At 34.0% G+C, this 122820-nt stretch overlaps 4 protein-coding genes across 4 annotated transcripts in view; 3 read left to right on the forward strand and 1 right to left on the reverse strand.

Annotated features, from left to right (window-relative positions):
- Positions 1-2956, forward strand: part of LOC6052028 (26S proteasome non-ATPase regulatory subunit 12) — a 4940-nt gene extending 1984 nt beyond the window's left edge. Inside the window, exon 3 of the mRNA XM_001868327.2 lies at positions 2412-2956. Within this exon, the coding sequence (XP_001868362.1) occupies positions 2412-2880 (469 nt within the window). The 3' untranslated portion in view covers positions 2881-2956. The remainder of the gene's footprint in view (positions 1-2411) is intronic.
- Positions 1-13301, reverse strand: part of LOC6041095 — a 466221-nt gene extending 452920 nt beyond the window's left edge. The window contains exon 1 of the mRNA XM_038263293.1: positions 13186-13301. Within this exon, the coding sequence (XP_038119221.1) occupies positions 13186-13200 (15 nt within the window). The 5' untranslated portion in view covers positions 13201-13301. The remainder of the gene's footprint in view (positions 1-13185) is intronic.
- An 11506-nt stretch (positions 13302-24807) lies between these two features.
- Positions 24808-111775, forward strand: LOC6052027 (ankyrin repeat domain-containing protein 11). Its single transcript, XM_038260227.1, has 5 exons — positions 24808-24853; positions 25337-25490; positions 25559-25762; positions 26026-26283; positions 109334-111775. The coding sequence occupies exons 1-5, from the start codon at positions 24833-24835 to the stop codon at positions 111610-111612; spliced, it is 2916 nt and encodes a 971-aa protein (XP_038116155.1). The 5' UTR covers positions 24808-24832; the 3' UTR covers positions 111613-111775.
- A 7778-nt stretch (positions 111776-119553) lies between these two features.
- LOC6049355 (cytoplasmic tRNA 2-thiolation protein 2) lies at positions 119554-121065 on the forward strand. Its single transcript, XM_001866098.2, has one exon. It carries the CDS (start codon positions 119655-119657, stop codon positions 121005-121007), a length of 1353 nt encoding a protein of 450 aa, XP_001866133.2. The 5' UTR covers positions 119554-119654; the 3' UTR covers positions 121008-121065.
- Positions 121066-122820: the final 1755 nt, after the last annotated feature.

A 122820-nucleotide genomic window follows, 5' to 3' on the forward strand; every position in this document is an offset into this window, starting at 1 on the left:
TTTTCATTCAAATAAAAGTTAAAACATTGATCAACTGACAATAGATCAATAATTATTACTTATAGCTTTTCAGAATTAAAACATATTTCTTACAAAAATCTCATGAGTTTTTTATTGAGTAAAACTGTTCAAGCGTGTTTCAAGAATGAACTTTAAACATTTAGTTATTTTTATCTTTTGCCATCCTTTTATTTCCCGGTTGCAAACGAGGAACAAAAACTATTTTTTAACTATTTTTAAAGTTTATGCTTTCACTGCAATTATTTTTTTTTTTTTTAAATGAGTGTTTGAAGATTTCTGAATCGAGTTTTAAGTGCTTTGTTGTGAAGTATTGTTTATGAATATGTTAAACATGTTTTCTAAAAATGGACAATAGTTAGATTTATTAATTTTATTAAGAAGTTTTTTGAATGGTAATCATCAACTTTTTTAATAATCATTTTTTGATTTGCAATCATTATTTCTGTAAGAAACGCCTATCATTTGGAATTCGGGAAAGTCGGGAAATCGAAATTGAGATTTTAGTGGCCAATCTGCAATTTAATATGTTCCGATTTTAAATATCATTTACTGATAATAGTAATTATTGAAATTGAAAAGTTCTTGAATTCTTAAATTCTTCGTTTCCTAAATTCTCGAAACTCGAATTTCCTAAATTCCTAAATTCCTAAGTCATTAAATTCTTAAATTCTTAAATTCTTAAATTCTTAAATTCTTAAATTCTTAAATTCTTAAATTCTTAAATTCTTAAATTCTTAAATTCTTAAATTCTTAAATTCTTAATTTCTTAAATTCTGAAATTCTTAAATTCTTAAATTCTTGAATTCTTAAATTCTTAAATTCTTAAATTCTTAAATTCTTAAATTCTTAAATTCTTAAATTCTTAAATTCTTAAATTCTTAAATTCTTAAATTCTTAAATTCTTAAATTCTTAAATTCTTAAATTCTTAAATTCTTAAATTCTTAAATTCTTTAATTCTTTAATTCTTTAATTCTTTAATTCTTTAATTCTTTAATTCTTTAATTCTTTAATTCTTTAATTCTTTAATTCTTTAATTCTTTAATTTTTAAATTTTTAAATTTTTAAATTTTTCAATTTTTTAATTTTTCAATTTTAAAATTTTTAAATTTTTAAATTTTTAGATTTTTAAATTTTTAAATTTTCAAATTTTTAAATTTTTTTAATTTTTAAATTTTTAAATTTTTAAATTTTTAAATTTTTAAATTTTTAAATTTTTAAATTTTTAAATTTTTAAATTTTTAAATTTTTAAATTTTTAAATTTTTTAATTTTTAATTTTTTAATTTTTAAATTTTTAAATTTTTAAATTTTTAAATTTTTAAATTCTTAAATTCTTAAACTCTTAAATTTTAAAGTTCTTAAATTCTTAAATTTTTAAATTCTTAAATTTTTAAATTTTTAAATTCTTCAAGTTTTAAATTTTTAAATTTTTAAATTCTTCAGGTTTTAAATTTTTAAATTCTAAAATTATTAAATTTAGAAAATTAAAAAAAACATAAATTGGTTTAGGCCGTTGCAAATATTTTTCAAAGTTTTTGTCGCCCCCCTTCAAAATTGGTCTGAAAAATCAGGGGGCAAAAAAAATATTTGTCCAAAAAACTCCAAAATTTCCATGAAAATAGAAGTCTAATCAACTGAAAACAATCTAGAATGCATTTTTCTGTATTGATAATCATATTTTGCATGTCTGGGCTTGTTTAAAAATGTTTTGATTTTTTATGGAATTCCAATGTACAGTATCGCAAAAATTTTATTTTTCGCAAAAAATTAAACTTTCGTCAATACTTAAATATTTTGGAAATTATTGATGGCTAAATAACTGGACAGGTGTATAATGCATTAAAGAACACTTTTTTCATTTTTCATTTATTTCTTATATCCTATAATTTTAAAGTCCTAAAATTCTTAAATCTTTTAAAATTTAAAAATTCTACGATTTTTTTTCACTTCTTTTCTTTTTATCATTTTTGACATTTGTTTTAATCAATAGTGTCTTAAACGCAACACAAAACTGAATATACTTCACGAAAAAATATTAAAGCTTATAGAACAAAGCATAAAACTAGAGAAGTAAAGATTTTTGAAAACTTTAAAAATTACCTCCTGCACATAAAAGAAAACATCGTTTGAAAAAAAAGTTGATCGGTAAAAAATTAAACACTTCAATAGAAATTGCTATTTTATTGTCAGTATTCCAAATCAAAAGAAGTAAAAAAAGATTGCAACGCACTAAAATTTATTTTTCTAGGTACCGAACTGGGTAAAAAAATATAAGAATAAATTTTACGCTTTTTGACCCCAAAAAAGAGAAACAATAAAAAAGACAAATTTTCAACCAATTTATTTAACACATAAAAATAATAAATTTCTTCCCCCTCTCTTCCACCCAGGGAACTCCTCCGCCTGTTCATGTGCAAGGAGCTGATCAACTTTGACGCCCTGTGCACGGTGTACGGCGCCGAGCTGAACACGTTCGACATCTTCAACCAGGAGACGACGCACGGCAAAAAGTGCTGGGCCGAGCTGAAGAACCGCCTGATCGAGCACAACGTGCGCATCATCTCCAACTACTACACGCGCATTAACCTGAAGCGCATGGCCGAACTGCTGGACCTGAGCGAAGCCGAGTGCGAGGAGTACCTGTCGCGGATGGTCAACGCCGGAACGCTCACCGTCAAGACGGACCGACCGGCCGGCATCATCCACTTCTCGACGAAGAAGGCCGCCTCGGAGATCCTCAACGACTGGGCCTTCGGGCTGAACGAACTGATGAATCTGGTGAACAAAACGTGCCACCTGATCAACAAGGAAGAGTGCATCAACCAGGTCATGCCGGCGACCCCGGCGGCTTCGTCGTAATTCGTCGTTTGTATTAGACACCTCGGCGGTTCTTATCGTAATTCTCTGAATAAACTTATGTAACTGTGAAGCGAAACTTGCGTCAAGGATTTTTTTCTTTTTCTGCCCGAAAAGCCATAATTTGGCACTCATTTGGCAGCGAACAAGGCCAATTGCCGCCGCCGCCGCCGCCACCACCTTGGCACCTTGATCCAATTACAAACAGCCGGGCAAAAGTGTGGCTTTTCCAAGTTTGAAAATCGATAGGATTTCGTTCCGGTTAGAAGGTAAAGCTGCACCACCTCGCGAAACTGGAAGCGTCGTCGTTGAACAGGGTTGATGGCGGTGGCAACATCTAAATATATGTACATAATAATTTTGTGACTTTGAACAGGTGAGAAATTTATGGGGGTGGAGAAAGTTTGGTGTTTTTGCAACGGAAATATGGGGAGTGTTTTCTGCTAAACCATGTATGGTGGAGACGGGTGGTACTTTGTAAAGATGGTAAAGTACAGCCGTCTCCATGGAAATTTTCGCTGGGACTGAAAATTTATTTTGAATTTATGAATATTTTAATCATGTTATTATTTTCACTCAACAATCTCAATATCTTGACCGCCTTCCTTGTGTGAGTCTATAAACCCACTCGGGAAATCGCCCGCCGGGAGAATCGGTGCGGACATACATCGCAATAGGGTGTATCGCTCCACACATTCCTCAGAACGGATGTGCGCCAAAAGGTCGAAAGACATAAGGTCTAATGGGTAAAAGATCGAATGCCAAAAGGTCGAAAGTCATAAAATCGAATGGACATAAGGTCGAAAGTGGACAAAAGGTCGAATGGACAAAACGTCGAAAGGACAAAAGGTCGAATGTTAAAAAAATAGAATAAATAATTATAAACTTCAAAACAATTCTTGAAAAAAATATTTTCTTACATACAAGTCTGATTTTCTTGTTTGTCGTAATATTTTTGTAAGTTTTTCCATTCTTTCAAACATGAGCTGTTCAACCTCTAAAATATTTTTTTAATTTTTATTTTGTTTTTAAAAACAACCTATTCATGATTGTCATAATATTTTTGTGAGTTTTTCCATTCTTTCAAACATGAGCTGTTCTTCCAAAAAAGTTCGACTTCTAAAATATTTTTTTAGCTTTAATTTTATTTTTAAAAACAACTTATTCTTGATTGTCAAAATAAATTTGTGAATTTTTCCATTTTTCAAACATGACCTGTTCTTCAAAAAAAGGTTCGACTTATAAAATATTTTCTAAGTTTTTTTTAAGCTGCTTATCAATATTTGTGTATTTAGGCTCAAATAAAAAGTTTTGTTTTGTAAGAATTTCCTCCCTCAATTTCGTTTCAAAAAGTGCGAAAATTTCGGTTATTTCTGCCGATATTAAGTGGAGAAGGTGGTGGTCGCAGAAAAGACGTCTGACGGTGGTTTCCAGCGTGACTTCAGGAGCACATCTTTCTGGATTTTCCGAGCCTGTTGCAAAAAATTGAGCTGTCAACGTTTCCTGGTAACAACTCATCGGCGGATGGTGATCTTCATCCGGTGCGTTTCCTTGGACAACCTTTGGGTCCGTCGGTGGCGTTTTCAAAGTCGGCGAAAATGCGTATAATCAACCATCTGCTGTTTCAAGTTTGTCGACGGATCTCAAGTTAATCAAATCGGACCACTCCTGATACTGACGATGAAGCTGGTATTGAAGATACATAATTTGGTGAGCCCGTTCTTGTTATAGTACAAAAAAAACTTTCACTTATACGCTTACATTCACTCATTCCACTCAAGACTAACTAAGCCAATTTCCACTAAATACGCGGTAGGGTGTTCCCTTGGTCGTTCGCTGTGAGTTGTGGATTGCCTGCTTCTCTAATGAAGGTTCGACTGAGGGGGCATGCTTATTAATTTCTCGTCGCTCCATACCCTCAGTGACGTGATGGGAGCAAGGGCGTCTATGCGAAGTGTTCCTACACCCGCTACAAATTTCCGGTGCTTGGGGTGGGAAGAGGGAAACCATTTTGTTCTATGCGCCGGTATTTGTAGCATTCAAATTCGTGCAAAAAAACTTATGCACGTGGGTGTACAGATTACGGAGTAAAAGATGATCGAATTGTTCACCTAGCGCTCACATGTGTTCCAGGACCAAGTTGCCTGCGGGTATGGGGATCATACATACATACATACATACAAATAAAAAGTTTTGTTTTGTAATGTTATTTTTTAATTCGACCTTTTGTCCTTTCGACGTTTTGTCCATTCGACCTTTTGTCGATTCGACATTTTGTCCATTCGACCTTTTGGCATTCGACCTTTTGTCCATTCGACCTTATGTCTTTCGACCTTTTGTCATACATTCGTTAAAAATTAAAATATCAATGATTAAAAAAATCAAAATTTGAAGAAACATAAAATTAAAATATCTTAGGCCGATGCAAATAATTAAAAAAGTTTTTGTCCCTCGGCCCTGGCCGAGGTCAAGGGGGGGGGCAAAAAAATAAAAAAATATAAAAATTTAAATAACAAGCCATAGTCTTCACATTTAAATGAAAAAAGTGTTTTAAAAGGCATTTTACACTAGTTCAGTTGTTTTGCAATCATTAGTTTTCAAAAAATCTAAGATCTGACAAAAACAAAAATTGTATCGAAAAAAAAGATTTTGCATCGAAAATTTTCAAAAAATCTTAAGATTTTTTAATAAACCCAAACATGCTAAAAATGATTTTAAACGCAGAAGAATGTATTTTAATTTGATTTCAGCTGGTTGCACTTGAATTTTCATTGAAATTTTGAAGTTTATTGTAAAAATATTTTTTTGCCCCCTGATTTTTCGGGCCAATTTCGAAGGGGGGGGGTGACAAAAACTTTTAAAAATATTTGTACCAGCCTTATGTTAAATTCTCAAATTCTTATATTTTTCTGTTTTAATAATCATAAATTATTGAATTATAAAATTATGCCGATGCAAAATTTTTTCAAAGTTTTTGTCCCTCGATTCGAGCCATAGTTTCAACATTTGTATTAAAAAAGTGTTATAAAATGTATTTTAGACCAAGTGCAATTGACAAAAACTTAAAAAAGTTACAACAGCAAATTAAAAAAATAATTAACCTCTTAAATTTTAAAAAAAATTCAAAAGTTTTCGAGTTTTTTAATCCTTAAAACAACTCTCAATTGAAATAAATATAACAGAATTAACAAATTTTTTAAAAATTATCAGGCTGAGTGGTCTGAAAAATCCGGAGGCAAAAAAAAAAATATTGTTTTCAAAGAACTTCAAAATTTCAATGGAAATTTAAGTGCAATCAGCTAAATCAATTTAAAATGAATTCCCCTGCGTTTAGAGTAATTTCTAGCTTGTAAGGGTTGAGTACACTTTTTTTTTTAATTTCCGAACATTTTCGTTGTTTAGTACCGCATTTTTGTAAACTAAAGATTGCAAAACAACTGAACTAGAGCGTCAAATTTTCCGTCCCGGAAAAAAAATCCCGGGATTTCCCGTAATTTTTTCTTATTTTATTAAAACCATTTTTTTGAAAGTGCTCTGAAAAAATAGTAGTTTATGCAACAAGTTGCAAAAAGAGGATTTTCTCAGCACGAGTCGTACATTTATCCAACGAGGTTCACCGAGTTGGATAAATACGAAGAGTGCTGAAAAAATCAAGTTTTGCAACGAGTTCCATACAACTTTTTTTGCAATTCCAAAAAACACACACTGAGTGAAATTTTATGTCAAATTTTCATGTATTTTGTCAATAAATCGTTTAAATCAAAAAAATGTTGAAAAGTGTTACTTTTCAAAACAAGTGCTGAAAAGTTCAACTTTTCAGCACCCATTTGAGTGCTGAAAAGTAGAACTTTTCAGCATTTATTTTGAAAAGTTTTGCTATTCGATTCTGTTATTTTTGGTACAGAAAATTAGGCTATTTCGTCGTTCAAGAATGACAGGAAAAAGTAAGTAGTTTCACGACGGAATTGCAAAAATATATATTTTGAAACTTAATTGAATATCTACATTTATATCTGATAGTATTAATTTTTGAAGCAACTAGAGGGTGACGAGCGGCAATTCCCGGGAAATTGATCATTTTTGGACCTCTCGATTCCCGAGAAATTTGGTCGAGACTCCCGGGAAATTTTGTAATTATAAATATGAAAGCAAAGCTATATAAGCTAATCAGAAAAAAAACATTCGAAAAATTTGAAATTGGTTAGAAAATTAAGTGTTTAATGATCAACATTCAAGTTCAAATAATGCTTTAATAATCTTTCAGAATGTGTAAATTTTAAGTTGTCAAAAATTCCAATAACTATAATTGAGTGTAGCCAAACAAATGTGAACGCCAAAAGTTATTTTTTCAGTGTCTTTTTTTTTCTTCAAAAAGATTTACGTTTGATAGCAAATTTTAACTGAAGGAACAGCATTTAATTTAATCGAGAATCTAATGTTGGCATTTCAGCACGTTGGTGTTTAATTAGCTAGTGAGCAACTCTCTACGAAATCGGCCGATTTCGACCTTTTTTATTTTTTGTATTTTTTTATTTGACTCAAACTTTGTGGGGGCTTTCCCTATGACCAAATAAGCTATTTTGCGTCATTGGTTCATCCATACAAGTCTCCATACAATTTTGGCTGCTGTCCATACAAAAATGGTATGTAAATATTCAAACAGCTGTAACTTTTGAGTGAATTTTCTGATCAATTTGGTGTCTTGGGCAAAGTTGTAGGTATTGTTGAGGACTTTTGAGATAAAAATAGGTGCACGGAAAAAAATGATTTTTTTTATCAAATTTTTTTCTCACTAAAACTCAATTTCCTAAAATACATATTTTTTGATTTTCGAGATTTTTGGAAATATGTTTTAGGAGACAAAAATCCGCAACTTTTGAGTCATAGAGAAACATGGTGAAAAAATCTGCCGTTGAGTTATGAAGTTTCATGCAAAAACATTATTGACATTATTTTTTTATGCAAAATTGAATTTGCAATCAAAAAGTACTTTACAGATTTTTTGATAAAGGGCTCCGTTTTTAAGATATAGCCACCGAAAGTTTGATTTTAGCGAAATATTTGCAGTTTTTCAATTTTTAAAAATAGTGACCATAAGTGACCATTTCTAAAACCTTTTTTTTTTTTTTGAAAAGTTTAGAAAATTTACTATAAAATTGTCTAAGAGACATTAAAGATTGGACCTCGGGTTGCTGAGATAGAGCCGCTTTAAGAAACAGAAACACGAAAATTGAACTTTTCTAAATCTCACCAAAACAACCCACCATTTTCTAATGACGATATCTCAGCAATTAATGGTCCGATTATCAATGATAATACATGAAACACTCGTGAAATTTTCCGATCTTTTCGATAAAAATATTTTGAAAGTTTTTAATCAAGATGTTGAAAATAAACGCTTAAGTGGCCGAAATGCCACATTATTGAAAAAAAAAACCAATTTCCCGGGTTAAATCCCATTTAAAATTCAAATGCAAAGCGCCAGCTCCTGTTACGTCCAATCAAGCTCATATTTTGGATTTGTTATTAGTATGCCCACCGGAACAAACCCTTGAATGCCAAAAAGTCATTTTTGTTACACTCTAATATATATGCAAAAGACAGAAAAACATAATTTTGAAAAAAAAATGCATTTATTTCATACCACCTTTTTAAAAACCACGCGTTAACAATATTGACAGCGCTCTGGCGGGGACTTCAGGAAACTGCATGCGTGTTAGAACCCTGAATGGTCAAACCATACTATCTCAAATTGGGTACTAAAGCCCTAAATTTTTATGTACAACGGTAAAAAACATGATAAAAACCATTTCTGATCACTTTTTTTTTCATTTTAATGCAAAAAAAAATTACTGAACAATATTTTTTCGATGGATCAACTATGGACCCCTTGGAACGAGCTGTCAAGTAGGAGCTTTTCTGTCAAGAAGGACCGCGAGGTTAATTTTTCAAAATTGATTTAAAAATCCATTTGAAACTCTTTGTGGTCGTACAAAGGGTCATTGTACTCAGAAAAATAAGCTTTATCGCTGTAAGCAATAACATGAATTTTTACATGCAGTCAAGCTATTAGTTGTACTTTGGGAGCGTTCTTTTATTACGGAACGCAGTTAGGGGGGAGGGAGTGTCGGCGTCTGTTACGAAATGTTACGAAAATTGGGGGAAGAAAATTGGGTGTGATAAAAAATTATGTTACGTAACTTATTTTAACCGTCAAAGTCGCTGTCTTATATACAATTTTTATGTAAAATATTAATCAGAACCAAGATCAGAACAGTTTTCAATTAAGTTAAAATTTTCCCGGGAATTCGCGGAAAGCTGGTTAAAAATTTCCCGTTTCCTGGGAAATTTAAAACTCTTTTTGCATTCAAATGCTGAAACTATGGCCTGTTATCAAATTTTTTATATATTTTTTTTATTTTTTCCCCACCTTTTTATCAAACAGCTTTTAAAGAGCATTGCATTAGGATGTTATGTAATTCGTACGCCGTGATTTTTTTAAATCGCTAGGCCTATAAACAGCCAACAATTGTGATAAATTTGAAGGAGGCGGGTGGCACTTTGTACACCATTCCAGTAGGCACCACCCGTCTCCATCAAAAACGTTTTCCGTCGAAAAAAAGGTTGACATTCTGGTGATTTCTTTTCCACCCACCAACTTCAAAACGAAACAACCTGCCACCCAATGCCAGAAGCCACAGGTGGTGGGCGGCGGAGTGTTGTACTTTATTTGATTAAATCATCATCACTGGAAGCTCGATTACCACCACACTTCAGTGGAAAGCAAATTATGTCGCTTGTTTATCGTCAACACGATATGCTTGTTTGACTTCGTATGCGTTAGATGATGCGATAAGTTCGCCAACACAGATCGATACACGATTTCCCAAAATAACTCATGCTAATTTGGAAAGATTTTGTGGTGTAAAAAAAAGCATGTGATTAAAAAGTGTCTTTATATAAATTTAACACTAAATAAATCTGCTAATTCAAAGTCAATAAAAAATGTTCTTAAAAAGGAAAAATCAACAAAAAATTTACGTGACTAAAACACGATGGGTTCTTGACTGCAGCATAAGCTTTACCGGCAGATAACCGGAGTCACAACAACCATTACCTTTTACTTAAATTGGGTACTAAAGACCTATGTAAATTTTTATGTACAACGGTAAAAAACACGATTAAAAACCATTTCTGATCACTTTTTTTCATTTTAATGCAAAAATTTTTTTTGACAAGACAACATTTTTTCGATGGATCAACTATGGTCCCCTTGGAACGAACTGTCAAGTAGGAGCTTTTCTGTCAAGCAGGACCGCGAGGTTAATTTTTCAAAATTGATTTAAAAATCCATTTTAAACTCTTTGTGGTCGTACAAAGGGTCATTGTACTCAGAAAAATAAGCTTTATCGCTGTAAACAATAATATCAGCAATCTAAGCTTCATTTTAGGACCCAATTGCCGGTTCTGCACACAGGTTGTGAAACAGGACAATTTATCACGAACCGCGGGGACAAGCTGTGCCTCGTGAACTACCAGTTGAGCACGAGCAGTAATTAGTGGAAAAGGTGAAACCTTGACACAGTTCTGACGATACAGAAAATGGTGGTTTTGTGATGGTGGGAAATGTTTTCAGATTTAGCCAACTTGAATCCACAAGATCCACAAATCAAATAGTAAGAATAATTTCTTGATGAATAAATATTAACTGTTCCTACGCCTTTTTAAAACACTTTTTAATAAAAAAATTGTTTATAAAAAAATCTAAATAGTAAAAGTAAATCGAAGATAGGTCTTAAAAGATTTATCAAGTTCTATGAAAATAATAGTTTTTATTTTTGTTTTGCTATTTTAAATCAATTTGATCCTAAAGTCCCATGTACATTTTTATGTACAACGGTAAAAACCACGATTAAAAACCATTTCTGATCACTTTTTTTTTAATGCAATTAACTATATATCCCATTAATTAATATTAATGCAATTAACTATAGTCCCATTGGATCGAGCTGTCATGTAGGACCTTTTCTGTAAAGAAGGGCCGAGAAGTATTTTTTTTTAATCGGTTTGAACTGGGTGATGAATAGAGCGAATTCGTAACGTGATTTCCGAATGATCCCGCTTTGTTTACATCTACAAATTAGGAAGCTGTTCAAGCACAAGCATGACTTTTTTCTTACTGATAAATGAGCTGTTTATGTTTAGTTGTTTGTGTTTCATTTTGGTTAGTTTTTGATATTTTTTGCTGGAAAATGGTGTGTATGTGACTCAAATCAAGATTAAGACAGCTTCTGGATGGAAATAACCGCATCGACTTCATAAACAATTTCAATTCACAATTTTAAAAAATGACGATCTCGCCTTCAACTTTGTAAAGATTTCTTAACTTCAATTTCAGGTCCTCAAAAGCCAACAAAAAATCATTCTTGAACAAAAAAACTTTTTTTTTAAATGATCGATAACAATACTCTCTACTTCTAGCGAACAGTAAATTGGTTCCACTTTGACATTTCAAAATTGAGGCCGTTTTGCGAACCACTATTCAGCACCCAGGGTTTGAAAATCCATTTTTAATCCTTATCGTTGTGAACAGGGCCCCGGCGATGGCCTGATATGAGCTACCGAACAACATTGGCAATATGGCGTCGTTTGTTTACAAACATGGGATTGTTTGTGGACGAACCGAAAAATTTACTTTTTTGTAAAAAAATCTATAACCATTGTGCAATAACATTAAGTCTTCCAAAACAGACGAAATTTCTTTAAATTCCAGACCAGAATTTGTTTTATTATTATTTTTCAATTTAAACCTCTTTTATCGCGATTCTGATTAAGATTGCACATCAAATCATCGTGCCTTTAATGTATCTTTAGTTTTCACATCGATTCGCTGTAGATTCGTGTTTAAATTTTGAAATTTAGCATAAATTAAAATAAGTTGCAAAATTCCCAACTTCAACCATGTGCAACAATTTCCACATCACCCATGTGGGAAACCGATAATGGGGTAATTCATGCGTTCCAAACTGTCAAAATTTCAAAACGTCATTGCCAATCTTCGGTTCGCTGCTTTTGTTCGTGTTTGAAGTTTCGGGCCGAGACTCTGGTTGTGAACACTCGCAAAAAAAAATGACAAGACAACATTTTGTGGTCCCCTTGAAACTAACTGTCAAGCAACGATGCCAGATTATTTTATGGAAGATCTGTATTTTCTTAAGAATAAAACTGTATATTATCTATATCTAGATCTATATCTTATCAAATTCCAAGCAATAGAAGACATTTTTAAACTTTTAACAGCAGATTTAAACTTTTAAATCATAATCAAGCATAATGCAATTACTAATTTAATGAAATTTGTAAATATTATCATTAAAAAAACTGTACATACAGATTTTTGGGATCAAAAAATCTTTAAAATACAGATTTATCTGTATATCTGGCATGGCTGCTGTCAAGTCATTGTGCTCAGAAAAATAAACTTTACCGTTGTAAACAATAATATCAGACATTTAAGCTTAATTTTAGGACCCAATTCTTACAAATTTCAGATTAACAGTGCGAAAACAAAATTGATTAGGGGAGGGTGGGGAGACTTGATTTTATATGGAAAATATCTGGAGTTCTTTTTTTTTGAAAAGGTCCAATAAACCAATTTTACAGTTTTTGCTTTTTTTGGTGTTTTTGAAACCGTTTTGAGTCAGGGGTACTAAAAAACACTCAAAAAGCAAAAACTGAAAACTTGGTTTATTGGACCTTTTTCAAAAGAAAACTTCAGATATTTAAAAACCTAATCTTTTTTATTTTTTCTTCATTGAGAAATTAAAAACTCACATGACCGTCAGTCAAAACTTGATGACACTCTTGATTTTAACCTGCAACACAATTATTCCGATTCATTTTGATTTGGAACATAAAATCGCTGCGTTAGGTTCAAACGTAATTCGAGGATAGTTAAGCTAACCGAAATTGTCCCTAATGAAAAATCAGAGCCTCGTAAATCTAATTGTCTGGATTTCTCCAAATTATACATTGCCAACTTTATTCACGAACACTCATTCTCCTGCTTGTCCTTAAAAAACCCATGTAATTCTTGCCAAAAGTCGCACATTTTTTTGCAACCACAAAAAAAGAAACACCTAAATATTACTTAGAAGCAAAAAAAATCCCTCAAAAATAAATCAACCACGCTCATCCCCATTAGCTCGACAAACTTTGCAATCATCCCGTTCACATCACAATTTCCTTTTTTTTCCTTCCGAAAACAAAAAAGAAACAAAGTTTTTTTCCCCCCGTTCGCGTACTCACCTGATGCCATCTCATCACCTGGAACTGTACCCCAACAATTCCGTCGCCGTCGGCCACAATCCAGCGGGGCTCCCGGCTTCCGTCCCAGCCCCGGCCCGGACATCCCGCCCGGCGGCGGTTGTTGTTGATGTTCCACAGCATACATGTCGCGTGGGGAAACATTATCCTTCGTTTTTTTGTTAGCTTCTTTTCGCAAATCAGGCCTTATATACCGATATAGGGCCGTAGTGGGGCTCCGCGCTCCGCGGTTCTGTTATGATTCCTCTCTCTCTCTCTCTCACACTCACTCGAAGACTTTAATAACATCTGATTAAATTGCTCTCCACTGAGTGGTTAAGAATACGCACTTTTCGTCTATTTTGAACTAAATTTGATATGGAAATTGCTTTTACGACACTTTTGGAGTAACATTAGTTTAAGGGCTTCTTTTCGTTATTTTCAATCACTAAAATGACAATTATTACAGCACTTAATCACAAATTGAAGTAATTTTCCAAACAAATTTCACAGAATTCGCCGTGGAAAGATTCCCTCTCTTCACTAGAACAACCGGACGCCGTACGCGGGCTGCAAAATCGTGCAAAACACTTGGATACCCAGTTGGATACAAAAACACTTCATCGCACAGAATAATTGCAAGAACACGTCCAAACACCGCCACGGCCACCATCCATCCTTTTTCCGAGAAGAGCACGAAGGCCTCTGGAGAGCGAGCGAGAGTGAACGTAACGGAGATCCTTGCCAATTCACGTCAGGATCCGGTCCAGAGACAAGTAGAGCTCGGCTTAGAGGGCATTTTAAGCTTACTGTGGCGCCGCCATGTGAGCTGTTTTTGAACTACACTTTTGACAGTTGGCGGCTTTGATGAAATTTGGCTGCGAATCTTAATTTTTACTTGTATTTTGATTCTCTAATTCAACATAAAGAACTCGGATTTTGCATAAATGTAAGCATCTTCTTGTCTCTGAAATTGCTGTATATTCCGAGCAAATAAAAAAGGCGTCCCTGGCACCACACAAAATTAGCAAATATACCTCTTCACGTGGCCCCAGCCCGGCAGAGAATGACAAAAAGTGAGAGAGAACTTGACTTCGTCGAAACCGGGTCGTCATCGTCTGGGCGGCGATGGTGGGGAGGGGGTGGTAGATGTTTATGTTGGACTCGGGAAGGTCCTCCCACCCCTCCCTGTTGCATAGAGTTGATCTTTCCCCGAAACGAAACGCAGCCGAGCGTGCCTCCGGGTGAAATTGTCCTGTCCACCCACCACTGCTGTTTTGGGGCCATCCCACGACTCCCCTCTCCCTAGAGCTGAACATGCCCCAGTTTGCTCAATTTCATGTGGCCAAAATTAAAGGAGAGAGAGTGCGATTACTATTTTTTTAATCTACGGAATAACTAACTATTTTTAATATTAATGAAACGAATTGCAATCAAAACTTTGAATAAAGGAATGTTTTCCTTAAATTTTGAAATATTTTTCTATCTTTCAAAGCAATTTTATAAATTTATTGAACTTAACAAAAAAAAACAAAAAAAAAACATTCAAAATATTGTGCATTACAATTTCGACCCCAACCTCCCCTACGAAGGACAAATTGACGTTGCCAAAAGAACACACACACACCACGAAAGCTCTTATGTGTTGTGGCGCAAGCAAGCAAGCTTTCACATTAATGTGTGCTTTCCAAAGCTTTGGGGCGCAGAGGAGACGCACGGTGGGTGAGGATTCGGGACAAATAGAAGTCAGAGAAAGGTTTGTGTAAATAGTCGTGTTGTCGTCAATACGCGCCGAGGGCTTTCCGGTGGTTTTGACTTGGGAAATTGTGGGCGAACATGTAAATCGGAAAAATCTCCTGCTAATAACGAGGGGGATAATGTCAATCAAGAGTCTAATTTTTGGCACACGTATTTTTTTTCAGTTTTACTGTGTAATTTAAAATCATAGCATAGTAAAATGCCTTAAAAATAATCTAATTACTAATTTCAAGCTTGATTTTCATAATTTTGAAACAGAATTATGCTTTAATGCAGTTTTGCGTTATCAAAAATTTAAAGTAATCAAAAACCTGGAAAAACTTGCAATGATATAACGAAAAAAAAAATTGTCTTTATCAATTTCAAAATTTATATTTTTGTATTTTTTTTTAATTTCGATAAATAATACCAAAATTCAAAAATTCAAAATAAAAAAAATAGTTCTAAAGTTCTCAAATTCTTAAATTTCTTTTTTTTTTGTTTTGTTAAACTAACGTTTCAAAACACCCAATGCGGCATGGGTTTCCTATGTACATAGCACCTTTTAAAAAACTAAGCGAGAAATGACGTCGTTTATTGCGTTTATCAGCATCCCTTGGCCAAATTATGAACATAGTTTTAAGGATGGTGGGCCAACCCAAGTGGCAGCGGCACTATCTTGTCCTACCCAGTGCAGGCTAGTGTTAGAGACCCACATTTTCGATAAAATTTAAGAAAAAATCCATTATCGCAAGTGAAATTATGGTGAGGACTCCGAATAATCGTGAATAAACTGTATTTAGTTTTTTAAATCCCTAGATTTTTAAATCTTTAATTTTCATTTTGTTTTTAATTTTAAAGTTTTTAAACCCTTGAATATTTTTTTTTCATTTTTAAACTTTTTTTATTTCTGAGTTTTTTGTATATTTAAAATTTTAAATTTAAAATTGTCTGATGTTTTGAATATTTAATTCTTAAAAAATACTTTTTAGATATCTGAATTATTCAGAAATTTTTGAACTTCAAGTGCGTGGATTTTGGAATATTTGAATTACTTTCCGATCCTTAGTCTTTGAAATCCTGATTTAAAAAAAAATAATTTTAATTTTCAAAATTTGATTTTTTTTGTATTTTTCAAATCCGGAATCAGTCATTTTATGTAGATTTGATGTTTTATTCCCCTGAATTCCGATTTATTTTATTTTTTGAATCTTTAATCTAGAGAATTTTGAAATTTCCGCATGTTAAAATTTTGATGTTCTTGAATTATTGAATTTCTGTAATTTTACTACTTTTATTATTTTTAATTTTGAGATTCACAAATTTGATATTTTTTAAATTTTTATTTTGTATTTTTGATTTTCAAATTTTTTGAGATTTTGAGCTTCTTCTTTCTTTTTTTTGTATTTTTTTCACATATTTTTGTTTTTGAATAAAATAATTTTCTACTTGAAAATATTTCAATTTTTCAATTTTCTCATTCATATTTTTTAGTTTTGTTTTTCAAAAAATGCTGATTTTAGAATTTTCTGTCTTTGGAAGCAAAAACTATCATAAACTACTTTATACATTATAACAATCATGTAAAATGTCAATCAATTTTCCGATTTCCAATGAAATAACGTACACCCTTACCAAATTTCACACGATTTTTTTATGGTTATATCAATAATCAAATTATTCGCTCTACAGCATTGCCTTGGCGTTCTCGATTACGAGATTCCTAATCGAAACTAGGTGTCCGAAGGCATGATTGTTGAGGCTATTGCAAACCTCTTTTACACCTAAGCTTCCATCCACCCGGGATTCGAACTGACGACCTTCGGATTGTGAGTCCAACTGCCTACCACCCTGGGCTGAACTAACGACCTAACCTTTTTAGGTTAGTCCGGGGCCAACATTTACTTCCCGTCCGGCGGAAGGCGTGATCAGACAAATTTTGTTTCGAAAAATGCCATCGGGACCATCTGGGATCGAACCCAGGCCGACTGGGTGAGAGGCAATCACGCTTACCCCTACACCACGGTTCCCGGCCCGTTATGGTTATATGGGTTGAACTGAAAAAATCGTATGAAAAGTGGGATATTCATGAAAATCATGATTTTTGGTTATCGTGTAAAGTTTGTTACATCATTGCTGAACAGGGATGCCAGGTCTGGTGGAAGTCGAATCCGTAGACTTGTTAAAAAAAATTCCAGGTGGTTGATGTCTTGGGAAGCCCAAATATTTTTATTCTAGCTAGGGGTTATAGAATTTACAAAACAAATAGTTTTCTTTTAAAATATTTTTTCTACTAAAATTGAATTAAGGTTTTATCAAGATCAACAAAAAAATAATTTCAAATTTCATGCCTCATTTTACGAAACTATATTTCCACAGTTGTGCTACTGTACATAAACTACAAAATATAAATGATTTTTTGAAAATATGTTTTTTCATGGACATAGCATACGTCCGTTATGATGGTTATGATACATTGTGCCGTGACAGAATGACTTTTCTTTTTTCAATTTTTTGCTGTAACTCGGAAGTTTCAAAGAAAGCATCCTCAATATTTTTACAGATTCTGAAAGTAAATAAATTTGTCATAAGACATTGGGCTAAGGGTTGAACTTTTCGGTTGCAGTTCTACGTTCATGTTTTTCGACGAGAAATTTATTCTATTTTCTAAATATGATATGCTTTGTAAAAATGTTTCCTAACAATCGGATATAATTCAGGATTCCGAAGTGGAATCACAACATATATTTCGCCATTAAATCAAGTTTTACAATTTTCCTACTGGCATACTAACCCGGAGAATGTGTCTTATAAACTCAGGGAAATGCATTTTAATGTTGAGTTGATTGCACTCCTATTTTCAAGACAACTCTGATTTTTTTATTATAAAAAATGGTTTACCATAATTTGTTAGGAACCCTATTTAGAAGAAAAGGCAACATTAACATTGAATTTATGTGTATTACATAGAAAAATATTTCCACAGTCTTATTCACATCATTGTTTTATAATTTTATAAACCTTCATATTACATATAATATAACTTACATGACATTTGCAACGTTTTCAAGTGGTTTGTAAATAGTCAAAATAAAAAATTATCTTGTGAATGAACTATCGGCTAAGATTTTCATATTTTTAAGGCCGTTGCAAATATTTTTTTGAAATAGTGTTTTGAAATGCATTTTACTTCTGCCCAGTTGTTTGCAATCATTAGTTTTAAAAATATCTAAGTACTGACGATTTTTTTCGCAGAAAAAAACTTTTTGCAGTAATGTACAACGGAAATTTACTAAAAATCAAAATATTTTTTAATCGATCGCAGACATGCTAAATATGATTTTTAACTCTAACAAAAAAAAAACACATTTTTATAATTAACTTTTGAATTCCCAAAATTTGTATTTAATTTCTTTCAAAAAAAACTTATGTTTGGCCGTGACTTATACAATTTTCACGCAAAACATTGAAAGTAGAATCGAACTTGCAATGGAAAAGCAGTTTTAAGAAATGTTGATAACGCTTTTACAAAGAAATTTTTTTTTCATAGGTGTCCATTTCATTTATTTATTTTTTTAGTTTTTATTTAAGTGCAGATTTTTGATAAAATCGTCTCATAATCATTGTAGATTTGTCTTTTTGTTCTTGCGATACAACCACTTAAATATAAAGAAGAAAAAAAATAGTTTTCAAAATGTCACCCGAACAGCAAAATTTTGTTTTTCAAGATAGCCCTTTCATTCATTAAATATTATTTAAATTCTTAAAATTTTCAATTTTCCGCAGATCCTAGGCAGGGCTACCTAACATCCGGCAGCGAAGGCATTTTATCTGGCCTACGGCGGTTTTCGAAAATTGTTTGCATATGACCGTTCATGAAATATTATATTAATGTCATAAATTCAAAAAAAAAAACAATTACATGATAAAATTTTAACATTTTTAACAAAACATTTTTTGAAACATTTATATGAATTTTGCTTTTATCTTTTTTTGTACAAAAAAAAAATCAGGGACGTGCTGGTATGGAGAAAAGTTACAAATTGTCTATATATTTTTTTTTAATTTTTACATGGATTTCAGGTTTTGGGATATTGCAGCATTATTTTGCCAAAATTAACACATTTCAGCAATTCTCTACGAAATCGGTATTTTTTCTTTAATTTGAATTTTTGTATTTTTAATCTAGCTGAAACTTTTTTGGTGCCTGCGGTATGCTTTAAGAAGCCATTTTGCATCATTAGTTTGTCCATATAATTTTCCATACAAATTTGGCAGCTGTCCATACAAAACTGATTTATGAAAATTCGAAAATCTGTATCTTTGGAAGGATCTTTTTGCTCGATTTGGTGTCTTCGGCAAAGTTGTAGGTATGGATATGGACTACACTGGAAAAAAATGATACACGGTAAAAAAATAGTGATTTGTTATTTCCCTTTTTGTCACTAAAACTTGATTTGCAAAAAAAAAACATTTTTTTTTCTGATATGTTTTAGGGGATATGCAAAATATAGAGAATTTTCTCAGCTTTTCAAAAATATGTTTTTCAAGAGTGGGCAAACATGGGCACCAATTTGAAAAAATGAATAACTGTTACTATTCTTGGAAAAAAATGATACACGGTAAAAAAATAGTGATTTGTTATTTCCCTTTTTGTCACTAAAACTTGATTTGCAAAAAAAAAAACATTTTTTTTTATTTTCTGATATGTTTTAGGGGATATGCAAAATATAGAGAATTTTCTCAGCTTTTCAAAAATATGTTTTTCAAGAGTGGGCAAACATGGGCACCAATTTGCAAAAATGAATAACTGCTACTATTCTTAAAAATGTTACCAACTGCAATAATTTGAAAACAATGCACTCTATGAAAATGTCACTAAAGTATTTGTTTGATTGCAAATTTGATTTTATATCGAAAAATTAAGTTGACAAATTTTTGTGACCAATATTTCGATTTAAAAAAAAACAGTATTGATTCAAACATTTCTAACTCACTCAAAGATTTTTTGCCTATTCTGGAAATTTCTGAAGAGTTAACATTTGATGTCCCCTAAAACATATCAGAAAATAAAAAAATAAAAATAGTGTTTTTTGCAAGTCATGTTTTAATGACAAAAAGTGAAATAGAAAATCACTAATAAAAATTTACCGGCTACCATATTTTTTCAGTGTTGTTCTTATCCATACCTACAACTTTGCCGAAGACACCAAATCGATCAAAAAATTCCTTCCAAAGATACGAAAAAACGAAACTATTGGCACTACGCCCCCCGGGGCATGGCCTTCCTCTAACGTGGGATTTCTGCTCCAGCGCCTCTGACGAGACAGGAGAAACCGGGACCGACGTTTTACTTCACCATCCGATAGAAGCTCAGTGGATAAGGCGGGAATCGAACCCGCGTCTCATAGCATCATCGGGATCGGCAGCCGAAGCCGCTACCCCTGCGCCACGAGACCCACGAAGATACAGATTTTCGAATTTTCATAAATCATTTTTGTATGGACATGCTGCAGCTGCCAAATTTTGTATGGAAAATTATGTGGACAAATTAATGATGCAAATAGCTTCTTTGGGCAAACCGAAGGCACCAAAAAAGTATCAGCCGGATTAAAAAATACAACAAAATCGAATGACCGAAATCTCAGAGAATTGCTCATTTACCATATTAATGCTTTGGGCATACAAATGTCTCGAAGCAAATTTGGTTTTGGTAATTTAGAAATATAGAAATAATAAAATTTATAAACAAGAATTATGTTTTATAGATGGTTTAAAAAATATTTTTCCTTAATTTTGTTTAAAATCTTTGAATTTTAAATCAATTTGATTTCACGAACAAAAAAAAAAATAAAAAAATTAATGCTAAAATTAATCAAAAAAAATTAAGACTCAATGTTAGATTTTTTTAAATTGTATTTTTAAATTTCATGTCAATTTAAAGTATAAAATAGAAACTAGCAATTAAATCATCGATTTGAAAATACTGCAACAAGAAAACTGGGTTAGGGATTTTTTTATCAACCTGTTTAAGAGCGAGTCCACGAACAGGGCATACCCCTTTGTATGGGACGTCGTTTGGACCTCACCAATCTGCCTGAAATTTTCAGGGGTTGTTTGTACATATAAAACTAGCATCTGGTCAAAATATGAGCACTCTAGGTCAACGGGAAGTGGGGCAAATCGGGACACAAAGTTTGAAGGTTCAAAAACCTAAAAAATCTTAAAAAGACTATAACTTAGGCAAAAATCAATTTAATTTCAAAATTCAAAATGCATCTTGAAGGGCTTCAAAAATGCAACAAAATGCAGGGTAGAGCATCCCAATTGGTTAATTCTAAAGGGAGTTATTGGCATTTTAGTGAAAAAATAGCATAATTTTCAAACTGAAGTAAAAAAGTGTTCCATCCAGATATCAACTCGAATCGACCTGCAGCTTGTAGGGGACATCTGGGACTACCATCTGAGACTGAGACCGTTTTGGGTAAGGCAGTTTAACATATTGGATAGACACTTTTACTTTTAGTGAATTTTTTGGTAGTAAATTTTTGCTCGGAGGACCTCTTAGATCTCATTTTATGGTGATAATTTTATCATATTCGTGTTCCTGAGACAATTTCACATTAGAAACATGCATAAAAATGTTTGTTTTCATGCATTTTAGCCCTTTAAAAAATGAAAGTTAAAAAAAAACTTTGATTCACATTTATTGAAAATCAGGTTCGTTTCCAAGGATACTAGATGACATCAGAAAAAAAGCAGCTTCTTAATTTTTTTTATCTTTCATTTTTTAAAGGGTTAAAATGGATGATAATATACATTTTTATATATGTTTCTATTGTGAAATTGTCTCAGGAACACGAATATGATAAAATTATCACCATAAAATGGGATCTAAGAGGTCCTCCGAGCAAAAATTTACTACCAAAAAATTCACTAAAAGTAAAAGTGTCTATCCAATATGTTAAACTGCCTTACCCAAAACGGTCTCAGTCTCAGATGGTAGTCCCAGATGTCCCCTACAAGCTGCAGGTCGATTCGAGTTGATATCTGGATGGAACACTTTTTTACTTCAGTTTGAAAATTATGCTATTTTTTCACTAAAATGCCAATAACTCCCTTTAGAATTAACCAATTGGGATGCTCTACCCTGCATTTTGTTGCATTTTTGAAGCCCTTCAAGATGCATTTTGAATTTTGAAATTAAATTGATTTTTGCCTAAGTTATAGTCTTTTTAAGATTTTTTAGGTTTTTGAACCTTCAAACTTTGTGTCCCGATTTGCCCCACTGCCCGTTGACCTAGAGTGCTCATATTTTGACCAGATGCTAGTTTTATATGTACAAACAACCCCTGAAAATTTCAGGCAGATTGGCGAGGTCGATGCGAGATGGGTATGCTTTGCTCGTGGACTCGCTCTTAATAAACCAATCACAATTTTTAAATCAGAATTCTTTAAAGCAATCGGCAAACATTTGAATTTAAAATCAATTCATCAAAGTGGGGAAATATTAAGGAGGGCGCCAAATTTGTGCTTCGCCAAGGGCCCCTTGGACCCAAGGTGCATCCCTGAAGAAAAGTAACATTTTTCGTATAGCAAAAGTTACTAAAAATGACCTCATGAACACGGGAAAAAATATGTGGAATATGCACTTGTAACCTCTTCTTAGAGAAAGTTACTCAAAACCCTATACAATATTCCTACTCTCAATTTTTGTTAAAGGTTTTGATCCGGATAATAACTTTGTAGAACATCGCAAAGCGCTAACAGTTGATTCCTAAAAGAAACAGGATGTTTTGGGATATTTTTTTGTTTCTTGGGCCAAATACACACCACATATTCTAATTTCAATCCAAATTTGCCTTTTAACTTAAGTTTAACTTATGTTACGATTTTGTTTTAAATTATTTATTAATGTTTTATTCACACCAACATAATTATTTTTCAATCATCGACTTGACGTGACCTTAACCCACTAGATTGAATACTTATCTATAAGCTGCACTGGATTTAAGCCATCGCCTCATTTCCCCTAAACGACTTTTCAATTTAACGATCCTCAAAACTTCTTGTAAAACAGATTGTTCAAAACGTTTTCATAAAACATTTTTATCACGCAAAAATATAATTTCACGTCCTTTATACAATTATCAGCCGGTATGAAAATCCGTAGATTTTGGAGATCAATCCGTAGATCCGTAGAAATGGCCGAAATCCGTAGATCTACGGAGAAATCCGTAGATATGGCATCCCTGCTCAGACGTTTTACAGCAAGGGATGCCAAATCGTTTATGGTTTTGAAAAATAAAGATTTTTTTTAATATTCTTGTTGCAATATTTGTTTCATATTTATCACTTCTACAGCTTTTTTTAAAGATCCTATAAACATATAAAAGACAATAGCTTATAGGTCATTTTCAAGAAATAACTCTATAAAGTCTATAGTCTTAAATAATCAATCTTTGATCGATCATATATAAAGTTAAGTTTAATTCAGAAAAAAACACGAACGCCGCAAAAGTGGTAAAATGTCTTTAAAAATGAGTTAAGTAATAAAAATTATTATTTTAAAAAAATTGTTTGTAAAGCAATTTAACATTGAAACCTGGCATTAAAAAAACTATAAAACCATTTTTTTTAACTTTTTCCCGTTTTTTGCTTATTAAAATATCTCTGGATTTTTTTTAATGGTCCAGTAAACCAAATTTGGTTTGTAGGACCATTTAAAAAAAAACTCCAGATCTTGACTTTTTCTTGATAATGTCCAGTACACATTGGACAAAAACATTAGGTATGAGATGTATGCTCTCAATGCTTACTGGACCTTATCAAGAAAAATTCCAGATAAATAATTTATTTTAAAAAAGATCTATAAGCTTTTGTTTTTTATATCTGGAGTTTTTTTTTAAAAAAAAAACAAGGTCCAATAAACCAAATTTCCAGTTTTTGCTTGTTGGGTGTTTCTAAACCGCCTTGAGTCAGGGGTATTAAAAAACACCCAAAAAGCAAAACTTCAAATTTGGTTTATTGGACCTTTTCCACGACCTTTCAAAAAAAAAATCAGATATCTGTAGTTTTTTTTTTAAAAGGTCCAATAAACCAAATTTCCAGTTTTTGTTTTTTGGGTGTTTTTGAAACCACCTTGAGTCAGAGGTATCAAAAAACACCCTAAAAGCAAAAACTGAAAATTTGGTTTATTGGACCTTTTCAAAAAAAAACTCCAGAATGTTTAAGGCCGATGCAAATATTTAAAAAAGTTTTTGTCCCTCGGCCCTGGCCAAGGTCAAGGGGGGGGGGGGCAAAAAAATAAAAAAATATAAAAAATTAAATAACAAGCCATAGTCTTCACATTTCAATGAAAAAAGTGTTTTAAAATACATTTTACACTAGTTCAGTTGTTTTGCAATCATTAGTTTTAAAAAAATCTAAGATCTGACAAAAACAAAAATTGTATCGAAAAAAAAGATTTTGCATCGAAAATTTTCAAAAAATCTTAAGATTTTTTAAGAAACCCAAACATGCTAAAAATGATTTTAAACGCAGGAGAATGTATTTTAATTTGATTTCAGCTGGTTGCACTTGAATTTTCATTGAAATTTTGAAGTTTATTGTAAAAATATTTTTTTTGCCCCCCGGGCCAATTTCGAAGGGGGGGGGTGACAAAAACTTTTAAAAATATTTGTACCAGCCTAATGACCATTTAAAAAAAAACTCTGAACATGTTTTATTTATAGATTAAAATTTAATCTTTTTTCTGAACATTAAATTTTAATTTTTATGTATTCAAGCAAAACAATTTGAATGGGTCATTAAGGTAAATATTTATTTAAAAAAAATTCAAAATGTAAAAGTCAAACAAAAATTTAAACTGGCACCCCTGCCATCCGATCTGTCACAGTCTGTCACCCTTGCGATGAACAACTTCCCCAAGAAAGTAAGCCGTTCCCGATTGTGAACCATATTTTGCCCTGTTCCGGCGGTCCAATCCGATTTCTTCCGGTGAATCCCGTCGCCGGAACCGGCCTCCCAGGCCCTGGTTGCAGTGCACCGAACGTCCCCGCTTCGGCTGGGCCAGAAATTGCGTGTTATTTTTTCCGTCTGCAAGCAGCGAAAAGAACAGCTTCTCGGCTCTATTCTGTCAGTGTGTGCGTGTGTTTGTGCGGCCAGTGGGTTGTCCCTCGGCGGCCTGGTGGTGGCCTTTCGGCGTGTTTGGACGGGTTTGACGTTTCGCGTTTATTTTTCTGTATTTTTTCGGCTTTCCGACCGAGAAACTCACCCGGAATCGGTCCGGATTGGGCCGTCTTGCAAGGAGTACAAGTGTTGTCGCTAGAGGAACCTAGGCTGGAGTTGGTTCTAATCCGTTTTCCTTGATTATTTTCTTCACTTTGATCCGGAACGCGTGATCCGCTTCCGAAAGGATGTAAGCGGAATGCCTTCGCAATCAAGACCACGCGGAATTACTGGCCCGGGATCGGGCAGTTCGGGGCGGCCTGCCGTAACGGCGCCCATGTCCGAGCGACAGCAAATGGCCCTGCTGATGCAAATGACCTCGTCGACCGGCGCCGAAGGAGGTGAGTTCGTTTGTTTACATTCATCATGGAACAGAAGGTCAAGTTTGTTTTGAATTGTTCTCTTTTAGAAATGAGTCCCGGATCGTCTGGAAGTGGTATCGGAGCAGGTGGAACCGGCACGACGGGTGGTGGTGGAGGACCTCACTCGCGCCGGGACCGAATCAATGAGCGTGGCGAAACGGCACTGCATTTGTCCTCGAAAAAGGGTGACCAGGAAACGGTCAAAAAGCTGCTCGAGCAGGGCTCAAACCCGAATGTGACGGATTTTGCTGGTGAGTGGTCACTAGACATACATTGGTTAACCTTTGAGACAAGCGTATATTACTGATAAGATCAACCAGAAAACGTTACCAGCTCCTTTCGTATCATATCAAACAGTTCTGGAGCAACATTTCGTCCCATTTTAACGCGTGTAATGAAAGGCCGTAAGAGCAATGTCGTACCGTTCTTTTCAAATGTTGCTCCAGAGTTGAGATTTGATCGGGATGGCTGAAAAACGAAATTACCAACCACTGTGAACCCGTCCGCTCCCCAGGGTGGACCCCGCTGCACGAGGCATGCAACCACGGCCACTACAATGTGGCGCTGGCGTTGATCAAGGCCGGTGCCAACATCAACGCGACCGGACTCGAGAACGACACCCCGCTGCACGACGCCGCCATCGTGGGCCAGCTGAAGCTGTGCAAGATGCTGATCGAGCGGGGCGCCGACCCGACCTTCAAGAACCAGAAGGGCAAACAGCCGTGCGATGTGGCCGCACCGGCCGTGTACAACTACCTGCTGCAAGCGCGAGGTGAGTGGGGATTATTCTTTTCACATGATACTTATGCATTGCGTAAAAGCGCTGGCGTTTAAGCTTCGACTTGATGACTCGTAGATCTTTCGGTTTTTGACGATTTTGATCTAGGGAGATTGATGGGGAAAGTTTCTAGTTTACCTTTCTTTTGCAAGAAAGGTTAATTTTGTGATCCACGTTGAACTTAAAAATTCAATATTGCATGCAAAATCAACTTGTACGCTAAATCCAATTCCCGCCAAATTTGCAATTTCAAGAAAAACTATGATTTTCTAAAAAAATATTTGCGTGTTTTCCTGAAGCCCATGAATTGAGAATGTAAAAGCTCTTTTCCCATTGATTGATATCCATGTTAGGGTTTGAGTCTTATTATGTTTTGACAGACAGAACATAAAATTTAGAGCCTTTTTAACACTCCGAACTATTTTAAGTTTTACTAAAACCCATTACACTGCCGTTCTAAGTGTGTTTGTCCTATGTCACATAAAGTTTTCTATAAATATGTAACAATTATTCATAGAATGACACAAAACAAAATAGTCAAAAATTAATTTACGAGCATTACAACGAAAATAATGTCCGGTTCCTGTTCTTGCCTGTTTCCTGGGGTGCCATTCCAGTAAAACCGGAATTACATGTACAGTACTCGTTCGGAGATACACCATCGGAGATGTATACGTAGAAAATTGTGTTGTACAAGCCTGAATCAGGATCTGTATAAATATTCTATCGGTGAAAATTGCGTAAAAAAGGTTTTTTTTTGTACCGGTTTTTAATTGACTTGGTATTAAAGTTGGTTCGATCTTAACAAAATATTTGTTATAACAGGCCGGTAATACACAATTTCTACGTATTAATCTCCAATGGGGTATCTCGATTTATAATTATTATTTTTTTTTTTTTGCACCAGCCACGCCGTAATTGGCTCACATAAAACAAGTAAAACTCCAAACCTTCAATTTTCTAAATATTGAAAGTTCTTTCTTAAAATGTTTTTTGAAGATGTTAAAAAATGGTGAAAATGGATTTTTGGCGAATTCTTAAATCCGAGCCCGTCAAGGAATTGGAAATCAAAAATGACTTCACTTATTTTTTGTAAAGTGCGTCGTTTTCAAGATTAAGGCATTTTACGGTGGAATTTTTTTGCAAAAAAAAAAATAATAAGGAAGAATATTTTCTAAATCCCGAGTAAGTTTCTACAATTTTCTTTTTTGACTTTGTTGATCGAACAGCTGGTTGCTGAGATAGAACATCTTAAAGTTTAATCTAATTAGCTAAAAGAAATTGAAGACAAATATAATTTAAATATCGGATGCATTTCCCCAACATTTCCCTTTTATTTGTAAAGATTTGAAGATTACTAAAGGGTGATTTTTACGCAAACTATGTCTTATCTCTATGAATTCCTTTTTTATAGCATTAGGGATTAATAAAAGAAGGGTGATTTTTTTACGAAAACATTACATTACTCCTTCTTTTTAAATAAGATTTTTAAATTTAAATATTTAAAAATTCAAGGATTTGAAGATTAGAAAATACACCGTAAAAAAATCATGGTAAAATTCCATGTAAAAAAGGGGAACACCTTTTATGTCAGAAAAAAATTCACCTCTAATAATGTGGAAATTTCCATCTGGCAGACGCTAGGAAAAAAATATCAAACCGGTGATAGTAACAACTAGCTTACTAAGTCCGCGCTAATCCGCACGACCAACTTCGCCGCTGTGAAAACTGACCGATCAAAGCCGATGAAACACTACGTCAGCGTTGCCACATGTACAGATATTTTTGGCACATACCAAACACTCAAACTAATTATTTTTACAGTTAAAATACACTTGAGTAGTTTTTGTAAACTGCACTAAAAAAGATAAACATTTTTTGCATCTTTTTACTTGTTTAGTTTTTGATAAAAATGTTTTTCTTTAAAGTTATACTTGATTGAGTGTTTGGTCTGTGCCAAAAATATCTGTACGTGTGGCAAGCCTGCACTACGTTTCTCGTATACAGTCATCCCTCATATTCGGAACAGTTTACAGATCGGCCAATGTTCAAATAATCATAGAAAATCGATAGTCGAACTTAATGATTCCCTTTTACCTTCATTTGAAAGCTTTTCTTGCAATCTTTCGAATGCTGTATCAAACAACTGCAAATTTTAACTTTTCTATCAAATTTTTGAAGAAAAACTTCGACCCTCCAAATCCACAAATTCGGAACACTTTTTTCATACGGATGAAACAAACTTTGGATCTCTCGAGGAGTACATATTTGTAACAAAATAATGACTTCACACACTTTTATTTTTTGATATGTTTTAGAGGACATCAAATGCCAACTTTTCAGAAATTTCCAGGTTGTGCTAAAAATCTTTGAGCGAGTTATTAATTTTTGAATCAATACTGATTTTTTCAAAAATCGAAAAATTGGTCGCAAAAACTTTTTAATTTCATTTTTCGATGTAAAATCAAATTTTCAATCAAAAAGTACCTCAGTGAAATTTTGATAAAGTGCACCGTTTTCAAGTTAAATCCATTTTTAGGTGACTTTTTGAAAATAGTCGAAAATTTTCATGATTTAAAATTAGTGCACATGTTTGCCCACTTTTGAAATGATTAGTGCGCTGACCACGCGGACGCGCTGTCTTGTTTTTGCATGCTCATTTTCATTTCTTTTATGTCGCTGTTTGTGTGCTTGGGTGAGTGGTTATTATAATTAAATAATGGCATCATTAGTGCGCTGACCACGCGGACGCGCTGTCTTGTTTTTGCATGCTCATTTTCATTTCTTTTATGTCGCTGTTTGTGTGCATGGGGTGATTGGTTATTATAACTTATTGGACATCATAAGTGCAGTGCTTCAGGGGACGCGCAGTCCTGTTCTTTTCGCGATAATTTTCATCGTAAATGATCGTAAAAATTTATTCCAACCGGCATCGATCGATTTTATGAAGAGTAAAGCATCATTTATTTACTATTTTTGAAATTTGCTCGCGTTATCTAAATTGTAAAAATATACTGATAAGTCCAGCCCATAGCACTACTGCTCGGCTGGCACGCGTTCGATAAAAAAAACTTTTTAAATGATCAATTATCTATCTTTCCGCAGCCGGTTGCCTAAGATTTAAAATTTTCAACCGATAAACAAAATGCTCATGGTCACATCACTGCCACTCGTGAATCCTGACCTCATACCCATCTACTAACCCCCTCAAAACTCATGTGATACTTTGTCGGAGATGCAGTCGATTGGGCGGTCTCTATCACTCAAGTATCGGACTAACATTCCCATCCACTTCCCCGTGACCCTACCACTGGTCGTGGCCGGCGCCGGTATTGATCAGCATGATAGGGGCCTTTGAGAAGTTGCGAAGCGAGGAAAGATAGCTCCCACTTATCTTCCACGGCTCGTGGATGTAACTTCTGGAGGTCCTGGTCAATAACGGAGTAGCAACTGCGGGTGGGCACCTATGCTTATGCTTATGCTTTTGCTTATGTTTGCCCACTTTTGAAAAAAATATTTTTTAAAAGTTTTCTAAGTCCCACCCAAACAACACTCCATTTTCTAATGTCGATATCTCAGCAACTAATTGTCCGATTTTCAATGTTAAAATATGAAACATTCGTGAAATTTCTCTTTTTTCGTAAAAAATATTTTCAAATAATTTTTAAACCAAGACTAACATTTCAAAAAGGCGTAATATTGCATGTTTGGCCCTTTTGAAATGTTAGTCTTGATTTGAAAATTTTTAAAGTATTGTTTTCAGAAAGATCGGAAAATTTCATATTTTAACATTGAAAATCGGACCATTAGTTGCTGAGATATCGACATTAGAAAATTGTGTGTTGTTTGGGTGGGACTTAGAAAACATCAATTTTCCTGTTTTTAAACCTTTGCATGGCAATATCTCAGCAACTTAGGTTCGTATCAACAAAGTTCAAAAAAGCAAAATATAGATAATTTTCTCAGCTTTTCAATTTTATTTTTTTTTTTTCAAAAGTGGGCAAACATGTGCACTTATTTAAAAAAATGGTAAACTGCGACTATTTTCAAAAAAGTTACCAAAAAATGGCTATAACTTGAAAACGGTGCACTTTATCAAAATTTCACTGAAGTACTTTTTGATTGCAAATTTGATTTTATATCGAAAAATGAAGTTGAAAAATGTTTGCGACTAATATTTCGATTTTTTGAAAAAAATATTGTTGATTCGAAAATTCTTAACTCGCAAAAACCACGTTTTAGACGAGTTTTGAACACGCTGTATCTTTTTTTAGGGGCAAGCTAGCACCATACTCTCTTCGGGAAAGTTGTAGAGGACATTCCAGAGCATCCGAATATGAATCCGGTTTTAGTACAGCGCGAAACGTGGATTTTATAAATATCAAAATCAAAAAAAAATGGGGTTTCCCATACAAATTTATATGGAAAATTGAATCGCTTTGCGCAAAGTGAGGACTAAACCAATCGTTCCCAAATTTTGGGGATATGTTTAGGACCTCAAAAGGAACTGAAAAATTGCTGTGCTCGCTAAATTTGGACAACTTTATTTTTGTCCATACCATATTACACCCTAATGCCCATTTGTATGACCAGCCCGCAAATTTATATCACACGTCTGTGTTTATATGGAGCCTCTATGAAAAAACTTGTTATGAAAAATGGCTTCCTTTGACATAGGGTTTTTTTGTATTACATATAAAATAGTGTAAATTTACATCTGTTTATGTGTAATTTTAATTATTATTTTAGATTAGATCGAGAAAAAAGGCAAATTCAAGAATTATTTTCAACGTTCCGAAATTAAACTTTTTTTTACTGTTGACTTAAAGATTCGCTCCAGTTTGCAGAAAAAAAAACTTATTTTAAACATTCAAACAATTCCTATAATATTTAAAACCTGTCGATCAAACAAAAATAACTTTTTTTTCAGACAAGAAAGAATCATGAAAGTTCATCTCCTAACATCAAAAGCTTTCTGCATTTCTTTGCACTGTTTAGCTCTTTTCCCTCCGACGAAAGTTCCATTCACGTTCGAGCTAACAGCTATTGTTTTATATGTCTTCTTTGCGCCTTCAGCAAAAGCTTTGAGTTATTACGCTCATTAATGTTTGCCAGAATTTGCATAGATAGAGTCGCTCGGCTCGAGGAGAAACCAGCCCCGAAACTGGAATAGAGGTTATTATTTGCAAGCAGTTATGACGGGCGAATGACTTTTAAATTTAGCATCATCAACAGCAGCAACAGAAAAACTGTGATGTTTAGAATAAATCAGTATGGGGATGTGAACAGGCAGATTGTGAAAACCAAACTGGTTATTTATATAATAGAGCAGTTCTCTAGGATTTCGGTCATTCGATTTTTTTTGTATTTTTTAATCCGACTGAAACTTTTTTGGTGCCTTTGGTATGCCCAAAGAAGCCATTTTGCATCATTAGTTTGTCCATATAATTTTCCATACAAATTTGGCAGCTGTTCATACAAAAATGATGTATGAAAATTCAAAAATCTGTATCCTTTGAAGGAATTTTTTGATCGATTTGGTGTCTTCGGCAAAGTTGTACGTATGGATACGGACTACACTGGAAAAAGATGGTACACGGTAAAAAAAATTTGGTGGTTTTTTTATTTAACTTTTTATCACTAAAACTTGATTTGCAAAAAAACACTATTTTTAATTTTTTTTATTTTTTGATATGTTTTAGAGGACATAAAAAGCCAACTTTTCAGAAATTTCCAGTTTGTGCAAAAAATCATTGACCGAGTTATGAATTTTTTAATCAATACTATTTTTTTCAAAAAATCGAAATTTTTGTCGCAAAAATTTTCATCTTCATTTTTTGATGTAAAATTGAATTTGCAATCAAAAAGTACTTTAGTGAAATTTTGATAAAGTGCACTGCCGTTCTACGCATAATTGTCCCATGTCAGTTTTGGACGAATTTGACTTTATGCTATTTTTGAGTTTAGTCTGATGTGTACTTTAAGAAAAAAACATAAAATCTGGTACTTTGTTCGCAAACTCATTAAAAACAACACCAAGTCTGTTTGTCCCATCGTTGGACTTCTACGCATAATTGTCCCACCAAGTATTTTCTAACACGGAATCATCAGTTTTACTAAGCATTATGTCTTGTTTACCAGTTGTATATCAAGATAATTACAAATAAGGGTGATAAATTGCTAACTGGCGCGATTAGGGACACATAGGGCGAATAGGATCCCACGGGACAATTATGCGTAGAAACACAGAAATCGATCGAAAAATTTCAATCGCGTTTTTCTCAGTTCCACTTTTTTGAACATGGGACAATTATGCGTAGAACGGCAGTGCACCGTTTTCAAATTATAGCCATTTTTATGTTACTTTTTTAAAATAGTGGCAGTTTTTCATTTGTTTAAATAAGTGCACATGTTTGCCCACTTTTGAAAAAAAATATTTTTGAAAAGCTGAGAAAATTCTCTATATTTTGCTTTATCGGACTTTGTTGATACGACCCTTAGTTGCTGAGATATTGCAATGCAAAGGTTTAAAAACAGGAAATTTGATGTTTTTCAAGTCTCACACAAACAGCCCACCATTTTTCAATGTCGATATCTCAGCAACTAATGGTCCGATTTTCAATGTTAATATATGAAACATTTGTGAAATTTTCCGATCTTTTCGAAAACAATATTTTCAAAATTTTAAAATCAAGACTTACTTTTTAAAAAGACCAAACATTCTATATTTCGACCTTTTAAAATGTTAGTCTTGGTTTAAAAATTTTCAAAATATTTTTCACAAAATGTTTCATATTTTAACATTGAAAATCGGACTATTAGTTGCTGAGATATCGACATTGAAAAATGGTGGGCTTTTTGTGTGAGACTTAGAAAACATCAAATTTCCTGTTTTTAAACCTTTGCATTGCAATATCTCAGCAACTAAAGGTCGTATCAACAAAGTTCGATAAAGCAAAATATAGAGAATTTTCTCAGCTTTTCAAAAATATTTTTTTTCAAAAGTGGGCAAACATGTGCACTAATTAAAAAAAATTAAAAACTGCGACTATTTTGAAAAAAAATACATAAAAATGGCTATAACTTGAAAACGGTGCACTTTATTAAAATTTCACTGAAGTACTTTTTGATTGCAAATTCAATTTTACATCAAAAAATGAAGTTAAAAAATTTTTGCGACCAAAATTTCGATTTTTTGAAAAAAATAGTATTGATTAAAAAATTCATAACTCGGTCAATGATTTTTTGCACAACCGGGAAATTTCTGAAAAGTTGGCTTTTTATGTCCTCTAAAACATATCAAAAAATAAAAAAAATTAAAAATAGTATTTTTTTGCAAATCAAGTTTTAGTGATAAAAAGTTAAATAAAAAAATCACCAATTTTTTTTTTACCTTGTACCATTTTTTTCCAGTGTAGTCCGTATCCATACGTACAACTTTGCCGAAGACACCAAATCGATAAAAAATTCCTTCAAAAGATACAGATTTTTGAATTTTCACGTATCATTTTTGTATGGACAGCTGTCAAATTTGTATGGAAAATTATATGGACAAACTAATGATGCAAAATGGCTTCTTTGGGCATACCGAAAGCACCAAAAAAGTTTCAGCCGGATTAAAAAATACAAAAATTAAAATTGAAGAGCAAAGACCGATTTCGTAGAGAATTGCTCTAATATCAGTAAGTTTATCAATGTTTGCCGAGGGGAAGAACCTACTGACAAAGGACGTCCAGTATGTAGAACAAAATTTAGAAAGTTCACTTAATGTTCACGTCGCTGTTTAGTAAGCCCATTTTTTCGGAAGCTCTAAGTATTGATACGATTTTTCGCTTATTTTTTCAAATGGTTTTCACAAGATGTTATTTTTTGGAATCCTGTACCATAAAATATTATAGAATATTGTAATGCATGTTCACTTCCTTATTATTGTTCATCACCGTTGTGTCTTTGTTGTAGTGCCAATTTGACTGTCAAGAATCTTAAATAAGTCTCTCGTCTCACCGACACCGAGAGTGCCTCCATCTGCATTAGGGTGGTCTAATTGAGAAGATGTGCGGTGATAATTACGTCTAATTGAAACGATACACCGCGTCCCTCAGTTTCGAGTTTCTCCTCGTATTTTTTTATTTTTTCGCACTCGCGTGTGCTGTGTTTGCATGTGTGTAATGGATGCCCAAAGCTATTCATCTCAGAAGTTACATTCCGAGAGTGAGTGAGTAAGTTTCATTACCTTCGGTTGGTTCGTTCGTTGTGATGATAGCTCTTATGTTCATCGCGTAATTCTCCTTCTCGAATCAGGAAAAAAAGAGGAGCTTCATTCTCTCTTCATTCGCTGGCCTGAGCCACTCTGGGACAGTAGGAATATAATAAATAATTTAAATGACTCGATGTAAAGGTTATCGAGAAGATTAATGTGCTCTGCCACTGCGTTGCTAGTTCTTTCGTGATTTTTTTTCTCCTCTCAACTGTTGTTACTTGGAGATGCCGATGTCGTCTCCACTGTACCTCTTGTTGTTGTTGTTTCATTTGTCATTACACCGACTGGACTCGGGCAATGTTGGCGGACATTTTCTCGCTTTTGCTGATTATTTTGCTTGTGTTGTTTCCTTTCTGGCTTTGTTACTTTTACTTTGGTGTTTTGTTTCTTCTCTTCCTTTTTTATGGTCAGTTTATTTTTATTTTATTTTTTGTTTTCTCGTACATTAGCACGAAAGCAGCGCGTACACATCACACTTCCAGAATCGCAATCTTTGAAGCGCTAGTACAATTTCCAGTGGTGTAGAAAATATTGGGATAATGATGGGTTTCACTCTATCTTTTTTTGACATATGCGATTTTTGTTTTTTTTTTGTCGTATTTTTTCAATTGAACTTTCAATCAAAATTCAATCAACACTTAAAAATCTATTTTAAATTTTATTTTTTGAAAGCTTAACTCATGAGTTTTCAGACAATTGGGTTTGATGTTTGATTTTTATTAAGGAATTTTGGAACTGTTTTGGAAATTTTATTCTGAATTATTTATTTGAGCAACAAAAATGCATTTTATTTGTCAAAATCCTCGAAAAACGAGAATTTGTGATATTTGATTACAAATACTTGATAATTCCACATAGAGCATTGTAAAAAATACTTATTCTTTAAAAATGTTTCAATACTACACGGAAAAAATCAATTCTCAAAATCGAGAAATTAAGTATTGGAGCATGACAGTCCAGACTCGATTATCCGAAGGCCTCGGAAAAAAATCACTTCGAATAATCGAATCACGAAAAAAAAAATTCGTTGTCTAATTTTTAATTGTTGAGCATAGGTATGACCCCTAAACTACGCTAAAATTATTTAGAATTTTTAAATCCAAGATGGCGGCCAAAATGGCGGCGATGCAATATTGAAAAATAATTTTATTTTTTAAAAGAAAACCAACAACTCAAATTTGACCAAAATGGGGTCGTAGAACTCAAATTTTATGTTGAAAACAAGAAAATATAAAAAATACGATTTTTTTCGTGATTCGATTATTCGAAGTCCCATACAAACCTTCGAAAAATCGAACTTCGGGTAATCGAGGCTTCGAGTCTGGACTGTATATGGGTAATTCTCCGCCAACTCACACAGCAGTTGCCCCGACCCCTCTTCGATTTGCGTGAAACTTTGTCCTAAGGGGTAACTTTTGTCCTTGATCACGAATCCGAGGTCCGTTTTTTGATATCTCGTGACGGAGGGGCGGTACGACCTCTTCCATTTTTGAACATGTGAAAAAAGAGGTTTTTTTCAATTATTTGCAGCCTGAAACGGTGATGAGATAGAAATTTGGTGTCAAAGGGACTTTTATGTAAAATTAGACGCCCGATTTGATGGCGTACTCAAAATTCCGAAAAAACGTATTTTTCATCGAAAAAACGCTAAAAAAGTTTTTAAAATTCTCCTATTGTCCGTTACTCGACTGTAAAAAATTTTGGAACATGTCATTTTATGGGAAATTTAATGTACTTTTTTTCGTAAAATCGCGATAACTCGTGATGTTTATAAGCAAACCCCTTATGTCTAAATATCAAAATTTTTGTAATTGTCTGCTCTACAACTTTGTAGAACATTGTTACACTCTAAAAAATAACCCTGCAAAGTTAGAAAAAAACATGAAATTTTAAAATGAAAAATTTTGTTCTAAATGAAAAAATTACCCTTCTGGGTCAATGTAGATTCGAAAAGAACATTAAATTTCCCATAAAATGACATGTTTCAAAATTTTTTACAGTCGCTTAACGGAAAATGGGAGAATTTTTAAAACTTTTTTAGTGTTTTTTTCGATGAATAATACATTTTTTCGGAATTTTGAGTACGCCATCAAATCGGGCGTCTAATTTTACATAAAAGTCCCTTTGACACCAAATTTCTATATCATCACCGTTTCAGGCTGCAAATTATTGAAAAACACCTCTTTTTTCGCATGTTCAAAAATGGAAGGGGTCGTACCGCCCCTCCGTCACGTGATATCAAAAAACGGACCTCGGATTCGTGATCAGGGACAAAAGTTACCCCTTAGGACAAAGTTTCACGCAAATCGAAGAGGGGTCGGGGCAACTTTTCCCGATTTCGTGTGAGTTGGTAGAGAATTACCCATATTAGAAATGTCAAAATTCTAACCTCGCCGAGATGGCGTAAAACCTAATAAAAGAACATTTTGTCGTCAACTTGAAGGAAAAATTAAATTTTCTACCTAGAACGTTTTTAAATTTTATTTTTTGATATTAAATCAACCAAAAAGTATTTCACCTTAGTTTTTTTTTTGGAAAAGTTTTCGATTTTAGAATTATTGCCTCTTAATTTTCAATTTAACAAAAACAAAATTAATATTTATATTTTTAAAAACGAGTGCACAAGGTCATTTTTTTTCGAAAAGCTCTGAAAATTTTCTTTAGTCTTGTCAAAAAAAATTTAAGATGGATCTTTTCGATAATATTTAATAAAACTGAAGATTTCAAAGTGTCACCTAAACAGCACTCAATTTTAAAATTTTGATATTTAAAAAACTGAATACAGTCCAGACACCATTATCCGAAGACTCGATTATCCGAAGGTTTGCATGGGACTTCGGATAATCTAATCACGAGCAAAAAACATTTTTCTCGTTTTTTTTTTCTTTCCTTGTTTTAACATCAAATTCGAGTTCTGCGACCCCATTTTAGTCAAGTTGGCTTAGTTGATTGCCTAATACATATAAAAATGCATTTTTTTTTCAATATTTCGTCACCGACATAATGACCGCTGTCTTAAATAAAAATTATAAATAAAAAAATTATATAAATATAAAACATAAAATTTTAGCGTAATTTAGGCGTCCTATTTAAGGGGTTACATACATGTAAAGAATCACTGAATTTCATATTTCAGAAAATTTATTAAATCACCTTAAACGATGATTTTCAATCACTTCTGAAAGTTTCATGAAGATATTTTATGATTTAAGTAAGTAACAGACGATTTCAGCTGAAAATTTTGCCATGCGCAAAGCGAATTGTCAAACTTTGCGAGCGTTTTTCTCTGAACACAGAGTTGATTTACGGGTGCCACGATATCTCGAGATGGGATGGACCAAACTGGCTGAAATTTGGGGTGAAGACTCGCAAGACATATCCCGTGTGCATGACGAAGCCCAATTTTGAAATTTTGCATTTTAAAAAAATACAAAAATCGAAAACTTTCGATTTTTAATATGAAAAACATAAAAATATGTTTATCCTTTTTAAAAATAAATCTTTTGAAAATCGGCCTTTGTCATGCACACAGGACCGGTTTAACGAGTCTTCGCTAAAAATTTTGAGCCGATTTGGTCAATGCAGTGTTGAGATATCGTGGCACCCGTTTTTTGAAAATGCTTACTTCATATAGCTGTATCTCGGCGAAGATACAACCAAATGTCTTCAAATTTATTTTGTTAATAGTTGAAAATGTATATTTTAATGTCTTGAAAACAGATTTAAAAAAAAAGTTTAAGTTTGTGCTCAAACCAACCTCTGACATTTTTGCCAGACAACGAAAAACTTTTTTTTTATTCGATTTACCGAAGGTTCGATTATCCGAAGTGAGAATTATCCAAGGCCTTCGGATAATCGGATAATCGAGTCTGGACTGAGTACTCAATACAACTTTCATACTAACATTCCTATCCAATTCCTTATGATCTTACCACTAGTCGTAGCCGGCGCCGGTATGGATTAGCATGAAAATTGCAAAGTGACGATAATTGGCTAAACATTTTCATCTGGTGTTCATGAAGCTCTTGAAGGTACTAGTCAATTACGGTGTTGCAACTCCGGCTAAACATCCGGATGTTTTCTTGAATTTAGAATTTTGATATAGAGGACCAGCATGTAATTCAATCGAACACCTAATGTTGGCATATCTGCACTTATGATAGAATCCATCAATTTTTTTTTAAATTTGCTTAAATAATAAAAAAATATATAAAATTAGACGGAGTTAGCATTCATTGATCCATAACCTGCCAAAAAAAAAATAATTTTCCCCTATTTGAGTAAGGAGTTTATCTGGGACTAATTCAAATTCGCAGTGGTGACTTCATTTTTAAATTTGTTAGGAGACCACTTCTCACCAACGCCCATGCCCACTTTGGTCACACCAAAGCCTGCCTACCGGGGCGGGACCTCCCTTGCTGCTGCTGATGTGCCAACCAACAATTCGTGTACTGTAGTGTGATGTGTGAGCATGGTGGGATTCAAATCGCGTTGCCGCTGTGTTTAGTTGATCCCGCTGAATTACATGCGAAGCGCGCGCACTCTAACGGCAAAAGGTTGATCACCTCACTCTCATCATATCTGCGTCCGCGGTCTGCGTTGAATTTATGCCGCGCGCAAGACGATGACGCATTACACCCTTTAGATTGAGGAGGAACGTTCTTTCTCTTTTTTTCTCTCTCTCTTCAACGAAACGGGAGATTTATTGTCCGGCGCACGCACGCAAGCCAAAAGCGATAGATCTTCTCGAGTCGGGCCACTATTGGCAAATGTTTTGACCAAATGAAGTCGACGTGGTCAATCAAACGTTTACCAGTTTCTCTTTCACTCAGCACCATCACCACCCATTTAAAGATCGGGTGAATATTTAAATTTTAAAAAGCTGGGGGGCATGATTTTGTAGAAATTGTGGAAGTCCATTTCACACATATCGACGTATTGGGCGTTGTGTATTTTGACCACCTCTTCGTAGCAAAACTAAAAAAAAAAATCATTTTGATTAATGTCATCGAAATTGATGGCAGAAGTTGGCAGGGTTCAATAAAGTTGACTTCGTTGGACTGATTTCAATGTGGGTGGGTGGGTGCTTTTTGAGTCAATTAGAGAGATTGAGGATTGATTTATTGAGTCATTTTGGGTGGAATTATGCCTGTGGTTTATTTAACCCCAAGTGCTTTTTTGTCCAATTTTTTTAAGCCTTATGTAGAAGTTTGTATTTGTAAATTATACTCGGTTCGTTCTAGAGGTCGTATCGTGCCGTAATATAGGCCTACAGGACAACATTTTACGTTGAATAAAGTTTGTTGTAGAAAAATTGTGAAACTATTAGAAAAACTGCGAAAGAAAGAGTTAATTCCATAGGCATTTCATAACTGTTGACATATGGAAGTATGGGTGTTGAGGTTGTTGCAAAAAGATACCAATCTCGGATGTTTATGGTTTTAAAAATATTAATTTTTAACAGTAATTTGATGATTTTTTATTTAACTTTTTGTCACTAAAACTTGATTTCCAAAAAAACACTATTTTAATCATTTTTTTCATTTTTTGATATGTTTTAGAGGACATCAAATGCCAACTTTTCAGAAATTTCCAGGTTGTGCAAAAAATCCTTGACCGAGTTTTAAATTTTAAAATCAATACTGATTAAAAAAAACGAATTATTGGTCGCAAAAATTTGTCAACTTCATTTTTCGATGTAAAATCAAATTTGCAATCAAAAAGTACTAAGTGAAATTTTGAGAAAGTGCACCGTTTTCAAGTTAAAGCCATTTTACATTGAAATCTGAAGTCAACTTTTTTGAAAATATTCGCAGTTTTTCATTTTTTTAAAATCAGTGCACACATGTTTGCCCACCTTTGAAAAAAATATTTTTGAAAAACTTAGAAAATTCTCTTTTATTTTGCCTTAGTTGCTGAGATATTGCCATGCAAGTGTTTAAAAACAGGAAAATTGATGTTTTCTAAGTCTCACCCAAACAACCCACCGTTTTCTAATGTCGATATCTCAGCAGCTAATGGTTCGATTTTCAATGTTAAAATATGAAACATTCGTGAAATTTTCCGATCTTTTCGAAAAAAATATTTTCAAAATTTTTAATCTAAGACTATTTTTTTAAAATGACGTCATATTGAATATGTGGCCCTTTTGAAATATTAATCTTGATTTAAAAACTTTTTTTTCAAATGTGAGCAAACATATGCACTAAATTAAAAAAAAAAATGAAAACTGCGACTATTTTCAAAAAAGTTATTTTAAAACGGCCTTAACTTGAAAACGGTGCCTCTTATCAAAATTTCACCTAAAGTACTTTTTGATTGCAAATAAGATTTTACATCGAAAAATGTAGTTGAAAAATTTTTGCGACCAATTTTTCGATTTTTTGAAAAACTTAGTATTGATTGAAAAATTCATAACTCGGTCAAAGATTTTTTGCACAACCTGGAAATTTCTGAAAAGTTGGCATTTGATATCCTCTAAAACATATCAAAAAATGAAAAAAATAATTAAAATAGTGTTTTTTGCTAATCAAGTTTTAGTGACAAAAAGTTAAATAAAAAATCATTAATTTTCACACGTTTTTGTATGGACAGCTGCCAAATTTGTATGGAAAATTATATGGACAAACTAATGATGCAAAATGGCTTCTTTGAGCATACCGAAGGTACCAAAAAGTTTCAGTCGAATTAAAAAATACAAAAGTTAAAATTTTATAAAAAGAATACCGATTTCGTAGAGAATTGCTCAATATTGAATGGTTGACGTTCCAAAATTTAAGAACATTTATTTTAAAGATCAGAACATTTCACAAACTTTTCATTTTTTTAACATTGAAAATACGATCATTAGCTTCTTAGATTGATGATACTTTAAAACATAAATTTTCTTGTTTCTTTTCTTTTATTCGCAATTTTATTGTAAATTTTCTGAACTTTTCGTAAAAATGCTTAGGCTTGATCAATTGTGGACACTATTTTTTTAAATCCAACAGCCGGCATTTTTAAGTTAAAATTTTAAACATAATGTAGCTATATCTTTAAAACGGTGTCATTTATCAAAAAATCTACTTTCCGAACGGAAATTTTATTTTACATTGAAATCTGAAGTCAACAATTATCGAGTTGAATTTGTATTTTTCCCAAAAGATTTTTTTTTCCTAACTCGGCGGCAAAATTTATATTGATCCACACTTTTCTGTGACCCACAAATGCGGTTTTTGTCACATTCATTTTTAGTTTTTTTAGCTGATTTAAGCAAAATTCCAAATTAAAATCTAGTATCAAAGACATATGAAAATAAAATCTTAAACAAAATTTAAAAAAAAATAGGGAGCGTTTTTTTATCACGTAACGCAAAAATATTTAGACCCCCTAACCCCCTTAAATGCGATGAAAATGCATATAGGTCATTTATGCGATCAGGGGCAGTGTGTTGAAATTAATTGATTGTCCATTAGGGTGACAAGAAAAATTGAAAACTTTGGAAAACTTAAGAGTTACCCCCCGGCTTTCTTTAGATAAAATTAAGTGACTGTGCCAATTTTAAACCAAATCGTTTGAAATTTAAGGGTTGCGTTTAATGTGTCGGGTCATTGTCAAGTGAGAGATTCTTATGTAAAATTTTATGACACACAACTTTGTCAAAGGCCGCCGCAAAACGATTTGAGTTAACCCTGACGAGCTATTAGCGATTTGAAGAAGACGTTTTTGTTTAAAAGTTTATTTTTCACTAACTTTAACGATCAAAAGCGACTAGAGGGTGACGATTCTCGAGATTTTCAATTTCCCGGGAATCGAGAGTTGAATTTGGCCATTTCCCGGGAATTCCCGGGACCCGGGAGTTTTTTTACTATGCCAATAGTGGCAAAATTTAAAAAGGCGTGGTGTTCGTCGGGGAGATCGGTTGAAGAATCGACGCGCGAGAATCCGCGAGAAAGTGATAGAAGATTCTGGAATTCATTAAAAAAGTGTCGCGTGGTGGCCTTGGGAGTTTGGCCCTCAGTCGAGTGGTGTTCGTCGGGGGGATCGGTTGAAGAATCGACGCGCGAGAAACCGCGAGAAAGTGATAGAAGATTCTGGAATTCATTGAAAAAGTGTCGCGTGGTGGCCTTGGGAGTTTGGCCCTCAGTCGCGTGGTGTTCGTCGGGGAGATCGGTTGAAGAATCGACGCGCGAGAAACCGCGAGAAAGTGATAGAAGATTCTGGAATTCATTGAAAAAGTGTCGCGTGGTGGCCTTGGGAGTTTGGCCCTCAGTCGCGTGGTGTTCGTCGGGGAGATCGGTTGAAGAATCGACGCGCGAGAATCCGCGAGAAAGTGATAGAAGATTCTGGAATTCATTGAAAAAGTGTCGCGTGGTGGCCTTGGGAGTTTGGCCCTCAGTCGAGTGGTGTTCGTCGGGGGGATCGGTTGAAGAATCGACGCGCGAGAAACCGCGAGAAAGTGATAGAAGATTCTGGAATTCATTAAAAAAGTGTCGCGTGGTGGCCTTGGGAGTTTGGCCCTCAGTCGCGTGGTGTTCGTCGGGGAGATCGGTTGAAGAATCGACGCGCGAGAATCCGCGAGAAAGTGATAGAAGATTCTGGAATTCATTGAAAAAGTGTCGCGTGGTGGCCTTGGGAGTTTGGCCCTCAGTCGAGTGGTGTTCGTCGGGGGGATCGGTTGAAGAATCGACGCGCGAGAATCCGCGAGAAAGTGATAGAAAATTCTTGAATTTATTGATAGAAGGCTTCGCGTCGTCGTGTATATATTTTCTTTCTGTTGTTGAGCCGGTTGTTCGCGGTCTGGACTGGGTAAATTCGTGGGGAAGTTTGTTGCAAAGAAGTCATGCGCGAAGAATTTCATTAAATCGATTGAAACAGTTCGGTGTATCAGCACTATTTGAGGTTTACATGATAACGAATAAAACGTTGCTAAAAATTTAATTTTGTTTTGAAAGCCCATCCCTTAGCATCGTGGCTCGGATGGCACGACGACGGATCTATTTTAAATTGTACGTTACCGAATAATGCGTTAATTCAAATTTCATTTCGTGTTGAAAGCCCATCCCAAAGCATCGTTGCTCGGATGGCACGCCGGCGGTAAAAAGTAAAAAAATACGCGAATGATAAGTCCTTCTCATAGCGTCGTAGCTCAGAAGGCAACGATTATGGTTCACAGTTCACATTCTGGTCATACCAAGATGAATCCTGACCTTCCCTTTCCTTCCCCTACTAACACAATTCCCCCACTTCCCGTGATGCTTGAAGGAGATGCTGTGGATTCAACGGTCTCATGCGGTGTCAACAGGTATAGAGCGACAAACTCTGTGTCTGATGAGTCTGCAACTTCAACTATCGGACTAACATTCCTACCTTTGTTGAACTGCATCTCCTTGGGGGGGCGCCGGTATTGACTTAAAGCAGAGATCTTCAGGGGTTATACAGTGAGGATGATTAGCTCCCACTACTCATCTGTTGGTTCATTGTGTAACTTCAGCTGATCTGTCAATAACGGAGTAGCAGCTCATTGGCAGTCAACCATGCTCATGCTCATGCTCATGCTCTGCTCAATAGTGGCAAAATTTAAAAAGAAAGGTATTAAATTTGTTATTTATTCGTTAAATTAAGTATACTCATATTTTTTTAGGAACTATATAGTTTACTATAATTGTTTTAAAATGTTTATGAATCATAATTCGCAATGAGTGACTTTTCAAATGTTGCACAAACTTGTTCCATGAACTTCTTATTATTATAATTTCCCAGTATCGAGATTTTTGCAATATGATAAAGAACGACTCAAAACAACAATTTAATTTTTTTTTCATCCTTTTTAAGGTCAACTGTAAATTTTAATTGAAGATATATTTACAGTTATCAGGAAAACCGGAGTATTCACAATTGGCGAACCTTAACTTTACAAAGATTACCGCTCCAGAGTTTAATATTGAGGTTGACGTGAAACATAAAATTACATCGCTTTGACTTCAAAAAAGAAATTACCTTGAAAATTAACTTAGGTACTTAGAATTTAAAAAAAAATAAGGATTGCTATGCTCGAGAGAAGATATGGAATTTGAACATATCTTGAAAAAGCTTTTACCTCTTAGAAATAATAAATAAAAATAATATTTCTAGAGTTTTTTCATAACGCCCGATAAACACTCTGGATTTATAAAAAAGAAAACATTAAATTTCATTTCTGGGGTGTAACTGCAGAGTATGTTTTAAGGTAAATTTTGGGGTCCACATTTTTTTGGCTTCTCTCGATTATAGTTATTGGAATTTTTGACAAGTTAAATAAAAAAAATAAAAAAATATGAATAGGAAGATTAGAGAAGCATTGGTTTATTTGAATTTGAACATCGAACATTAAACATCCAATGTTCCAAACAATGTTGAATTTTTCAAATAATTCTTGATTAGTTTATATAATTTTGCTTCAATATTTATAAGTAAAAAATTTCCCGGGAGTCTCGACCGAATTTCCCGGGAATCGAGAGGTCCAAAAATGGTCGATTTCCCGGGAATTCCCGCTCGTCACCCTCTAAAAGCGACCCTTAAACAGTATCAAATTTCGCTCAAAATTTTCACAGTTTCATATTTTTGCATAAAAAATCGAGTCTGAATCTGAGGTCGATTTTTTTTATTGTCATCCTATTGTCCATGTTCCATGAAATCTAGATTAATTTTTCAAAACATCCTATACGTCATGGGTTTCCTATGCAGATAGGACCTTTAGAAAATTTAATCTAGAAATATTCAATTACCCATTAAAACAAATGTTATTTTTTGGCTTTTTGTGTGCTTTAAAACCGCCTTAGCAAAAAAAAATGTTTCGTTGGACCTTCTCAACAAAAATAAAAACTCTAGACTTTAATCTCAAACAAATCTCCGGCTTATTTTTCCAACTACTGCAACTATCTTGCGAACTCGTTTCTCCCTTACGGTATCCACGGCACAGCTCCCAGCAAGCAAGCAATGTTAATGAAGCTCACGGTATTCAAGGCGCAACCTTGTGCGATGCCACCGCTCCAGAAAGCCCTACATTAATTTCAAGTGAAAACCCCCAGTCATCCGTTCTGCTGAAATGAACCGGAATGAAGCGCTTCCCTTTCGTGAAGCTTGGAGAACTTTTGCAAACTTCTGCTCTCTCTCTCTCTCACACACACATACACTCACGTTAGCCGGCAAATCCGCACAAGAAGAAACTTCAAAGAGACTCGCAACAGAACTCGAAATTTCGTATGAATGAACTTTACTACGACGACAACAGAGAGAAACCTCTTGCAAGTGGGAGACAGAGAGAGAAAGTCGCGAGCGCACTCCCGCGTGAGAGAGCGTGGCACTCTGGCTGGCTGTCTGTCTCAGTGGTCAACGATGGAACGGAACGGCACGGCCGTCTCAATGCCGCGTCCGATCTCGCCGTAGTCGTACGTCGCGTCGCCGTCGTCGGTCAACCGGTGTCCGCTATCCGTTCGAAGACAGACAGAAAGGGATAGAAACGCGAGAAAGAGAGACAAAAAGGGAGAGGAAGTTCTCGCGCGTAGTAAATCCTGTGTGGTGGTGGCCTAAATTAAGGGGTTCTTACCAAAGGCCTCGTCGTCGGCGCCCCGGTTTTGGGAGGAAAGAGAGCGGAAGAGGATTGAGTTGGTGGAGAAGCGGGTTGACACACTGCTCGATACACACAGAGTGCAACAAGAGTTTGTCGTGTCGAGTACGACTTATGCAAAGTGATTAGTTTTGTGTTGTGTTTGGTTGAGGTTTGCAAATTTATCACTTTTTGAAATTAGTTTTGAAATTACTGCGGCGTCGATTGATTGCTCTGGTCACTGGCAAGCATTAGTCAAAGTTATTCGCAAATTTCAAGCGATTTTGCATAAATTTTAACAAAGGAAAAGAACTTTAGAGAAATTTGCGGAAAAGGAGACAACAGAGAATGGCGATGGATGAAACCGGTCGGATGGTCGATTGGTCGTTGGTGTTGTGCTGTGCCAAAGAGAGCGAGGGAGAGAATTGTGTGCATATGTGTGGAAGTTGCCAGTTGCTGCTCACATGAGAGGACGAGTTGTGAGGAAATTTATTGATGCCACCGAATGTGAAATATATTAGAGTGGTCAATATTGTATGTGTGTGGGTGTTTTTGGCGCACGGCGATATTATTCTTGACGGTATAATAAATATCAATAACATGTTGAAATGGATACGCGGTGACGAATTACTGAAGTTGTGAAGAAATTTCTCTTTTTGTTAGAATTTACGTGGACAAAAACGAAAACAAATAATTGTAGGTTTTGCTGTGATAGAAAATTTTAGTTTATGACATGAATTATATTTTATTGGTGGTAAATCTGATGGTAAAAAAATTGCAAATATGAAACGTAACGTTAGTACGGATGAATTAAAAATGTAAAACATTATGAATCTCGTGTATACTTAATGACAAATAAACTTCAAGCGATATCAACGGATTTTGTTGGAAATGGAATTATTACCTATCATTGCCAGTAGGCCAGTGTAATTTGATAAGGTAGTGCTATTTTAATTAACTATTTGTTAGGGCAGCAAAATATTAAAAAGTAAATTTCAAGCTTGATTACTCAATTTGAAATGAAATTTTGCTAAATAGAGAAAAAAAAGTGTATTTTCATCGGGCACCTTGTCGGGTACTTTGATGATAGTACACCCAAAATTCCGAGTCGAGAGAATCGTTCTCTCAAAATTTTTTTTTGAGGGGTTCAGCGTTAAAATCGAGAGAATAATGCTACCAACACACAACACCATAACAAATCAGTTCATTCGTTAATTGAAACAATAAATCTCCAACAAGCGTCATACATCGACATCTGACCACTCCTTGTTCACCAAGCTGTGGTGGCAGAGGCAGTTAAGTCATTGCGTCAGTCTGTCAAAGGTCTCTGGTTCGATGCCCATAGTTGGCACTTGGCACTTTTGGTTTTTTTGATTTGACGGATGAACTTTTTTTTGCAAATGAACCTCGAGAGCATAATTCTCTCGCCCATCTCGAGCTGTGTTCTCTGTGTCCGTAAATGGTACCACTATTCTTTCGTCTCGAGGCCATTAATCTCTCGGACGAGCGCTGCCCAGTTTTGGGTGTAAAGATTGACGCTTTTTTAAAGCTTTTTCTACCCATATCAAGTAATAAATAGCAAACTAGGAAGTAAGCAAGCAGGTTTCTATCAGAAGTTTTGAAAAATTCCACTTTTTTTTCGATTAGAAAATCTCTTTATTTAGGCAAGCTTGTTACAGAATGGTAATCCATTTTCCAAACACTTTCTTGTACAATTTTCGATTATTCCATCTTTTCTCCCTTACCACGTTTACAAAATCTTCTAAGCTACCCTGGCTGTACGCAATCAGATTGTAATGTACAGTATGTAAAAAAAGTATTTACATCCCTTGGGCACTATGCACAATTTGTGATGAAACATGTAAACAATTTAATGTTGACATAAACCTAGTACTACGTTTTGTTCAGAAACTCATGCCGAACATTTTGCTGCAAAAAGCTCATGAAAAGATGTTTTCTATAAAAAGTTATATAACAAATACTATTACAAAAATAAAAAAGGTGCAAAAAAAGTTTGTACACCTTTCGAAAAATTAACATAAATAAAGTTATTTGTTGACAAATCACCATAAATCCAGTCTCCCAACTCCAAAATAGGCATCCTTGACTGATTAAAAAAATAATTTGGATTGAATATAAAGTTTACTAATTACTTAGTATAAAAGTTTATATAACTCTGGAAATTCTAAATAAAACTTATCTAAACTTAATTTTGCAAACTTTCAATTTAACTAAATGTCAATATATTACCATAGAATTGCTAAATAAACATTCTGGAGTGGGTATAACACCGTTTTGGGGTCTTTGTATCGCTAGAATAGATTTTCGTTGAAATTTCGTACCAACCCGGAATTACGTCGTCGAAAAATCCGCCGGCATCCGAACCGGTCCACAATTAACAAGTCAACCTATGTGGCATCGGAAAGGGCATAAAATTTCCGATCTTTTGATACCCAGACATCTAGGTTTTCTATAAAACCCACGTTTTTAAATACCTAGGCAAAAACGTTGTTATGGTTTCGTTAGAGCAATCTGCCAAAAATGTATGGAATTTCGTAATTTTTGTTCTCGTGGATCAAACTTACTTTTTGCCCAGGTATTTAAAAACGTGGGTTTTATAGAAAACCTAGATGTATGGGTATCAAAAGATCGGAAATTTTATGCCCTTTCCGATGCCACATAGGTTAACTTGTGAATTGTGGACCGGTTCGATGCCGGCGGATTTTTCAACGACGTAATTCCGGGTTGGTACGAAATTCCAACGAAAAATCTATTCTAGCGATACAAAGACCCCAAAACGGTGTTATACCCACTCCAAAATGTTTATTTAGCAATTCTATGGTAATATATTGACATTTAGTTAAATTGAAAGTTTGCAAAATTAAGTTTAGATAAGTTTTATTTAGAATTTCCAGAGTTATATAAACTTTTATACTAAGTAATTAGTAAACTTTATATTCAATCCAAATTATTTTTAATCAGTCAAGGATGCCTATTTGGAGTTGGGAGACTGGATTTATGGTGATTTGTCAACAAATAACTTTATTTATGTTAATTTTTCGAAAGGTGTACAAACTTATTTTGCACCTTTTTATTTTTGTAATAGTATTTGTTATATAACTTTTTATAGAAAACATCTTTTCATGAGCTTTTTGCAGCAAAATGTTCGGCATGAGTTTCTGAACAAAACGTAGTACTAGGTTTATGTCAACATTAAATTGTTTACATGTTTCATCACAAAATGTGCATAGTGCCCAAGGGGTGTAAATACTTTTTTTACATACTGTATACCTTCCACAGTCAACCATAACGCTACTAAGCAGGATCCAAATCAAGAGTGCTTTGACTTAGCTCTAATTTGGCATGGTAGTCCCGTTTTTTTTACGATTAGGGTGCTCATTTTCGAAATCTAAGAAATTACCTTTTTTACGATTTTCACAAAAACAGATTGTTCAAAATATCATATCTCCAGAACGGTTGAACCAATTTCAGCTCGCCACGTTTCAGAAGAAAGGCGAGAAAGTTTTCTCATTAAATCAAGGGACAAAAAGGAATTGTTGACTATTTTATATAATCAAAATCATCAAATATTGCACCCTTAAAAGTATAAAAATTAAAATTATGAGTCATGGTTTCAACATTTGAATGAAAAAAGTGTTTTAAAATGCATTATACACCTGTCCAGTTGTTTTGCCATCATTAGTTTCCAAAATATCTAAGTATTGACAAACATTTATTTTTTGTGAAAAATATTTTTTTTTGCGGTGCTGTGCTGTGTGTCATAAACTTAGAAAAATATTTGCAACGGCCTAACCATACTTTGAAACAGCGATTTTTTGTTAAATTAACTTTCAATTTCAAATTCAATTTTGCTCAGTGTTGGTATTATTGCGCTCCCGCGAGAAAAAATTCTCTCTCTCGAGTTCTCGCCGCGAGTCTCGAGCTGCCGAGAGAAACTCACCGATTGCCCGTGCTCTCCTCCGCTCGCGAACGGGCTTTCTCGCGAGCCAGAATTGCCCGTTCGCGAGAAGTTGAACGTGTTAGAAACGAACACAAAACAACACAGCGATTGATGTTACACCTTTATACCATCGCCAATTGCTAGCATGGGACGAACGGCTAGCCAGAGGCGCTCGCGAGCGCTCGCGTCGAGAGCGAGATCGCGAACGAAAATGCGAGCGCGAGCGAGAAGAGAAAAGTACTACAAGTTCTCTCCCTCGCTCGCGAGCGAGAAATACTTTCCTTCTTCTCGCTCGAATTTCAACACTGATTTTGCTTTTTGAAACAAACTTCTTTTTTTGTGGACCGTATTTTTGATATTTTCCTTATTTAAAAAAAAAACAATATTACATTTTGCACGCACCATCCTGAACTCAATCATTTATCAGCTTATAAAAGCAAAGATGCCGTTCATTCATAAAAAAAATTTGCATTTAAGGTGAAGTGGGACGCTAGTTCGTGGAAAACTTCTTTCCAACTTAAGGGGTTACATAGGGGAAATATGCCCATTTTAATCACTCTAAGCCGTTCGACCAATTCTCATCACTTTTGCCGTTTTCCGCTATAAAATCAACATTGTCAGATGTATCAACAATAGAGAGTTGCTTGCTCACTTTTGTTTGAGCTATTTATTGCTTTGGAACCGTCAAAAACACTTTATGAAAGCTGTAATTCATGATCAAAGTGCTGATAGGCCGATAATAGAAATAGGCTGAGAAAGGGTATAGTTCCCCTACATGTAAATCGGCATAAATTTCAGAGGTTGGTTTGAGCACACGCTAAAACTTTTTTTTCAAATTTGCTTTCAGGGCATTTAAAAATACATTTTCATCTATCAATGAAATAAATTTGAACACATTTGGTTGTTTCTTCGCCGAGATATAGCTATTTAAAGTTTGTAGTTTAAAAAACGGGTGCCATCATATCTCAACACTGCTTTGACCAAATCGGCTCAAAATTTTGGTGAAGACTTGTTCAATTGGTACCCGAGTGCACGACGAAGGTCGTAAATCAACTCGGTGTTTAGAAAAAAAAAACGCTAACAAATTTTGACACTTCGATTTACGCATGGCAAAACTTTGAGGTAAAATCGTCTCTTACTCAGTTTAATCATGAAATATCATCATAAAACTTTCAGGAGTGTCTGAAATCATCATTTTAGTGGATTTAATAGATTTTTTTCTCGCGAGAGCGCGAGAATACCAACACTGGTCCTTCCAAAAAACTCGAGTCGATTGTCAATATAGCGCTACCTTACAGTTTCTCCTTAAATTTAAACATTTTGAGGAACATATTTTTAATATTTTTCAATTGCCATATTTTTCAACAAAAAATCCTGGCTCCTTGGCATTTGCACAAAAAAAAACAAAAGATAACTGTTAGGTTTTCAAAACATCAAACAAATCGAAAAAATAACTAAGTATTTTGTGAATTGAATTTTTAGTTCTAAAAGTAAAATAAAAATCGGCTATTCTTATGTGTGTCCTAATCATAACCTACCATTTTTTCAAAGACAAAACATCGATCAGAAAATTCCTTCTCAAGATATTTTCGGATAAAATGACTTCTTTTGACAAAACTTCATCAACCCCCAAAAATCCGCATTTTAAAATCTAACTCAGGTGTAGAGACAAGTACAGGTGTATTTTCGCAAAATATACACTGCATTTAGAATTTATTTTGATCAAAATCGGAATGGATACAAGTAGTCCTTCCTTTGTCATTGCTGATTGGAGGGCACGCCGGCAGGTACATTAATTATGTTTATTTAGTGCTCGCAAATTGGCGAGATTAAACGTCAAATGTTCTTATGGAACTGCTTTGCGAAATAAAAGATTTCCCCCCGTTGAAATGGAGCACGAGAATAAATGGCAAGTAATCAGAGTGCGCTGAGAAGGAGAACGAAAGTGACCACTCGGGAGCAAAAGAGACGGCGAGTGCGAGAAAACAACACACATTAGTAGCGCGTCTCTGCTGCTTACTCGGACGAATAATATTTTTTGATTAGCCTGTTCGTTGGAGCTACGTGTTAGAAAAAAAGAAAGAAAAATATATGCATAAAATCGAGTCCCAGTCGATGTCGTCGAGTGACGACGAAGTGATAGTTTATTTTTTCTTCGTCAAATTATCGCTCCGTGAAATGTTGTAATCGTGTCGTGTCGTTGACTCTCCGGATGATCGGTATGCGAAGAATTCGAAACACTCGATTAAGCCCGTTTATGACACCGGATCAAGCCATGGCTTTCCGATAACGGCGCAGTAAAAATTAATCAGCTCGATTATTATCACTGTGTGAGATTCACCCGGTGGAGACATCTGTTGAATGTGGGGCGAAACAGTGGTTGTCGGGAAAAAAATAAGGGGGGAGTCAGTTTAAAGTTCTCCTCGAGGGTGCAATTTATGCAGTTTTTGGAGCTGTCAAAAGTAACATTTTCTTATGTGCCAGATCGCCTGTTACAATGGATGATTTCTCAATCACACTCGACCGTAGTCGAAAGTACTAATACCAGCGCGTTTTTGGCAGTACCATGTGTTGTGAAGTCGCACAAACACCCTCGCAAAAGTGGTTCATTCTCTCACTTTTGGTTGGTTTGTATTGAAGTTCATTAACTCAAATGGCGAGTGTTTCTGTATAGTTTTGCCCATTCTGCTACCTCACACTTCCGATTGAATGACGAGAGGGAAGTACTAGATGTACTGAACGTAGTTTTCTATGTGTTGGATTTATTGTTGAATAAAAGTATTAAAGTCGGTCAAAAATGACCTATAATTTAAAAAAAATCTTGTACGATGGTCGTATCACTTGCTTATGGCGTCTCCCTTCCATGTTTCATGATATAATGTTGCTTCTTTGTTATTATTTCAAAGTTTTTTCTCAAAACAATAACAAAATGTTAATCTTTTCTCATATAGACAAAGTTGTAAAGTAGGAAAGGATACGCCATGAGCAAGCGAACGACCCCGATGGAATAAAATCATCGTGACTTTACTATGACATTTCTCACTTTCTCCTCCAACCTGCTAAGTGGATACATTTGACTTCTTCTTTCTCTACCCACACTTTCCATTGACCACACACAAACACAATGCTTGGTGCTGGCCCTATCGATGTGATCGCAGTCTTATTAGTGTTGGTAGTAGATATGCTTCTTCCGATTAATGTTTAGAGAGGCAAAACAAGAGTGCAAACACCACACCAGGGCAAAGCTGACCCGTGCTGAGAACTGCTGCTTTGTCGTATTGACACATTCTTTTGCAATCTCCTTTGGGCTTTTCTTCTCGGCTTTGGCCATGTACTTTTCGCTTCTCGTTGGTCACTTTAAAGCCGTGCTCCACTCATAACAATTTGCAATGAGTGCAAACTGCATTTCTTTGCTTCGTTTTTTATGTCCTGCTCTTTTTGAATGGCGCTGGAGGCCTTCAAGGGGACAGAATGAAAGCAAATTGATTCAATGAGCATCGACTTTGCGACCGCCGGCTTGTTTCCCTGTGTGTATATTTTACCTTTATCAGCTCGAGCTCAATTGGTCTCGTGAGAGGTTTGCAGCCAACTTGGCTTATCTGCAAATTTCTCGAAGTTTTTTTTATTTCGCAAAGTCGTCTTTTGGGTGTAGCCACTGTCTAGCTTGTGTTTAGTGGTACGGGCTGACGACCTCTACGGCACGATGAGGTGGTGACAACTTCTCCATCGTTTTATTCCCATCATCGGCGCTCGTCATGGTCGTCGTCGTCGTGACCTATAATCGCTCTAGCATTTTATGACCGTCGGCAGTAATAGCTGTTAGCTGGAGAGTCTCATATCGCGTGAGCATGGAGAATTCCGATACAATCGCCGTTACTGTCAAGTTAGAGACGAAGTTCGTTGGGTTCTACATTCAACTTGGGTTTGAATTGAAGTTTATGCAATTTATTAGGACAGTGCAGTGGTTACCGAACGAAAATTCTTATAGATTCCGGTCCACTCAAAGAGATTTCATGTACAGTCTCTAGTTAATTGGTCTATCAAAAAGGCAAAACGAAAACAAATATTTTATTTAAATTGGGCGGAAAGAATGATCTAAACATTTGAATCAAATGTTTGAAATTGATAGAAACTTTTTAAATTTGTGACATTGGATCTCAATGCTACACAGCAAAAAATCCGATGGTAAAATCGCATGCAAAAGCATGCACACCACCTTCGTCAAAAAAGACACTGGGACTGGCGCCTTAGCCCGCTCGGCTATCAGACCGATGAAATATGGAACGGATAAACGTATGTATGAGCTTGACATTTCGGTCAAGTAGGCTTCCCATACTGATGGGCTACATATTTCAGGGTGTAATATTACATAGAATTTCATTAAATAATGCAAAACTTATTTTACACCCAGGCCTTTTACACGCAGCTGGATTACTACATTATTTGCTGTGTAGACATTTTTTATATTTATTTAAAAAAATCATTTGCTCAGAAATACAGTCCAGACTCGATTATCCGAAGGTCTTGGGCAAAAATCGCTTTGGACAATCGAACAACGATTTTTTTTTTGTTTATGTTATATTTTGGATTGTCGAGCTTAGGTATGACCCCTAAACTACTCTTAAGTGATACAGAATTTTTAAATACAAAATGGCGGCGATGAGATATAAAAAATGCATTTTGTATTTCAATAGGCAATTAACTATTCAAATTTCACTAAAATGGGGTCGCAAAATTCGAATATGACGTAAAAATAACGATTTTTTGTAGGTGGTCATCGCTACAAAAAAAATAAGTGAAATTTAGATTAAATGATAAATTCCATTTGATTTTGAATAGCAGCTGTTTCTTTTTTAGATAAAAAAAAACTTTAAAAAGATAACTTTTTTTATCCATAATTTTTGACGATTTGATTGAAATATTTTTCGCTTATTTCCGTAGTATCAGTTCAATAGGGCGAATCTGGGTGCTGAATAGTGGTTCGCAAAACGGCCTCAATTTTGAACTGTCAAAGTAGAACCAATTTACTGTTCGCCAAAAGTAGAGAGTATTGTTATCGATATTTTTTTTTCAAGAATCTAAAATTTGTGGCTTTCAAGGAAAAACTTGAAGGCGAGATTGTCATTTTTTTATAATTATGTATTGAATTTGTTTATGAAGTCGATGCAGTTATATCCATCCAGAAGCTGTCTTAATCTTAATTTGACTCCGTTTGAAAACCTACTGGTTTAGTGAAAATCTTCTCTGTTGGTTGGATCAGCTTCACAAGAATTAGCGATGTTTTCTCGCTGGACCAGAAAGAGCTGCAGGATTCCAAAATCAGCCAGTGAATTCAGCAAAAAATATCAAAAACTACCCAAAATGATACACAAACAACTGATTATAAAACAGCTCATTTACCGGTAAGAAAAAAGTCATGCTTGTGCTTGAACAGTTCCTACTTTGTAGATGTAAACAAAGTGGGATCATTCGGAAATCACGTTATGCATTCGTTCTATTCATCACCCAGGGGCGAATCTACGATTGTAAACAAGCAGTCTATCCCTTTTGTTCAAGTGACGATTAACGTCAAGTACGAGGGCAATTCACTGCTGAGATAAAAATGACAACTGCTACTTCCAGTTGAATTTCTGCCAGATAAATTGAATTTTTTTCTAAAACAGCAAATAAAACCGTGATTTTCAACTGCCCGATTCTTTAGGTTTTTTTTTTAAGAAACCAACAGAACTTATTTAACAGTGAAATTAAAGTAGGAAATCCCTCAGCTGATATGGCGATGTTTCTTCTTTTAGTTTTTTAGTTGAAATTTTGAATTAAAAAGGTGCAGGTGGCTATGTTCTACATGACCAATATGACAAAGAACTTTGTACAAAACTCAAAAAATCATGCTATTTTTTTTATATTTTTTAATTCTTTGCCGATTTATTTAATCCTCAATAATTAATTCTAATTAAATATTTTCAATCAATGGCACCTCTGTGGATATGAATTGCCCATATTGCCCTAAGTCGAATGGTTCGATAAATGTACCCCCGGTAGAACCTTCTCCAAGGCACTGGCCACTCCGGGTGTGGCCAATCCTGTCAAAATAGCCGTTTTCATTACCAGTATCAAAAACCATGAATTTTGATACCTATATTGCCCCAAGTCGAATGGTTCGATAAATGTCCCGCCGGTAGAACCTTCCCTCAAGGCCATGGCCACTCCGGGTGTGGCCAATATCCTACCTGTTTGGTCCCAACCCCATTGCCTTAGGGAGCGTTCTTTTATTACGTAACGCAGTAGGGGGGAGGGGGGTCGGAGGCCGTGTTACGCTCCATACAAAATTTTTAAAATTTGTATGGAAATTTTGTTACCAGGGGGGGGGGGTCTAAAAGTCCGATTTTTCGCGTTACGTAATAAAAGAACGCTCCCTTAAATCATTCTGGGTTTCGAGTGACCGTTCTAACAATCTTCGTTAGAACAGAATTCCTCCCAAGTTGGTGCACAACCTGTGTCTTTCAATGTGTGCATGTGTGTGTGAGCAATAAAATTACCACCGTCGATCCGTCTCTGACGGATTTTCGATTAAAACTAAATTGTTCAGAGGCTATTTGTTACTTATATATTTCGCATGAAATGTGGCAACATGGTGCAAATTTTGCCTCGTCTCCTGCTTTCTTGGAACTGTCACGTGAGAATGCTGCACCATTGTTGCCACATTTCATTCGTTGCAGACCCCTTCCGCAGTACCAAGCATGCAACATTTTCGACATTTTTCGTTTTTCTGGATTGACTCACCAGAATAGAGCCCTTAGGACAAAGTTCTTTGTCAAAATATGATATTTTTTTATCTCTCACTGCTTGCTTTGCTCGCTGGGTCCGGTGGTGTAGTGGTTAGCGTGGTAGCCTCTCACCCCAACAGGGTCCTCTATATTATGTTGCATATTTAAATGAAAGTTGTATTATTGTTCTATAGTCAAAAATGTGAAAAATGAGAATAAAATTAAGTTAAAAAGAATAAAACTAATTTTAAAAAGATTTATAAACTAGATAAGCAAAAGGTAATGATAGGAGGTAAACTGCCGTTGCAAATATTTTTCAAAGTTTATGTCGCCCTCCGCCTCCCCCCCATTCAAAACTGGTCCGAAAAATCAGGAACCGATTTTTTTTAAGAACATCAAAATTTTAATAAAAATAAAAGTCTAATCAACTGAAAACAATCTAAAACGCATTTTTCAGCATTGATAATTATATTTAGCATGTTTGGGCTGGATTAAAAATATTTAGAATTTCTATGAAGTTCCAATGTACAGCACCGTAGAAACTTTTTTCTTCGCAAAAAAATAAATTTTCGTCAATACTTAGGAATTTTGGAAACTAATGATTACAAAATAGCTGGACAGGTGTATAATGCATTTTTAAACACTTTTCCATTCAAATGTTAAAACAGTGGCTCGTAAATTAAATTTTTAAACTTTTTATTTTATTTTTTTGTCCCTCCTCGACTCTGGTCATATTTGAGGGACATACACTTCAAAAAATATTTGCAACGGCCTAAATGCAAATTAAAATACGAAAAATGAAACAAGAAAATATAAAACAAGCAAATATAAAAATGGAGTCGCAAAATTCGAATACGACGTAAAAATAACGATTTTTTGTAGGTGATTCGATTATCGGAAGTCCTATACAAACATACAAAGTTTTTCGTAGAACAAAAGTTGCTCAAAATGACCTCCTGAACACGGGAAATAGTAGTTTATGCAACAAGTTGCAAAAAGAGGATTTTTTCAGCACTAGTCGTACATTTATCCAACGAGGTTCACCGAGTTGGATAAATACGAAGAGTGCTGAAAAAATCAAGTTTTGCAACGTGTTCCATACAACATTTTTTGCAATTCCAAAAAACACACACTGAATGAAATTTTATGTCAAATTTTCATGTATTTTGTCAATAAATCATTTAAATCAAAAAAATGTTGAAAAGTGTACTTTTTAAAACAAGTGCTGAAAAGTTCAACTTTTCAACACCCATTTGAGTGCTGAAAAGTAGAACTTTTCAGCATTTATTTTGAAAAGTGTTGCTATTCGATTCTGTTATTTATAGAATAAGAATGACAAAAAAGTGAGTAGTTTCACGACGGAATTGCAAAAATAAAATTAGAGGTTTAATCTGGAATATTCAACACCTGACTTAATATGTTGAACAATAAAATATTCATTCAAAGAAAAAAAAAAATACAAAAGATTTTTTAATATTTAGCGAACAAATAATGTCTGTAAATATAAACGTGATATTAATGTAATATTGCACATAAAAATCAAAATTTTCAAATATTGGAATTTAAAAAACAACCCAATATTAAAGCCAATCCAATATGTTCAATCCAAATATGTTTCATTATTCATAAATAATAAGATTATTTATTAGGCCATTGCAAATTTTATTTCAAGTTTTTGGTCCGCCTCTCAAAATAATAAAAAATATATTGACTAAAACTTATTTTTTTATTGAAAACAAAAAAGACTCATAGCGCTTGTTCATGAACTTGTAATAAATAAACTTTTTAAACCTTTCTGCATGTTCTGAATTTCGGGACCACAGATCAGCCAATTTTTGATAGTAGCATAACTGTTAATTTCTAAAATCAGGCTTGAAATTAGAAATAGAGTTTGCTTTGCAACACTTGAAACTTTTTCAAAATTTAAAGATTTTTTGAAGATTAAACATTTTGTTTTAACTGTATTTTTGGCTACTTTTTCGAAGCTCGTCTAGAGACGGGTTTTGATCTTAGAGGGTTTAACCAGAATTGTTATGGAGAAGAATTTCAATAACTTTTGTAGCCTTCAACTCACTTCATGAAGGCCACGGTCATAAAACACCACACCAATAAATTATAGCTCCGCTCCGATCAGTGTCAAGTTGGAAAGGGAATAGCCAACCACGAAGAAAAAAACAAGACGGTATAAAAAGGTAACCAACTTAATCCAATTGGCCGAAGTTGGACCACCACTCAAGTGCATTATGGCATGATTACGCTAATAGTACGACGTACTACCCGAAAAATAAGAAGTACAGAAAAAAAGACTGTTGGCTCAATGCCAACAGCATCTAGAGTAGCAAGCAACTCACCGCAAAACAGGTATAAAATCATAATCCTGTAACGGTGCAGGAGCAAGACGTTTTGGACGGAGGAAAGCGGTAAACACACCCCACGGTTGGTTGGTCGCTCGTGTAAACGAAGTGGAGTTCCGGCGTCATCGTCGTTTTGCTTAAGAACCTGTAATGAGGGAGGGGAAAATTCTTGAAGAATTCTACCAAAACAATTGCAATGGTCTTTAGAGGGTTTGTAAATGAACACTGTGATCCTTTTTTTAATTAAATTTTGAATTAGGTGAACAAAATAGAAAAATAACTTAACATGTTTTTCCTAAAAATGCGCAAATTTTATTTAACCCCGCGAAACCATCACTTCATTTGCTTCACAGCACGGCGCACTGTGCACTTTTCTTTCTGGGTGCCGCCATTTGACCTGCCCTAATTTTTCGAAACTCTGCCGCCGCCGCTGCTGGCAACGAGAAGGAAAACTGCATCGTTCGGCGAGAAACGGGCGGATTTCACCGCCTTTAAACCAGCAGCAGTGGATTCCGCGGGCTAGGGAAGCTTGGGGTAAAATTGATCATTTGGCATATATATTTTTTTATTTTCCTTTTTTTATTTTGATGAAAATTGTAGCAAAAAAGGAGTAATCCAGCTGCGTGTAAAAGACTTGAGTTTTAATAAATTTTGTATTATTTTATGTTTTTTTTTTTTTTTTGTAATATTACACCATGAAATTAGAGAGTCCAATTTCCCGTCCCGGGAAATTTGTTAATTTCTCGGGAATTCCCGAAATACAAGCAGAAGCATACATTTCTCTACATTTTTGGCACCAATTTTTTGATATTATACAATTATTATAAGAGAACCTGATTTGATTTATTTCACAACATATTGAACTAACCAGCTTGTCTGTAAATTTCATGTAAAGGTTAAATTCAGATAGTATTTATTACTGAAGCATTCACAATTAGGAATATTGTTTGCTTATATGTTATGGAACAAAAATTACGCTATATTACCTCCTTGTTTTGACAACTTATTTTAACGATTTTTTTTTTGTTTATCATTTGGAAATAAGATATTTAACTCTTCCGGCCAAGATCAAAATTGAGATTTGTTTAACAATTTGTTTACCTTGACCAAATCGGATGAAAATTGAATTGATATAATTAAATTTTCCAAAAAGGGCTGTGCGAGAAGAATTTATTGAAAAGTATTCGAGAAATTACAGCTTGAAGTTATAAACTTATGAAGCACTTGAGTTACCATGGGCTTAAAAGGATGAAATACAACATTAAAATTATTTTAAAATCCAATTAATTTATTAGTTTATATAACCATATAACTGAAATCAAACCATAAATGAAACTATGAAAAATCGTTAAAAAACGACTTCGTATCATATGAAATGTATCCAAAGAATGCAACCATATTTCAAAACTCGCTTCAAATATTTGATTGAATTTTATAAGCAGTCAAGCTGATCCTCTCACTCATTTGGACCATTTAAGTTGCTGTTCTATCCAATTTTATTGAAAAATATTAAAACAGAAATATTGAGACTGGATCTGATTAATTTTAGTTAAATTTCAAATTTCACGGGAATTTCCGGAATTTCCCGGGAAATTTGTTGAAAATTTCCCGTTTCCCGGAAATTTTGGAACTCCGGGAATTCCACTTCCATTCCACTCTTCATCGGTCTGATGGCCGAGCGGGCTAAGGCGACAGTCCTTACTGTTGGGTTTGAATCCCGTCGGTTGAAACTTTTTTTTACATTCAGTGTGTAATATTAAGTGTCTATTTTCGCAAAGGTGATGTGCATGCGTTTTTATCATGGGTTTTTTTTTGTAATTTCAATCCAGAGTTAGGTGAAGCGATGATCCATAAACCACGTGGACACATTTAAAAAAAGAAAATTTCAGCAAATTGTAAATATTGGAGCAAATGCACGGCAAAACAAAGAAATTTAGCTGTATATAATGGAGCATTCTTTTATAACGTAACGTTGTGGGGGAGGGAGGGTGTAGAAGCTTTGTTAGATTTTGTGCACAATCTGGAAATTTCTGAAAAGTTGGCATTTGATGTCCTCTAAAACATATCAAAAAATTAAAAAATTAAAAACATGTTTTTTTCAAATCAAGTTTTAGTGACAAAAAGTTAAATAAAAAATCATCAAAAAAAATTTACCGTGTAGGGTAGAGTAGTTATCAATGAGACACGGGGAACAATGATAAAATGGCTCTCACAAGTCGTAGTTTCAACCAATCAGGCTCATATTTGAGGGAAAGGTGTGTCTACTGGATACACCGTCTGCTATAATAGTGTCTTTGGTTATAAAAGCTCCCTTGAAAAGTTATTCATAAATGTTTGATTCTGGGGTGTAAAAGTAAATTATGGACAAAATTACTTTTTCGCTCGTAGGCTGCCATTAACACCAAAACTAATATTTCTTCAAATTTCTTTCTACGTTCCATAGAGATTGAGTTGGGCTACAATGTCCTTTCATTAGGTTTGGCCAAAATTTAGAATATACCCAGAATCCAGGACTGTCTCATTGTTCCCCACTCATTTCAGCTCATGGGTAACAATGAGACACTTTGATTTTTCTTCATTAAACTTTTCAAAATCTATGGAAATCTTACAAAACATGAATTAAAAGTGATTTTTGGCATATTTATACACAGAAAAAAATAATGTAAATTTGGAAGCTTTAATTTTGGAAGGTTAAATATTACCTCTTTTATGATGTAATTTTACCTCAATTTAGACTGAAAAAGTGACATTACAACAGAAAAGTGGTAAAATTACACATTTCTAGAGGTGTCTTCTGACATAAAAGATGTACCCCTTCTCAGATGTAATATTACCATGATTTTTTTTTTCTGTGTAGAGTTTTAACTTCATTTAACCAAAAATACAAAGTTATTTGGTATAAATATACGAATTTTACAAAATTTAAATACTTTTTAGTATAACTTTTGTTTATTAAAGTTTCATGTTGGCAAAATTGCTCTAAAATGTTCAAGGCAAGTTACCTGCAATGGAACAAAACAAAAACATGATGTTTTACTAGAAAAATCTTGATTTTCGTAGTGTGTCTCATTGTTCCTGTCAAGTGCGTCTACGATGAGACAGTTGAATAACTCTGGCTGTAGATGTCGGATCGATCTCATATTTTGGTCAATGTTAGAACACATTAAAAGAAAGAAAATGCAACAAAAAGCTCATTAAAACATGCTGATGAAAAAATGAGACAAATCTTTGAAAGTTGAAAACCAAAAGTGTCTCATTGATGACTGCCCTACCCTATAATCTTTTTCAGTGTGGTCCATATCCATACCTACAACTTTGCCGAAGACACCAAATCGATCAAAAAGATCCTTTCATACATCATTTTTGTATGGACAGCTGCCAAATTTGTATGGAAAATTAAATGGACAAACTAATGATGCAAAATGGCTTCTTTGGGCATACCGAAGGCACCAAAAAAGTATCAGTCGGACTAAAAAATTAAAAAATCGAATGACCGAAATCTGAGAGAACTGCTCTATAGCAATGTTTCATTGTTTTGTTACACGAAAGAGCTCATCAGTATGGGAAACCTCTACTTGCCACAATTATCAAGTTCATTTTGGCGAAGATCCTTCCCACTCTTGAATGGCCAGATAGCCGTGCGGGCTAAGACGCATACCCGCTCTGTGTGTGGTGGGTTTGAATCCCGCAATTTTGAAATATTTTTGGTTTGTGAAAGAAAACTGACTTTTCTCACTCAAATAATCTGCAAGCTTTTGCATGTGATTTAACCTCATTTTCTGTGTATTTTTGTTATTGTCAAAACATTTTTTTTCTCAATAATGCGTGATTCCAATTTAACCCAGTATTCCCCTTGTTTGGGTCTCCTACAACGCTTGCAACGGGAAGGTGAGCTGCTGACGTCACCACAAATTTCGAGCGACGAGGGCAAATGCAAATTTCGTACTCATCCCAACAAACCCAAACGAACCATTTCGTGGTGGTGGTTGGTGAAAGAGGATTGTTTTATTTATTTTGCTACCTGGACGAACCGCTGTTAGTCGAACCAATCGGCACAGTGGGATTTTTTCAGAGGTTGACGTGTCATAATTTCTTTGTTTAATATTTTTTAAAGCTGAAGAAATGCTGTTTCAATCTTAATTTAAATTTATGAGCATGAAAACATCAATCATCGTATCCAACCTCATCAGCCTACTATGACTGTGACCGTCTGACAGACGGTGGCCAAGCTGGATGTGTGTGAGGGGGTGAGGTGAAGTGATATTGAAAGTGCCATCTATACCGCAAACGGTTTTGCTGACTGGTTCATGTTTTGCGGTTGACTTTCTGCTGCTGGAATCCCACCGAGGGGGGGGGAGGGGTTCGAAAGTGGTCGTCGCCAGGAGGATGTTTCCATTTTCGTTTTTATTATTATTGTTTTCAAACGACCTACCGACGACGGTTGGTTGTATATTGGATTATTGGTGGCACTGGGAGTCCCTCTCTACATGACAGAGGTTATGACCACTTTAAAGTACTCTTGCAAATGAGAGTTTGTGTTGTTTCGTTGTTCTTTGTGTTTTTTTAGTGCAGGTAATCTTCCACGTGTGCACTTCAAGTGCAGTTGAGCATTTCTTCTCTAAATCAGAATATTTTTGTGTTAACCGCGAGCAGCTCTTTAGATGTGTTTGTGGGTGTGGTCTAACCCAATACCCGTGGGCTGGCAGCGAAAGTATGGGAAAGTATTGTTTAGTAAAAAAATAATTATTTGAACAACCATCCGCGCGATATTGACGCAAATTGCTCTGCCACGTGATTCATGTTCCACCTTTATAGAACAGTGCTAGTGTGCAGTAGCATTGCAGCTTCCAGTGCCGAACCGTGAGGAACGTGCCGGGAAATGCCCTCCGGACTATTCTAAATTGCTATTTATACGTGTTGTGTGCCAACTATCGGATTTGCGAGTGAGCTTGTGATAAGAGCGTGGTGTGACCATTTGGAAACCACGCTACTTACAGCAGGTCGGTATTGATACTCCCACTCCTAGGGGGAAACTACACTGTTTGAACAACTGGCCTGCACGAACTACCTCCGATCCGATTCTTCCAAGTTGCTTGAAGAACGGCCGAGGTACTTGAAGTGCTGCAATAGGTAGAAGATTGCTGCAATGTTTGTTCCCCATAACAGATATTTGTATTTGTCATTTTCACATTACTGCCTCGATTGACTCTCTCGTGTGGCGTTTGTTGATCACTGAGCGACATTCAGTGCAGGTCCAGTTTGTCCAGAAGCCATCGATTGACGCCGCCGCAGTGACAACAGTCAGTTCAAACAAGTGAAGGTTTGTTTTTTTGTATCGTTATCTAAGCCAGACGTTGTAGCGCACCAGAAAAAAAGCTGAACCAACTAAAAGTGAAACTCGCAAGATTGACTGAGAAAAAAAAGTGTTCAACCAAGAAAGTGTGATAGATCGCAGCAACCAGTCAATTACAAGTGACGTGACGTGTCTCCAGCGAGGAGGATCGCGCGCGCGCGACCATTTGCGTCATGCAACGCCGTACGCCCGGGTCGTCACTACAAAGTAAAGGTAAATAAATTGCACCAACTTTAAAATTTACCCCGTGAGATGGCGCTGTACGAGAGGAGTCCGCCTAAAGTTATACCCTTGCTTGTAGCACTGTCTTGAGCTAAAAGCAATATTTTACCTTTGAAGGTTGGACCTCGGAACAAGTCGGTCAGGAGTAGTGGCAGCGACAGAGAAGGAGGGGTAGAAATATATCTACATATGCAAATTGCTTCTCTGGTTGTGTCGTTTTCCAGAGTTAACCCTTTGGTAATATCAAATGGATGGTTATTACTTTGAAGTATTGGTCGGTGGGTCATAACTTACGCCGACGACGGTGACCGGAGTTGGTGCTTTGGGGTCGGTCGATGGTTGCACAATTCGAACTTGGGGTTTTGTGGGGTAGCTTTTATGTGAGAGAATGTTATGTTGAAATGTACTTCCAGACTTGTCTCTAATTAAATTCTACACAAGCAAATTTACATGTAAAGCATCTTAAAATAGTAAAAATCATCAGGAAAGTTGGAAAAAATCTGGAATTTAAATTTTGTGTTTCAACTCTTTAATATTTTTTATTTAATATTACAATGTTTAAATCGATTGCCAGCCAGCGCATTGTTTTGTTTCATTTTGACAAATTTCATATTTGAAAAACGATTCCAACTTGAACTTAAATTTGGAAATAGTTTTTTTTTAAGTTAGTTTTTTTTCAGCAACTTTAGCATGATTTTTATTTATCAGAAAAACTCAACCCTCTACAACCCAACCCCACCTTTAGACAGGCTTCGATTTAAAAAATTGCCAAATATCAATTTTTCGACCAATTTATGACCTTTAAAAAGCATTGGAAAGAAGAACTCTAAAATTTTAGAAAATTTATAGATTGGAAGCAAGGGTCCTGATTTTCGATTCAATGAACAGAAACCACTTACTCATCGCCTATCCATTCGTCGCCTATTCCAACCCGCTAGCATTCATGAGCGAATGATACTCGCAAGCAGCTAGCGAGTGGCCTGAACTGTTCACTCAGCGAACAAATACATCGTGAAAATATTTGCCTACTCCGTCGCTTGACGACACTCACACACTACCATGCTCAACGAAGAGCCATTCTCACAAAATGCCAGCGCGGCAGCCTTTTTGTCTTCATGCCCTCAGTTTGCCATCAATTTGATTTTTTCTTGGTGGAAGTTTCTTTGAATGGTATCTATAATGTTATGAAATCAAAATAAATGCACAATTTAATTGATAACATTGATTTTAGGCAACCCAAATCAATGAGTATAACGCAGCGCATCAGAGAAAAAATGTGTTCAGTTCAGAGTGATCGGTGACGTTCGGCCTGCCTGAGCCGTTCGGAGACTGAGCCGATCAGAGAGAGAAGGAGAGTAGAATAGAGAGTGTTCGGGAGCGAATGGTTTGAAAGTGACAAACGGTAGGAATTCATCAGGGCAGTATTGCGTCGCCTGCTATTTGTGCTCGCGAATGGAGTGGTTGATTTTGAGCAATCAGGACCCTTGATTGGAAGTTTGACAATTTTTCGTCGAACAAAAGTTGCTCAAAACGGCCTCCCAAACACAGGAAAAATAAAAATAAATCGAAAAAAATTGGGCAGTAGAGGGTTAACTATCAAATGAATTCCAACAAGTTTTTTATTTAAATTTAAATTAAATCACTGTACAAGGCGAAATCCAGTCTGCAATCTGCTAAAATCACCGTCTCCTAGCGAAGCGATGCGAAATGTTGAGACTATGGCTTGTTATTTCAATATTTATTTATTTTTTAAATAAAATATCAAAATCACGAAAAAATGATGTCTTCTTTTAAGGCGATTTTAGGAGCACATGAGAAACAATTTGATTATACCCGGATGAATGCCCTACTTCACAAAAGTTTTTGCATAAACATTGGACAGTTATGCACAAAAGGACAGGGCAAAAGAAACCGAAAAGCTACGATATCTTCAATGATGAACAAAACATCGATAGGCAAGCTACTATAAAACGAATATATCTCGTGCCACAAACTATATGCGCCAGTATTTGAAGCTAAACATGACAACGAAGCGCCGAAAATCGATGCAGTGTGATTTTTTTTAGCGATTTTTTCGATGAAAATTTATGCTGAATTGTAATATTTACGAAGATGGAAATGATGTCCAGCAATAAAGTAAAATCTATAGCTTTCTAAAAATTGATGGGTATTGCCGATAGATGTCAAATTTGTTTCAGAAGCTCACTCATGGTCTGGACTATGAATCTAGAAAGAAATTTGGGATAAAATTGTAAACGAAAAATGTTCGCGAATGTCACGAAGTCTGGAGTTTTTTTTTTTTTTTTTTTGAAAAGGTCCAATAAACCAAATTTTGAGTTTTTGCTTTTTGGGTGTTTTTCAATACCCCTGACTCAAGGCGATTTCAAAAACACCCAAAAAGCAAAAACTGGAAATTTGGTTTATTGGACCTTTTCAAAAAAAAAAAAACTCCAGAAGTGGGCTTTTTTTTTCTTATGGTAGGTTAATCAAACGGCTCTAACTCCAGAGCCAAATTATGAATCTTGATGAAAATTTGGGAGGTTGTAGAGCTCAGAAAATGAAAATTTTTGAGGTAAATAAAAGATATGAAAATGAAAAAAATAATTGCAAAATTTTACCACACACAGCAATCATTCGAACTCCACGGATTTTTTGTTCTCAAAATTCTAGGGTTAGAGATAGACGAGTTCTGTCCAGAACCAGAATGGCACATTTCTGAGAAAGAGCCTCTTCTTAGATATATTTGTTATTGCCTTTTCACCAAAAGAATGGTACATTTTAATGATAAAATGAAAATGATTGAGATTTACACCTCCTCGATATTTATTCCTTCAAATCATCAAATGTAAAAAAAAATCTTCAAGTCTTATAAAAACAGATGACATGTTTTCATGAGAATTGATTGAGAATTTTTTATATTGAAATAAATATAAAAAAAAAATGATGTATTTGAGCAGTTCTCTCACATTTCGGTCGTTCGATTTTTTTTTGTATTTTTTAATCCGACTGAAACTTTTTTGGTGCCTTCAGTATGCCCAAAGAAGCCATTTTGCATCATTAGTTTGTCCATATAATTTTCCATACAAATTTGGCAGCTGGCCATACAAAAATGGTGCATGAAAATTCAAAAATCCGTATCTTTTGAAGGAATTTTTAGATCGATTTGGTGTCTTCGGCAAAGTTGTAGGTATGGATATGGACTACACTGGAAAAAAATGATACACGGTAAAAAATTATTGGTGATTTTTTATTTAACTTTTTGTCATAAAAACTTGATTTGCAAAAAAAACATTTTTTTTATTTTTTTTATTTTTTGATATGTTTTAGAGGACATCAAATGCCAACTTTTCAGAAATTTCCAGGTTGTGCAAAAAATCTTTGAGCGTGTTATGAATTTTGAATCAATTCTGATATTTTAAAAAAATCGAAAAATTGGTCGCAAAAAATTTTCAACTTCATTTTTCGGTGTAAAATTAAATTTGCAATCAAAAAGTACTTTAGTGAAATTTTGATACCGTTTTCAAGTTTAATCCATTTTTAGGTGACTTTTTTGAAAATAGTCGAAGTTTTTATTTTTTTTAAATTAGTGCACATGTTTGCCCACTTTTGAAAAAAATTGCTTTAAAAAAGCTGAGAAAATTCTCTATATTTTGCACTGTTGAACTTTGTTGATAAGACCCTTAGTTGCTGAGATATTGCTATGCAAAGGTTTAAAAACAGGAAAATTGATGTTTTCTAAGTCCCACCCAAACAACACACCATTTTCTAATGTCGATATCTCAGCAACTAATGGTCCGATTTTCAATGTTAAACAATTCAATGTGAAACATTCGTGAAATTTTCCGATCTTTTCCAAAAAAAAATATTTTTTTAAACCAAGACTAACATTTCAAAAGGGCCAAACATTCAATATTACGCCCTTATAAAATGTTAGTCATGGTTTAAAAATTTTGAAAATATTTTTTTCGAAGAGCTCGGAAAATTTCACGAATGTTTCATATTTTAAGGCGAAAGGCAAAGCCGCGGGGCCGGCTAGTTGGCGCGAAAAATCTCATAGGTTACTGCGATGCGCGCGCGCCACGTGCTCTCGTTTTGAATGCTGGCGTGGCTCAGTTACTGTTCGCACGAACTGCGTGCAGTGGAAAGTATTGTAATCAGCATGAAAATAAAGAAATAAATATTTTTCAAAACAAATATTTTTAAATAGTTTCAAGCAGTGTGGTTGGTGTTAGTAAAGCGTAAACGGGTTTTTCGAAATATGAAAAAAATAATCATTTTGGATTGACAGTTTTTGTGAACTATATCGAACTGCTAATATTTTATTTATTTTTATTTGTTGTACAAATATTGTTTTGGCAAATATTTTAATAAGGTTTGATTTACAAAAACATTGATAAGCATGATTCGAATGTAAGTAAAATGACTGCATATCGTTATTCCGATTTACAGTAACTCAAAAAAAAACACTCAGCCTCACGAAACATGTCAATACTTCGAAGGCTAATTACTAATCAACTGACGTAGTGTAAAATACATTTTAAAACACTTTCTTCATTCAAATGTAGTAATTTGAAATAGTGTATGTGTGTATGTGAGGGACATAAACATCAAAATATATTTTGAACAGTGCCTTACCGAGTGATGAAGACGAGTCAAATAATTAAACAATTTGATGACACATCAATCCCTGACAAAAACATTTTTCTATTATCACTAAGAAATTCGATTGCACGCTTTCGATATCATCAAAAAGATGAATTACATAAATTTCAAAGTCAATTTTGTTGTTTGGAATAAGCAAACATAATTTTCTATATTTTTTTATTAGACCCGTTGAGGCAATATCAACTTCAAAGTCAAGAAAAATGTTCTGATAAAAACAGAAGGCCCCTTTATTTTCAAATGGCAAATGAAATGAATAACATCAATTTATTCAATTTGTATTACAAAATCAATGTTAGTTCTTCTAATTGCTAGAAATTTATTTTAAAAAGAAGCTGAATCGTGGGAGCGACAAAGGATCGACAAAGACAACTGAATTTAAAAAATAAATTGCTAATGTCAAGATAACTTTCAAATAATTTGAAAAAGCGGGTTTTATTATTCATTCCTCCTTTTTTCATAGTAAAATAATTGAATTGAATTCGTAATCTGGTTTATGAAAAAAATTTAAATAATTTCCTTTTTCTTTCAACAAAAATATGGGTTACAAAAATAATTGCAAGCAAAACATTGCATTCATCTAAATGAACGCAACGTAAACGGTAAGAATCGTTATATCGATAATGGCAGTTTGTGTCAGTTCCTGGTTAAACTGGTGATCAGAATTTATAGTTTCATATCCCTGAAGTATAAATTAGAAATATCAAGTAAAATTTGACTAAAAACTCTCTGCGATCGCAGTCTGAGTCAGTTCCTGGTCAAAATAGTGATCAAAATTTATTGTTTTACATCTCTGAAATATTAATTAAAATTTTGCCAAACTACCTAGTGAAATTAAAAATGGATAAAAAAAATCTTGGAAGGTTGGTCATTTCTAGTAAATTATTAAATAATTTCAAAAACTCTCTGCGATGGCAGTCTGAGTCAGTCAGTTATTTATAAAAAAATTGCCAAACTACCTAGTAAAATTAAAAATGGATAAAAAAAAATCTTGGAAGGTTAGTCATTTCTAGTAAATTTTTAAATAATTTTAAAAACTCACTGCGATGGCAGTCTGAGTCAGTTTCTGGTAAAACCAGTGATCAAAATTTATTGTTTTATATCTCAGAAGTATGAATTTAAATTTTGCCAAACTACCTAGTGAAATTAAATATTTTATTATTGATAGAAATCTTGAAAAGTCAGATATTTCTAGTAAATTTTAAAATAATAAAAAAAAAAACTCTCTGCCATGGCAGTCTGAGTCAGTTCCTGGTAAAACCTGTGATCAAAATTTATTGTTATATATCTCTAAAGTATAAATTCAAATTTTGCTAAATTACCTAGTGAAATTTAAAATTGATAAAAAAAATGTTAGAAGGTTAGTCTTTTCTAGTAAATTATTAAAATAATTTCAAAAACTCTCTGCGATGGCAGTCTGAGTCAGTTCCTGGTCAAAATAGTGATCAAAATTTATTGTTTTACATCTCTGAAATATTAATTAAAATTTTGCCAAACTACCTAGTGAAATTAAAAATGGATAAAAAATATCTTGGAAGGTTAGTCATTTCTAGTAAATTTTTAAATAATTTTAAAAACTCACTGCGATGGCAGTCTGAGTCAGTTCCTGGTAAAACCTGTGATCAAAATTTATTGTTTTACATCTCCAAAGTATAAATTCAAATTTTGCTAAATTACCTAGTGAAATTTAAAATTGATAAAAAAATCTTAGAAGGTTAGTCTTTTCTAGTAAATTATTAAAATAATTTCAAAAACTCTCTGCGATGGCAGTCTGAGTCAGTTCCTGGTCAAAATAGTGATCAAAATTTATTGTTTTACATCTCTGATTTATTAATTAAAATTTTGCCAAACTACCTAGTGAAATTAAAAATGGATAAAAAAAATCTTGGAAGGTTAGTCATTTCTAGTAAATTTTTAAATAATTTTAAAAACTCACTGCGATGGCAGTCTGAGTTAGTTTCTGGTAAAACCAGTGATCAAAATTTATTGTTTTATATCTCAGAAGTATGAATTTAAATTTTGCCAAACTACCTAGTGAAATTAAATATTTTATAATTGATAAAAATCTTGAAAGGTCAGATATTTCTAGTAAATTTTAAATAATTAAAAAAAACTCTCTGCCATGGCAGTCTGAGTCAGTTTCTGGTAAAGCCAGTGATCAAAATATATTGTTTTACATCTCAGAAGCATGTTTTTAAATTTTGCCAAACTACCTAGTGAAATTAAATATTTTATAATTGATAAAAATCTTGAAAGGTCAGATATTTCTAGTAAATTTTAAATAATTAAAAAAAACTCTCTGCTATGGCAGTCTAAGTCAGTTTCTGGTAAAACCAGTGATCAAAATTTTTTGTTTTATATCTCAGAAGTATGAATTAAAATTTTGCCAAACTACCTAGTGAAATTAAATATTTTATTATTGATAAAATTCTTGAAAGGTCAGATATTTCTAGTAAATTTTTAAATAATTAAAAAAAAAACTCTCTGCCATGGCAGTCTGAGTCAGTTCCTGGTAAAACCTGTGATCAAAATTTATTGTTTTATATCTCAGAAGTATGAATTAAAATTTTGCCAAACTACCTAGTGAAATTAAATATTTTATTATTGATAAAATTCTTGAAAGGTCAGATATTTCTAGTAAATTTTTAAATAATTAAAAAAAAAAACTCTCTGCCATGGCAGTCTGAGTCAGTTCCTGGTAAAACCTGTGATCAAAATTTATTGTTTTATATCTCTAAAGTATAAATTCAAATGTTGCTAAATTACCTAATGAAATTTAAAATTGATAAAAAAAAATCTTAGAAGGTTAGTCATTTCTAGTAAATTCTTAAATAATTTCAAAAACTCTCTGCGTTGGCAGTCTGAGTCAGTTTCTGAACAAAATAGTGATCAAAATTTATTGTTTTATATCTCTGAAGTTTAAATTCATATTTTGCCAAATTAGCAAGTGAAATTCAAACTTGTTTAAAAATCTTCGAACGTCAATTATTTCCATTTAATTATTAAATAATTTAAAAACATTTGGTGATGGCAGTTTGGGTAAGTTCCTGGTCCAACTAGTGATCAGAAATTATTGTTTTATATCCCTGAAGCATAAATTAAAATTTTGCCAAATTGCCAAGTTAAATTTAAAATTGATAAAAAAAAATCTTAGAAGGTTAGTCACTTCTAGTAAATTATTAAAAAAAATATTAAATAAAACTCTCTGCGAAGGCGAGTCAGTTCCTGGTAAAACTAGTATTCAAATTTTATTGTTTCATATCTGTGAAGCATAAATTTAAATTTAGCCAAATTGCCATGTGAAATTTAAAATTGATATAAAAAATCTTGGAAGGTTAGTCATTTCTACTACATTATTAAATAATTTAAAAAAACTCTCTGCGATGGAAGTATGATTTTTTTCCTGGTCAAACTAGTAATCAGAATCTATTGTTGTAGATCCCTGAAGTAAAATAATATTAAAGATATGAAATTTAAAATTATTCAAATATCTTGGAACGTCAGACATTTGTTAAAAAAATTGGGAAGGGAATTACAAAAGTTGCCAAAAGCTTGGAAACTCAGTTGTTTGAATTTAGTTTTTTAATATAAAAAAACTTTCTGAGATTGGAATCCAAATCAATTTCAAATCAGGTTAGTGATAAAAACTGGTTGTCCCTGGAGTATAAAATCACAACTTAGCATAAGGCCATGTTGAATTTTAAAAATCTTTAAATCTGATAAAACTAGTAAATTTAAATAAATTATAAATCTTTTTTTAATATTTATATTAATGAAAATGTAAGCGATCAGATTTTTTTTAAACCTTGTAGTATAAATTCACAAATTGGTATAATACCATGCCAAATCAAAAAATAACAAATAGTTGTTTGAAAATAATTATTTATTTATTAAAAAAACTTTTGGGATAACAGTCTGAGTCAGTTTCTAGTTATGTTATTGATCAGAATTCGTTGTCCGTCGAATTTAAAATTTTATGATTTTTTTAATTATTTAATAGAGAAAATATGAATAATTTAAACCCTCTTCTAGGATGGGTGTCTGATTAAGTACCTAGTCATATTAGTGATCAGAATTGGTTGTTTCATATATTATTTTTTTTTGAGATACAGTTTGATATACAGTATATAAAAAAGTATTTACATCTTTTGGTCACTATGCTCATTTTGTAATAAAACATGCAAACAATTTAAAGTTTGACAGAAACCTAGTACTTTGTGGTTTGGTTGAGCGTTTTCGCAAAATGCATTACTATGAATGCAAAGAGACTAGATGTTCCTTTTAACTCTGCTATTATTATAATATCTTGAAAGATACTCTGTGTTCTGTTCTCAACTCTCGAGGAACAACACATCTATTTGTATTCATAGTTATGCATTTGCATTGTTTATTGTTATATCTGGATAAAAAAAACAATAATTTCTGATCACTAGTTTGACCGGGAACTTACCCAAATTGCCACCACTGAAATTTTTTTAAATTATTTTCTAATTTATTGGAAATAACTGACATTCCAAGAATATTAAACTATTTTAAATTTCACTTGGCAATTTTGCAAGTTTTTAATTTATACTTCAGGGATATAAAACATTATTTTCTGATCACTAGTTTGACCAGGAACGTTTGTTTAAAATTTTAAAACAAGGGTTTCATAGAAAATTAGATGTTTGGGTATCAAAAGATCTGAAATTTTATACCCTTTCCAATGACACATAGGTTGACCGGTCCACCATTCGACTGGTTCAGATGCCGGCGGATTTTCCGACGTCGTAATTCCGAGTTGGCACAGATTTTTTTTAATCAGTCATGGATGCCTATTTGGAGTTGTGACACTGGATTTATGGTGATTTGTAAACAAATAACTGTATTTATGTAAATTTTTCGAAAGGTGTAAAAACTTTTGTTGCACCTTTTTTGATTTTTGTAATAGTATTTATTATAGAACTTATTGTAGGAATATTTTTTATGAGCTATTCGTAGCAAAATGTTAAATTGTTTGCATGTTTCATCACAAAATGTGCATACTGTTATACCTGAGCAGAGGTAAAGAACACAGAAATACCAAATTTTGGATATACCTATTTGGGTAAATAACAGCAATCTAAATGAGACCTTGGTTCTCAAGTAATATTATTAAATCATTCCAATTTTTACACGTGAAAGACCACAACATAGCCAAAACATGTAATTGCAAGGGTAAAACAATTCTACAAAAATTAAAAAATTAATTATACCTAGTTGAGGTATTCTAGATTTTTACACATATATTCCTTACTAAAACATGTTTTTTTTTTGCTATTCCCACACCTTTCGGTGATCAGATTTAGGTATTGTGAGGTCTTCCACATACATGATTTTGGTTTGTTTTGACCATGTTGTTTGTATTTGATCATCTATTACTGGGCAACCAGCGGAACATTTCGGTCGCTGTTATTTGCACAAGAAAAACAACATTTGGTGTTTTTGTGAACAGTGATATTCTTCACAACTTCAATACTTTGATGAACGGCATATGTTTGAAGTTCTTTCTGTGCCAAGGATATGAAATAACAAAGATTGAAAAAAAGATATTGAAATGAAACTGCATAAAAGTTGCACCAAAAGATTCATCAAAACTACAAAATGATTCGTCAATCTAAGTATGTACCATTAGAAAAAAAGTTATGTTGTATGTTTTGTTTATAAATTTAATTAAAAAATATAATTAAAAGCTACAAAAATTATTAACGTTTGGTATCCCGAAAAAACATTTTCAACGCTTTCTCCGATATCCTAAGAGCAGGCTAATTTTTTTTTCGATCTTTTGCCAAAGTTATGTTCACTGGTCATCTGAAAACTGATTCCACCAAATAAACCATGAAAAAATGTAGGACTGTTATTCTAACGATCATTAATGTGAAAATTGAGCCGAACAGGTCGAGTGGTCTGTTTCGAAAAAAAAAAAACAAATTCAAAATTTTCCAACTCCTATAAAACATTAATTTCGAATTGTCATTTTGATGAAAAATTTATGACCGTGTCAAAATTAGTCAAAAGTTTCAGAAAAAATGGTAAAAAACTAAAAAAAACACAGACAAAAATTGACTTCTCGTCTAAGAAAACTTTTATACAAATTCCACTTCGAAAGTTGTCAATTCCAATTCAAGCATGACATTTTTAGATTATGCAACACCGACAAACACCCTAATTCTCCATACAAACTTTAGAGAAAATCTAATCAGTTCTGTCTGAATATTTTCGAAAATATCAATTCAAAGTTTATGCTTCCCTCTTGATGAGACTGTGCATGATTTTTTTCATGTTTTGTAGGTCATTGTTAGCTATTGTGTTTTATATGTTTATAGGACCTAATCAAACAAAAATCTAGAAATTCTGATCACCAACATGACAAAAACTGAATCTGAATCTCATGCCAGACGTTTCTTTAAATCATTCAATTATTAATTATAAATCAAAGAGTTTCTAAGACAGTGGTTCTCAACCTTTATTGATCCATTCCCCCCTTGGCTGAATTTCAGGAACATCATTCCCCCCCAACTAATTGCACAAATGTCATAATTTTGGTATTAATGTTTGCATAAACTTTAAATTTTTCACAACATTTAATTTTTTCTTCACTGGCAACAATTTACACATACTTGCAGCATTTTTAAAATGCATTTTCATTATCTGTTCATATTTAATGGAATGCAAAAGCTCCCGAAAAATCTTTTTATCATAATCTTTTTATAAATGTTCCTGTATTTTGCAATATTATAAACACTAACAGTTTCAGTTTTTATCAATCACAGACAGAAATCATGACTGATATTTTATTTAAAGAAAAAGACAAAATATTTTCAAAACATTCTTATTTTAAAAGGAAATGAAATTTAGCTTGAATTTATTTTAAAAAAAATATTAGTAAAGCTAATTTTTGAAATTTATAACAAAATATGCTCATGTTTAAAATAATGTTATTATTTATAAAATTATTTATGAAATTTCATTCTTCAAAAATTGCTCATGTTTGAGAGAATGCAAATATAAAAAATGATGGTTTTATTCAGAACAATTTGAAGGAGTAAACTTTTTGAATTTTAGGTTTTGTTAGCTATATTTTTGAAACATCTGCAAAGATAAAATAAAATAAAAATTGCTGTTGTATTTTATCACAGAAATTCCCATATATTTTAAATATATTTTGAACATTACAGGTTATTGAAATACAACCAAAGATTTATATTTTTTACAAAAACGCATTGGTTTTCTATTACATCGTCATTCCCCCCCAAGAACTGCCAAATTCCCCCCCAGGGGGGAATTCCTCACCGGTTGAGAAACACTGTTCTAAGATTTCAGATATTAATAAATTTGACATGGCCGTATACCGATTTGTTATTTTTTACTTGTGGGATGTAGAAATACAAATATTGATTACTAACATAACCAGTAACTGTATCAATCTCCCATCCCGGTCTTACCAATTTATAAATTTATACTTCTGAGACAATATGATAATAAAAAATTGTATGATGTGTGCTACCTTGTGACATAGACCATTTTGATCAAAAATTAGTTATTAATAACGTTTGGTTATAATTAACAAACTCTACAAGATGCTATAACCCGATTAATATTCACTTCTGTTTCTCGGATCACACTTGACACACTTGTGCCATAGACCGATTCCTCATCAAAAATCGTCTTGCTTTCTTGCAACACGTCATAGAAATTGTTGGAAAATATTGAAATTGTTTCTTGTTTTTCACAAATTTACTTTAAACACAAACGTGGCCCGCGAGGTGATATTTTCTGGCCCGCGGACCCATTCTGAATGATCATCTAAAATGGCCCGTTGACCACTTGTAAAGTGATTTTATACTTTTTCAAAATTAAGGTTTATTTTAAACATTATATGCTAATCTATTTTATTATTTGTTGACAAAAAAAAACTTATGATTAATCAATATTTTGATCCCCACTTTAGGATAGAAATAATTTGCTCAAAATATTTTATAATTCAAACAATTTCACACGTTTCAATGTGAGTGAAACTAGTAAATATCGTCAAATTTTTCATCAAACATTTTTAGAAATATTAAAAAAACTTTCAAGTATGACTTAGGTAGAATTCTGTAATAGTTGCAAAAATGTAAGTTTGCTTTATTAATTTGCAAGTCATAAAGACACTTGTATGAACTGACCCTCAAACATACATTGCATTTCCTTCGGGATTTGAACTCATTACAGTTAGATAACGAATTTGATTGGCTACCAACTGATTCAGGCAGACAAAATGTGGAAATCGGAGGATCAAGTTTTTTGCAAATATTTCACAAAGCTTTCGTCGATCAACCCACCCCTCCACCATTATTGAAAAATTGGCTCAAAAACCAGGAGCAAAAATATATTTTCAAAAACTTCAAAACTTCAAAAAAATAAATTTAAGTGCAATCAGCAATCAGGAATTGATTAAATATGCAATCCTTTGCATTTGGATTCATTTGAGCATGTTTGGGTTTATTAAAAAAATAAATTTTAGATAATTTTCTTATTTCATCATAATGTTTTTTCGCTAAAATATATACGGAAGCTTAAAACATTTTCTCATTTTTTTTCATTGAAACATTGAAATTCTGGCTTTCAACGACTTTTCATTAGCCACACTTAATTAATAGATAAAATTACGCCTTCAGATGAATTGTTCAACATGTAATGTCACCATTTTCGAAACATAAACACAAAACTTTGTTTTTTTTTGAAAACTCAAGTACATTCAACTAAAAAGTTTTTTTTTCAAATACCTGAAACAATAAAATCAACGAAACCGATAGAAAACCGTTATTTTGTGGTTTCTATTATTTTGAATTGTTTTTTTAATAACAAATTAAATCTTTTAATTTAAAATAATGTAATTTATTTTTTTTCAATAACCTTTTTTTGTAAATTTGGCCTGCAAGCGCATTTGAGCTTCAAATTTAGCCCGGCCTCCAAAAACTTTGAGCACCCCTGTTTTAAACATACTGAGTTTCTAAGGATTTATAAATGTTTTCCTTTGGGTAATAGAACAACAAATTCTGATTACTAACATGAAAAGGAACTGATTCAGACTTTCATCCCAGAAGGTATTTTTTCAATAATATATTTCAATGAATTAATTTTACTTGATTTATAGAATTAATAAAATCAATATGACTTTATTCGATTAATAAATATTTTTGGAATATAAAACAACAAGTTCTGACCACTAACAGGACCAGAAACCTTGAACTAAATCAGACTCCCATCCCAGAAGGATTTTTTTTAAATTACAGTACCCGTGGTGTAGGGGTAAGCATGGTTGGCTCTCACAAAGTGTGCCTGGGTTCGATCCCAGAAGGTCCCACGACTCGCCTTCCGTCGGACGGGGAAGTAAATGTAAATGTTTCTAGGATATTCTTCGCTTACTTTTTCAAAAGGTCCTATGTACATTTGAAACCCATAGCGCATTGGTTGTTTTGAAAAAGTAATCATGGCTTTTATGTGCAGGAACTGACTCAGATTCGTATCTCAGAAGGATTAAGAATTTTTTTATAAATTATTTCATATATTTAATTTTACTCTATTTTTTTTATTTCACGTTGCCTTACGCCAAATTGTGAATTTATATTCCAGGGATATATAACTATACATCTTATCGCTTTCATGTGCAGGAACTGAATCTGGCTTGTATCCAAGAAGGATTACAGAATGATTATATAATTTATTATAAATAATTATTAATAATTTAGATAATTTTATATACATTTTTATAATTAAAGAATTGTTTATTTCTTCTTTATGTCAAGTTGTAAAGGCATATTTCAGGGCTATAGAACTGAAAATTCTTATAAGCAGGAACTGAATTAGTCTTCCATCCCAGAAGGTTTTTTTAAATTACTTCATTATTTATTTCAAAAGAACTAAATTTCCTTGAAAAATCAAAAATCAAATTATTCGCTCTACAGCATTGCCTTGCCTTGGAAACTAAGTGTCCGAAGGCTTGATTGTTGAGGCAATTGCAAACCTCTTTTTACACCTTAGCTTCCATCCACCCCGGGATTCGAACTGACGACCTTTGGATTGTTAGTCCAACTGCCTACCAGCGACTCCACCGAGACAGGACCCAGGGAGACGACTCCTACACCTGGACTGAGCTAACGACCTAACCTCTAGGTTAGTCCGGGGCCAACATTTACTTCCTGTCCGACGGAAGGCGTGATCAGACAAATCTCGTCTCGAAAAATGCCACCGGGACCGTCTGGGATCGAACCCAGGCCGACTGGGTGAGAGGCAATCACGTTTACCCCTACACCACGGTTTTCGATTAAATTAAAATTTCCTTGAGTCCGCCCCTTTAAAAAGTTTTTATTTTATTTTATTTAATTATTTATTTAAGAAAAAACTGAGTTTCTAGAAATTTTGATACATAATAAGATATTTGACATGTCCTAATGCCGATTTATAAATTTATACTTCTTGTATATAGAATAACAAATTTATATTACTAACTTGAACTGGATTGAATCAGACTCCCATCCCAGGGGGATTTTTTTTATGAATAATTTATTTTGAATATTTGATATTTTATTTTTCTGGAAATTTTTAACTGGATCTTTTTATTTTATTTTATTTTTTTGTTGGTTAACCCGTATAGGCCTGGGTGAAACTGAAATCATTAAAAAGGCCATAACTCATCCAATTTGCATCCTTCTTTTTTAATTGGACTCGTTTGAATGTCTATTTTTCGAAAATCAGCCGGAAACCCGGAAATTTTCTGGTGGGTCAACTGGACGATTTTGGGGTCTCGCATAAATTTTAAACAGCAATCTTTGAAAAAATACATTTTTTCAAGTTATGATCGTTGTTCTACAAGACAGTGTTGGCCATGCATTTTCAAATGGTAGGTCATCCATGAACCCCACTTTACGATCTGGCTACTTTGGGACCGGTTCCTGGTTCTCCGGTGAAACCCGGGATATGGCAAATAACGGGATTATTTCAGAAAAAATGTGGACCCAGCAATTTGGGTGTCAAAGTTCATGATTTTCAAAATCCAGCTCATCCAGGAACCCCAAAATCATTTTTGACCGATCTGGCCACTTTGGGACCGGTTCTTGAAACTTTTATGCAATTCGAAATATAACTAATGACGCGTTTATTTTAAATTAATTTTTGACGAGGCAATATATGTGCCTAAGTTCATTATTTTTAAAATCAAGCTCATTGATGATCCCCACAAGCATTTTTTACCATTCTGGTCCCTTTTTCAAAGCAATTTTTGATCAGGCAATTTGGGTGTAAAAATTCATCATATATAATTTCACATCTACATTGGCTAGTTACTTTTTTCTGAAGGAGCCCCGGAACCGATTCAATAGTTGCCAGATCTGTTCAAAACAACAATAACTTGTGATCATGAATGAGCCTGTTTTTGAAAATGATGAACTTTGACAATCATCTTGTCTATGCCTAGTCAAAAATTGTTCTGAAATAATCCAATATATTCAATATTCCAAGTTTCACCATAGTTTTCAGAATCGGCCCAGAAACCAGATCGGTAAAAAATATTTGTGGGGATAATGAATAAGCTTGATCTTTAAAATGATGATCATTGACATCCATATTGCCTTGTCGCAAATTGTTCTGAAATAATCCCGTAATTTTTCATATTTTGGATTGCACCGGAGTTACTAAAACCAATCACCAAGTGACCAGATCGATCCAAAAGTAATTTTAGAGTTTTTGGATGCCCGACATTTTGAAAATGATGAACTTTGACCCCCAAATGGCTGGGTCCACAATAATCACATAATTTGCCATAATCCGGGTTTCACCAAAGTACCGGGAACCGGTTCTAAAGTGGCCAGATTGTGCCAAAAGAGGTTTTGGGATTCATGGTTGTGCTACCTCTTGAAAATGATGAACTTTGACTCCCAAATGTCTGGGTCCATAATAATCACATAATTTGGCATAATCCGGGTTTCACCGAAGTACCAGGAACCGGTTCCAAAGTGGTCAGATTGGTCCAAAAGAGGTATTGGGGTTCATGGATGACCAACCTTTTGAAAATGATGAACTTTGACTCCCAAATGGCTGGGTCTATAATAATCACATAATTTGCCATAATCCGGGTTTCACCGAAGTACCGGGAACCGGTTCCAAAGTGGTCAGATTGGTCTAAAAGAGGTATTGGGGTTCATGGATGTCCTATCTTTTGAAAATGATGAACTTTGACCCCCAAATGGCTGGCTCCATCATAATCACATAATTTGCCCTATTCCGGGTTTCACCGGAATACCGGGAACCGGTTCCAAAGTGGTCAGATTGGTCCAAAAGAGGTATTGGGGTTCATGGATGACCAACCTTTTGAAAATGATGAACTTTGACTCCCAAATGGCTGGGTCTATAATAATCACATAATTTGCCATAATCCGGGTTTCACCGGAATACCGGGAACCGGTTCCAAAGTGGTCAGATTGGTCCAAAAGAGGTATTGGGGTTCATGGATGACCAACCTTTTGAAAATGATGAACTTTGACCCCCAAATGGCTGGCTCCATCATAATCACATAATTTGCCATAATCCGGGTTTCACCGGAATACCGGGAACCGGTTCCAAAGTGGTCAGATTGGTCCAAAAGAGGTATTGGGGTTCATGGATGTCTTATCTTTTGAAAATGATGAACTTTGACTCCCAAATGGCTGGGTCTATAATAATCACATGATTTGCCATATTCCGGGTTTCACCGGAATACCGGGAACCGGTTCCAAAGTGGTCAGATTGGTCCAAAAGAGGTATTGGGGTTCATGGATGACCAACCTTTTGAAAATGATGAACTTTGACTCCCAAATGGCTGGGTCTATAATAATCACATGATTTGCCATATTACGGGTTTCACCAAAGTACAGGGAACCGGTTCTAAAGTGGCCAGATTGTGCCAAAAGAGGTTTTGGGATTCATGGTTGTGCTACCTCTTGAAAATGATGAACTTTGACTCCCAAATGGCTGGGTCTATAATAATCACATAATTTGCCCTATTCCGGGTTTCACCGGAATACCGGGAACCGGTTCCAAAGTGGTCAGATTGGTCCAAAAGAGGTATTGGGGTTCATGGATGACCAACCTTTTGAAAATGATGAACTTTGACTCCCAAATGGCTGGGTCTATAATAATCACATGATTTGCCATATTACGGGTTTCACCAAAGTACAGGGAACCGGTTCTAAAGTGGCCAGATTGGTCCAAAAGAGGTATCGGGGTTCATGGATGTCCTATCTTTTGAAAATGATGAACTTTGACCCCCAAATGGCTGGCTCCATCATAATCACATAATTTGCCCTATTCCGGGTTTCACCGGAATACCGGGAACCGGTTCCAAAGTGGTCAGATTGGTCCAAAAGAGGTATTGGGGTTCATGGATGACCAACCTTTTGAAAATGATGAACTTTGACTCCCAAATGGCTGGGTCTATAATAATCACATAATTTGCCATAATCCGGGTTTCACCGAAGTACCGGGAACCGGTTCCAAAGTGGTCAGATTGGTCCAAAAGAGGTATTGGGGTTCATGGATGTCCTATATTTTGAAAATGATAAACTTTGACTCCCAAATTGCTGGGTGCAAAATAATCACACGATTTGCCATATTCCGGGTTTTACCGAAGTACCGGGAACCGGTTCCAAAGTGGCCAGATCGGTCCAAAAAAGGTTTTGGGGTTCATGGATGACCAACCTTTTGAAAATGATTACAAGCTTCTTATCCCATGCTTTTTCATCCAAAGCGCTTAGAAAAATCATAACCATTTATTTGGCTGGCCGCACCACATGCGCAAAACATTTTAAAAAATATACTTTACAATATACTACATCATAATCTATCAAAAGAAACAAAAACGAAAAAAAATTTTTTATTAATTTATCATTAAACTTCTCCCACCGCGCAACATCAGTAAAGTCACGCATGGCTTGAACAACAACACTCCTGCTGACCAGCGAGGTGCGCTGCCGGCGGGCGGCTGTGAACGCGCGTTGGAGGCAGGCCATGAGATGCGTGCACACACAAACAAACAAACACCAAAAATGATGCAAATTTTCAAAAGTTTGCATTTGTCTAGGAGAGTTTCTCAAAACCTATTCATCCTAGAGATTTGGTCCCAAAGAACAAAATGTAGAGGATGAGTTGCTCGAATTTCGTATGTCGTAAAAAAGGTACCTTTTCTAACAACTATTAGGAGATATTTTGAGTCAAAGTTGTCAAAGAGAGTTTCCCGGCATTACAAAAAAAATTCAAAAACTTTTTTAGTGCAAAATGTTCAGCAAAGAGTACTTGAATTTTGCATGTAAAAAGATTTGAGAAAAAACCTAACCATGTTCGAAAATCCCCCACATTTACTTGCACCTTAACATTGTAAATCGGACCATTAGTTGCTGAGATATCGACATTAGAAAATAGTGGGCTGTTAGGGTGAGAAAACATCAATTTTCCTGTTTTTAAACCTTTGCATGGCAATATCTCAGCAATTAAGGGTCGTATCAACAAAGTTTAAAAATGCAAAATATAGAGAATTTTCTCAGCTTTTCAAAAATATTTTTTTCAAGGGTGGGCAAACATACGCACTAATTTTAAAAAATTTAAAACTTTGACTATTTTCAAGAAAGTCACCCAAAAATGGATTTAACTTGAAAACGGTGCTCTTTATCAAAATTTCATTAGAGTACTTTTTGATAGCAAAATTGATTCTACATCAAAAAATTAAGTTGAAATATCAAAAAATAAAAAAAAAATAAAAATAGTGTTTTTTGCAAATCAAGTTTTAGTGACAAAAAGTTAAATAAAAAATCACCAAAAATTTTTTTACCGTTTATCATTTTTTTCCAGTGTAGTCCATATCCATGCCTACAACTTTGCCGAAGACACCAAATCGATCAAAAAAATCTAGACTTACTCTCCTTCCCACACCTTGTCATATCACAACGTGAAGCCGCAATTGTGCGGAGGTGTTACTAATTCGAGATAACACCACCCGCGCGCCAGCTTTGTAGTCCTTTTCCCAGAAAACCGCCCGGATGGGCTGACGCTTCTCCAGTTTCCACGTGTACCGTGTATATATCAAAGCCACCGGTTCTGTCTTCCTTTGTGTGTGTCGATACACGGCCACACAGATTTCCTCACCAGTCTTCCCTCTCTTACCCTCTCAGTTATAACGCTTTGATGTTTTCGAGTCGTGTAGTAGATCTTTTGATGTAGGCCTGGAGGTATTTCCTGTTAGGTGGATTCGATGGTAATGGAAAGTGCATTTTTAAAGATTCCAGCTTGATTCTTTCTCCAGAAAAAGTGCAATTGTACGAATGGGATTTTTTGTTTCCTTCAGATTTCGTTCTCTTTGCTGGGACTCGAAGCTCGTGCACTCCAACGCACGAGTTATGAAATGTTGAGACACGTGCAGGGTTCTATATTGGAAACCGCATATCGATCTGTGAACTCTGACTCCCTGGATGGGTTTCTCCGGAGCAGAACAAAAAAAAAACCCCAACTCAGTTCGCAATAAATCTATGCTATTTTTATTGCAACCTTTTGTTAGCTGCGAACCATCAGCGTGTAATTACAGTGTTGCCTTAAAGCTCATATAATCTTTTTATAGTTTCGCTCCATGAAGTGTAGGAAGTCGTAAAAACATTACAACACTAAGCTGCTCATAAATCTATGGACAGAAATGGCCCATCTCCCAGTAATTTTTTGCTCCAAGGACTCGAACCCATGACGCTAGCTGGTGCGTTGCAAAAAGTGACATTGAGTAAATTCCAGCTTCCATCCATCCATCAATCGACTCGTCGCTTCACAAGTGTGCGGACCTGTGATGAGATTAAAAGTTGATGCTGCTGCTGCCACCTACCGGAGTAAAAGTGGTCAGCGCAAAAAGGGCCTCATTTTCCTCTCACATGTGCCACCATGGGCAATCGATTTTTGTAACACTTGACACTCCACAGTTTTTTTTTCATATTTACACTTCGGGCGTTGGTGTTGCATTGCTCGGTATTATATATTCTGCTCTCGATTTCATTTCGTTTCATTTTATTTTACAATCATGCATTCGCGCTGTGAAAGATGAGATGGGATTAATCCACCTAACCACCACATAAAATGAAAAGCAAAACAAGAAAAATTACAAATTTCAACGACAATCCTTTTCTCCGATAAGAATCATTACACAGCGAAACGAGTTGGAAATACACCAAAGAGGTGAAGAAGAAATGAAGCAGAGCATAAATTTGCCTTGGAGCATCAAAGGAGGGGGGAATTTCGATTGCAATGGCAGTGTGGAGCAGTTAAAGAGCTTTATAGCCCTGCCATAGTGCTGGGCCCTCCGTTCCGTTACAGCACATTGCACGGGAGTGTGTCACTGTTGAAAGTAGTGCCCTCACACTTTTTGGTCAATGTTCATATTCAGTTTAACAGTATGATGCCCGAGTATCAAAGGGCGTAGAAACACTTATTAGAAATTTCTTTTTGCAATTCCGTCGTAAAACTACTTACTTTTACTGTCATTATTGAACGAAAAAAAAAGCCTACTTTTCTGAACCAAAAATAAGAGAATCGAATAGTGACACTTTTCAAAATAAATGCTGAAAAGTCCGATAGAATTTCTTTCAAATTACAAAGGAAAATATTATTAGGAATTAAATAAATTCAATCTTTTTCGTTGAGTGCGAAAACATCAATTTCTAAGAAGTTGTTAAAGAAGAAAAATTTTCTTCTAAAAAATATTGATTGTTTTTTTTTCTTAATACGAAACTTTGAAATAATCTTCAAGGAGCGATTTTTTTAATGTATTGAGATTTGTTATGTAAATTTAACATAACATTACAACTCATTATTTTTAAATCATCTGCTTAACAATTCAAATAAATACCAATTTTATTAAAATCAAAATAACAAAATTCGAAAAATTACAGAATTTTAAAAATTTGAGGCTATGAAACTTTTTGGATTTTCTTTGTTTTTTTTTAATATAAAAATTTAATTTTTTGATTTATTGAAAAAAATAAAAATTCTGTTGCCACTCTGATTCAGGTAGAATTGATTCTACTCCCAATTTTCACAACATGACGAAATCCACTTAGAAATCTTCTAAAATCTCCGTCTTAAAGCGAAATGTAATGTTAAAATTTTAAAAAATAAGAAATCTAAAATTCAACAATTTGAAACTTCAGAATTTACATATTCAAATAATAAAAAAAAAGATTTCATATTTTGAAATTGTCAAAACTTACAAACTCAAAAAACGTAGAAAAAGTACGAATTATTAAATTGAAAAATTACGAAAATATTACAATTGATTTTTTTGTTAATTTAATTGTTTAAGAAAGTTCTTAAGTTATCTAATTATTAAACTACTAAATTATTAAATTTTTAAATTATTAAATTATTAAATGATTTAATTATTACATTATTCAATTATAAAATTATTACATTTTTTAATTATTAAATTATTAAATTATTAAATTATTAAATTATTAAATTATTAAATAATTAAATTATTAAATTATTAAATTATTAAATTATTAAATTATTAAATTATTAAATTATTAAATTATTAAATTATTAAATTATTAAATTATTAAATTATTAAATTATTAAATTATTAAATTATTAAATTTTTAAATTATTAAATTATTAAATTATTAAATTATTAAATTTTTAAATTTTTAAATTATTTAATTTTTAAATTATTAAATTATTAAATTATTAAATTATTAAATTATTAAATTATTAAATTATTAAATTATTAAATTATTAAATTATTAAATTATTAAATTATTAAATTATTAAATTATTAAATTATTAAATTATTAAATTATTAAATTATTAAATTATTAAATTATTAAATTATTAAATTATTAAATTATTAAATTATTAAATTATTAAATTATTAAATTATTAAATTATTAAATTATTAAATTATTAAATTATTAAATTATTAAATTATTAAATTATTAAATTATTAAATTATTAAATTATTAAATTATTAAATTATTAAATTATTAAATTATTAAATTATTAAATTATTAAATTATTAAATTATTAAATTATTAAATTATTAAATTATTAAATTATTAAATTATTAAATTATTAAATTATTAAATTATTAAATTATTAAATTATTAAATTATTAAATAATTAAATTATTAAATTATTAAATTATTAAATTATTAAATTATTAAATTATTAAATTTTTAAATTTTTAAATTTTTAAATTTTTAAATTTTTAAATTTTTAAATTTTTAAATTTTTAAATTTTTAAATTTTTAAATTTTTAAATTTTTAAATTTTTAAATTTTTAAATTTTTAAATTTTTAAATTTTAAATTATTAAATTTTTAAATTTTTAAATTTTTAAATTTTTAAATTTTTAAATTTTTAAATTTTTAAATTTTAAATTTTTAAATTTTAAATTTTTAAATTATTAAATTATTAAATTATTAAACCCTGCCAGAGTTCTTTGCTCTCGCAGGGGAGATGATGACGTGTTTTCGGAACTGCCGTAACAAGGCGGAGCGATTCCTGGCCCTTGGGGAGCTGATGATCAAGTTCATCTATAAAGGATAAAAAACTCTAGTTTTAAGCTTTTTCTATTTCTATCCCCTTTCCCTTGCAATTTTAGTAAGTTTTTTATTTATTTTTTTCTTACTCTTGGTGACACCTTTATTTACAAGCAATAACTGTTCCAAAATGGATTATGATGTAACACAAAGCTATAAGGAACTCCAAAACACTGTTATGTACCTCAAAAGAACTTATTGTATCTTGATTATTCACCAATAAAACCGAATTGAATTGAAATTTAAATTATTAAATTATTAAATTTTTAAATTATGAAATCATTAAATTATTAAATCATTAAATTAATAAATAATTAAATTATTAAATTATTAAATTATTAAATTATTAAATTATTAAATTATTAAATTATTAAATTATTAAATTATTAAATTATTAAATTATTAAATTATTAAATTATTAAATTATTAAATTATTAAATTATTAAATTATTAAATTATTAAATTATTAAATTATTAAATTATTAAATTATTAAATTATTAAATTATTAAATTATTAAATTATTAAATTATTAAATTATTAAATTATTAAATTATTAAATTATTAAATTATTAAATTATTAAATTATTAAATTATTAAATTATTAAATTATTAAATTATTAAATTATTAAATTATTAAATTATTAAATTATTAAATTATTAGATTATTAAATTATTAAATTATTAAATTATTAAATTATTAAATTATTAAATTTTTAAATTATTTTTTTGCCATTTTCTAAGTTCGGATCATTTTCGGAGTCATATTTTAGTTTAGAGAAATTTAGAGAAGAAAATAATAGAAATTTCGTGTTTCGATTTTACAGAGTAAAGTTTTGGCGAGAATTAACAAAAGACTTAATCCTAGATTTTATAATTTGGTGATTTATTTTATGGTTTTATTTTTTTTTATTTTCGAATTTAATTTTTTCCTGAATATGATTTTAAAGCAACGATATTTAAAGTGGTGCAAAAAATGCTAATATTGTTTCAGAAATGGCAAAAAGGTTCCATTTGGTACAGGTGGGATATGAATCCACAACTGATCAACGGTACTGATCCAAATGCCTTCTGTATTATTCTTTTTTCGTTTCAAATTTCATTAATTATGTTACTCTCTTCTATGTTTGTCGCGATTTTTTTTTATATGGCGCGGATTGGGTTTTGGGGTCGGCGCGGATCTGGCGCGGATTTTTTCTCGACTTTTCCGTAACAACCCTGTATTTCGATAATTATGTGTGTTGGAAAAAACATTATGTTTTTAAAGCGAAAGAAAATAAGTACAGATAATCGAATCTGATAATCGATAATCTGATATGTGATATCTGGACTGTATTAAGATTTATTTTTTTGTATTTTTTAATCAAATATGACGCTGTATAGGGGAAATATACTCATTTTAAGCCTAATAAGAGGTCGTGTTTGAATGATGCTGGATAATCTGGAGTGTTTTAGAAAATTTACTAAAACCAAGTACACCAACGAGTAGAGCAACTTTTTGTGAACATTTCTGTTTATTTTACACTTTTATTAAAAGTTATGATATTCCTATTTAAAAAAAAAATTACTCAAATTCATTCTAATCAGTCGAGTGCATTGGGCCACGCCCATTTTCCTATTTTCAGCATAGTTTTTTTTTCTTCCAGCGTTCTGCTTAGTTCTGTCAAAATTGTTGAAATTTTAAGCGAAAAGTAGCATTTATAGAGAAAATTTTCTGGCATCACTGGCTTACTCCAACTTTGTTCTTCATTTGCCTTCGCTTCTCGCTCGGTTTTCTTCAGCCTTCGATTGGACTGGGTCAAAAGACTTGGCGCGTTTTTTTTTATGGCGCTTGCTAATTATTTACATGTTTCGGGATTATTTTTCAACTAACTAATGTGCAAAAGAACATGTTTCCGGTAGTTGGAAGCAATTTTTTATCTTACGCGCTTTGAAAACGTTATCGCAAGTGAAAAGATATTGATGGCGACTTTCGTTAAGCAGTTATCCTCTCATCTTGCGTGTGGATGTGTGTGCCACCAAAATGATGAGAAATGGTCTCGCAAAGTAAAAATGATGATCAAAAGTGCCTTAAACTTGATCTTTTTATCCAGTCGTGCTTACTCGAGGCGGTGCTGTTGCTGGTAAGTTTATAGCCAAAATAGTATTTTTGGAGCTTTAATCGAGCATCAAACTCTCCATATGACGAAGATTGGTGTTTGATTGGAAAGGGTTTATTTCCCCTACATGACGCAATCCAGTCTGCAACCCGCTAAGCTCACCTTCTTCATACGAATGCGAATGTATTTTTAATCAAATTTGTCTGTTATCTTCACAGAAAAAAAATGATGGTAATATTCATCAGGAAATGGTGACAGATTTTGTGGCAAAAAAATGATTAATTTTACCCCAGAAAATGATGAATTTTCATCAGTTTTTGATGAATATTCATCAGGTTCACATTTTTACACATTTTTTATGTAATATTACTCAAAAAAAGAGGTAATATTCAACCTACCAAATTTTCAACATTCCAAAATTCAACTTTTTTTTCTGTGTTGGTGAAATAATATAATTGAAGGCAAAAACTTAAAAAAATTGAACTCAATATGTCCTAGAAAAAAAAATCTAAATATGGCTTATTTTGAATAGACTTCGATTAAAAAAATCTGTTTCTTCAAAAACAACTTTAACTCAATTCTCCCTCAGATGCACCGTCGTTGTAGCGTTAAACTGCTCCAAGAACGCGTAAAAATGCCGCCCATCAACTTTTGTGCCGCAAAACTTTTTCATCTGTACAATTTTTGTTCCTATTTGATTTGGTTTGGTGTATGTGTGTGACGAGAGAAGCGCAGAGATGAGTCTCCGTCTTTGTCGGCCTTTTGCTGAAATGCATTTGATCATGAGCTCCCTGCCTGTCTGCCTGCATCATCGGCATCAGCAGCAGGGCATAATTACATATTTCAGATATTATGCTCTCCAGAAACTGGTGCATTCTCTCTCTCTGTTCCCCCCTCACCCAAAACAACAAAAGTGTGCGCGATTAGAGTTCAACGACTTGAGTTTTTTATTTGTTGTTTGTGGAATTTAGACTATTTAATTGTTCTTTTTTGACTCATCTCGAAATTTCTTATGTGACTCAAGCTATGTTAATTGTTGAGTTTAACTGCTTTTACAGCTATTTTTGAACCATAAAAACAGCTTTTGAGAATAAAAAATGTCGTAAACATTTGAAACATGTTAGATGAATGTTTTGCAAACATGTATTCTCCTCAAATTCATGCCAATTTCTCCTCCCAGGGCCACATCTGCCGATAAGCTATAGAACCAAACCGATATTCTTCTAAGCGAGTTCGCTCGGTTCACCACCTCGCCCGTACCCAATATATCTTCGGGAAACAAGTTATGAATTTGTTCTCCCAACGACTCGACTTGATTTATGTTTGCAAAACCTCGACGAGCACCTCTAGAGAGAAAGAGCGAGAGCAGAGAACGAACACACTCACACGTGCCTGATCTTGTGATGGGAAACTCCGCGCGTGGACCACGAGAGTTTAATTTGTTTTGTGTGCAGTTATTTATAATGATGTTGTTCGTGCAAAAGTTTTTTTTCCACCCTGCTAATTTGATGATGATTTTTAATTAAGTTTTTGTCGGTTAAAAACATCCTTCTTTTAATTTTAATCCTAACTTTTTAAAAAAAAATCAAAACATTGGAAATTAGATTTAACGATGGCCGTGACTTCGTGAAACATCGCCCTTTTCAAGCCGTGATACATCCACTTCTTTACGTTTCAAGTCATGTGTACAACTCGCGAGTAGTAGTAGTGGGAGAAAAAATGAAGTACTAGAGTGGCTAGCCGGCTCATTTCACCAATACCAAAGCGTCTCTTCTTTTTAATGTCGATTCTAGTACTTCACTCCAACACATGAATGAAACCATATGATTGTATTGTGATTGGTTGAACAAACGTTGTTTAGGCGAAGAGAGAGCGCGAAAGTGAGAGTGGGAGAAGAGAGCGCGATGAATCGTTCATTCACTATGCTAGAGTACTAGAGTATCATCACGTTACTGTTGAATTCTCACAACTTGCGCCTAATGAAGGAGTTTGGCGAAACTATGCGCGGCCAGTAGAGGGAGTATCGCGAAACGGATGAATCCAATCAGGTTGGTGAAATAAACGAGAGCTATTTAAATGCCTTCATTTCGTTTGAGGGCAAGAGCTTTAAAAATGGGAAAATTGCGGGGCAAAATGTTGGCATTGGAAAACAAATTTAGGTGCTTCTCTTTTTTGTGTTATTCTTTTGGAATTTTTAGTAGTTTTTATGTACTGATATTTTTTTTACTATTTTTAACTTAATTAACTTAAAACTAACTTTAAAAAAGCAAACTTAAGCGAAAGAAGGTGGCATACACCCCGTAAATTACATTAGACGCAAAAATGGCTAATACAGTCCAGACTCGATTATCCGAAGGTTTGTATTGAACTTCGGATTATCGAATCTTGTATTGAAAAATTGTAGATCACTTCAGCGAAGCCTAGGGTTCATACCTGAGCTCGACAATCAAAAATAAAACAGCGGAAAACAATATTTATTTTTTTCGTGATTCGATTTTCAAAAAATAAAAAATAAATTAATATTGAAATAAGAGCAGTTCTTTCAGAGTTTGGTCATTCGATTTTTTTTTGTATTTTTTAATCCGACTGAAACTTTTTTGGTGCCTTCGGTATGCCAAAAGAAGCCATTTTGCATCATTAGTTTGTCCATATAATTTTCCATACAAATTTGGCAGCTGGTCATACAAAAATGATGTATGAAAATTCAAAAATCTGTATCTTTTGAAGGAATTTTTTGATCGATTTGGTGTCTTCGGCAAAGTTGTAGGTATTGATACGGACTACACTGCAATAAAATGATACACGGTAAAAAAAATGATGATTTTTTATTTAACTTTTTGTCACTAAAACTTGATTTGCAAAAAAACACTATTTTTATTTTTTTATATGTTTTAGAGGATATCAAATGCCAACTCGGACCGGACCATTAGTTGCTGAGATATCGACATTAGAAAATGGTGTGTTGTTTGGGAGAGACTTAGAAAACATCAATTTTCCTGTTATTAAACCTTTGCGTGGCAATATCTCAGCAACTAAGGGTCGTATCAACATAGTTCGAAAAAGCAAATGTAGAGAATTGTCTCAGCTTTTCAAAAATATGAGAAAAACTGCGACTTTTTTCAAAAAAAGTCACCTAAAAATGGATTTAACTTGAAAACGCTGCACTTTATCAAAATTTCACTACATTACTTATTGATTGCAAATTTGATTTTACACCAAAAAATGAAGTCGAAAAATTTTTGCGACCTATCTTTCGATTTTTTGAAAAAATCAGTACTGATTCAAAAATTTATAACTCGCTCAAAGATTTTTTGCACAACCTGGAAATTTCTGAAAAGTTGGCATTTGATATCCTCTAAAACATATCAAAAAATAAAAAAAAAATAAAAATAGTGTTTTTTTGCAAATCAAGTTTTAGTGACAAAAAGTTAAATAAAAAATCATCAATTTTTTTTTACCGTGTATCATTTTTTTGCAGTGTAGTCCGTATCCATACCTACAACTTTGCCGAAGACACCAAATCGATCAAAAAATTCCTTCAAAAGATACAGATTTTTGAAATATCATACATCATTTTTGTATGGCCAGCTGCCAAATTTGTATGGAAAATTATATGGACAAACTAATGATGCAAAATGGCTTCTTTGGGCATACCGAAGGCACCAAAAAAGTTTCAGTCGGATTAAAAAATACAAAAATTAAAATTTAAGAAAAAAGACCGATTTCGTAGAGAACTGCTCATAACAAGCCATAGTTTCAGCTTTTGCATGGAAAAAGTGTATTAAAATGCATTTTACACTAGTTCAGTTGTTTTGCAATTATTAATTTTCAAAAAAAAATAAAGATTTGACAGAAACGAAAATTTAAGCGAAAAAAAACTTAAACATCGAAAAGTTTCAAAAATTCAAGAGATTTTTAAATTAACTCATACATGCTAAAAGTGATTCTAAACGCAGGGAAACGCATTTTAATTTCAGCTGATTATACTTAAATTTCCATTGAAATTTTTTTAGTTTTTGAAAAATATTTTGGAGGGGGGGGGGAGGTGTGGGAGAGACAAAAATTTATATAAAAATTTGTACCAGCCGTATGTTTGGATGAAACTTTGTTCAAGCATTCCCTATGTCGAAAGAAGCCATTTGCATCATTAGTTTTTGTGAAACAAAATTTCAAAAGTATTTTTTTAATACAAAATCAAATTAAAAATATCTCGCAATACCTACCTTGGAAACTATTGGTTTGAATTTCAATGTTAAAAAATTAAACTTTTGTGAAATTTTCTACTCTATTATTGATCCTTGCACTGCACTATGGGCCATCTCCATACAAACAGGCGGCCAAATTATTTTTTTGCTTTTTAAATGTTTTTTTCATACAAATTTGGGTAATTGTATGGTATTGAAATGATACACGTTCATTTTTATGACTTTTCATGTTTTTCAATAGTTGATTGTTTATAATAAATAGTCTTTTCCTACATTTGCAAGTGCAACAGAATTGCGTATGTATTGTATTGCAAGTTTATATTATTAAACTATGGATAAGCTAATACATCCCTACTTTAAGGACACAACCCCTCCCTCCTCTTTCATTAACCCCCTCCCTCCCTCCCCTCCAACAAAATTTTGTTAAGCGTAATAAATTCATTTTTAGTCAAATATTTCTTATTTACTGCTGAGTGTTTCTTTTTGTGAGTCCATGCCATATAACTTGGGACAACCCCCTCCCCCCCCCACCCTTACGGGCATAAATTGCGAAAATTTTAATCGTTAAATCAAATAACAAATAACAAAAATTAATTTTATTCAAAATATTAATTATGAAGTAAAACGATAAAATACAAAAGATATTCTAACTAATCCTAAAGTTCATGTTCATGAAAATTCATTTGATTTTAGAGTTTCTGACGGCTTCAGGATATGTTAAAGGTACTTTTTATGATGTTTTGTACTAACCAACATAGAACTTAAATGTGGATCAGTTTCATGGATTGATCGCAGAAATTCATCATGCTAAGTCAATATTTTGCTGAATACTTTTTTCGGTATCAAACTGAGATTCTCCAGTTTCGCTTGAGAAACTTCGGTACAAATTCCTTATTTTGACTAAGGTACTCAATTTTAAATGTAGGCAACAGAAAATTCCAATAAAGTCATTTCGAACTTCTTGAAACCAGGTATTGATTTTTGAAGCGACGATGCCCACGAAGTAGGTAGCAAAGCAAGTGAAATAAACGGGCGCATATGTAGATTGCAGCAAATTTTGATAAAACGTAAATGTTCAAAATGGCATATCTCCGAAAACGCAAAAAATCGCAGGCTGGAAATTTCAGCAATGTTAGATTATGATCCAATCTTTCAAGTGATCTTAGTTTCATGTTTAGCATCGGTTAGCAAAAAAAGGACTCGATTAACAAACACAAAAAAATATGATTTGTCAAAAAATGCTCCAGTTATTCGATGAAAACTTCAGTTTTTGGTTTGGAAACAACATTTTATCTATTAATAGTTTCAAAGCTTATCTCATTACCTTTCCTACGATGTATAATTGTCTTAATAAAATATTTAAAATGGCTGAGCTATGTTAAAATTAAACAATCAGCCTGTTTTACGAAAAACGCTAGTTTTTTACTCCATTTTTTGACTTTCAGCTTGCGTATCTCCGTAATGAACAAACTTAGAGCTTTGACAATTTGGATTTTTCTTAGTTAGAATGTTTACTTTCGAGAAAAAAATACCAAAAAATATTTGGAAAAGGTAACTTTTTTGAAACTTGGCCACCCAATGTACCATAGTGCACTGTAACTTGGATTTGGCCCGCACTTTTCTCTCGCACTTTTGACAACAAATTTTCCAAATACTAGGCAACCAGCAGTTGTTTATTTACATTTCCAGTCGCAGTTTCCACCAAACTGGACATTCGCACTTTAAAATTGCGATTGGCAGGTGAGCAACATCGGCTCGCTTTGATCATTTTTTGAGAAAATTAAAATTTCCCAAGCCAGTTTGACAAGTCGCAATAGTGCGATCGATAGCAATAATTTAGTGCGAAGTCCAAGTTAGTGAGAATTGCGCATTATAAATTTGGAAATTTTAAAATCAAGATGAACTTTTAAAAGGGTAAAATCACTTATTTCTGACGTTTTTAAATGTTTTCAAAATTTTGCTAAAAAACTTAAGCTTTAAAAGACTGTATCTCAGACACCAGCAGCCCGATCAATAAAGGTTTAGATTGAAAATTGTAGGAAACTTTCTCTACTTTTCGCAGGGATGCTTTTCCTTCATAAAGTACTTTTAAATATCAAAAAAACATTTTTTTCGAAAATAAATAACTTAAACTAAACTTTTTTCTATTGCTGATTTAATATTTAACATTTCTTTTTTCTCTAAAAAGCTTTTTTTAATATCTCTGACACCTGATTTTTCACCATCCTATTCTATAGCGCAAAAGTTGCATTTTTGTTTGTCCCTTAAACATAAAAAAAATGGAAATATGTAATTGGGAATTCAACTTTGCTTCGCTTCGCTAGCAGATGCAGTCTGGACTTCGCCATGGGAAGTGAGCCCAACTTGCCTATAGGAACTGATAATTGGGAAAATGAGAAAAGGAAAGGGATTTGGGAGACGGGAAGTGTTGATAATTCACTTTTTTAAGGGAATAAGGGATTATCTCCAAAGTATACCCAAGTAAATTTCGCTTGGAGTTGGACGGTTTTGGGATAGTATAAGATCTGGGATACGCTCTATGCAAGCGTTGCAACCAATGGCATAGTGTGTTTAAGGGTTTTAGTTTTTTAAAGCCTTGCAAAGAATAAAAATTTAATATGTTCTTGGGAATTCAACCATTTTTTGTCCTTTACCATATTGTTACAATTTAAAAACATTATTTTAAATTCCTTTGTAGACTTTAGAGACTAAATCTTAAATAAGCTTGATAGTTCCCGTAGATTTTAATTCCCAACATGTTTATAACAAAAATCTCATTACTCCAAACTCTGGTAGATGTGTCCACTGCATAAGGTGCGATACATGTAACTTAGATGATTTAGGAACCACCCTAACGCTTTACGATAATGGAGTAAAAGTTATGATTTATGGTAGTGTAAACACAGCAACTAAATTGCCCCAAAATGCCGAGATGACGGAAGTGATGATAGGCCTCTCTCAACCATAAACGGAGCTAGATAGACCGTGCAGTGGTATGGGTGTTCGATAATGGTGTGCTGCTGAATTGCTCTGGTTTTTGAACAATTAGCTGCTCTTCTTTCTCTTTGGTTGGGCAAAGGAATAAAATTATGAATTACTAAGTAGCGATGATTTGTTACCCTGTTAAATGGGGGAAATTGAATCTCATGTTTTCAAAATAGAATAAAATTAATCTTGAGCTGTTTTTATGTTATTCAATTTAATTTTTATTGGGTTAGTAAAAAAAAACTATTTTTTTAAAATAAGATTAATAATTTATTCAAATTTGAAACCGAGTGGCCACCATGTTTAGCCAGTACAATCCATAAAACATTTCCCATCAGTTTCATGTGATGAAGCAACTTCCGGAACAACGCCAACTTCATCTGGTGACAGACTCTAAGCTAAACTAGCAGAGAGAGAGTAACACTTTTATCAGCCAAATGCCATCGCGTTCGTGTCTGATGGCTGGACGCGATGGTCGGCATTCCCTGGAGGCCATATGGCAGCGCCATGACCGGCGGCGCATGTTGACTCGGAAGTGTCTGTAATGGGCCGGACACTTCCGGGGCGGATGCTTTTAGGTTGCAATGTAGCGAAGCTGGAATAGGGGTTTGATTAGATATTTTTTGAACCGTGAACTGGGACGATGTGTATTTTAGAAATAATTTCTCCTAAATTAAATTACATTACACGGCGTGTTTTCTAGAACAACCTTATCAGGAAAAAATAGTCATCGCCACTTTCAAATGTGTCTTATAGGAAATTTGCTCAGCTTTCCAATGCTTCTAAAAGCGAAATGTTTCATCGGGAAATTTCTGAGATATCTCTATTTTAAGTTTTTTGGTTTTAAATTCCTTTATTATTTATTGGAAACTTTATACATACTAACAGTTCAGAAAACTTCTCAAATGATGTGTTTTATGAGTCATTTACTCATCACCGTGGACCGTGGTGTAGGGGTAAGCGTGATTGCCTCTCACCCAGTCGGCCTGGGTTCGATCCCAGAAGGTCCCGGTGGCAAATTTTGAGACGAAATTTGTCTGATCACGCCTTCCGTCGGACGGGAAGTAAATGTTGGCCCCGGACTAACCTAAAAAGGTTAGGTCGTTAGCTCAGTCCAGGTGTAGGGGTCGTCTCCCCTGGGTCCTGTCCTGGTGGAGTCGCTGGTAGGCAGTTGGACTCACAATCCAAAGGTCGTCAGTTCGAATCCCGGGGTGGATGGAAGCTAAGGTGTAAAAAGAGGTTTGCAATTGCCTCAACAATCAAGCCTTCGGACACCTAGTTTCGAGTAGGAATCTCGCAATCGAGAACGCCAAGGCAAAGCTGTAGAGCGAATAATTTGATTTTTTTGACTCATCAAAATGTTTGCACATTTTGATGAGTAAAACAAGAAACAACTGTGTAGAAGGTTGCAAACAGCTAAACATTTTGAAAATTATGTTTTGTCTAAGTTTTTGAATATATGGGATTTATTCAGAAATTAAAATCATAAAACAGTGTAAAAATTTATTTTTTACAAGAATTATTTGATAGTTACATATTTTTTCTGTACAAATATCACGTGTCTACTCTGATTTAGCTTGTTCAACCGAAACTTTGGCAGGATTGTGATTGTTAATGGTATTATTGAATTTTAATGAATAAATTTGATATTTTCTTAAGCAAACATTAACCAGGAACATAAATACAAATATGATTTGAAATCGAAAATGTACTACATATTACTGTAGCAAGCTTCAAAAGTCATATTTTCATGAGTATAAAATAAAGATAAAATTTTATAAAATGTTTTCTGTAGAAAATGCACTTAAAAGTAGCAATAAAACTCGAGTCTTCCAATTCAGAATTCTGAAATCACCGTCACAAACATTTATTTTTGTTTGAACAAAAATTAAATAGTATTTTAACAATAAAAAATCAGACAGAAACTTTCTTTCCAAACTATTTGAACAAAAATCAAGACATAAATATATTTTTAAGATGAGATTGAAGATGAGTGTCTTATAATCTCCTAAAATATGGCTAATTCCTTGATCATTTAATACAAAAAAAACTGAAACAATCATTTCGTACTAATGAAAAGTATTTCTCCTAAAGCTAGCAACAGTAATTTGCAGTATGATTTCGAGTATAAAACATGTTTTGTATCCAACACTACCTAGTTGAGTGTTTGATTAAGGAAATATGATATTTATTCATAAAAATCTTGTAATACCCTATCAATCTCAAACCTGTAGAAATTTCGGTTGTATCAGCTAATTCCAAGCTGAATCAGAGCAGACCGGTGTTATTTGTTATTAATCTATTTGTTCTTGTTAAAAATAATGTTTCAATACGGTTTTATTATTTTATTATTTGAATAAATCCCACATATTAAAAAAATCGGTTAAAACTTAATTTTCAAAATGTTTAGCGGTTTGCAACCTTCTACAAAGTTGTTTCTTGTCTTATTTTGCACATTTTGGTCAGTAAAATACACATGAAACACATCATTTGAAAAGTTTCCTGGACTGTTATTTAAAAGTTTCCAATAAATGATCATGGTTTTTAAAAGAAAAAACTTAAAATAGAGATATCTCAAAAATTTCCCGATGAAACATTTCGCTCTTAGAAGCATTGGAAAGCTGAGAAAATTTCCTATAAGACACTTTTGAAAGTAGTGATGATTATTTTTTCTCCTTAAGGTTGCCCAGAAAACACGCCGTGAATGATTTTATTTATTTTTGTCTTTTTTGACAAAAAAATCCCTTTACTGAATTAACACAACTACTCAATAAAAAAGCAAGGTAAAATTCCCATTCGTTACCGAATCAACCAAGAAAAATTATGTTCCTTGTTTTACTTTCATTCAATGATAAAGCACGTAACAAAAAAACTGGAGTGACTGTTTTCCAAGTTTCAAGGCTTCCAAAGGAAGCGTGATTCGATTCAATAATTCCTTCCCCAGCCAGGGGATTTCGTTCGTGACAATGAGTTTGAACTTTTTTGTTTTGCTTTTTTTTTGGGGAGTCATCAAATTTTCGCGTGTATCTGCTCAGTTTTTCTACTGGCATCATGCACCTTCTAAACCAAACTAGCAACAAACTTGGCTACACTCAAATTTTTTGTCAGACACCAATCGACACCATTTCATTTCCTGCCAGACGGACCCGAGACCAGACTAAATAAACAAAAGTTATCTGTTGTGAAGTAGGATAACAACATTGCTTTTGTTATTTATAAATTTGAATTTCGCCGCTGCTCTTCTCTTGGGCGTCGTCATCGTCGTTGGCGTCTCGCTGCAAATGCCTTCGGTATGGCTTTTTTTATGGGATATCGATAGTCACTTTTGAAAAGGGGTTAATTACTCATTTTTACTGTTAATAATTTCGTTTAATGCAAATTCTCAACAAAAATCATTTGACTTTTATAAATTTATTCCACACTTTTTCATCTTGTTAACCTTTTTTTCAAATGTTGTCGGCGAAAATGTTTTTAAATTGCATGCCAAGTCTCAGAGAGAGAGCCCCCCTCCTCAATGTTTCTCGAAGTGGAGTGTTGAAAACCAGGAAGCATCAGAACAAGTGATGAGAAAGCGATGAGTCGACGAAAGAAGGGAAGAGCAACAGAAATTTATAACAAATTGAGCGAACGTGTCGAAATGAATTATTGTTTACTAATGAGTAAAATTGGCAGGGGGGAAGATTTGGGGAGGGGAGAGGGTGGAAGTGGCTTGTTCATAACTAATGAAAAGTGTTTAGTTGTAGCATGATCTCACGGAATCGTTACCGAAGCAGTGTTTTTAATAATAATTCCGTATAACCATAACACTTCTAGATTATTTTTTCAAAGCAACCAATGCGCCATGGGTTTCCTACACAGTAAAAAAACTGGGTAAAATCGCATGCAAAAACATGCACATCACCTTTGTGAGCAAAAGCAGGCTGGTACGATTTTTTTTCTAAAGTTTTTGTCTACAATGATTTTTTTTCTGCGTAGTGTAAAATGCATTTTAAAACACTTTTTCCATGCAAATGTCGAAACTATAGCTTGTTATTTCAATATTTTTATTTGATACTCGGTAATCTGGCTATGATTTTCAACAGATTGTTGTTATTTTCTGGATATGCAAAATCTATGTTTTTTCTTCCTTACATGCTTTTTGTGTACACGTATTCTCATACAATTTTACATGCTTTTGCTCACAAAGGTGATGTGCATGCTTTTGCATGCGATTTCACCATCGGTTTTTTTGCTGTGTATGTACATAGGAACTTTTGAAAAAGTAAGAGAGATTTAACATATAAATCTCATGAAAATCATTGAATTCAAATATTTATAAGATGTTTCGAATTATCATTCAAACGTATAAATAAAGGTACGCCCTTTCATTCTAATTTTGTTTTCTTTTTTTTTACTTCTCTTCACGGCGTGTTTTCTGGGCAACCTTAAGGAGAAAAAATAGTCATCACTACTTTCAAAAGTGTCTTATAGGAAATTTTCTCAGCTTTCCAATGCTTCTAAGAGCGAAATGTGCCATCGGAAAATTTCTGAGATATCTATATTTTAAGTTTTTTCTTTTAAAATCCTTGATCATTTATTGGAAACTTTTAAATAACAGTCCAGGAAACTTGACAAATGATGTGTTTCATGTGTATTTTACTGACCAAAATGTGCAAAATAAGACAAGAAACAACTTTGTAGAAGGTTGCAAACCGCTAAACATTTTGAAAATTAAGTTATACCCAATTTTTGAAAATGTGGAATTTATTCAAATAATAAAATAATAAAACCGTATTGAAACATTATTTTTACAAGAACAAATAGATTATTACATAACTGTTGTGTACAAATAACACCGGTCTGCTCTGATTCAGCTTGGAATTATCTGATACAACCGAAATTTCTACAGGTTTGAGATTGATAGGGTATTACAAGATTTTTATGAAAAAAAAACATAATTCCTTAATCAAACACTAACTGGTTGCATGGATACAAAACATGTTTAAAACTCGAAATTATACTGCAAATTACTGTTGCTAGCTTTAGAAAAAATACTTTTCATTGGTATGAAATGATTGTATTAGTTTTTTTGTATTAAATGATTAAGGAATTAGCAATATTTTAGAAGTTTATAAGACTCTCATCTTCAATCTCATCTTTAAAAATATATATGTCTTGATTTTTGTTCAAATAGTTTGGAAAGAAAGTTTTTGTTAGATTTTTTTTGTTAAAATACTATTTAATTTTTGTTCAAAAAAAAATGAAGACTCGAGTTTTATTGCTACTTTTAAGTGCATTTTCTACAGAAAACATTTTATAAAATTTTACCTTTATTTTATACTCATGAAAATATGACTTTTGAAGCTTGCTACAGTAATATGTAGTACATTTTCGATATCAAATCATATTTGTATTTATGTTGCTGGTTAATGTTGACTCAAGAAAAAATCAAATTTATTCATTAAAATTCAATAATACCATTAACAATCACAAACCTGAAAAAGTTTCGGTTAAACAAACTAAATCAGAGTAGACACGTGATATTTGTACACAAAATATATGTAATTATCAAATAATTCTTGTAAAAAATATATTTTTACACTGTTTTATGATTTTAATTTCTGAATAAATGCCATATATTCAAAAACTTAAACAAAATATAATTTTCAAAATGTTTAGCGGTTTGCAACCTTATACAAAGTTGCTTCTTGTCTTACTCATCAAAATGTGCAAACATTTTGATGAGTAAATGACGCATGAAACATATCATTTGATAAGTTTTCTGAACTGTTAGTATAAAGTTTCCAATAAATAATAAAGGAATTTAAAACCAAAAAACTTAAAATAGAGATATCTCAGAAATTTCCCGATGAAACATTTCGCTTTTAGAAGCATTGGAAAGCTGAGCAAATTTCCTATAAGACACATTTGAAAGTGACGATGACTATTTTTTTCTGATAAGGTTGTTCTAGAGAACACGCCGTGCTCTTATTTGTTTTCATTTGTAAATTTTCAGTATTTTTGTATATATTTATTTTGTTATTTTTAATATAATTTATCGATGGTTTTAGTCCTATTCTGCAAACTGCTATCATTATATTTAGCTTTCTGTTTTTCGATTTTGTTTGAGTGATCTTCACATTTTTTTGTTTATTTAAATCATTAGCTTTTAAGGCGCAACATAATGTGTCAAAACCGTCAAAACATAATCTGAAGCATTACAAAAATTACTGCACGGGGAAAAATCAGTTCTCAAAATCGTTAACAAGCATTCATGAAATTTGGAATCACGAACAAAATGTTCATATTCCATGGTACGTTTTTGAAAAACATACTCGAAATTTGAACAGTTTGATCGTGTTTCCAAATTTCATTAACACTTGATCATGACTTTGAGAGCTGATTTTTCTGCGTGTGCATACTTTTTTAACATAAAAATGAGGGGAAACACGCCCCAAGTTGACCTAAGCTAAATAATATTTCTTTTTTTCTAGATACTGTCCAGGCTCGATTATCCGAAGGCTTCGGGAAATTGTCACTTTTTATAAGGCTGTTAGGAAGTTAGGATAATCAAACTTCGGATAATCGAGTCTTGACTGTATTGTCAAATCAAATGACACAAGTAAAACTACGAATTTCGTTTTTTGCTAAAAGCTTAACAGTTCCTCTTTTCAATGATTTCTGATGATTTGTAAAAAGTAAAAAAAAAATTATTTTGGTGAATTTTTAGATCAAAGCTTGAGACCTAAATTCAGGGACGAACATTCATCAAAACAAATTGCAACTAATTTTCTTCAATAGCAAAGACTCTTGAAAAAAAAACATTGAAATGTTTTTATATTTTTTTTTTTTTTTGTAAACGAAGATTTTATTATTTTAAAAGATGTGATGATAATGTGATAAGGTGTGAGCAGGATTAATTGATATTTAAAACTATTTGAATTGTTCGTTTTTAGTTTTCTTTTTTAAACTTAAAAAAATAATTCAAACGTTCAATTCAATGTTTCTGTGTCTAACAATAAAGATTTCGCTAAAAAAAATCCTAATTCAATTTTGCAATTATGGTTACTCTGAAACGTTTCAAGACACAACAATGTTTTTATTTACCTATTTAAAGTAGTTTAGCTGGAATATGATTGCAGTAATGCTCCAATAGTGTAACAAGTTGCAAAATGAAGATTTTTCTCTCCTGAAGAACAGGATAAGTTGACAGTTTTACAGCGGAATTGCAAAAAAAAGTCTAAAAATGTGTAATACAACATAGCGATGAAACGATATCGAAAAAAAAAATTGGTGTCCAGAACTTGAATTTTCATTTATGAACAAAAAATATTCCAACGGCCTAAAACAATTTTGAAGGCAAAAAAAAAAGTTTCAAAGAAAATGCACGTAGTTTATGAAATCCCCCGCAAGCAAATTGTCTGAAAAAGTTAAAAAAAAAACTCTCCAAACACTATAATAAATCTCGCAAGAAAAAAAAAACACGATTCCCAGCTTCCATCTCGAGCAAAGCAACAAGATTGGCACAATGTTTCCGCTTTTCGCTTGAAATTGCACAAAGTTTTTACGTCTCTGGGTATTTCTTCGGCTACATTAAACTTTGCAACCATTTTCATTCGCTCCTCTCGCCCTGTCGTCGTTTGAACCCACCCGAGTGCAAGTTTGTTGTCGAAGGTGGAACTTCTCCTCTGCTCTCAATATTATAAATGCACACCACCATCGTCGTCGTCGTCGTTGATTTCAAGGACAGAATCGCCTCCTCCTCCAAGTGGGTGGTGTTGCGAAATGTAAACCTGCTGCTGCCGGTGGCGAGCTAAATTTATGCTAATCTTTCGTTGGAAATTGCCTCTGCCCTGGCGATGGCTTGCTCCACACGGAGCTGACCGGAAGGACAAATTAATTACCGGGAAATGGGATCATCACCAACGGTACTAGCATTAGCTTTTGTGAGCAAGGTGGAACAGATGGATGTCGCTGGGCGTTGAGTTGTTGATTTAAAGATTTTGAAAGTTATATAGTGATATAATTTGCTTTAGGTTCGATCAATCTTACCCGACGAACTGTTAATGAAAATCCACCATCTTTTGATATTGCTTATTTTCTGCTGTAGGCGTGTTTTGCTCTTGGTCTTTAAAACCACCAAACACTTTTTTAATTTACCATTAGGCTGCTGCGAATATTTTTTAAAGTTTTTGTCAAAATTTCATCGGAAATTCAAATGCAATAAGCTGAAATCAATTTAAAATTAATTGTCTGTGTTTAAAATTATTTTAAGCATTTTTGGGTTTATTCAAAAATCAATTAAATTATCGGGAATTTTCGAGTAACCTGTTCCTGATTGCATATATGTCCCATATGCATTTTCAACACTATTGAGTTATTGATGCAGTTTGGTTCAAAATCAGAAAATCCCAAAACATCCAGTCTTTGTTCTAGAAATCAGGAGGAAATCTAGATTTTTTTTGAATAGGTCCTATAAACATACGAAGCACAATAGCTAATAGGACAGGACCTTTAAAATTTCTGGAAATCCAGGTTTTTTTTTCGTGGGACAAAGTTGCCTTGAATTTTTATCAGCTTGCGGTTTTTGTGTATGGGATATTTATGCGAACACGGGCAGTAACTTGAAATCAAAGATGACAGATCAGTATTTTCTTAAAAATAAATCTGTATTTTATCTGTATCATGTCGAGTTCGAAGCCATAGAAAACATTTTTATATTTTTAACAATAGATTTAAGCTTTTCAATCATATTTAAGCATAATTCAATCAGTAAATAGCTAAAATTATTAAGCATGATCATTTTTTAAAAATCTGTTCATACAGATTTTTGTGATTTCGTGATCGAAAAATCTGTCAAATACAGATTTATCTGTATATCGGCATGGCTGCTTGAAATAAAATTTGCATTGGCGTAAATCTATGAGAGAAACATAATACAAACATGCTTTTCGGCAATCTATCAGATTTGAGCATATTTTTTTTTACTTTCAAAATGTCTGAAATGTTGTGTGTTTAAAATATTTTGTAACAAGTAGTTGTTTAGGAAACTTTCAACTGAGTTGAGCATTTTTGTATTGGAGCAATTCTCTACGAAATCGGTCTTTTTTCTTAAATTTTAATTTTTGTATTTTTTAATCCGACTGAAACTTTTTTGGTGCCTTCGGTATGCCCAAAAAAGCCATTTTGCATCATTAATTTGTCCATATAATTTTCCATACAAATTTGGCAACTGGCCATACAAAAATGATATGTGAAAATTCAAAGATCTGTATCTTTTGAAGGAATTTTTTTTATCGATTTGGTGTCTTGGGCAAAGTTGTAGGTATGGATATGGACTACACTGAAAAAAAAAATGATACACGGTAAAAAAAAAATTGCTGATTTTTTATTTAACTTTTTGTCACTAAAACTTGATTTGCAAAAAAACACTATTTTTATTTTTTTTATTTTTGGATATGTTTAGAGGATATGGATATCAAATGCCAACTTTTCAGAAATTTCCAGGTTGTGCAAAAAATCTTTGAGCAAGTTATACATTTTTGAATCAATACTATTTTTTTTAAATCGAAAACATTGGTCGCAAAAATTTTTCAACTTCATTTTTCGATGTAAAATCAAACTTGCAATCAAAAAGTACTTTAGTGAAATTTTGATAAAGTGCACCGTTTTCAAGATAAATCCATTTTTAGGTGACTTTTTTGAAAATAGTCGCAGTTTTTCATTTTTTTTAATTAGTGCACATGTTTGCCCACCTTTGAAAAAAATATTTTTGAAAAGCTGAGAAAATTCTCTATATTTTGCATTTTAGAACTTTGTGGTTACGACCGTTAGTTGCTGAGATATTGCCATGCAAAGGTTTAAAAATAGGAAAATTGATGTTTTCTAAGTCCCACCCAAACAACACACCATTTTCTAATGTCGATATCTCAGCAACTAATGATCCGATTTTCAATGTTAAAATATTAAATAAAATATGAAATGACAAAAAGTTAAGTAAAAAATCAGCAAAATTTTTGGTACCGTGTATAATTTTTTTTTCAGTGTAGTCCATATTCATACCTACAACTTTGCCGAAGACACCAAACCGATCAAAAAATTCCTTCAAAAGATACAGATTTTTAAATTTTCATTCATCATTTTTGTATGGCCAGCTGCCAAATTTGTATGGAAAATTATATGGACAAACTAATGATGCAAAATGGCTTCTTTGGGCATACCGAAGGCACCAAAAAAGTTTCTTTCGGATTAAAAAATACAAAAAATCGAATGACCGAAATCTGAGAGAACTGCTCATTGGCAACTGAGCAGTGTTGCAAAAGAGTGATAGAAAAGCTATCAATAGATTATCTCTGCACCAAAAATATCCGAGAGTATAGCAGCCGTCACTATAGCTTGTGAGATCTCTTCTTGTGTCTCGTGATTCCCAGCGATGCCATTCTCTCTCTATCACTCCTTCCCTTTTCCTCGACTATGCGCTCTCACCGCTGAGTCTCTCAATCTCTCCGAAAACTGCAATAAGAGAACGCGAGATGGCGATTAGGAGCCGACCACGCATGACGCCCCTTCAAACTGCGTTTGCAAAATTGGTTTTGTGGCGGCTTTTGTGGTTAAACGCTGTTGCGGTGGGATGTTCGTGGAAGCGAGAATGAGAGAGAAAAGGAAAATGTCAATCGCGAGTGGGTAAACACGAAAACGTGTTCGGCTATGTTCGGCGCTGAGAGTTTCAATGAAGAGAGAAGAGCAGTTGTATTTGAGGCATGAATATTCAGGCGAGATAATTGTAGTTGCTGAGAGCTATCAGCTGATATTTTAACAACCCTGCAACTGAGCAATTTTCTCGAATTTCTCAAATCGAATTTCCATTGCATTTTTTAACTTGTATGAAACTTTAACCATCGTATACTGATGTCCAAATAAGCCATTTTGCATCACAAGTTTCTTTATAAAAGTCCTCAAAAAAAATTGGTTTCTATCCATTGAAAAGTGCTATGAAAACGTTCTAAAATCAGTATCTCGAGAAGGGATCTTCTGATCGATTTGGTGTCTTGGGCAAAGTTTAAGATTATGATTAGGACTACTCAGAAAATAATAGTTAAATTCTAAAAAATACCAATTTTTTAATAACTTTTTCTCGTAAAAGCTCGATTATGACACACTTTCCCACATTCGATTTTTTTTTCATTTGGGTAAGTGTATGACGGACGTTTTGTTTTTGGCCATATTATGATTTTTTTTATTTTTTTGAGTATCCAAAATGCACACATTTTTTTTTTTGATGAAAATTGAATTCTTAAATGAAGAACTTTTCAACAAATTTGTCTTTATATTTATTTTAAAAATAGTGTCCGTAGTTTCCATCTTTGAAAAAAATAATCGAAAAGCTGAAATTTTTTTCTAAATCTCGTTTTTTTTGACATTGTTGATCCGACCTTTGGTTGCTCTAAGTTCTATCAAATTGACACTCAATTGATCCGATTTTCAATGTAAAAATGTAAAATATGTGTGAAATTTTCTCAACTTTTTGAAAAAATATTTCCAGATTTTTCAAATCGCGACTTACTTTTCAATGGGGCCAAATAATATAATTTAAGTCAGATAAAAAAAATCAAATTTAATGAAACAACTTTTTGGGAATATTCCTTTTGGATTCTGAAAAAAAAAACGAGAACAACAGAAAAAAAATATTTATTTTTTTATAAGTTTCTTAAAATGTTACAAATTTTATTTGAAGATTTTGAGAGCCAGAACAGTCTGTCTCGGTGGTCTCGGTGGTTCAGTCAGTCGGCGCTTGAACTTCCGCAATCCAGTGGTCATGAATTCAAAACCCGAGGTTAAAGAATTCTGAGTGCAGGTTTGGGTGCCCTCCCAATTAAGTTTTCGGGTATCGTGGTTGGTTTTGAGAAAGAGTTTTTTCTATGCCGGTGTTCAAAATACGACTTAATTTCAATATTAAATATTACACTCAAGTATTCTCAAGTTTTCAATTCACCTTACCAATAAACCTTTACTTTCTTCTCTCCCCTCGCCAGACAATGCCGGCAACCGGATGCAGCTGAAGAAGCCCTCGGACGGTTCCTCGGGAACCTCGGGCAGTTCCACCACTGGCAGCGGCGGCAGCAGCAGCAGCAACAGTAACAAAAAGACCTCCTCCTCATCGAACCAGCCCCAGCCAGACAGCGATGCGGACGATACCACCGGCAACACCGTATCCGGCGGAAACAATCCCGGCTCCGGGTCATCGTCGGCGGGGGCAAACACGGCCAAGGACGAGGACGACATCTACGAGTTCAAGTCTACCCCGAAGGACTCGAGTGCGAGTTCGAGCGATGAAAAGGAGAGTTCCGGCGGGGACAAGGGGGAGAAGGGGAGCGGTGGTGGTGGGGAGGACAGTTCGGCGAGTGCGGGGAAGCGGCCGTTTTCCGAGGTGAACGATGCGACCGATGATAGCGGGACTGGGCCGACGAATGAGGACGATAACAAGAGAAAGAAGCGAAAGGATTCTGACACGACGAACAAGGAGGCGGGAAAGGGAGGGGCCGGGGGGAGTCGAGGTTCGGCACCGCGGCAGGAAAAGGGGGGGAAGAGTTCTGGGCCTCCTGGGAAGGGGCTTGGGTTGGCGGGGAAGAATGTGCTGGACAGGAAGAGTCCTTGCGCGAGTCCGAAACCTTCTTCGAGTAGTTCGTCTGGGGGGACGAATAAGGGTTCGTCGGCGATGGCCAGCAGTAACGACAGTGATGGTGAGGGGGATGATGCCGGTGGCAAGAATAATGATTCCGGGTTCACGAGTAGTGGTCCGAAGGTGCCCCCGTTGAAGATTGTGATCCCGCAGCAGAGCTCCAGCAACGATGCCGAAACCGGCGGAAGTTCTCGCAATGGTAAAAATGCTTCCACGAGGAACCATGCGGCGCTTCCGTACGTGGTGGCCTCATCGAACAGCAACGATTCCAGCGCAGACAAGGAAAGCACCTCGTCACGATCGGCCAGCCCATCAGATTCGAAAAGTTCCGATGAAAAGGGAACTTCCAAGTCTGAAGATCGTCAACAGCAGCCGCGAGTCCTGCGAAGTCATCGCGGAGGTGGCAATGGGACGTCGTCCTCGGAGGGAGGTCGAAGCGGCAAGGACAATCAGGGCTCGGTAGATCGGTCCAACAATTCGTCTCCGCAGATGCAGCAGAGCAGTGCCGCACCGTCGCCAGCTTCAAACAGTGGAGACGCTGCCGGTGGCTCGGGAGGAAGCTCGGGCCAAGGAAAAGACGGCAACAACGCAAGTCCCAGTGGAGGGAATCATAAGGATGGTGACTCGGAAGCCGGGAGCGGCAACCCCAAAAGTCCACCCGTCACCGCAAGCTCGTCTTCAGCCACAACAACCACAACCGGTGGCAACTCCGGATCCACCTCCAACCAATCCAATCAATCGAACGCGGCCAGCTCGAGTTCCACCTCGGAAACGGCCGTCCATCCGCGCAAGCGTAAAATTAAAACCAGCAAAGATCAAGCGGCAACCGCCGGAGGCAGCAGCGGCAGTTCCGCCACTCCGTCCACTTCAACTTCAGCCTCCAGCTCATCCGCCAACGACGAACGCAAGGAAATCAAAGACGAAACCCCGGATGTCCACCCGCACGATCAACCCATCACCAACTGCTACCAGATGTTCTTGAACATCCGTCGGCAGATCGAACGCCGCCAGCGAAACCTCTTCCCCGTGCAGCCAAAACCCCCGCAAGGCTTCAAAGACTACCTGCTAAACCGGTGCGCGTACGCCCTCGCCGGGAAATCCCCCTCCGAACCCAACATCCAACCCCCAACCAGTCTCGCCTCGCAGATGAAGGAACTCTTCACCGCCCAGGAAAAGGAACGCCACAAGCTCAAAATGCAGCACATCGTCGAAAAGGAAAAGCTCGTCCTGGCCGTCGAGCAGGAAATCCTCCGCGTCCACGGCCGTGCCGCCCGGGCCCTCGCCAACCAATCGCTCCCCTTCTCCGTGTGCACCATCCTCAAAGACGCCGAAGTGTACAACATCATCACCCCCGAGCAAGAAGAAAAAGACCGCAACGCCCGGTCCCGCTACAACGGCCGGCTCTTCCTCAGCTGGCTCCAGGACGTGGACGACAAGTGGGAAAAGATCAAGGAAGCGATGCTGCTGCGGCACCACAACGAGGCCGAGAGTCTGCACGCCGTCCAGAAGATGGACTGGGAGTGGAAAATGAAGGAAAATCTGCTCTGCGAGTTCAAGGCCAAGCCCGTCATCGACGACACGCAGGTGCCCATGGTGAACGTGAGCGACGATTTCGACCTGCTGCCGGCGTAATAAGGGGGCGCTCTTTATTCTCTATTTAGGTTCTGTAAGCAGTGTGTAAGATATTCATGCGGCGATTTGTCGTCGTAGTAAGGCGCATGTGCGTTAGGCTGACTTTGCGTTGTAAGGTGTAAAGCAGTTGATAAAGTACGAATAAGAGCTACTTTTAACAATACTTTGAGGGATTTTCATTTTTTGTGTGGCAATCCGAACGTCCAACGACTCTGAAATTAGTTTTTGTTGAAGTTGTCTTTAATAAAGAGACAAAAATATCATGGATAATTTCTCCAGCTGCATCGAAAAAAACTTAGAGAGTTATTTTTAAAATAAATAAGACATCATTCCTCTAAAATTACAAAAAAGGTTTTAGTTAAAACTATGAAATGATATACACTCTCTAATGCTTTATTTGACGAATGGGATTTTTAACCCTGAAAATATAAGAAGAAATTAATTTTGAAATCTTATTTTGCTTTCCATACTACTTTTTAGGATCCCTGTTTTAAAGAGTTTAAAAAAAATGGTAACCTTTTGTACGCATGTGGGATCTTAGAAAAAAAGCAGAGCAATCCACTTTAACGACACCAGGGTCTTTGGTGGGCTCTGATGCAAGTTTCTGCTCATTTCTAGGCGTCCGAAGGTTTTGTGTGGTGAGTCACCCAAAACCTCTTTTACGCAAATGGACCGACGTTTTACTTCCCCATCCGATAGAAGGCCAAGAGGATATGGCGGGAATCGAACCCGCGCCCCATAGCAACTTAGGGATCGGCAGCCGAAGCCGCTAACCACCCCGCCACGAGGCCCTGTGGGATCTGTCTGATTCTTTAATTCTAAAATTCTTTTTATTAAAAAATCCTAAAACTTTGAAATTCTAAAATTTTCAGATTTTCAAATTCTAATAATTTTGAATTCTAAAAATTCTAAATTAGGGAAACTATACCCTTTATCAGCCTATTTCTATTATCGGCCTATCAGCACTTTGATCATGAATTACAGCTTAAATAAAGTGTTTTTGACTGTTCCAAAGTAATAAATAGCTCAAATAAAAGTGAGCAAGCGACTCTTCATTGTTGATACATCTGAAAATGTTGATTTAATAGCGAAAAATGGCAAAAGTGATGAGAATTGGTCGAACGGCTTAGTGTGATTAAAATGGGTATATTTCCCCTACTTCTTTTTTCAAATTCTCAAACTCTTAAAATCCTAAATTCTTAACATTTTTATTTCTTAAATTCTTTTACTCAAAGATGATAAAATTATAAAATTTTAAAATAGTAAAATTTTTGAATTCTGAAAATCTTAAATATTATTAACTTTTTTGATTCAAAAATTCTTTAACTCATACGTAGTAAATTTTTAATTCTAAATTTCTTAAATTCCTAAATTCTCGCTTACTTTTTCAAAATGTCCTATGTACATTGGAAACCAGTGGCGCATTGGTGGTTTTGAAAAAGTAATCTAGAATTCTTAACTTTGTTCATTCTAAAATTCTTTAACTCAAAAATCCTAAAATCCTGAAATTATAAAATTATTCAATTACAAAAATTCATTTTTTTTAATTCTCAAATTCTTAGCCGGGAACCATGGTGTAGGGGTAAGCGTGGTTGCCTCTCACCCAGTCGGCTTGGGTTCGATCCCAGACGGTCCCCGTGGCATTTTTCGAGACGAGATTTGTCCGACCACGCCTTCCATCGGACGGGGAAGTAAATGGTGGCCCCCGTCTTACCTAGAGGTTAGGTCCGTTAGCTCATTTCAGGTGTAGGAGTCGTCTCCCTGGGTCCTGCCACAGTAGAATCCCTGGTAGGCAGTTGGACGAACAATCCAAAGGTCGTCAGTTCGAATCCTGGGGTGGATGGAAGCTTAGGTGTAAAAAGAAGTTTGCAATTGCCTCAACAATCAAGCCTTCGGACACTTAGTTTCGAGTAGGAATCTCGCAATCGAGAACGCCAAGGCAATGCTGTAGAGCGAATAATTCGATTATTTGGATTGAATCGAAATTCTTAAATTCTTTAATGCCGCCATTAAGACACCACCGTGGACACCACAGATGACAAACATTTTGTGCAAAATACAAATTTCGTGAAATTTTGGTGAGGACTTCGAATAATTGAGTACAAACTGTTTTTTGATTCCTAAAATTGAAAGATTGAACTTTTAAAATTTTTATTTTTTTTTTCGGTAATTTGAAATTTGGAAATTTGAGAATTTTAGAATTTTAAACCTCGTTTTTTTTTATTTTAAATTAATTTCTTTTTGTTTTGCTTTTTTTTTTTGAGCGTTTTTTTTCTGGAGTTTTTTTTAAAAGGTCCAATAAACCAAATTTTCAGTTTTTTGCTTTTTGGGTGTTTTTTAATATCCCTGACTCAAGGCTAGTCTGCAGATCGGAAGGAAAGGGGTCAAGAAACAGCTTTACGAACGGCAGGACAAAAGAGAGGGAACGTTTTCTTGGGGCTTTTCTTCACCCTCTCTGGCTTGCTTTCGTTACCGCTGCTGCCCATTTGATTTTTTTCTTGACCGATTTCTTCCGAAGTGCATACCTTACATAGCTCCGTGTGTACTAGCATCGGTACCAGTGAGTTGAAATGTTTTATAAAATATTCATCAAATCTGTGATCAAAATGATCAGTTAAGAAATAATTCATTAGCCGTATCGAGCTGTAAAATTTGCAACATGGAGATAAACTTTCTGTGAAGTTGCTGTGAAGTTTTCCGTGGAACTTTGAAAAATTAACTCCATGTTGAACGCACACACTCTCACTTTTAATTTCTCGATTGGGCTTGGCTATTTTGTAAATAGAGTTGTCTACGTGCGCATGTATTGCGTATACGTACACGAACAAGATTGAGGTTAAATTTTGTCTGGCCAGCAAAATCAAATGGTGCGGTAGTGTTTTTCGAACTGTCAAAAATCCACCAAAACATTTATCACATAGAGTTATCTACGTGCGCATGTATTGCGTGTACGTACACGAAAAAGATTGAGGTTAAATTTTGTACCAGCCAGCAAAACAAATGGCGTGCTAGTGTGCGTGAGTACGGGCTTAGATAACTCTATTGATCACACAAAGAACTATGGTAGAAAAGTATCCACCGCAATCAATTTTTGACAGTTCGACGCCAACGAATTATTTCAAGAAAATTAACCGCGGTTATGGCTAGTATTGAGATCGGAAGGAAAGGGGTCGAGAAACAGTTTCACGAACAGCAGAGCAAAGGAGATGGAGCGTTTTCTTGGGGCTTTTCTTCATCCTCTCTGACTTGCTTGCGCTGCCGCTGCTTCCCATTTGAAATTTTTCTTGACCGGTTTCTTCCGAAGTGCATACCTTACATTAACCAAAATCCAATCAACAATGCAACTCAAAAGTTCCTAAGCGCGAGGGGGATGACCTTGGATTTGGTGCGATTTGATATACATCGCGGAGTGTCACCCCCCTCGCCTAAGGGCATCTCCACCGCAGAGATCTAATTGCGTGGCATACCTATCGGCAGGGGCGCCGACTCTGGGGGGGCACGGTACTTTTTGCCCCCCCCTAAAATTTGGCTGGGGGGGCAGCCCATACATTGTGCCCCCCAGAAATTTTGGAAGAAAAATATTCTTATATCAAATATATAAAAAAGGAAATAATTGAAAATAATATCTAAAACTTAAATGGAACATTGTTTGTACACACGGATAGAATTCTTGTAAGTTTTGAAAGAAATCGTTTACAATTTTCTGGATTTAGATGCTTTTTTCTAAATCGACAACGTTTTATCTATACCAATGTGCTCTCTAGGAAAATCAGTAAGCTTAGAACAAGAGCACAGAGGCATCGGTGAATGATTTGAGAGATGTCGTCAACATAGATTTTACGGATTTGCTCATAAGATTTCTATCTGTGCATGTTGTTCCAAAAACAAAACCAATGTACTTTTCCCATAGCACTTCATCTACAATCAAACTTACGCAAACTCTTGCGAAAACAATCATCAAGTTTTCAAACGCAACATTCTAAAATTCTAAAATTCTAGGGTTCTATAATTCTTAAATTCTTAAATTCTTAAATTCTTAAATTCTTAAATTCTTAAATTCTTAAATTCTTAAATTCTTAAACTCTTAAATTCTTAAATTCTTAAATTCTTAAATTCTTAAATTCCTAAATTCCTCAATTCTTAAATTCTTAAATTCTTAAATTCTTAAATTCTTAAATTCTTAAATTCTTAAATTCTTAAATTCTTAAATTCTTAAATTCTTAAATTCTTAAATTCTTAAATTCTTAAACTCTTAAATTCTTAAATTCTTAAATTCTTAAATTCTTAAATTCTTAAATTCTTAAATTCTTAAATTCTTAAATTCTTAAATTCTTAAATTCTTAAATTCTTAAATTCTTAAATTCTTAAATTCTTAAATTCTTAAATTCTTAAATTCTTAAATTCTTAAATTCTTAAATTCTTAAATTCTTAAATTCTTAAATTCTTAAATTCTTAAATTCTTAATTTTTTAAAAAAAATATTTGTTGTCAAAAGCATTATTTTTAAATAATCGATTTATTTAAACATTAAATTTTATTGTTATTTCTAAATTACTGATGGTTTAAATTTCTGATTTCCTGCTTTTGATTTCTTAACATTTTCAAGCCATGAGTTTATTTAACCCTATATTTTTATAACCCTTATTTTTTATGTTGGAATATTTAATTTTGTGTTTTTTTCTAAATTGCAGATTTGAAAAATGGATGTTTTTTTAAATGTGTATTTCTTTTATTTCTGAAGATCTAAATTTTGGCTTTTTACTTTTATTTTTGTTTTTAGAGTATTTGTATTGTTGAATTTCTGAATATCTGATTATTTTTATTATTGACTGTTACTTCTAGAAAATAAGTGACAATATGCCTATGAGAAGGAATTCGCCTTTCAAACATATAAGAAAATCCCCCTAATTAACATTCTCAATCTCGTTTTAATGAATTATTATTTTCTAAAAAAAATAATTCCGGATGAAAACAAATCCTATCACGTCGTAATAAAATTATCAAAATTCGTGATATACAAGAAACATTAACATCTAATCGCCACTCTTACCTATCGATTTCGGAAAACAACCGTGCCCCCCCAACATTTTGGACTAGTCGGCGCCCCTGCCTATCGGTTGGATCCCCAGTTTTAGCTTTGCTCCGTAGCTAATACAGGTTTCCGCACCGCTGGGAGCTAATTTGGCTACTGAATCAAGCCCACCGCGGGGATCTAATTTATTCATTTTCCAATTTTAGCCGTTTTGTTGATCAAAATCAATGAAACTATGTTCTAGTATGATGGAACATGCTTCCAATTGCATTATATGTCCTAATTGTTTGCTTACATCAATAAAATATCATTTTCAAATTTTTAAAAGAGTTCATCCGATTTGCTCCTGATATGTTTGCACCCCAACTTTCGCACCGCGGGTAGCAAAGCTAAAGCTAAATTAGCCTTCGAGTTCATTCAGCGAAGAAAATATTCATCGGGGATCTGTCGAGTAGCCAAGATAGGTGCTCGAGAAGTCTCCGAGCTGCCGGTGGCTAAGTTTTTCAGCGATTTTTAGAATTATTTGTCTTTGTTTGGTTGAAGTTGCATTTATTTTGATTATCAAATTTGAATGAATATTGAAGAAATCAGTAATTTGGTTCAAAACGACTTTATTAAATTGATTTTTTTTTATTTATCATTATTTAGTATTTTTCAAATACAAAATAATCAACCACCTATATTTGATATAAGCAAATCATCACAGAAAATTTAAAAATTTTTGAATTATGTATTAAAATTCAAATATATATCAAGAATTTTCCTTTTTGTATGCGACTGAAACTCACAAACGTTTTAATAATATTGTATTCAATATAATAATATTAAAAATTAAAAATAAATGTACAGACATAGTTTTTTGTTTTTTTCGAAATGAGTAAAAAACAGAAGTTGTCTTTATAGCTGTCGGCCACTATTTCTAGTACCAACCAGCAACCTCTGGATTGTGAGTCCAGTGCGCTGTCCAATTGATCCACACGGATAGAAATGAAGTAAACCAGAGTGAAAATAAACTTGACATTTATCATACAAATATCTATTATCTGACGAAAAACTCAATAGTAAAAAATCTGAAATTTGGAAATTCTAAATAAATAGTATGCAGAATTGAATTAAATTTTAATGTTAAAGTATTTATTTTATTCAGAATTTAAGAATTTAAGAAAAACCCGAAATTCTAACATTCAAAAACACTATTTTTATCAAAAATTGAATTCAAAATCAGGAATTTGAAAATTTAAGAATTTAAGAATTTGTGAATTTAAGAGTTTGTGAATGTAACTATTAGTGAATTTAAGAATTAAAGAATTTAAGAATTTGAGAATTTAAGAGTTTAAGAATTTAAGAATTTAAGAATTTAAGAATTCAAGAATTTAAGAATTTAAGAATTTAAGAATTTAAGAATTTAAGAATTTAAGAATTTAAGAATTTAAGAATTTAAGAATTTAAGAATTTAAGAATTTAAGAATTTAAGAATTTAAGAATTTAAGAATTTAAGAATTTAAGAATTTAAGAATTTAAGAATTTAAGAATTTTAGAATTTAAGAATTTAAGAATTTAAGAATTTAAGAAGTTAAGAATTTAAGAATTTAAGAATTTAAGAATTTAAGAATTTAAGAATTTAAGAATTTAAGAATTTAAGAATTTAAGAATTTAAGAATTTAAGAATTTAAGAATTTAAGAATTTAAGAATTTAAGAATTTAAAAATTTAAGAATTTAAGAATTTAAGAATTCAATAAATTTAGATCAAAATTGCTAGGATTGCTTGTTTTCAAATCCGTATTGGCTTATTTAAAATGTTACGCTTGAATTTTGCTTTTTACTCAATACAAATGACTTGTGTCTTGCATGTCCGGCAGTAGATCGACAATGCGTTGATCAAAATTAAACATACACAGCCCCAATCTGACCTAAAAAACTTAACTGCATCACCCCAGATTACCAAAAGTCATTTTTCATGCGTAAACTTGCAGCACGGGAGGGAAAATATCTCCAAACTCGAATAATTGAAATCGAAAAATCAATCATCACTACTAATGTAAACATTTACTAACGTGAGCAGGATAAACTCTTTGTTTACAAACTCACATTGGCCCAATTACATTGTTTTGCTTGAAAAAACCATCCGTCAGACGATTTGCTCCCGGTAGATCCCGGAGCTAACCTTAGTTTTGTTTAGATTCGGATGAACACGGATGAACTCGAACCTAAATTAGCTCTCGCACAAGTACCGCGGTGGGCTTGACGCGGGTGCCAAATTAGCTTTGCAACGCAATTAGGTCCCTGCGGTGGAGATGCCCTAAGTGCCAGTTGTAAACAGAGTTGTATTGTTAATTTGATTTTGATTAACCACGGTAAATTTTCTTGAAATAATTCGTAGGCGTTCGTTGGGTTAACCAAAATCAAATTATCAATGCAACTCTGCTTATGCCACTCTGCCAATCTTGCGATGAAATGTTTCAATAAAATCAACCAAAATTGTAAGTTTAAAGGTAAGAACAAGATTGTCCGTCAGACCTGGACGCAAACGCAAAATTTTGCGCCTGTCATCATAGCCTGCCAGTCATCGACCATTGAACAAAGCAACCCCTTTAGATTGTTCGACTGACAGTTGATAGAAAAATCTAACTGGCACAGCGTTCTGCGTTCACCACTGCGTCGAACGGACAATCTTGTTCTAAGCTTAACAATACAACTCAAACATTCATGAAAGTAAAACGGTGGCAAACAGGTCCACCCCCGCCAATCTTTTCATGCATCAAAATGGCCTGAAAAAACCTACCGATGAAACGTTTCAATAAATAGGTATATACCACCAAAATTATCAGTTTAGCAATACGGTTCAAGTGTCTTGGCTAAATAACCGAAAGTGATCTAAACTCATGTAAATAATAAACATCTGTCAAAAACACATGCGAAACGTGCAAATCGTGTGATCAATTTCAAAACAAAACTTGTGCCTCAACTTCGAAGTTAAATTCCAAATTATTAGTAAAATTACCAACTCAAAATGTGCAGCATCGTGGAGGACGACTTTGGCGACGAGGGCGGCGCGCACACCATGAAGGAGGAATCGCCGGCACCGGCCATTTCCGCCACAACCGACGGAGAAGAACTATGCCGCAAATGCACCGTCAACCCTTCCGTCCTGAAGCTAAACCTGAAGGAACCTCAGTGTCGCGAGTGCTTCTTGCATTACGCCCGGCACAAGTTCCGTGCCTCGCTGGGGGCCACCAAGATTGTCCGCCGCGGTTCTCGCGTGCTGGTCGTGTTCAGCGGTAGCGCGGAAAATGTGGTCATGCTGGACATGATACGGTACGGGCTGCAGCAGGAATCGTTCAAGAAGCTGCGGATTGAGCCGGTGGTGGTGTTTGTCAGCGAGGACCATGTTGGGAGGGAGGATGGGGAGCGTGTGGGGGTGGTTCAGGAGAAGGTTCGGATATTGAAGCAGTTTGAGTTTAGGTCTTATTTTTCGGTTATTGGAGCGAAGGAATGCGTTGCGGTTGAGGACTCTGATTTGCTGGAACGATATTCTGAGGAACGTGCGAGGTTCAACAAGATTTTGAGTGGGTTCAAAAGTGCCACCTCCAAGCAGGATTTCATCGTGCAGAACCGGAAGCAAACGCTTAAAGTGATCGCCAAACGGCTCGAATGCCCTTACGTTTTCCTGTCTGATATTGGGTTAGACCTGGCTAAAACGTTGCTTTCGAACGTGGCCCTCGGTCGGGGACGATCGCTCGCGTTGGACATTGCCTTCTGCGACGATCGTGACGAGCAGCACAAGATTATTCGTCCCATGCGCGACCTCAACCCGGATGAGATTGAAAACTATCTCAAACATGCAGACAACGAACTGAGTTACATCGCGTTGGAAGATCCCTTCAAGGACAAGCCAAGCTTGCAGAACTTGACCTGCAAATTTGTGGACGGACTGCAGCGAACCTACCCGTCGACGGTGTCCACCGTGTTCCGGACGGGGGACAAGATGAGCTGCGAAACAGTCAAACCAACAGCCGAAAACGACGACGATCAGGATCTACTCAGCTTGTTCGACCAATCGTTACGCCTCAACAGCAGCAGCACTTCAGTACGGTGCAAGTTCTGCCACTCGGCGCTGGACTTCCACGGTTCGACGACGCTGTTTGCGACCGAGTTTTCTCGGATGGTTTCGAGCAGGATTAATGTGGAGTTGAGCCACGAGGCGATCGTTGAGAGTAGCAAGCGCATGGAGGAGGATGCCCGGCGAATGGTCAAAGGGGAGGAGGTGGACGGCGGCGAAGGTGAGGAGGATGATATGGTGCAGCTTAGGAGGGAGCTGTGCCACAGTTGTAGGAATATGTTTGTTGAGTTTAGTGGAGAGTGACAATTTAATACTATGATTGAAGTCGTTACTACTTTTTAAAATAAAGTATTTACTGCAAACTATAGCTGATTTTTTGAATATCACATTCTACCTGAAATCTAGTTTAAAGGGTCTTAAATTAATAAGTTTTTACGAATCACAATGTAGTGCAGATTAAATTATTTGTACCGTTATCAGGGGGGACATTGGATCTGGGGGGTGAGATTGGGTCATCAAAAAAATCGGAAACTTTTATGACCCAATGTCACCCCTGATGAAGGTAGTCTTGATTTTTTGGTAGAATTCGTTGTGCTTTAAAACCAGTTTCCTAATCCAAAACTATGTTAAGTACTCAGCTAACCCGGTTAAGAAAAGTTTCGAATTCTTCTCGTGAACTCCCCTCAAGAAATCTTGAATGTGCGCATATGATTCTTTATAGAAAAAATATTGAGGTGTGCTAAACAGTGAGGAAGGCTAAAAACTCAATGAGTTAAAAATTCTGAAAAAAATATTTAAATAAAAAAAATATAATCTTAATCAGGGTGGCCACCTCGGGAAAAATCCAGAATTTTTATCCATTGGGAGAAACCCGGGAAAATTTCGGGAATTCGACTGACAAACCGGGAAAATATTTAAAGTTTAGTTAAAATTTGACAAAAGCCTCTTAAATGTATTCAATTTTTTTCTTTTCTCAATTAGAATATTGTTCCTTTTATTATAAATGAAGAATTCGCAAAAAAATATGTTTGAATTTGTGTAATAGACTCATGCTTCATGGCTATGGATGGTTTTTTCTTCTTCTGTTGAATCCTATGATATTTTTACTTGGCGAATTTGTTTTTTTTTTAAATAAAGCAAATTGTTTGCTCTACAGCATGGCTTTGGCGTTCTCTATTGCGATGTTCTTATTCAAATCAAGGTGTCGAAAGGTTTGAAACGGAGACGCAATCCAAATCTCTTGATACACCTAAGCTCCCATTTTACCCAAAATTCGAACTAACGATATTTGGATTGTGAGTACTTATTTATGATTTTAAATGTCTGAAATATTTAGTATGTACTTTGAAAAAACATTAGAATAAAATATCTTTTTTGGAAAGTTTTTTTAAACGTCGTTTTAAATTTATGTCTAATTTTCAGACATAAAAAATACAATATTAATAATTCTACTTAAAAAAAATCACTTTTAATAAGTCAATCACTTTTGGTGGTTACTAAGGAGCATCTAACTCCAGCGTGCTTCTAATGTTGCCATGTAAGCACGGAACATCAATTCAGTTACAGCTCATAAAAAGTGTTTTCAACTGAAACCGAGTGGTAAATAGCTCAATAGGAAGTGAGCATGCAAGTTTCTATCAAAAGTTTTACAAAATAAGTTGTTCAAATAGTGAATAGTTAGGAGGGTTAGGAGCGAGTGCTTAATCTGCCAAACATATCAGAATTTTCCCTTACAAAAATTGAGTTCATGTTGAAAATTATGTGTTGCTGGAAAAATTTCAGCACGGTCATTTTTACGATTTTTTATCATTATGTATTGGGTTTTTGGAAAGATTTTTTTTTTACTTAAAAATGATTTTCAAAAAAAAAATAAAAAAAAAAGTATAAAAATTTAAATAACGAGCCATGGTTTCAACATTTTAATGAAAAAAATGTTTTAAAATGCATTATACACCTGTCCAGTTGTTTTGCCATCATTAGTTTCCAAAATATCTAGGTATTGATGAAAATTTTATTTTTTTTGCGAAAAATATTTTTTTGCGAAAAATATTTTTTTGCGGTGCTGTACATTGGAACTTCACAACAATTCAAAACATTTTTAAACAACCCCAAATAA

The sequence above is a fragment of the Culex quinquefasciatus genome, chromosome 3, assembly GCF_015732765.1.
Source record: "Culex quinquefasciatus strain JHB chromosome 3, VPISU_Cqui_1.0_pri_paternal, whole genome shotgun sequence".
NCBI classification, from domain to species: Eukaryota; Metazoa; Arthropoda; class Insecta; order Diptera; family Culicidae; genus Culex; species Culex quinquefasciatus.

Excerpts from the sequence above, each read along its gene's own strand:
- LOC6052027 (XM_038260227.1), top strand. The coding sequence starts at position 24,833 with ATGAACAACTTCCCCAAGAAA. Across the intron at positions 24,854-25,336 it reads TGAACAACTTCCCCAAGAAA|GATGTAAGCGGAATGCCTTC; the intron begins GTAAGCCGTTCC and ends CGCTTCCGAAAG. Across the intron at positions 26,284-109,333 it reads CTACCTGCTGCAAGCGCGAG|ACAATGCCGGCAACCGGATG; the intron begins GTGAGTGGGGAT and ends TCCCCTCGCCAG.
- LOC6049355 (XM_001866098.2), top strand. The coding sequence starts at position 119,655 with ATGTGCAGCATCGTGGAGGACGACTTTGGCGACGAGGGCGGCGCGCAC.